At 35.0% G+C, this 142,988-nt stretch overlaps 11 protein-coding genes, 1 long non-coding RNA gene and 1 pseudogene across 63 annotated transcripts in view; 11 read left to right on the top strand and 2 right to left on the bottom strand.

Moving 5' to 3' along the window:
- The window catches only part of LOC118049338 (protein LIFEGUARD 2), a 1,986-nt gene extending 403 nt beyond the window's left edge, over positions 1 to 1,583 (bottom strand). The window contains exons 1-4 of the mRNA XM_035059309.2: positions 1,151 to 1,583; positions 943 to 1,056; positions 141 to 298; positions 1 to 26 (exon numbers count right to left, since the gene is read on the bottom strand). The exon at positions 1 to 26 is cut by the window's left edge and continues 403 nt beyond it. Coding sequence (XP_034915200.1) covers positions 1 to 26; positions 141 to 298; positions 943 to 1,056; positions 1,151 to 1,400 — 548 coding nt within the window. The 5' untranslated portion in view covers positions 1,401 to 1,583. The remainder of the gene's footprint in view (positions 27 to 140; positions 299 to 942; positions 1,057 to 1,150) is intronic.
- A 4,261-nt stretch (positions 1,584 to 5,844) lies between these two features.
- On the top strand, positions 5,845 to 12,898 carry LOC118049335 (uncharacterized). 2 transcript variants are annotated; one of them, XR_004687667.2, is made up of 9 exons: positions 5,845 to 6,439; positions 6,556 to 6,705; positions 7,089 to 7,238; positions 8,585 to 8,644; positions 10,591 to 10,704; positions 10,803 to 11,081; positions 11,338 to 11,843; positions 11,943 to 12,602; positions 12,686 to 12,898. XR_004687667.2 is itself a non-coding variant. In XM_035059306.2 (8 exons), the coding sequence occupies exons 1-8, from the start codon at positions 5,911 to 5,913 to the stop codon at positions 12,549 to 12,551; spliced, it is 2,397 nt and encodes a 798-aa protein (XP_034915197.1). In that variant the 5' UTR covers positions 5,845 to 5,910; the 3' UTR covers positions 12,552 to 12,679. The 2 variants fall into 2 exon arrangements, 1 of the variants encoding a protein (XP_034915197.1); XM_035059306.2 differs by lacking the exon at positions 12,686 to 12,898 and having other exon boundaries at positions 11,943 to 12,679.
- A 551-nt stretch (positions 12,899 to 13,449) lies between these two features.
- On the top strand, positions 13,450 to 42,926 carry LOC118049334 (uncharacterized). Its single transcript, XM_035059305.2, has 6 exons — positions 13,450 to 14,371; positions 14,659 to 14,787; positions 14,982 to 15,636; positions 16,798 to 16,947; positions 39,450 to 39,626; positions 42,834 to 42,926. The coding sequence occupies exons 1-6, from the start codon at positions 13,826 to 13,828 to the stop codon at positions 42,893 to 42,895; spliced, it is 1,719 nt and encodes a 572-aa protein (XP_034915196.1). The 5' UTR covers positions 13,450 to 13,825; the 3' UTR covers positions 42,896 to 42,926.
- LOC140955260 (uncharacterized) lies at positions 21,762 to 23,815 on the top strand (annotated as a pseudogene).
- Positions 35,299 to 39,267, top strand: LOC140955274 (uncharacterized). The gene is made up of 4 exons (XM_073407509.1): positions 35,299 to 36,182; positions 36,365 to 36,493; positions 37,269 to 37,893; positions 39,134 to 39,267. Exons 1-4 carry the CDS (start codon positions 35,637 to 35,639, stop codon positions 39,265 to 39,267), a joined length of 1,434 nt encoding a protein of 477 aa, XP_073263610.1. The 5' UTR covers positions 35,299 to 35,636.
- A 7,325-nt stretch (positions 42,927 to 50,251) lies between the features above and the next one.
- LOC118049333 (protein TIFY 4B) lies at positions 50,252 to 54,918 on the top strand. Of its 2 annotated transcripts, none has more exons than XM_035059304.2 (9): positions 50,252 to 50,582; positions 50,684 to 50,820; positions 50,964 to 51,139; positions 52,214 to 52,271; positions 52,384 to 52,546; positions 52,772 to 52,837; positions 53,638 to 53,695; positions 53,795 to 54,006; positions 54,739 to 54,918. In XM_035059304.2, exons 1-9 carry the CDS (start codon positions 50,465 to 50,467, stop codon positions 54,753 to 54,755), a joined length of 1,005 nt encoding a protein of 334 aa, XP_034915195.1. In that variant the 5' UTR covers positions 50,252 to 50,464; the 3' UTR covers positions 54,756 to 54,918. The 2 variants fall into 2 exon arrangements, with proteins under 2 accessions (XP_034915195.1, XP_034915194.1); XM_035059303.2 differs by having other exon boundaries at positions 52,214 to 52,304.
- A 3,744-nt stretch (positions 54,919 to 58,662) lies between these two features.
- On the top strand, positions 58,663 to 64,449 carry LOC118049332 (ETO1-like protein 1). Its single transcript, XM_035059302.2, has 5 exons — positions 58,663 to 59,726; positions 59,834 to 61,549; positions 61,971 to 62,262; positions 63,457 to 63,766; positions 64,021 to 64,449. Exons 1-5 carry the CDS (start codon positions 59,596 to 59,598, stop codon positions 64,239 to 64,241), a joined length of 2,670 nt encoding a protein of 889 aa, XP_034915193.1. The 5' UTR covers positions 58,663 to 59,595; the 3' UTR covers positions 64,242 to 64,449.
- A 6,667-nt stretch (positions 64,450 to 71,116) lies between these two features.
- On the top strand, positions 71,117 to 74,465 carry LOC118049331 (heat stress transcription factor A-7b). Of its 3 annotated transcripts, none has more exons than XR_012169065.1 (4): positions 71,117 to 71,897; positions 72,501 to 73,584; positions 73,687 to 73,775; positions 73,895 to 74,465. XR_012169065.1 is itself a non-coding variant. In XM_035059301.2 (2 exons), exons 1-2 carry the CDS (start codon positions 71,586 to 71,588, stop codon positions 73,266 to 73,268), a joined length of 1,080 nt encoding a protein of 359 aa, XP_034915192.1. In that variant the 5' UTR covers positions 71,117 to 71,585; the 3' UTR covers positions 73,269 to 73,611. The 3 variants fall into 3 exon arrangements, 1 of the variants encoding a protein (XP_034915192.1); XR_004687665.2 differs by having other exon boundaries at positions 73,959 to 74,464; XM_035059301.2 differs by lacking the exons at positions 73,687 to 73,775; positions 73,895 to 74,465 and having other exon boundaries at positions 72,501 to 73,611.
- A 1,915-nt stretch (positions 74,466 to 76,380) lies between these two features.
- Positions 76,381 to 87,178, top strand: LOC118049330 (uncharacterized). Of its 7 annotated transcripts, none has more exons than XR_012169029.1 (6): positions 76,386 to 76,517; positions 76,873 to 76,997; positions 82,297 to 83,056; positions 83,162 to 83,266; positions 85,254 to 85,354; positions 85,807 to 87,177. It is a non-coding gene; the product is annotated as an uncharacterized lncRNA (long non-coding RNA). The 7 variants fall into 7 exon arrangements; XR_004687661.2 differs by having other exon boundaries at positions 82,297 to 83,266; positions 85,807 to 85,920; positions 86,029 to 87,176; XR_004687664.2 differs by having other exon boundaries at positions 82,297 to 83,266; positions 85,807 to 85,920; positions 86,147 to 87,175.
- A 4,724-nt stretch (positions 87,179 to 91,902) lies between these two features.
- LOC118049328 (protein indeterminate-domain 12) lies at positions 91,903 to 96,427 on the top strand. The gene is made up of 3 exons (XM_035059300.2): positions 91,903 to 92,881; positions 92,982 to 93,378; positions 95,155 to 96,427. The coding sequence occupies exons 1-3, from the start codon at positions 92,704 to 92,706 to the stop codon at positions 96,002 to 96,004; spliced, it is 1,425 nt and encodes a 474-aa protein (XP_034915191.1). The 5' UTR covers positions 91,903 to 92,703; the 3' UTR covers positions 96,005 to 96,427.
- A 3,863-nt stretch (positions 96,428 to 100,290) lies between these two features.
- On the bottom strand, positions 100,291 to 106,654 carry LOC118049326 (uncharacterized). Of its 42 annotated transcripts, none has more exons than XM_073407493.1 (9): positions 106,356 to 106,651; positions 104,780 to 106,246; positions 104,539 to 104,627; positions 103,532 to 103,637; positions 102,864 to 102,950; positions 102,356 to 102,746; positions 102,176 to 102,239; positions 102,009 to 102,064; positions 100,291 to 100,612 (listed from the first exon to the last, which is right to left on the bottom strand). In XM_073407493.1, exons 2-6 carry the CDS (start codon positions 104,949 to 104,951, stop codon positions 102,616 to 102,618), a joined length of 585 nt encoding a protein of 194 aa, XP_073263594.1. In that variant the 5' UTR covers positions 104,952 to 106,246; positions 106,356 to 106,651; the 3' UTR covers positions 100,291 to 100,612; positions 102,009 to 102,064; positions 102,176 to 102,239; positions 102,356 to 102,615. The 42 variants fall into 42 exon arrangements, 7 of the variants coding, with proteins under 7 accessions (XP_073263594.1, XP_073263593.1, XP_073263595.1 ...); XM_073407492.1 differs by having other exon boundaries at positions 102,176 to 102,291; positions 102,380 to 102,746; XM_073407494.1 differs by having other exon boundaries at positions 102,380 to 102,746.
- Positions 106,655 to 117,335: 10,681 nt separating this feature from the next.
- LOC118049324 (protein SPIRRIG-like) lies at positions 117,336 to 136,540 on the top strand. The gene is given in 21 exon segments (XM_035059297.2): positions 117,336 to 118,074; positions 119,294 to 119,363; positions 119,470 to 119,555; positions 120,362 to 120,497; positions 120,596 to 120,652; positions 120,939 to 121,112; positions 121,313 to 121,504; positions 121,644 to 121,709; positions 122,726 to 122,840; positions 123,036 to 123,643; positions 123,645 to 124,211; positions 124,374 to 125,073; positions 125,198 to 125,300; positions 125,385 to 126,493; positions 126,615 to 128,262; positions 128,394 to 128,478; positions 128,481 to 131,452; positions 133,120 to 133,428; positions 133,510 to 133,816; positions 133,973 to 134,119; positions 134,685 to 136,540. Coding segments are annotated over 21 exon segments (10,791 nt in total). The 5' UTR covers positions 117,336 to 117,913; the 3' UTR covers positions 135,864 to 136,540.
- LOC118049325 (pentatricopeptide repeat-containing protein At3g63370, chloroplastic) lies at positions 136,060 to 141,462 on the top strand. The gene is given in 11 exon segments (XM_073407537.1): positions 136,060 to 136,126; positions 136,669 to 136,823; positions 137,189 to 137,371; positions 137,744 to 138,208; positions 138,211 to 138,250; positions 138,253 to 138,365; positions 138,368 to 138,791; positions 138,794 to 138,902; positions 138,904 to 139,873; positions 139,875 to 140,382; positions 140,484 to 141,462. Coding segments are annotated over 10 exon segments (2,688 nt in total). The 3' UTR covers positions 140,037 to 140,382; positions 140,484 to 141,462.
- The last annotated feature ends 1,526 nt before the right edge of the window (positions 141,463 to 142,988 follow it).

Genomic DNA, 142,988 nt, shown 5'->3' with positions numbered 1-142,988 from the left:
GAGATTCTGCCCAATGGAAAGAGAATCTGCAGCCAGGAACAATTTGAAGCATTCAGAAAAAACATGAAAATTCAAACACTAGAGGGGGGAAATAACAAGATTCAAATAAAGAAACACAGGAAGCAGGAGAATAAACATACCTGGATGAAAGCAAATACCATAAGAACCATGACCGCACCAAACAAGAACGGGCCTAGGAAGTTAAAATCATGGCCTCTCCTAGCTGCCCAGAATGTGTACATAGTGAGACTGACAACCACCACAGTTGTCAGAATCGCGGACTCCAGAATCACCTTTCCTGTTGTCAAAAGAATTTCAACATTTTAGACACATATAGTTGGTGAACATATTAAAACGATAACATATTGCCAACAATTCCAATAGGGTAAATCTTATAGAAACATAATGCGAATCAGTGAAGAAAAAGAAAAGAGAGATATCTAGACAGAAACAAGATGCCAATCCCAATTCATTTGAACATCTGCAAAACCAACAGCTTATAAGAAAAAACTCCACATGGTTATCAACTTTACCTAAATAAATCAAATACAAGAAAGACTTGTGCACTCCTAAAACTGTTGCCCTAACCATACAATTTGTTTTTTCTCAAAATAATTCAACTCTTCTAATCAAGAACAACCAACAAATGCAACAAGAAAATCAATAGCGTGCCCAAAATTACTGAATTGTTCACTTCCACTAAATTGGGACATGTATGTTCATACAGTTAGTTCCCTTGATAAATTTGCCACGATACCATTAAATTGATATGCCCCAGAAGAGCTGCAATATCAAGAAACCACGACTCTTGGGACACACTCAATTTTTTTCAGACATAGAAAGCAGGGCCCACCATTTTCTGACTCCCAGCATAAAGAAAACCCCAAAGTGCATCTAATTTTGGCCACAAAAGTAAATAAAAATAAAATCTTATTTATATACCTTCAGTAAAGGCACAAGTTAAGCCAACAGCAAAGGCGAGAGAGATGGTAAAAATCCCTAGCAGAAAGTAATTCACAGGATGCTTCTGGTGATAGTAATACATAGGCAACAGAGCTGCACAAAATGATTCATAATTAGAACAAAATCCACAACCTAATTAACAGTAATTATTTCAAGAAAACTTAAAGACATTATTTCAAGAACTTACTAATAAAGGGTGTGAGGATAAGCACTATATAGAGCGCCAACCCGGCCCCAGTAGTCGAAAAGAAGACGGCAATCGGACGGATAGAAACAACCATAGCCGCCACCGCGATTGTTAAAAGTAATTGAAAGCACAAGATTGAATACACTTTACGAATAAAGGCCCACCGGAGTTGCGGGCTTTCAAGCATCATTGGATACAAAGGCCTCGCTCCGGCCTCCAAGTCAGTCTTCCCGTACGGCTGTGCCCACATCTAAGCAAACCTTTCTTTTTCTAGTTATGAACTAGTGGCCGTGCAGTGTTTGGATGGCAAGAAAGTGAAGGAAAAGGTGATTTGTTTTCGATCTTTTAGCGTGGGAGATGAAGTGAAGAATTGAGTTTTCGAGTGTGGGTGGGGGGAGGGAGTAGATGAGGATCAAAATAAGAGCGGTTTCCGTGAGATGAGAAACGTCAAGATATTTCGAGAACGTCGGGGTGCGTGTGGAGTGTTTTCATTTGACACATGGATTATCCAATAGCGTCGAGAGTTCTCGGTTATTTTTTTCTTCTTTTTTTCTTGTTTAGCAATTCGACTGTATTTTTTTAAACAATTTTTTTTTTAAACTTTAAATTAATATTTTATATATTTTTTATTATCTTGATATTAATATTAAAAATAAATTTTAAAAAATAAAAAAAATAAATTATTTTAATATATATTTTTAAAAATAAATTTACCATACTTTCAAAATAAACTTTTATGCTGTTTTTTATATCTTCAAAATATCTTGAAATTTCTCATTTTTTGTTATGGAAAAATTTATGCATAAATTTGCACCTTTTGTTATGAAAAAAAAAATAAAATAAACTAAAGACATAATAAATCAGCATTATTGAAAAGAAGAGAACTCTTGTCACTCAGCAACAAGCAACAAACACCAGGAAAAATAGACCCCCGAGAATCGATTAACAGACAAACCGGTGTCGCATTGGTCCTTCAGAGTCAATAACAGCTCTAAGCCTTATTCTCGCAAGCCTCATCTCAAACAGATCGTGGACAGTGGCTGTAATAAATCTTAGCTTTAGAATCTGCATTTTGATTTCTTTAACATTTTTATTTTATTTTTCCTGAGTACTTCTTTGAACAAATAAACAAGGTTTATGGTGATAATTAATATTTTATTTTTAAATATTTATTTTTAGATAATATTTCTACAGTCTTGTATATATAATATTTCATGTATAAAAAAAATATTTTTAATAAAAAAGTTCAGTGAAAACAATTGGGTAAATGTTTCATGTTTTGAGATCAATTATCTATATTTATATTTTTCTTTTAATTTTTTAAATTTTATTTTTTGTTATTGTTGATGACTTATTTATTTTATTTATATAAATAGTTCTTGATTTATTTAATTAGATGATTACATAAATTTTTTAATTTACACAAAAAAATTTCATATAAAAAAACACATTGAAAAAACATATATATTTAATTTTATTGTTTTTGCTAAAAAGATATGCAACCCATGACATAAAGGGAGTCAAATAGGTAGTTAAGTTCTAAAAGAAGAATGTAGTAGCTGCAGTAACAATACAAAAACGGTAAATGAATAATGAATTTACAAGTCAAAAGGTGAATTTAAAGGAAAAAGCAAAAGTGATGATGTCTGTCTAGAATGTGGAAGTTATGTTTGATAAATGATCTTGATGGATTTAGTTTGGACGCGCAGCCTGACTGTCAAGAAAGATATGAAAGAACAAGCATGATTACACACCTTTGGCTTTAGTTACGGCAAGAATATTTATCTCATGTCTGTCTTTATTCTCTCTTTTTTAAAGTGAGTTCATATGAATTGTTATCTATTTTTAGGCTTCATATAAATAATAAAAAAAAGGGAAATTACAAAAAATATTGGAAGAATATATATATATATATATATTAGTGAAAAGAATATATTAGAACACTTAGGAATTTGCCAAAGACTGGTTGAGAAAAATCAAAATATATAAGATTGAAAAAATTAACAGTATATTTTTGACTGATAAAGGTTCTATTGGCAAAGAAAAATTCAATTTGAAGAAGAAAATTCAAAATTGAATGTTAAAGGACTCAATTGAAAATCTTCAAGGTCAAATTAAATTTATTAAAGACTTAGCCGCAAAAAAAATTGATTTTTGAAGTCAATTTAGGCTCTAATTAAAAAAAAATTTATACTCTTGGGGTCAAATTGTATTTTTAAGAGTTAATTTGATCCAATCAGGAGTTTAATTGCATAAATATTGAAGTTGGATGGACAATTAGGAACATGATTGAAGAAATCCAAAACCAAAGATCAAACTGAAAAAAAAAAAGTGAATATAAGAGCTGAAATTGACTAAATCAGTGGTCAAAATGAAAAAAATTAAAAGTTCATTGGTCAATTGAGGGTCAAAATGTACAAATATAAAATAAAGAACTAAAATGAAAATAACAGTCAACTTTAGAGCTAGCAATTGAGTTGGGCAAAGGTAAAATTGTATAAATTTAAAAGTATGAAGGTAATTACAAATATAATTAAAAGCAATTGGAAGAATAAAGGCTTAATTGAAATTTGTCAAATCTTAAATTAAGAACCTTAACTGACAAGTCATTCATTAGCTTGTACCTCTATTTTAATAGTTTTGGCTAATCGAGTTGACAAATTCAAATGTATGATATGAAGTTACAAACCTTCAAATAAAATAAGATTGGATACAAATAAAAGGTGTGCACCCCCTCTACCAACTTTAAGTGGTTTCAGACGACAATGTCGTTAGAATTACTCCAATGAGGCCTCGAAAGTAGACAGCTCAGACAGCCTCAACAATACAACTATTATGCAAAACCCGATTTAGTTCTTGTGTGTTCACACACAAAGGCTCTCTAATGGGTTTTTATCAAGGGTTTATAATACTTCCCTCAAGATCAAGAGATTAGAAATGCATTCAAGATCTCCTAAAATCATATAAATACTTTTTTTTAAGATCAAGAAAAGGGGGCTGAACAAAAAAGAAAGAAAGAAAGAAAGAAAATATCGACAAGGAAGTTAAGTGTGAATGTTTGAGAGGCTAATACAAAGTCTTCTCAAGTTTTTTAAGCTTAGAAAGTTTGTGAGAGGCAAAACTTTCAAAAGGAAAGAAAAGAGATGCATGTTCTAAGAATATCACCTAATCTAAAAGCAAGCCCTTGTGGCATGTTTAAAGTGTTTTTTTTATTTTTTATTTATGTTTACAGTTATAAAAAAGATGTTTGGAATATTATGTTTAACAGATGAAGTGCATTCACCTATTATATTTAAAGTGCATTCACCTATTGTTGTTGTGCTTTTTATTTAATGAAGTTATTTTGATGTTTTTGATGCGTTAAAGTTGTTATTTAAGTTTGTTTTTGATATACAATGTTGTTTTAGTTTTTGTTTAACTTAAATTATACATGGTAAAGTAAGAGTGTTTATCCTAAGTTTGTTAGACTTGTTTATGCACAAAATGAGTTTAGAAAATCAATTTTGAATTCATGTTGCATGAACATATAGGTTGTTTTAAGTTGATAGTTTTTTTATTTGCTAACTCATGTTTGATTTTGATGCTTTAATGTTTTTTTATTAGTTTTTATATTAAAACATGTTTGTGTATAATATTGTGACTTGTTGGGATAAAATGAGCATGTTTTAGAAGCAAAAAATGCTCATTTCTGGGTTTGGCAGAGGCTATCTTGGCTGGAGATTTTCTAGGTTTATGGGCATGTTTTTCATGTTCTTAGAAAGAACACTGCCTTAACCTCTAGATTCGGACCATGTTTGGACCATTTGTTTGCATAGACACCTTTGTTATGCATGATTAGTAGATAATCTAGTGTTTATTTACATCAATAACATATTTTTAATAGGTTTTAATAATAGGATTTTGATTTTGAATTAAAATCTATTTTGATAAAAATCTTGATGTTTTGGTGATACTCGAAGTAAAAAGATGTTAGATTATTGATCATTGTATGATTTTCAAATCAACAATTATGTCTTTTTTTTTTTTTTTTACCAAATCTAGTATGTTTTGAACCCATGTTGTTGGGTTAATGTTCGGTGTTCTTAATGTTCTTGGCGGTCTTCATCTTTTTTGCGTGTTTGATTTATTTGTTTAAGAATTTTTGAGTTTTTTTGTTTAGGGTATTTAATATTTTTTTGGCTTTATTTTTGTTTTTAGGTTATTTTCGAGTCAAACTAGAATTTTTAATTTGGTTTATGGCTCAATAAAAAATCTTAGATCAACTTGGTGTGGTTAACACACCATTAAACCCAAAAGTCTTTCAACAAAAATTAAGGGAAACAAAACAGGATATTAAACTAAGAGAAAGGTTCACCACGTGATTCCTAACAATCCCGTTATAGAAGGATGAACTTGCCACAGTAAGCAGTAAAACATAAAACTTAAGGCTCAAGTGATCTGAAAACCTGGAGAAAGGTTCACCATTATATGCTGAAGGGATTTTATTAAACTTGAGATCCAAGTCTGATGTGACCCACCTCGGAAAAGGTTCAGCATTGTACGCAGAAGGAATTTATCGAACTTGAGATCCAAGTCTTATGCGACAGTATATTTTGTTCTTTTAAACAGTACCATGGAATCATGCTGCTTTTTTCTTTTCAATTTTTAAGGCGCTCGGAAAGTGCCAGGATTTCATAATAAAATGATATGGGCATGTTGTGAGTTCTAATTGCTAGTTGTAGTGCTCTTGAAGGCTTGTAGCAGTAAGAGGAAGACAAGAAATGGCTTCTCCCCATGGATTAACGAGTTCCACTGCGGATAGCATGTTGAAAAACTTGTTTAAATTTGCTATGAGTGGTCAATGGAAGAAAGTGGTTGAAACGTACAGGAGTAACCCAACAGCTTGCAAAGCGAGAATCACCATGTCAGGAGACACTGCATTGCACATTGCAGTCAATGATGGCCAAGAAGATACCGTCCAAGATCTCGTCGAGATAATTTCCGAGCAGTCCGGTACTGAAGTTAAGGAAGTTCTTGAAATTGCAAATAAGCGAGGCAATACCCCTCTCCATCTAGCAGCTTCGATGGGGAATGTCAAGATGTGCACTTGCATTGCTCGTCAAGATCCATCTTTGGTGGGTGTCCGTAACAATGACAATGAGACCCCATTCTTCTCGGCTGCTCTGCACGGTGAAAAAGAAGCTTTCCTTCGTCTCCATAGTATCTGTGGCCCTGAAAAAGGCCGTTTATATTATAGGGGAAAGGATGGTGAAACTATCCTTCATGTTACCATCTCTCGAGAATACTTTGGTGAGCCAGATCGATTCTATTACAAAATTTTCTTCTTGAGATTTTATTTAGAAGATGGAAGAAAGTAATGCCAACATTTAACTCTTTTTTCTTTTTTTTTTAACGTTGTTCCACAGATTTATCATTTCAAATTATTCAGTTGTATGGTGAGCTTGTTAACTTTGTTGACCAGCGAGGAACAACCCCTCTCCATCTCTTAGCAAGCAAGCCCACTGCCTTTAGAAGCGGTAGCCACCTTGGAGGGTACAAGAAGATCATATATAACTGTAAGGCCTCAATTCATTTTCGTTTTTCCGCATATGGGGTTGATTATCTACAAGCACACCCCTGTTAGGAATTTAATTTCACTCTTGTATGATTCAGATTTTGTAAGAAAATAATTAGTCAAACACACACAACAATCAATAGCAAATAAACCAACCAAAAAATCATCAAATTTACGCGAAAAACTCTCTCTATCATGAAGGAAAAGGCCACGAGAACAGCTCCAAAATCATCCAATATTATATATAAGAAAGTAATATAATTACTCAAGTTTCTTAAAAAGTAAAAATATTGATAATTATACAAGTTATTTTTGAACTAAATCCTTTTCTTCTTTATTTTTCTGGTGATTCATTTTTGGCCTGGATATTCTCCAACTTAATAGGTACATTTGTTGAAGAGCTTAGGACCGAGGAAGTATCAAATGCTCCATTAGATCAGCCATCCGGCCAGCACGTTAAAAATCACGGTTATCCAAAGAATTACGAAACATGCTGTAATTTCTTCTGGCTGCTGAAAAAAGCCGTCCAAGTGGGTATGCAACAGCAAGATGGACTCTCTCTCTCTCTCCCCTTACTTTAATGTAGGCTATGTATGTTTCCCGGAAAACAGTTTCTGGAAAACTATTTTCCAAACTTTCCTGTGTTTGTTTGTCATTAGGAAAGTTGGTCAACGGAAAACACTTTTTAGTCAACAGAAAATACATTCCGGTCAACGGAAAACACTTTCCAGTCAATTTCAGTCAAAGAAAAACTTGATTTGGTTTTCAGGAAAGTGTTTTCCCTTTAGCTGTGTTTGTTTTCCGGAAAGTGGTTTCCGGGAAATCACTTTCCAAATTTTCTTGTGTTTGTTTGCCAGTAGGAAAGTTGGTCAATGGAAAACACTTTCCAGTAAAAGGAAAGTTTGGCTTGGTTTTCAGGAAAGTGTTTTCCTGAAAAATTTGAGGGGAAAACACTTTCCGGAAGTTGTGAAAAAATTAAAAATATCATTATTTGCTGATTATATCAAATTTGATCCTCAAAATTTTGATTGCTATATATATATATATATATATATTTTGTTTTGAATATTTATTTTTTTAATTTCATCTCTTAAAATTTTATTTTTATATTAACTTTGGTCCTTATTTTTATAATTGCTATTTGATTTTTCCTTATCATTTTTTTATTGAAATTTTGTATCTATCAAATTTGGTCTTCATTTTTTTTATTGTTACTTATTTTATTTGAAATAATTTATGAAATGTTAATTATTATTATTTTAATTTCTTCATCTTTTATTTTTTTTATTTTTTAGATTTGATCTCTATTATTTTGATTATTTTTTATTTTATTTGAGATAATTTATGAAATTATATTTTTTTTTCAATTTCATTATCATTCAACTTTTTAATTTGTAAGATTTGTTCCTTATTATTTTAATAAACTTGAGAAAAATAAAATATTAATAAGTTATTTTCCAGCTCATTTTCCATGACATAACCAAACACTGGAAAGTGTTTTCCAACTCATTTTCCATTACACTACCAAACATCGGAAAATACTTTCTCGGAATTCACTTTCCCGGAAAATACTTTCTCGGAATTCACTTTCCCGGAATTCATTTTCCCAGGAATTCACTTTCCAAAAGAAAACTACTTTCCAGCAAACAAACGGAGCCGTAGTGTAATATAACTTTCTGACATCCTTGAATCAGTAGCAGTATATGATTCTAATCATATACAAATGTAATTTCAGTCTATACTCTTTAGTGAAAGATTTGATATGGATTTTCATTCTTTAGCACAGAACACCAGTACAGGTTTCTGTGTACTTAGATTTTTTTTATTATTTGCAATAAGTGCTCTTACAAGCTGTAATGAAACCCTTGTTTGTTTTTCAGTGCTAACGAAGCGGTTTAAAGATACAGAACGCCAGACAGGAGATACAGAGAGCCAACAAGGTGAGTTGGTAAAGGTTTAGAAGATTATCTCACAGTGGATTCAATTTCATATGTTCAAGTGGGTTTAACAATTGAACAAAAATTCACACTTGTTATGTTTTCCGAATCACACATATATTGCGAAAATAGTAAATTTAGTTTTTGTTCTCGGGAGTCCTAAAGATATTATTAAACATTTAGGTGTTTTTGTATTATATTTTTATCACTCTTCACATAAAATATAAAAGGCATAACATTCTATTTATAGAAAAATCTAAAACTTCTATAAATAGTAAAATATCAATAAGTAGTTTGACTTAATTTTTTAATGATTAATTTTTCAATATAATTATAATCCCTTCATTATGAATGTTCATATTTATATATTATAACATGTAGTATGCCTGTTTTTGTTAAATCATATTAGTTCTCAACATTATAGTTATTGATTATTTGAATAAGATTTTAAAACTCTTTTCAAAAATCATTTCATATTGGTCAAGGATCGCACAATCAATACTATTTGAGAACATATAGAACATTTTCGGCCTCTTTTAATTACTCAAATACTTTCATATAGTTTATATTATACTTAATATATGTTTGTTTGTTACCTTTAATTAGAACAACATGTGGTCATGATCAAAATATTACACTCCCTATATAAAATAACTTAGTGATCTCAAATCTAAAGATTATCTACATAACTATCACATGAGCCTTTCCATGAACTTAAATAATCTCTTCATATGGAACTCTCTTACAAGTCAGTTTAATATACATGTTATCTAACAAGCACTTGCATATTAGTTTCAAGTATCCTTTATATCTTAGTTTATAATTAAGAGCAGTTGTTTTATTTCATAAAGAAAAGAATATAATATGGATCAGTCTCAATAACTCTAATTAATGTCTAATTTTTATAAAATATTGATGAGGAACAATGCTTCGATGCATTAAAAATCTTATAATTATAATGATTTTATAATTTTCTATGCAAATCATTATTATTCCATGAACTTTATCTATACTCTAGATTTATTAATCAAGCATTAGATTCATTAATCAAATATAATTGAATATTATATATATTACAATAATAAAATTAGTGTTACACATGTTCAATAACATGTCCAGAACCCAAAATTAGTATGTAATCATGTCAGAATCTTTTACAGGGTTCCATGAATAGACATATGTTCACCTTTGTTTTTATGGAAATTTTTGCTTGCAAGTAGTTTAACAACATAACAACCATAAGTCTCTGATTAAAAGTCCGTTTGGTTGCGTGGTTACTTCTGCGTTTCAAGCAATCACAACAGCTCAATCGTTTGGTTATGCTCTAACAACAGATTTATAGTAGTGGGGCCTATCATTAATTGTGGCACAACCACAGGTTTACAAGAAGCAGTAAAGAGCTGCTTCTTGTATTGGAAAACTCATGAACAGTGTTGTTCATGGCTTTCTTTCCCAAATAGTGGAGCATGCTCCATTGTTCATGGGTTTTTTTTTTCCATGAACGGTGGAGCATGCTCCACTATTCCGGCCGGACCTGTCCGGTAAAGTTCAAAGCTAAAAATGCATTGAATCAGGTCCGACCTGACAAAATAAAAAAAATATTTTTAATTTTTAATTTTTTTTATTCGAAAAACTAGCGTTAAAAAAATATTTTATATAAAGTATTATTTATTTCATGATATAATAGTAATAGTTAAATCTACAATATTTAAATTAAAAACCATCAATATTAATATATATTTTTAAAATTATTTTATAACCTTAATTTTAAAAGCAGTTTTAACCAAACACATTAAACTACTTTTTGTTCAACTCAATTTCAACCACAGTTTTAATCAAATATATATTTTTCCAAACCAACCTCAACTAAAAGTACTTTTTATAAAATATTTTTTTTCAAATCATAACCACAACAACTACTACAATATCAAGCACACTTTAATGTGCAGGAAAGCAATCAGCCACTGGAGCTGGAGGACGCAGATTAATGCCTTCTAATTATGATACCTTCTTTGAATTTGTCAAGTTTGTGTCTAAGGCAATGTTAGTCATTCTTGGATCAGGTGAGCTTCTTCACCTTCTTTGACATCTCCGTTATCAATTAATATGCACATGACTTGATAAGTAATAATGCCTTGATTTTGATTTTTAATGTTGCAAGGATCATCGGAGATAACAAAGTTAGAGGCGAAGAAGCAGAAACATACATGGTCTGTTCAGATAATGAGAGAACTTCTTCAGAAAACCGTCATGTATGAGTATGAGAATGATGGAAGCAGTCCCCTGCCAAGAAAAGTTGATGAAACGCTCCCTTATGATCTCGGAGATGGTGGTCCTGTCACGTACTCAGATATGGAGGAGCTACAGGAAAACTCCCAACAAATGACAAAGAATGACCAAGTAAACACAGGAGAGGATATCCAAAACAAGGATGGTGAAGGTAATGCAATGAAGGTTTCTTCCTCCATATAGATGACTAGCTTTAAAATGTTAAATTATGGCATATAACTGTCTCTTTTTTCCCCTCTCTGTTCATTAGGAGGCTTCGGTTTTGAGCACTTCAGCTCTTAATTTCCTATCCAAAAAAGTCCAGACTCCTGCTTTCAAATTGAATCTCCCAAATTTTAATCTTTGTGAAGTTGATAGAATTCACTTTATCTTGGCCATACATAAATTGCAACTAGAATCATTGGCAGGAAAGGAGGAAAATACTTCTGAAATAGGAAAGATGAAGATACAGATACTAACAGCAGAAAAGGATGGTGTCACTGAAATGCTGGAGAAAATACTAAACCTTTTTCAAGTAGGAGACATGGACTTGGACACAAGGAATATAGTGTTAATGACAACAAAGAAGCCCAAAGCCCCTGCAATGGAAATGAGGGAGACTCCCATATTAATTGCGGCAAAGAATGGCATTGTAGAAATGGTGGAGAAAATCATAGAAAAGTTTCCTGTGGCAATAAACGACGTGAATGCGGAGAAGAAGAACATTGTTCTATTGTCTGTGGAAAACAGGCAACCACATGTATACCAGTTCTTGCTCTCGCTGAAGACAACTATCGTGAAAGAAAGCATCTTCCGGCAAGTAGACAGCAAGGGGAATAGTGCGTTACACCTTGCTGCCACACTGGGAGACTTTAAGCCTTGGAGCATTCCAGGTGCTGCTTTACAGATGCAATGGGAGATCAAGTGGTTCGAGGTATGATGTGTAACTGCACATTGTTTATACGGATAATATGATGATCACTTGACATTTTCAAGGATTTTATCTATTTTAAGTGATAATAATATAATGCAGTTTGTCAAGGACTCGATGCGACCCAACTTCTTTGTTCGTTACAACAAGGAAGAAAAGACCCCGAGAGACATATTCACTGAGACCCACAAAGACCTTGTGAAAAATGGTGGTGAATGGCTAACTAACACGTCTGAATCATGCTCCGTGGTAGCTGCACTGATTGCCACGGTAGCCTTCGCAACATCATCCACCGTCCCAGGTGGCGTCAATGAGACAACTGGAAGTCCAATTCTTGAATATCAACCCACATTCAAAATGTTTGCTATCTCATCTCTCATTGCTCTATGTTTCTCAGTCACGTCCGTGGTCATGTTTCTTGCAATACTAACTTCTCGATACCAAGAGCGGGATTTTGGCCAAGATTTGCCGAGGAAGCTTTTGTTTGGACTAACATCACTTTTTATATCCATAGCTTCTGTATTGGTATCATTTTGTACGGGACATTTCTTTGTGCTCAGAGATGAACTCAAGTATGCAGCATTTCCGGTATATGCAGTGACTTGCCTGCCGGTGACTTTCTTCGCCGTGGCACAGTTTCCCCTGTATTTTGATCTTACATGGGCAACCTTTAAGAAGGTGCCACAGCGTAGCTACATGGTGGTTGCCTAGCTACAAATGCTTTTGCTTCTCATTTCCCCCTTATCTTCGGTTCCCTGACGTGTATGCCCTTTTCTTTTCCCAGTTGTAATTTTCGTCATCTTGATGCTTTTGTGATTTGGCTTTTAATTGATGTTATATGACAGACACAGGGCGCCTTGTAACTTACTGAAAGATGTTACAAGCCCACGACAACGCACAAACATGTTACAAGCTCACAGCATGGCATCGAGTATATATATAAAGGAAGAAGAAGAAGAAGAAGAAGAAGAAGAAGAAAAAAAAGAAAAAAGAAGGAAGTGGATTTACTCTCTATATAACTATTAAGAAAAAACAAAACGTGGATGTATTAATTAATTCAAATGTGGATAAATTACTGAAAGATTCAATTTTATAAAAACTTAAATTTAACATCCAAAAACTGTCTCGAGATATACCTTTACTATCAAGGTTAAGAAGAAAAAAGTGGGATTAAAATAATTAGTTTATTTCTCGACTTTTCTCTTTTAAGAGGTGTAACAAGACTAAATTTCCCAACAATTATTTAACAATTAAATTTCTATCGTTACAGAGAATTTCATCTGAAGGAACATACAAAGGGGAAATTAACAAGAAGAAAGTGAAAGCCCTCTATCTCCTTTGAAAAAAAAAGGGGGGAAACAACACGAACTGATGGGTTAAAACCAGTTGTGTAACAGTCAAAAGCCATGCTATTTGCTATCTTTTAGGAAAGCGAAATATCCCTTTGAGCACATGTCATTGGTCTATTTTGGAAAAGCTAGGGGCTTGAGTTATACTACTGCTGTTGGAAATTGACGGGAGGAACTTTAGGAAACTTGTAGCCCTCATACAAGTATATATATATGATGCATGGTGCTTTTTTTCTGACAAATTAAAGAGATTCGGCCATCTAGTTAGATGGAGGCAAATTAATTTCTTGGAAGATAAAATAATTTACAAACAAACAGCTAATATTAAAATTCACTTCTTATGATTACTAGTGAGAAGAATTATAACAATAGTGAGTGGTTGCTATGATTTGCCCAGTCCATAATATATTAGTCGAGCATGAAAAATCTTATTCATGTAATTATATTGTTCTGTTAATTTAGAGAATAAGCTTCCTCCCACTCGTCTATAAATAGCCTCCCTGTTGTCTCTGATCTCAACACTCGACTCTCTAACTCTGCAGACACTCATCGTTGCATGGTTTACTCGAACCACAAAACAATCCATTTACATTTCCACTTGAGAACACACACCCATACCTGGCCAGAAAATAAAACATGATCCATCCATCTTCTTCAAACCCAGCCCCTCAGGTGGGTACATCTTCTGCAAACCCGACTCCTCGGGTGGCTGCAGCCTCTTCAACCCCTGATCAGGTGGTTACATCTTCTTCGAGAGCAACCCCTGATCAGGTGGGTACATCTTCTGCAAACCCGACCTCTCGGGTGGTTGCAGCCTCTTCAAACCCTCAGGTGGTTACATCTTCTTCGAGAGCAACCCCTCAGGTGGAAGACGAGAAGACGGTTTATCTACCTGTTTTCGAAGTAGGGAGCTATGAAGCATGGAGCAAGAAGATGGAAGATGTACTAACTTCACAGCATTTGTGGGATATAGTGCGATCGGGGTATGAGCGACCTAAAGATGCCACTGAGCTCGCAGAATGGGGAAATAGTCAGAAAGATGGATATCGTGAAGCTCAGAACAAGAACGCAAAGGCCTGGATGTTAATTCATCAAGCAGTTGGCGTGGAAATAATGGAGAGAGTGTTTGCTTCTGACGACTCCACCAAGAATATTACTGGTATATTAAAAAGATTCGATCAGGTAATTTCCCCAAAAGCATCCAACTTAAGTGGAAATGCTCTTAATTAAATCCCTCTCATCATTTTAGTTTCTAAAACTCTCTAACAGTACCAGTGCTGCTCTTTCTCTTTCTCTCTATTCTCCCACATATAACCTCGTCAGGTAAGACTTTATTTGTAATGGAGAAGGTTATGCTAATATTCAAGGGTAATAATATTCATCTAAGATCTCGATCAAGGAACTAAAACTCTCATAAAAATCATTTTTGGTTGCTTTAAGTACAGCATTTTATTTTATTTTCTTAACAGAAGCGTTACGCGGACAAGCCGAGCAATGAACTGATTGAAGAAGTGCTCAGAGAGCCGCATATGGTGGAATTAGTGGCAACGTCACGGGATGTTTGGAAGATGTTGAAGACTTACTCAGACAAGCACAAGGTAATTGCTTGCTCCTACACTGTCACGTATTAATTTAATAGTTCAACACTTCATCTAAATGAAAATAGTTCAACACTTTATATATTTATATAAACACAATTTTGATAGAGAAAAAAAAGTTGTACCTTTTTTTGCCACATCATGAAAATAGTTTGAAACTCGGATTCTGTAAGCATTAATTCTGGTCGTGGCAGGAAAAGCAGAAGACAACGCCTGAAGAATCTAAAACCGTAGGGGTAGATACGAGCCTCATGAATCTTTATGTAGAGGACACCACCAGATCGAGCTTGTTTGTAAATGCCATGAGCGATGGTTGGGACAAAGTGATTGAGATCTATACAAGAAAATCAGTAGCTCACCGTGCAAAAATCACCAATTCAGGCGACACAGCGTTACACATAGCAGTTATTGGTGGCAAAAAAACAACAGTGGAGCAACTAGTAAGCCTAATGTCCTTGGAAGAAGCCGATAAGGCTCTACGAGTAAAAAATGAACGGGGATATACACCTCTCCATCTGGCTGCTTTTGTGGGCAACGCCTCGTTGTGTGATTGCCTTGCTAGTAAAGGTTGTAATTCGGACGAGGAGATTCGGAATTCATCAGGAAACGAGCAAGACAAGAACAATCAGAATTCATCAGAAAAGATAGGAGCTGGGTATGAAAAATGTTGCATATTAGGCGAACGTGACAAGGAAAATGAGACCCCATTGTTCTTGGCTGCTGCCATGGGTAAAACAGATGCCTTTCTATGTTTACACGCTTATGTTCTTCCCAGATACCGCGATTCATATTACAGGGGGAAAAAGGGCGATACCATTCTCCATGTCGCCATCTCTGGAGAATATTTCGGTGAGAATATTCGGATATTAACAAAAATTAAAGCTTATATGTTTTCAATCTGCATAAAATCATTGTTTATTCTCTCACAAATCACCATGAAGTGTAGCATTGATGTTTTAAAAAATTTTACTTTGATCATTAAACTTTTTCTTTTCACAATTAAGCTATTTTAAGTCAAAATTAGCACTAGTCATGTTTTTTTTAGGGAATGTTGAATTGAAAGACACTAGACTAAAGTGAAAAACACGGGTCACATAGGTGATGTTTTCAAATTTATTTGTAAAATACATTTTAGTCCCTAGCTTTTTTAAAAAAGATGATTGGTCCCTTTAATTTTTAAAAAATACATTTTAGTACCAAACTTTATTTTCCTTATTTTTCAGTCATTTTTTCATGGGATAAGAGAGAGGAGTCGCTAGATTTCAACGAAGTGAGAAAAAGATCTTCGTTCTTGACAATTATTACTACCAAACATGTTAAAATTGGTGTCAACGAGTTTCACTAGATGAGAGGAGTCTTATGGTGGTTGTTTTAAGGCTCAATGCAACCTAGAAACCTAGGTCTGGTTCAAGGATGCAATTTTCCGATTTGATTTAGTGGTTTGGGCTTGTTTTTGGTTTAATGGGTTAATTGGTTGGTTTCTTGGTGTTTGTAGGGTGTTTAGTGGTTCAAATGGGTTGAAAAATAAATTTTTTGGGTAAAACACTTGTAGGCTTGATTTTCTTGCCACCACTATCTAGGCTAGAAGACAACACGTCTTCTGCTACAACGGGCAACGTGTTGTCTGCTTGTTATATTATTCTATTGAATTATCTCAACCTCATAATCTTGGCATATCTCATGTTCAGGTCATGGATCTTGTGTGCCAACCAAACTTTGCCCATAACAATAATTTTTTAAAAATTAACCAAAATTTAACTTAATTATTGAATTTCTCTTATTTCTTTTAAAACATGATCATCTTTTTTCTTTCATGTTAAAAAATTTTGGTCTGGACCGCAACGTCGCGGGACACCAATCTAGTACTTATTATACCATAATAATAATAATAACAATAATGAGGTAGAAATTCTTCGGTGAATATACATACATATATACATACATATGAATTTTTTATATACAGTAACATGATACATATCAAGAACTTAATTAAAATTGATGCGCATGCAGATCTAGCATTCCAAATAATTCATCTGGATCGAAAACTTGTTAACTTGGTAAATGAAAGAGGAATATCTCCACTCCATTGTTTAGCGAGTAGACATACAGCCTTCAAAAGTGGCTTCCACCTTCGTCCTTACTACAACATCATATACCACTGTAAGTATAAATTTAAGGTTTGAATTTCATATATATGCTTGCTTTCTGGAAACGGACATGAGCTCTTAGCAAGCTGCGGTCCGTTTTAATGAAATGAGCAAACTCTCTTATGATATTAGAAAAAAAAAAAAAAATCTTATACTATGCTGTTATGTTTTCAAAAGGTACAATTGTTGATCAACTAAAGAAGAAACAATATAATGGCAAAGGATATTATAGAGAGCAATCTGGTTCTGCAGATCGGCCATCCCAAAATAGGAACAATAATCATTGTCCAGACAACTATGAGACATGTTTTCACTTCTTTACATCGATGTACAAGGCTTTTATTTGCATTGCAGGTACGTATATGTGTGCACACATAATTTATGGTTTTTTGTTTAGAAATATATTAAAATAATATATTTTTTTATTTTTTTAAATTTTATTTTTAACATCAGCTTATCAAATAATACAGAAAAAAACACTAAAAAAAAACTAATTTGAAGAAATAAAAATCAAATTTTGAAGTAAAACATGTTTAAGCTCAATACCAAACACCTCTAAATAAATGCATGAAATTGAACTATGTTTTTTTTTAATAGATACCCAAAACAATCATAAAGGGAAGAAAAATATTTGGAGTATAATTAAACTTTTATATATCATTTATTTTATTCAAATCTTGTGTTAATAAAAAAACTAAAGTTGTTTTTGAAATTACTATACACACAAATACAATCCACTGTGGATTGTAACAATGGATTGCATGGCACAATTTCTAATGGATAGTGATTTAAATGGGAGCTATAAAGACAATTAAATATGTGCTATGATGGTGAGTTGAAAATGTTTGGTTTTCTTTTGGGCTTTGGTGGCTTTGTCCATGGTTTGCTACAAGGTGATTGTTGGATAAGATAGCATCTTTCCATCTTCGTGTCTTTTGACATGTGGATTGCTTAAACAGAAAAAACTAATGTTGTTATTGAAATTACTATGCATACATATACAATCCACTATGGATTGTAATAGTGAATTGAATGACACTATTTTTTTTATGTTACAATGATTTCAATGGGAGCAGCAGAGGCAATTGAATTTGTGTAGTGATGGTGGGTTGAAAATCTTTGGTTTTCTCTTGGACTTTGGTGGCTATGTCCATGGCTTGCTACAAGGTGACTATTGGATAAGATGACACCTTTTCATCTTCATGTCTTTTGACATGTGAATTGCTTGATGTGTTGGTTGTCACAATTGATTGCTACTTAACCCTTTTTTTTGTTGCTCTATGGGCATTTTTCCCTATTATTTGATAATAAAAAATGGGGGGTGTTGTTGTTCGCTTCAGTGTTGGGTTTTTTTTTCTCGCGTTAATTCCATTATCTTTGAGCGCGTGATTAGCTTCTCTTCTTTCTTGGACCTTTAATGGCAAAAGGGTGTCCAAGATAGTTTTTCATCTTTTAGGGCTTTTAGTCGTTGAACCATTCTTATTTTTCCCTTTCCTTTTCAACATGGTTGGTTAATTCTTACATTTCATCTCTATAGTGTCAATAATCTCAAGCACTAGAATTGTTGGGCAGTTGATCCTTGGGAGCGTGTGGTGTTGGGTGTCTTCTTCCATTAATTTTGCAAGTGTGGTCTTTTTATCACCAAATTCTTGGTCTACGTGTGTGTCCTCTTTGTTGGACCTTTTGACCTTTTTAATGATGTTGCATTCAATGTAGTGACACTCTGCAAGGTTTGGTGTCCTTTTCAGAGTTTGGGTTTTGTTTGCTTTCGGCTAATTCTATTTGGTTATGGTTAGTTATGATTGTTGGTTGTTTCTCTATAGGCACTGTTGCAATTAGGTTCATTTTGGATAGTATTCGTCATGACACTAGTTTGCTTTGGTAGTTTTTATTGCTTTCTTTTTAGCATGTTGTGTTTGCTCATTTTGTTTTGGTGTTTTGAGATAGAGGAGGTTGGTGGTCTTATTTGCTTTGTTTCCTTTTATTTTTATGTATTATTTAAGGCCTTCACACTAGCTATTTTAGTGTTTTTTATCAGCTTTCCATTTGTGCTTCTGGTATTTTTATTTTTCTTATTTTGTTGCCTGCATTTTGTCTCTCTTATGTTACCATTAGTTGTAGGTTTGCTCCATATTTGGTGTCTTTTTGTTATGTTATGTTTATGCGGGCTATATTCTTTATTTACTTAGGCTGCACCATTGTTGTTTTATTTTTAGTTATTTGTTGTTGTTACTTTTGTCTTATTGGAAGGTTTCTTGCATACTAATCCTTTATGGTTTGATCTTGTGTCATTTGTGTTGGGGGGTTTGTATATTTATGTTGATAGAATTAGTTAGTTGCGTTTGCATGGGAGTACTCAATCTCTCTCCTCTTTCTCCTTACTTTCGATTGCTATTTTTGCTATGACTTTTATTTTTTTGTTGCCATCACCCTTCTTTTTAGAAAACATATTAATCATTTACTATCATTTTTTTTTTGTATTTGAGCGTGATTAATCGTTTAAATATCTATTGTCCTAGACTTTCACTATGTTCGTTCCTATGCTTGTATATTATATCATGTTTAAATGTTTGTTGGTCAATGCTCTTTTATATGTTGTGTTGTTTAATATTGTTTATTCCAAAGTGAACAAAATTTACAATCTTCATCCTTAATTAGAATGTCTTCTCTTGCATTTAAACATGTGTTTTTTTTTTTAGTTTTTTCTTGCATTCTGCTTTGTTACGTTGTTATTTGTATGCAAATGTTTGAAGTCACTTGCATTGTTATTGTTGAAGAATATGTTGCTTGATTTCATGTTGGTTGGTAAGATACCTTTTTTTTTTTTTTTTGGTTCATCTACACACAACTATGTCTACGATAAACAATTTACTAACCTAAGCATTGTCACACCTTCAATGATAGCTAAACTGTACAGAAACTAGATTTTCTAGCTGCATTTTGGTGCTTTTAGAGTTAGTACCAATCATTGCGACATAATTGAAACAAACATCTTTGACAATAGCAACACCAATGATACTAATAGGCACTCTCACCCTTCATGCTTATTGGCACAACAATAGCCATTCTTATTACACCAGAAAGCATACCACACACAATCACGATATTTCTTCTTTAGAAACTCCCTCATTTGAACCGTCAAGTATTGATGATATCTTTACCTTTAGAACTAAAAGAAAACTTGAATTCACTGACTTAAGAGCACAACATAGGTTTGCACACTTAAACACAGATCCATCATGTTACCATTGAATTCTTGAATGTTGTTCAAGGTTTCTCAATTACATTCATAATCCTTTTTCCCACTAAGTTGTTTCTGTTTTGCTTTATTATAACCAAGTTGGTGCATCTTATACTGATGAGCTTATAATCGATAAAGAAATCAACATCTAAGTTTAGCTCATGATATTCAAGAGCAATCTCTTCATGCAAAAAAGGTAGCAAGACTTGCTGTCATCTAGTACCTAAGTTCATCTCTTTTTCAACTTTATTATATTACTTATGTTGTTGTTTATCCCTGCAAAGAATTACTCTTTCATTTGCATTTTTTAAGTGGTTCATGATTTGTGCTTTTTATAATGTTTTTGCAAATCTTCTATTTTAATTTGCACATAAATTGTTGTTAACCATAATGTGTTCTAACTTTGCTCAACTTTGCTTACTTTTCTAGACATTAAAAGCTTATAACTACCTTTTAAAAAAAATTAATTTGCGATCTTACTTGTTTATTTCTTTTGCATGGGTTGTTAAACCATAGATACTAGTTTTGCTCCACCTTATATTACTACTTGCCATGCTCCAACTTTTTTGGTTTGCTTCATGACATTTAAAAAACTCATAGAAACGACAATGCATGGCTATTTTGATTCTGACATACACTTTTCATTGTTTGCACATAAGTTATGTATGTAGCCTCTCTCTACTATTGAATGCAAAATTAGTTAAGTTTTGTTTTAAAATGTTATTTATATGCACGCACCATTCTTTGCACTTTAACATGCTTTTAGTCAAGTTACAACTTAGAAAATTACAAGAAAAAACGACGTCCTCTTAGCCAGGTTACAAGTTAGAATATTATAAATAAAAAAAAACATTAATAAGATCCTGCAGCAATGCGCGGGTACCTCATCTAGTTATTTTCTATTACTGATATTTTTGTTATACATTTATTTTTGTTAATGTGTTTTTTCTTTTAGAAATTTGTTAATGACTATTGAATGACACTTTCATTCGAAATTTTACCTAGAGGTGAACATTGAACACATGTAATTAGTTAATTATTTAGTTCTTGTTTGATATTGTGTTTTCACCTGTGTTTAAGTATATTTAAAAAACGTGTTTGATTTGATGTTTTTTAAATGTTTTTATGATATTTTATTTTGTTGATGTAAAAAATATATTTTAATGTATTTTCAAATAAAAAATATACTTTTAAAAAATACTCTATACCACAACACCAAACATGCACTTAGTCATAAACTTATCCAGAAAACCAATTTAATTAGCATAATAAAGTAACATATAATGATCTTATAAGTAAAAATAAAATATCAAAGCCTAAATTGAAAAACAAAACCAATGAAAGATTTGAAAGACCAACCACATGTTAAATCCAACCTACAACAAAAAAGGAATATTGAACCATAGTTTTGCCCATATTTCATCTTCTTGTTTCCCACTTTTGTTACACAATGGGAAGGGCGTAGGGGAGGAGGAATTAATAGGAATTTATCCATATGCATTGCCACAATATTTGACATCGATTTGCTCTTAAATGTTGTAAAGTGAACAAATTTTAGGTATACAACAACGAACTGAAGAAAGTGAATCAAAGAGAACTGCCTGCCAACTACATCTCAGGCATCTCCAATCAAGGAAGGCAGATTAGTTCCTCCAAATTATGATACTATCGTTGAATTATTGAAGCTTGGATTGAAAGCAATGTTGGTCATTCTTGGATTAGGTATGGTTCTCTCCACCATTTCATGAGTGCAAATAATACAATATTGATTATGTGCGAGACACTTGTACTAGTCAATCATGTTCTTGCATTTTCAAGGATCAATGGAGATAAGAAAGATACGACTGAAGAAAGAGAAGCACACATGGTCTGTTCAGGTAATGAACGAGCTTCTTCGAGAGAATAAGTTGTACGAGTACGAGAGCAGTGAGATAAGTGGAGGGAGCCGCCCCAAGCTACAGTCTGCGTTTTCCGACACCGATGCAATTAAACAGTTTGAAGGCAGTGAGAAAGGTTAAATTTTATCCTTCATATATGATATATGGATCTTAGTAGATTAAAAAATGAAAGACTATAACCTTGCGCTGTCACTGATATCATCAGGGGAGGCCGCATCTACTTCTAAACTGGAAAAGCCAGAGACACCCCTATTAATGGCGGCAAGGAATGGCATCACTGAAATCATGGAGAAAATCTTACAAGATTTTCCTCACGCGATTCACGACATAGACACGCATAAGAAGAATGTGGTGCTTCTGGCAGTGCAATATAGGCAACCGCATGTCTATCAGTTTTTGCTAAAGAGAAGGAAGAAAAACGAGGAACTAGACAGGATCTTTCTCCAGGTTGATGACCAGGGAAATAGCGCAAGGCATCTTGCAGCTGCCACGATTGGAGATTATAAGCCTTGGCGCATTCCAGGAGCTGCTTTACAATTGCAATGGGAAATCAAATGGTATAAGGTATGACACAAGCGTGTGTCTATATATATATAGAAAGACATGAACACGCTCGTGAATTGACCATCTTTCTTTTACGCTAATTTCACCCAACTACAGTATGATCTATTAATGCATCAACCATTCAAATTGCTTTTGTTTTCAGAGAATAAATCCATTTTAAATAGCATTAACTCTCTAGTTTGTGCCCTTTGCTTGCAGTATGTTAAGAATTCCATGCCACAAAACTTCTTTCGTCGCCTTAACTGTAGAGGCGAGACCCCGAAGGACATATTCAACAAGTCACACCAAGAACTTGTTAAAAAGTGGAGGCGCGTGGCTAACCAACACATCCCAATCCTGCTCCGTGGTGGCAGCCCTCATTGCCCACTGTCGCCTTCGCAACATCAGCCAACGTCCCTGGCGGAAACGAGGAAAAAACTGGCATTCCAGTCTTCGAAAACCAGATTGCATTCAAAGTATTTGCTATCTCATCTCTCGTGGCTCTCTGCTTCTCAATCACTTCCGTGATCATGTTTCTTGCAATACTAACTTCTAGGTACGAAGCCAAGGATTTTGACGAAGATTTGCCAAAAAAAGTTTTGCTTGGCTTAACATCGTTGTTTGTGTCCATAGCTGCGATATTGTTATGTTTTTGTGCGGGGCATTTCTACGTGCTTAGTGATGAACTGAAGTTCGCAGCTTTTCCGCTGTATGGAGTGACTTGCCTGCCGGTGACCTTTTTTGCTATAGCACAGTTTCCATTGTACATTGATCTTATAAAGGCTACATTGGCAACGGTGCCACAGCGTAGGTATGTGGTGGATACTGCTGAAAGGGACACTAATTCGTCTCCCAAGAGTGACGACTCAAATCAACCTTCAAGTCACAAATCTCCACCCGATCAAGGAAATGGAGGCCAACCTTCAAAAAATCAGTCAACTGGAGACAAAACTACTCCGAATCAAGAAACAAATCAAGGCACTCAAAGCATACCCTGATCCTCTATATTCACTTACCAATCCTTTATTGTTTGATTTATGGGTGCACATTGCTTGTTATTTCGGCCCTTTATTTTCTTTCAGGTTTGCATTTTATCTTTCTTGATTTTGAGGTTTTTTATGGTTCTGGATTTTTATCTGTTTCTTTGTTTAGATTTGATCAAAATTAACTATAATCTAGAACGCGAGGTTTTTACTGCAGCAGCCATCACTACTCATGCACACACAAAATATCGTGGATGGCCTGTTTATTTTAATAATTTATTTTGATCTTTAAAATTTTATTTAGGTTGTCAAAGAACCATCTCAACCTAAAAGCTTGAGCTGTTAGGTGAGGTTCCAGGATATGATTTATATTATTCTCTAACACACCACCTCAAGTGAAAAGCCCTTTGGGCTTGAAACTTGCACAGGCTCATATTACCTTGTGCTTAATTTTATCAAATAAATGGGGATGATGAGATTTGAACTCGTGACCACTAGGTCATCAAGGCTCTGATACCATGTCAAAGAACCATCTCAACCTAAAAGCTTAAGCTGTTAGGTGAGGTTCCAGGATATGATTTATATTATTCTCTAACATAGGTGATTTAATTATAATTTAAAGTCAAATACTTTTAATTTTTTAGTCAAGAGTGGAATTCTAAGTATAGAGACCGCAAAACAAAAGTATCAAAATATGGGTAACGTGTTAGAAGTTTCGAAAAAGATACACTTTAGTCTTCTAACTTTAAAAATAATGTAAATTATATTATTTCGGTGCCTCAATTTTTTTCAAACTCAATTTTGGTACAAAAAATTATTTTTGTTCTTTTCTAATCCTTCATTGAGAGAGGAGAGAGAGAGAGAGAGAGGTCACGCAGATTCTAACAGTAAAAACAAAAAAAAAAATCATTGACACCAATTTAGGCCATCAAAACAATCAATGTTTATGTGGAAAATGGTTCCATTTGATGAGAGAAATTCATAATAGATATTTTTTTACCTTTAAAGTTCGTGAAAGAACATATATGAAGTCGGTTTGATTTTTGTTTTTGGGATGTTTTTTTTATTATTTTTTTTAAGGTCATGAATAGGTTTATCATAATTCTTAAGGTGTTTTGGGTCAAGAATGAGTTAAAAAACAGGTTTTTAGGTAAAAAAAACTTAAGTTACAAACCTCCAAATAAAGTAAGATTGGATCCAAATGAAAGGTGTGCACCCATTCTACCAACTTCAGGTGGTCTCAGACGATAATGTTATCAGAATTGCTCCAACGAGGCCTCAAAAGTGAACAACTCAGACAACCTCAACCCCAGAGTTTTCTACTCACCATGTTATGTCTCATCATAGCCCCAACTTCAGCTGCAACAAAGGTCACTTTAGAGGTAATTAGCGTCCCAACAGCAACCATTACACTTCCCAGAACAAGCCAAACCATTGGCAGTAGACCAAGCGTAACTTCGACGTTGGACAGTGGTCTGGATAGTAGCATATATGCTGCCAATTGTGCTCCAGTTTCTATCACACAGCTCCCTATTGTTCCCAATTTCGTAGCAGCACTTAGCAGCCCTCTACTCACCTTGCTGTTGGGAATGCTTCTACTGCGACTTGGTTGGGGTTATGCTCCTATGTTTTCTTCTGATGGCTTCCACTATTTTGTTATTTTTTGTCGATGTGCATACCGAACATATATGGTATTATCCGCTTATTGCAAAATATGATGTCTTTTGCACTTTTCAACGTTTTCAAACACTTTTTTAGCGTTAATTTTCACTTAAAATTAAATATGTTCAAACTGATAGGGGCGGTGAATATCGTAAATTAAATAAATTTTTTCAAACCATTGGTATTCATCATCGGTTAATTTTTCCTTATACTCATGAAAAAAATGACATTGTTAAACGTCGCCATCGACATATTGTCGAAACTGGCCTAACCCTTTTAGGCCAATGTAGTGCACTATTAAGATTTTAGAACTATGCTTTTGAATCATCAGTATACCTTATTAATCACATGCTTACTCTTGTTCTTCAAAATACATCTTCATTTGAGTATCTGTTTTGTCGTACTTGATTATAACTTCCTACGTACTTTTAGGTGTCTTTGTTTCTTCTTTTTGCATTCATATCATACTCATAAATTAGATTTTCGGTCTTTTCCTTGTGTGTTTTTAGGCTAGAATTTTTATGAGCATGTTTACAAATATAGAAAAGATGTTTGGAATATTATGTTTAACAGATGATGTTGTATCCACTTCTTTTTTGTTGTGATTTTTATTTAATGAAGTTATTTTGATGTTTTTGATGCATTAAAGTTGTTTTTTAAGTTTGTTTTTTTATTCAATGTTGTTTTAGTTTTTGTTTAACTTAAATTATGGATGTTAAAGCAAGAGTGTTTACCCTAAGTTTGTGAGGCTTGTTCATGCACAAAATGAGTTTAGAAAATCAAATTTGAATTCATGTTGCATGAACATATAGGTTGTTTTAAGTTAATAGTTTTTTTTATTTGGTATCTCATGTTTGATTTTGATGCTTTAATGTTTTTTTATTATTTTTTATATTCAAACATGTTTGTGTATGATATTGTGACTTATTGGGATAAAATGAGCATGTTTTAGAAACCAAAAATGCTCATTTCTGGGTTTGGAAGAGGCTATATTAGCTAGAGATTTTATGGGTTTTATAGGCATGTTTTTCATGTTCTTGGAAAGAACATTGCCTCAGATCATTTTTGGTCCATTTGTTTGCGTAGACACCTTCATTATGCATGATTAGTAGATAATCTAGCTAGTGTTTATTTACATCAATAACATGTTTTTTATAGGTTTTAATCATATGATTTCCATTTTGAATTGAAATCTATTTTGACAAAAATCTTGTTGTTTTGGTGATACTCGAAGTAAATAGATGTTAGATTATTGATCCATGCATAATTTCCAACATTTATGTGTCTTCTTATTTATCAAATCTGGTATGTTTTGAACCCATGTTGTTGGGTTCATGTTCGGTGTTCTTGGCAGTCTTCAACTTTTTTTTGTGTTTGATTCATTTGTTCAAGGATTTTTGAGTTTTGTTTTTAGGGTATTTAATTTTTTTTTTTGGCTTTATTTTTGTTTTTGAGTTATTTTCAAGTCAAACTAGAATTTTTTGTTTGGTTTATGGCCGAACTAAAAATCTTAAGTCAGCTCGGTCCAGTGAACACACCGTTAAACCTAAAAGCCTTTTAATAAAAATTATGACAAACCAAACAGGGTATTAAACCTTGAGAAAGGTTCACCCATGATTCCTAACAATCCCGATTTAGAAGGATGAACTTGCCACAGTATGAAGTAAAACATAAAACTTAAGGCTCAATAAACCTGGAGAAAGGTTCACCATTATATGCTCAATGAATTTTATTAAACTTGAGATCTAAGTCTGATGTGAACCACCTCGGAAAAGGTTCAACATTGTACGCAAAAGGAATTTATTGAACTTGAGATCCAAGACTTATGTGACACATTATATTTCTTCAAAACACTGTAGATTGCTATAGTGTTACTTCATATTTTTTTTTATGAGTTTTTTTTTTTAAATTATCTTTATCGATTTTATTATTTTTAATATTGAGCTGGTTGAGAATTACAACTGTAGATTTTCTCATGAAATACTATAGATTGCTACAGTGTTTTTATGCATGGTTTTTTTTTTTCCTTTCAGTTTTTTTGTTATGATTTTTTTTTCCAAAAATTTTCTTTTTTTTATTTTTTTCACAAACCCACGACAACGCACAAGCATGTCACAAGCCCGCAGCATGGTGCAGGCATGGCATCTAGTATATATATAAAGGAAGTGGATTTGCTATCTATATAAATATTGTCATAACCCAATTTTTTACCCTTTTTATTTTAATTATTTATTATTATTTTATTTACTAAAAATGATTAAAAAAATGATGATGAAAAAAACAAGTAAAAATAAAATAAATGAAGAATGAATTAAAATTTGGGTTAAGGGCAACATCATTGTAAGTTTAAAGATTTAATTAAACTCTTGACTAGTTTAATTAATCAAATCAAGGGCTTACTTGAAGAATTGATAAATTTTGAGACGTAATTGAGCTTGGAATTAATTTAATTAATGAAATCAGGGACTTAATTGAAGAAATACCAAAGTTTGGGATTAATTGGGGGCACAATTGCAACAGATTAAAGTCCAAGGACTAACTTGTAAAAGGCACCAAAATGTAAGGGTCCAATTATAATTTAACTAGGGGCTTAATTACAAAAATTTTGAAACTTCAAGGCCAAAACGCAAATAATCATTAACACCAAAACAGCGCCGTCTGTGGGGATGTGCTGTTCATCTTCTTTAACGGACGCCCACCACCACCATTACACCTGCAATTAATGGGTGGAAGAAACGGCATTGTTATCTGGCTATAAAAGCTAGAGAGCGAAAAGTCACAAGGAGGTCCGGGGGAAGAAAAACTAGGGAAAAACTGAGAGAAAAGGAGACCCGGAACAGGAGGAAAAAAAGACAGAACCAGCAAAAAAAGGAGAGGCAAAAGATGCAGGGGACAGAGAGGAAGAAGAAAACAGGAAGAAGGGCGAAAAACAGAAAAAACTGAGGGGGAGGAAGAAGAAAACAGAGAGGACAGAACCGATGGACGAGAAGAACAAACACAAAACGGACTCGAACGAGCAGGGGGAGGAACGAGCAAGGGACGACGAGCAGGGGAACAAACCGAAATAGAAAAGAAGAAGACGACAAGACAAGGACAGCTAAAACAGAGGAGAGGAAGCAGTGTTGGTGGAATAACCCTTCAACACCGCCATCTTCATTTGCAAGCAGCAGATTCCAGGAACAGACGAAGAAGGAGAAGAGAGAGATAGACCGGGAGAGAGAGGACTGACAGACAAGAAACCTGTGAAGATAGGTGGAGGTGCCCACCTTGCCCACTTGACCAACTTGGCCACTTGCCCACTTGGCCAAGTTGGCCAAGTTGGCCACTTGCTCTTCCATGGATGCTTGCCTATAAATAGGCAAGCATCCAAGCATTATACATGCCAAGTGAAGAGAGAAATAAGAGATAGTGAAGAGAGAAATAAGAGAGAGTGAAGAGGGAAATTAATCCCACTAAATTGTGAGGTATTTGTGAAAGAGTAAGTGAGGTGTTTTCTCCTAGTAATAGAGAGATTCTTAGTTGTTCTCCTATTATAGAGAGAGGTTGTAATTCCCACATTACTAGTAAAATCCTTCTATACTTGCCCGTGGACGTAGCCTAATTGGGTGAACCACGTAAATTCTCGTGTGTCTCATTTCTCATTTAAGCCTTTTATCTTGTCGGGTTTGCATGTCAGTATCCTAACAGTGGTATCAGAGCCTTCCTGGTTGGTGTTGTTAACACACAAAAGTTATTCGTGTATATGGTCACTATTCACGTCTACGACACTATTCACCTATACGGTACTATTCATCCATACGGTACTGTTCACTTACGCTACTGTTGGCGTATATAGAAAGTCAGTGCGGTGATTAAATACAGTCTAGGAAGTTCTGTCTAAGGAGATTGGGTTTTAAGCGGGACCGTTTGTGACCCCTCCAATATTTCCTGGGAACTTACTTAGTGAAGTATTTTTCACACGATACTATTTCTATATACGTTACAGATCTGTGAAACGGTGATAGCTGAATAGATCACGGTGAATAAAATGGCAGCAAAGTACGAGATTGAGAGGTTCAAGGGGAGCAATTTCTCACTGTGGAAAATGAGAATCAAGGCAATCTTGAGGAAAGACAATTGCTTGGCAGCAATTGGGGATCGGCCCGCGGAGATCACTGATAATGCAAAATGGAATGAGATGGACGGCAATGCTATTGCTAACATACATTTAGCACTAGCTGATGAAGTATTATCAAGTGTGGCGGAGAAGAAAACAGCTAAGGAGATATGGGAGACTCTAACAAAGTTATACGAGTCCAAGTCTTTGCACACTAAGATTTTCTTAAAGCGGAGACTTTATACCCTTCGAATGGCAGAAACCACGTCAGTGACTGACCACATCAACACAATAAGAACTCTATTTTCACAACTCACTACGTTGGGTCAACAAATAGAGGAAAATGAACGTGCAGAGCTTCTACTTCAAAGTCTTCCTGATTCGTATGATCAGCTCATTATCAACTTGACCAATAATATCCTCTCAGAATATTTAGTCTTCGATGATGTTGCAGCCGCTATCTTGGAAGAAGAAAATAGGCGCAAAAACAAAGGAGACAGAAACAGTTCAAACCAAGCTGAGGCATTGTTGGTATCAAGAGGAAGATCAACGGAACGTGGCTCCAGTGGGAGTCAAAGGCAGGGGAGGTCCAAATCAAGAAGTAAGAAGATGATGAAATGCTACAACTGTGGCAGAAAAGGGCACTTCAAAAAGGACTGTTGGTTTAAAAAGGGTATAGAGAATACTGCAGAGTCATCAAAACCTCAAGGATGTGTTGCAAGCACCTCAGAAGATGGAGAGGTTCTATATAGTGAAGCAGCAACAATCTCTACAAATAGAGAAGAGCTCGCTGAGGTCTGGCTAATGGATTCAGGAGCAACATGGCATATGACCCCTAGACGAAATTGGTTCCATACATATGAACCTATCTCTGGAGGCACAGTGTTCATGGGCAATAATCATGCTGTAGAGATTTCTGGCATTGGCACCATCAAATTGAAGACCTATGATGGCTTAATTCGTACTATTTCAGGAGTGCGACATGTGAAAGACTTAAAGAAGAATCTTTTGTCCGTAGGACAATTTGATAGTCTTGGCTGTAAGATTCGAACACACAATGGAATCATGAAAATTGTCAAAGGAGCGCTGGTGGTTTTAAAGGCAAGAAAGACAGTTGCAAACATGTTTGTATTAATGGGAGAAACACATCATGAGGCAGAAGCATCAATCGCATCAGCCAGTCCTGCAGAAGAGAAGACGATGATGTGGCATCAAAAACTAGGCCACATGTCAGAGAAAGGTTTAAAGGTTCTCTCTGATCAGAAGTTACTCCCTGGGCTTACAAAGGTTACTTTACCCTTTTGTGAGCATTGTGTTACAAGCAAACAACATAGGTTGAAGTTTGGCACGTCAACAACTAAGAGCAAATGCATCTTAGACCTGATTCACTCTGATGTTTGGCAAGCACCGGTTGTATCCTTGGGAGGAGCAAGATACTTTGTATCATTCATAGATGACTTCTCCAGGAGATGTTGGGTGTATCCAATTAGAAGGAAGGCAGATGTGTTTGCAGTTTTTAAAACCTTCAAAGCGCGGGTAGAACTTGAATCTGAAAAGAAGATCAAGTGTTTGAGGACTGACAATGGAGGAGAATATACCAGTGATGAATTTGATAACTTCTGTCAACATGAAGGTATCAAAAGGCAGTTCACAACGGCATACACTCCACAACAAAATGGAGTGGCAGAGCGGATGAACAGAACTCTATTGGAAAGAACAAGAGCAATGTTGAAGGCTGCAGGTCTAGAAAAGTCATTCTGGGCAGAAGCAGTCAATACCGCCTGTTATGTAATAAATCGATCTCCGTCTACTGCAATTGAGTTGAAGACACCGATGGAGATGTGGACTGGAAAGCCAGCTGATTATTCTCGATTGCATATATTTGGAAGTCCTGTGTACGTGATGTACAATACTCAAGAGGTCAGCAAGCTGGATTCAAAATCCAGAAAATGTGTATTCTTGGGATATGCTGATGGAGTGAAGGGGTATCGCTTGTGGGATCCCACTGCCCACAAGGTAGTCATCAGCAGAGATGTCATATTTGCAGAAGATAAAATGCAAATGGAAGAAAATAATAGCATTTTAAAGGAGACTACAGAAGTCCAGATGGAAAATACTCAGAATCATACTTCTTCTGAAGCTGTACCAAAGCATGAAGAACAAGAACAAATAGAGTCTGAAACTCCTGAAGTTCGACGGTCAACTCGTGAAAGAAGACCACCGGCTTGGCACTCAGAATATGTTACTGAGAGCAACATTGCATACTGTCTTCTAACAGAGGATGGAGAGCCATCAACTTTCCATGAGGCTATCAAAAGCACAAATGTATCTATGTGGATGACAGCAATGCAAGAGGAGATTGAAGCTCTGCACAAGAATAACACTTGGGATCTTGTTCCGCTACCACAAGGAAGAAAGGCCATTGGCAACAAATGGGTTTACAAGATAAAGCATGATGGCAATGATCAAGTGGAGCGGTATCGTGCAAGATTGGTGGTGAAAGGATATGCTCAGAAAGAAGGAATAGACTTCAATGAGATATTTTCTCCGGTGGTACGACTTACTACAATCAGAGTAGTCTTGGCAATGTGTGCTATATTTAATCTTCACTTAGAGCAGTTAGATGTGAAAACTGCATTTCTTCATGGAGAACTTGAAGAAGAAATTTATATGCTCCAACCAGAGGGTTTTGCTGAAACAGGCAAGGAGAACTTGGTTTGCAGGTTGAACAAATCTCTATACGGTCTCAAACAGGCACCAAGGTGTTGGTACAAGAGATTTGATTCCTTCATAATTAGCCTTGGGTACAACAGACTCAGTTCAGACCATTGTATGTATTACAAGAGGTTTGAAGAAAATGATGTTTTCATCATTCTGTTGTTGTACGTGGATGACATGTTAGTAATAGGCCCCAACAAAGATCGAGTCCAAGAATTGAAGGCACAGTTGGCTAGGGAGTTTGATATGAAGGACTTGGGACCAGCAAACAAGATTCTAGGGATGCAAATTCACCGAGACAGAAGTAAGAGGAAGATTTGGCTTTCTCAGAAGAATTATTTAAAAAAGATCTTGCGACGCTTCAACATGCAAGATTGTAAGCCAATTTCCACCCCACTTCCTGTTAACTTCAAATTATCCTCAAGTATGTCTCCTAGCAATGAAGCAGAGAGGATGGAGATGTCTCGAGTACCGTATGCATCAGCAGTGGGAAGTTTAATGTTTGCCATGATATTTACAAGACCAGATATTGCACAAGCAGTGGGAGCAGCTAGTCGATATATGGCAAATCCTGGTAGAGAGCATTGGAATACTATCAAGAGGATCTTGAGATACATCAAGGGTACCTCAGATGCCGCATTATGTTATGGAGGATCAGAATTCACTGTCAGAGGTTATGTTGACTCAGATTTTGCTGGTGACCTTGAGAAAAGAAAATCCACTACAGGCTATGTGTTCATAATTGCAGGAGGAGCTGTGAGCTGGGTCTCTAAACTTCAGACTGTTGTAGCATTATCCACAACAGAAGCTGAGTATATGGCAGCTACACAAGCTTGCAAAGAAGCAATATGGATGAAGAAACTTATGGAGGAGCTCGGGCACAAACAAGAGAAGATTCTTTTGTATTGTGATAGTCAGAGTGCCTTGCATATTGCAAGGAATCCGGCGTTTCATTCAAGAACAAAACATATAGATGTTCAGTATCACTTTGTTCGCGAAGTGGTGGAAGATGGAAGTGTGGATTTTCAGAAGGTTCACACAAAGGAAAACCCAGCAGATGCTTTGACCAAACCAGTCAACACTGATAAGTATATATGGTGCAGATCCTCTTATGGCTTAGCAGAAACGTAAGCAGCATGAAGATGGCAAGTATTGAAAGGATAGAAGAATCACAAATGATGAAGTGTGAAGACTTGATTCAATCATCAAAGTCTTCAAGTGGGAGAATGTGAAGATAGGTGGAGGTGCCCACCTTGCCCACTTGACCAACTTGGCCACTTGCCCACTTGGCCAAGTTGGCCACTTGCTCTTCCATGGATGCTTGCCTATAAATAGGCAAGCATCCAAGCATTATACATGCCAAGTGAAGAGAGAAATAAGAGATAGTGAAGAGAGAAATAAGAGAGAGTGAAGAGGGAAATTAATCCCACTAAATTGTGAGGTATTTGTGAGAGAGTAAGTGAGGTGTTTTCTCCTAGTAATAGAGAGATTCTTAGTTGTTCTCCTATTATAGAGAGAGGTTGTAATTCCCACATTACTAGTAAAATCCTTCTATACTTGCCCGTGGACGTAGCCTAATTGGGTGAACCACGTAAATTCTCGTGTGTCTCATTTCTCATTTAAGCCTTTTATCTTGTCGGGTTTGCATGCCAGTATCCTAACAAAACCGGGAGGGAGAAGACATCGTCCGACCAGAGCTAACCGGTCGTCACCTTCATCTTCATCTTTACCACGCAGCTGCTCTAGGTAAGCTCTCGGTTTCCCCTCACCTTTTGCATTTGCGTTTTAATTCACTAAGCTGTGCATGCAAATATGATTTGCTTGGCACTGTACATTTGTAATTTTAATTACTCTTGTACTGTGCTGAGCGTGTGTGAGGTTTTTTTGACCAGCCAGGTCACTGGTTGACTCGGCAAGGTCTGGGCAGCCCAGCCTAAAAAAAATAAAAGATAGAAAATAAGAAAATATATATATGCATGAATAAAAATAATATAAATTTATTTTATTGGTTTATTCATTAACGCCAGAATCAAGAATAAAAATACTTATTTAAATTTATATTATTTTTAATTTATTGTATTTTATTTTATTTAACTAGAAAACTAAAAAAATATATTCATGTGTAAAAATAAATTTATTTTTATTTGTTTATTCACTAGCGCTAGAGTCAGGAATAAAAATATTGATCTAAATTTATTTTATAGCTACATATAATTTATCAACGCTAGAGTTAGAAGTATCAGTAGTTGAATCTATTCTCTGGCGCCAGAGTCAGGAATATTATAAGCAAATTATCATGGCATAAATCAATAAATATTTAGCATTTTAAGACAAAACCAGCAATGCAGTCTGACTCAGGTAAGACGTTTAAGGGATGATAATATCTTTCCTTTTACATAACCAGTCCCGAACCATAAAATCTCTGTTAACCAGTTAGAGTTCTTAGTGACTATAATACTAGGTGGTGACTCCTTAAAACAAGATTATTCCCCATCAAAGAATAGGATGCTATAAATTCATTCTTTTTATGAAAATTTTTAAGGCTGCTGCGATGTCAAGTGCGGTAAATATTAAGAAAAAAACAAAACGTGAATGTATTAATTAATTCAAATGTAGATAAATTACTGAAAGATTCAATTTTATAAAAATTTAAATTTAATATCCAAAAACTGTCTCGAGATATACCTTTACTATCAAGGTTAAGAAGAAAAAAGTGGGATTAAAATAATTAGTTTATTTCTCGACTTTTCTCTTTTAAGAGGTGTAACAAGACTAAATTTCCCAACAATTATTTAACAAGTAAATTTCTATCGTTACAGAGAATTTCATCTGAAGGAACATACAAAGGGGAAATTAACTACAAGAAAGTGAAAGCCCTCTGTCTCCTTTGAAAAAAAAAAGGGGAAAAACAACACGAACTGATGGGTTAAAACCAGTTATGTAACAGTAAAAGCCATGCTCTTTGCTTTCTTTTAGGAAAGCGAAATATCCCTTTGAGCACATCTCATTGGTCTATTTTGGAAAAGCTAGGGGCTTGAGTTATACTACTGCTGTTGAAAATTGACCTAGAGATCGAAACCCGGTTCACGGGAGGAACTTTAGGAAACTTGAAGCCCTCATACAAGTATATATATATATATGATGCATGGTGCTTTTTTTCTGATAAATTAAAGAGATTCGGCCATCTAGTTAGATAGAGGGAAATTAATTTCTTGGAATATAAAATAATTTACAAACAAACAGCTAATATTAAAATTCACTTCTCATGATTACTAGTGAGAAGAATTATAACAATAGTGAGTGGTTGCTATGATTTGCCCAATCCATAATATATTAGTCGAGCATGAAAAATCTTATTCATGTAATTATATTGTTCTGTTAATTTAGAGAATAAGCTTCCTCCCACTCGTCTATAAATAGCCTCCCTGTTGTCTCTGATCTCAACACTCGACTCTCTAACTCTGCAGACGTTCATCGTTGCATGGTTTACTCGAACCACAAAACAATCCATTTACATCTCCACTTGAGAACACACACCCATACCTGGCCAGAAAATAAAACATGATCCATCCATCTTCTTCAAACCCAGCCCCTCAGGTGGGTACATCTCCTGCAAACCCGACCCCTCGGGTGGCTGCAGCCTCTTCAACCCCTGATCAGGTGGTTACATCTTCTTCGAGAGCAACCCCTGATCAGGTGGGTACATCTTCTGCAAACCCGACCTCTCGGGTGGTTGCAGCCTCTTCAAACCCTCAGGTGGTTACATCTTCTTCGAGAGCAACCCCTCAGGTGGAAGACGAGAAGACGGTTTATCTACCTGTTTTCGAAGTAGGGAGCTATGAAGCATGGAGCAAGAAGATGGAAGATGTATTAACTTCACAGCATTTGTGGGATATAGTGCGATCGGGGTATGAGCGACCTCAAGATGCCACTGAGCTCGCAGAATGGGGAAATAGTCAGAAAGATGGATATCGTGAAGCTCAGAACAAGAACGCAAAGGCCTGGATGTTAATTCATCAAGCAGTTGGCGTGGAAATAATGGAGAGAGTGTTTGCTTCTGACGACTCCACCAAGAATATTACTGGTATATTAAAAAGATTCGATCAGGTAATTTCCCCGAAAGCATCCAACTTAAGTGGAAATGTTCTTAATTAAATCCCTCTCATCATTTTAGTTTCTAAAACTCTCTAACAGTACCAGTGCTGCTCTCTCTCTTACTCTCTATACTCCCACATACAACCTCGTCAAGTAATAAGTGCAGCATTTTTTATTTTATTTTTTCTTAACAGAAGCGTTACGCGGACAAGCCGAACATTGAACTGATTGGAGAAGTACTCAGAGAGCCACATATGGTGGAAGTAGTAGCAACGTCACAAGATGTTTGGAAGATGTTGAAGACTTACTCAGACAAGCACAAGGTAACTGCTTGCTCCTACACTGTCACGTATTAATTTAATAGTTCAAAACCTTTTTTTTCCTTTACTAATAATACTATATAAATAAATGGCACATTAATTTAAATCTTCAAACCATTTAAGATCGTAGTTGGGTTCTTTTCATGCTTTAAATTTTCAAACTTTTGGTCCCTACATGACTTGCACAGACCTTCGAGGCCTACAGGGTAAACAGGTTTTTTTTTGATATATCTTTATTTTAAGATAGTAATTTTACTTTACTGTTGCCGTGGTCAAATTATAATTTTTAAATTTTTTTTATAAAAAAACAAGTTTTTTTATATATTTTAATTCCTCATTATAATTGATATTTTTATCATTATTTCATACATGGCATGTTTATTACCATTTTTCTCCCCTGTCTTTATTTTTTTTAGTTTTTACTTTTTTCTCTTTATACTTTTTATTTGAATTTTATATATATATATACACACACACGCACTTTGAATTTTTTTTTTTTTTTAACCTGATAGTGGGAGTTAAGCCTTTAAGAGAGAATTTCATTACGCATGACAAAGCACAATCATTATTCACAAGGTAAATATTTATTTTTCAGTTTTTTTAATCATAGGTGGAGTCTAATGCAGAGCCAATATTACAACATACGTATGTATTTATGTGTGTCTATATATATATAAACACAATTTTGATAAAGAAAAAAAAATTGTACCTTTTTTTGCCATATCGTGAAAATAGTTTGAAACTCAGCTTCTGCAAGCATTAATTCTGGTTGTGGCAGGAAAATCAGAAGACAACGCCTGAAGAATCTATAACCGTAGAGGAGACGAGCCTCGCGGATCTTTATCTAGAGGACACCACCTATCTAGAGGAGACCACCAGATCGAGCTTGTTTGTAAATGCCATGAGCGATGGTTGGGACGACAAAGTGATTGAGATCTATACAAGAAAACCAGTAGCTCACTGTGCAAAAATCACCAATTCAGGCGACACAGCGTTACACATAGCAGTTATTGGTGGCAAAAAAACAACAGTGGAGCAACTAGTAAAGCTAATGTCCTTGAAAGAAGCCGATAAGGCTCTCCGAGTACAAAATGAACGGGGATATACACCTCTCCATCTGGCTGCTTTTGTGGGGAACGCCTCGTTGTGTGATTGCCTTGCTAGTAAAATTTATTCGGACGAGGAGTTTCGGAATTCATCTGAGAAGATAGAAGCCGGGTATGACATATTAGGCGAACGTAACAAGGAAAATGAGACCCCATTGTTCTTGGCTGTTGTCATGGGTAAAACAGATGCCTTTCTATGTTTACACGGTTTTGTTCTTCCCAGATACCGCGATTCATATTACAGAGGGAATAAGGGCGATACCATTCTCCACGTCGCCATCTCTGGAGAATATTTCGGTGAGAATATTCGGATATTAACAAAAATTAAAGCTTATATGTTTTCAATCTGCATAAAATCATTGTTTATTCTCTCACAAATCACCCTGAAGTGTAGCATTGATTTTTTTTTTAATTTTTACTTTCATTATTAAACTTTTTATTTTCACAGTTAAACTATATTAAGTCAAAATTAGCACCAACTGCATGTTATTTTTAGAGAATGTTGAATTGAAAGACACTAGACCAAAGTGAAAAACACGTGTCACATAGGTGATGCTTTCAAATTTATTTGTGAAATACATTCTAGTCCCCTAGCTTTTTTAAAAAAGGTGATCGGTCCCTTTAATTTTTAAAAAATACATTCTAGTACCAAACTTTATTTTTCTTATTTTTCAGTTATTTTTTCATGGAAGAAGAGATAGGCGTCGCTGAATTTCAGCGAAGAGAGAAAAAGATCTTTGTTGGTGACAATTCTGACTACCTAACATGTTAAAATTAGTGTCAACGGGTTTCACTAGATGAGAGGAGTTTTATGGTGGTTATTTTAAGGCTCAATGCAACCTAGAAAACCAGATCTAGGTCAAGGATGCAATTTTCCGATTTGATTTAGTGGTTCGAGCTGTTTTTTTGGTTTAATGGGTTGATAAGTTGGTTTCTTGGTGTTTGTAGGGTGTTTAGTGGTTCAAATAGGTTGAAAAATAAATTTTTTGGGTAAAAAACTTGTAGGCCTGATTTTCTCGCCACCACTATCTAGGCTAGTAGACAACACATTGTCTGCTACAACGGGCGACGTGTTGTTTACTTATTATATTATTCTATTGAATTATCTCAACCTTATAACCTAGGATACACGATAGACACATAATCTTGGCATATCTCATATTCAAGTCATGGATCTCGTGTGCCAACCCAACTTTGCCCATAACAATATTTTTTTCGATTTGTTTTTTTGTTGTTGAATGCCTCATTTTTATTGTATTATATATAAAATTAATCAAAATTTAACTTAATTATTGAATTTCTCTTATTTCTTTAAAAACTTTCTTTCAGATTAAAAAATTTTGGTCTAGACCGCAACGTCGCGCGGACACCAATCTAGTACTTATTATACCATTAATATTTGAATAAATAATAATTAATAATAATAATATAGGTAGAAATTCTTTGTGAATATACATACATACGGTACATATGAATTTTGTTTTATACAGTAACATGATCCATATCGAGAACTTGATTAAAATTGATGCGCATGCAGATCTAGCATTCCAAATAATTCATCTGGATCCAAAACTTGTTAACTTGGTAAATGAAAGAGGAATATCTCCACTCCATTGTTTAGCGAGTAGACATACAGCCTTCAAAAGTGGCTTCCACCTTCGTCCTTACTAACAACATCATATACCACTTGTAAGTTATAAAATTTAAGGTTGAATTTCATATATTTGCTCACTTTCTGGAAACGTACATTAGCTCTTAGCAAGCTGCGGTCCGTTTTAAGAAAATGAGCAAACTCTCTTAGGATATTAGAAAGAAGAAAAAAAGAGTCTTATTGTGCTGTTATGTTTCGAAAGGTACAATTGTTGATCCACTACAGGAGAAAAAAGATAAGGGCAAAGGATATTATAGAAAGCAATCTGGCTCTACAGATCGGCCATCCCAGAACAGGAACAATAATAATTGTCCAGACAATTATGAGACATGTTTTCACTTCTTTACATCGATGTACAGGGCTTTTATTTGCATTGTAGGTACGTATATGTGTGTGCACATAATTTATGGTTTTACATTTATGACACTCCCTTTAAATAAATTCAAACTCCACACAACTTTTACACTAGTTTTAATGAATTTGATTTTAAAATGTTTGGAAGTGTGGTAGAGGTTAATTTTTTGAATGCTTTTCACTTGAAAATGTATTAAATAATATATTTTTTTATTTTTTAAAAAATTATTTTTAACATCAGCATATCAAAATGATAAAAAAAAACACTAAAAAACTAATTTGAAACAAATAAAATCAAATTTTGAAGTAAAACAGGTTTAAAGCTCAATACCAACACCTCTAAATAAATGCATGAAATTTAATTGTGTTTTTTTTAATAGATACCCAAAAGAATCATAAAGGAAAGAAAAATATTTTGAGTATAATTAAACTTTTATATATCATTTATTTTATTTGAATCTTGTGTTAATAAAAAAAACCAAAGTTGCTATTGAAATTACTAAATATGCACATGGATACAATCTATTGTGGATTGTAACAATGAATTGCATGGCACAATTTCTAATGGACAGTGATTTCAATGGGAGCTACAGAGACAATTAAATATGTTATATGATGGTGAGTTGAAAATGTTTGGTTTTCTCTTGGGCTTTGATGGCTTTGTCCATGGCTTGCTATGAGATGATTGTTGGATGAAATGACACCTTTCCATCATCGTATCTTTTGACATGTGGATTGCTTAAACAAAAAAAACTAATATTGTTATTGAAATTATTGTGCACACATATACAATCCACTATGAATTCTAAAAATGAATTGAATGACACTTTTTTATGTACAATGATTTCAACGGGAGCAGCAAGAAGCAATTAAATTTGTGTTAGTGATGGTGGGTTGAAAACTTTGGTTTTCTCTTGGACTTTGGTGCTATGTCCATGCGCTTGCTACAAGGTGACCATTGGATAAGATGACACCTTTTCGTCTTCATGTCTTTTGACATGTAAATTGATGTGTTGGTTGTCATAATTGATTGCTACTTAACCTTTATTTTATTTATTTTTAGTTTTTGTTGCTCTATGGGCATTTTTTCCCTATTATTTGATAAAAAAAAAAATGGGAGGTATTGTTGTTCGGTTCAATGTTGGGTTTCCTTTTCTTGCGTTAATTCCATTGTCTTTAAGCGTGTGATTAGCTTCTCTTCTGTTTTGGACCTCTGATGGCAAGGGGTGTCCAGGATAGTTTTCCATCTTTTAGGGCATTTAGTCATTGACCCATTCTTATTTTTTCCTTTCCTTTTCAACATGGTTGGTTAATTCTTGCATTTCATCTCTATGGTGTCAATAATCTCAAGCACCAGAATTGTTGGGCAGTTGATCCTTGGGAGAGTGTGGTGTTGGGTGTGTTCTTCATTAATTTTACAAAGTGTGGTCTCTTTTATCACCCAATTCCTAATCCATGTGTGTGCCCTCTTTACTGGAGCTTTTGACCTTTTTAATTTAATGATGTTGCATTAAATATAATGACACTTTGCAAAGTTTGGTGTCTTTTTCAGAGTTTGGGTTTTATTTGGTTTCGGCTAATTCTATTTGGTTATTGTTAGTTATGACTATTGGTTGTTTCTTTATAGGCATTGTTGCAATTAGGTTCATTTTGGATGGTATTCATCATGACACTAGTTTGCTTTGGTAGTTTTTACTACTTTCTTTTTAGCATGTTGTGTTTGCTCATTTTGCTTTGGTATTCATCATGACACTGTTGCAATTATTTGCTTTGTTTCTTTTTATTTTTATGTATATTTAAGGCTTCACACAACTATTTTAGTTTTTTCTTGCATTCTACTTTGTTACGTTGTTATTTGTATGCAAATGTTTGAAGTCACTTGCATTGTTACTGATGAAGAATATGTTGTTGATTTCATGTTGGTTGGTAAGATACCTAAATTTTTTTTTTTGGTTCATCTACACACAACTATGTCTACAATAAGCAATTTACTGACCTAAGCATTGTCACACCTTCAATGATAGCTAAACTGTACAGAAACTAGATTTTCTAGTTGCATTTTGGTGCTTTTAGAGTTAGGACCAATCGTTGCGACATAATTGAAACAAACATCTTTGACAATAGCAATTCCAATGATACTAATATGCACTCTCACCCTTCATGATTATTGGCACAACAATAGCCATTCTTATTACACCAGAAAGCGTACCACACACAATCATGACTATTCTTCTTAGAATCCCTCATAAACCGTCAAGTATTGATGATATATTTACACTTAGAACTAAAAGAAAACTTGAATTCACTTACGTAAGAGCACAACATAGGTTTGCACACTTAAATACAGATCCATCATGTTACCATTGAATTCTTGAATGTTGTTAGAGGTTTCTCAATTGCATTCATAATTCTTTTTCCCACCAAGTTGTTTATGATTTTTTATTATTATTATAACCAAGTTGGTGTATCTTACACTGATAAGCCTGTTATCGATGAGAAATCACATCCCAAGATTTTAGCTCCTAATATTTAAGAAAATATCTCTTCATGCAAAAAAAGGTAACAAGACTCGTTGCCATCCAATCATTTTAGGTTCATCTCCTTTTCAACTTATTATATTTACTTCTATTGTTGTTTATCAATGCAAGAATTACTTTTTCATTTGCATCTTTTAATTGTTCATGATTTAAGCTTTTATTATGCTCTTGCAAATCTTCTTTTTAATTCTCACATAAATTGTTGTTAACCATGATATGTGGTTTTCACCTGTGTTTGAGTGTGTTTAATAAAACGTGTTTGATTTGATGGTTTTTTAAAAAATGTTTTCTGATATTTTATTTTGTTGATGTAAAAAAATATATTTTTAATGTATTTTTTAAATAAAATATACTCTTAATAAAAACACTCTATACACAACACCAAAACATGTATCTACAACAAAAACAGAATAAAGTAACATATAATGATCTATATAAGTAAAAAATAAAATATCAGCCTAAATTGAAAAAACAAAACAGATGGAAGATTTGAAAGACCAACCATGGGTTAAATCCAACCTAAAACAAAAATGGAATATTGAACCATAGTTTTGCCCATATTTCATCTTCTTGTTTCCCCTTTTTGTTACACAATGGGAAGGGCTAGAGGAGGAGGAATTAATAGGAGTTTATCCATATGCATTGCCACAGTATTTGACATCGATTTGCTCTTAAATGTTGTAAACAAATTTTAGGTATACAACGACAAGTGAATCAAGGAGAAGTCCCTGCAACTACATGCTCAGGCATCCCATGATCTAACAATTCCCTGTCTCCAATCAAGAAATAAGTTCGTGGCTGAAGAAATGTTTTGGGAGCAGGTAAGCAGTAGAAAGCATCTTCTTGTACCAATTGTATATTTTTAATGATGTGTATAAGAGTAGATCGCTATTTATTCAAACCCAATTCTTCATCAACTTGAAGAAATAATTAGGAGAGATTAATCTTTTATATATAATTAGTTATAGTAATTAATTTCTCAATCATATCTTCAATTTGACATGCAGTGACTTAATTGAGAATGGAATCATTTAAAGTCTAAATTGTATTTTACAAAATAATAAAAGGGCTAGAAAAACTCTTAAAACAAGGATATATGGTACCGAAATAAATTTCTCAAAAATTTTAGGGACTCTATATTGATAAAATGGTTCATTTGTTATATATCAATTAGATGTTTTATTAATAATTACCGGAAAAGGTATAAAGTAATAATAAAATAGTAATATAGACAATTGTTTTATTTGGAGCGTGTTTAGTATTTTAGCACGGTTGTTTTTTAAAAATATTTTTTTATTTGAAATTATCAATGTAATATATTTTTTTAATTTTAAAATATATTTTTAAGCATCAACATATCAAAACATAATAAAAAAATTAAATATAATTTTTTTTTTTATTGTTTTGATATGTTGATTTAATAATTATTTTTAAAAAATATATTTTTAAAATATAAAAATAAACATGCTATTAAACTATCATATGCTGAGTGCTTCACCTTTAATGTTAACTACTGAAATAATTGTTGAAAAGGCATACTAAAGAATACAGACAAGGTAATGGTTATACAGACAAGGTAATAAAAAAAAAGTGTGTGTGAGCTGGTTATAAATGATTGGTTCTGATAAGGGTATATTGATATTGAATGGTATGATATATAAGGATATATATTGACAGGTTTCCCAATTAATTATCGCAATTTTGGAGTGAGACCAAATTAACTATCAGTTATTCTAATTTCTTGTAATATCAGTACGCCTGCTTTTAAATTTCTAATTACACCCCTGATCAGGGGTATATAATCCCCCCACTAATTTCTAGAATGTGTGTGTGTGTGGACGTGGTCCTGGGAAATTAATAAATGTATTGTGCAGATCAAGAGCAAGAGAACCTTCGATCATCTAGAGAAAGCAGATTAGTTCCTCCAAATTATGATACTATCGTTGAATTTATTGAAGCTTGATTGAAAGCTAATGTTGGTCATTCTTGGATTAGGTATGTCTTCTCCATCATTTCATGAGTGCAAACAATACAATATTGATTACGTGTGAGACACTTGTACTAGTCAATCATGTTCTTGCATTTTCAAGGATCAATGGAGATAAGAAAAGATACGACTGAGAAAGAAGAACACCACATTTGGTCTGTTCAGGTAATGAACGAGCTTCTTCGAGAGAATAGTTTTGTACGAGTACGAGAGCTTAGTGAGATAAGTGGAGGGAGCCGCCCCCAAGCTACGGTCTGGCGTTTTTCCGACACCGATGCAATTAAACAGTTTGAAGGCAGTGAGAAAGGTTAAATTTTATCCTTCATATATGATATATGGATCTTATTTTTTAGATAAAAAATGAAAGACTATTATTGCTCTCTTGAATGAAACAATGTTGAATAAGGTTAACATTAAAGAGCTATAACCTACCTTGCGCTGTCACTGATATATCATCAGGGGAGGCCGCATCTACTTCTATATTGGAAAGCCAGAGACACCCCTATTAATGGCGGCAAGGAATGGCATACTGAAATCATGGAGAAAATTACTACAAGATTTTCCTCACGCGATTCACGACATAGGACACGCATAAGAAGAATGTGGTGCTGCTGCAGTGCAAAATATAGGCAAAACCGCATGTCTTCAGTTTTTTGCTAAGAGAAGGAAGAAAAACGAGGAACTAGACAGGATCTTTCCTCCAGGTTGATGACGAAGGGAAATAGCGCAAGGCATCTTGCAGCTTGCCACGATTGGAGATTATAGCCTTGGCGCATTATCCAGGAGCTGCTTTACAATTGCAATGGAAAAATGGTATATAGTTGACACAAGCGTGTGTTTATATATATATAGAAAGACATGAACACGCTCGTGAATAAATGACCAACTTTCTTTTACGCTAATTTCACCCAACTACAGTATGATCTATTAATGCATCAACCATTCAAATTGCTTTTGTTTTCAGAGAATAAATCCATTTTAAATAGCATAACACTCTCTAGTTTGTGCCCTATGCTTGCAGTATGTTCAAGAATTCCATGCCACAAAACTTCTTTCGTCGCCTTCAAACTGTAGAGGCGAGACCCCGAAGGACATATTCAACAAAGTCACATCACCAAGAACTTGTTAAAAGTGGAGGCGCGTGGCTAACCAACACATCCCCAAATCCGCTCCGTGGTGGCAGCCCTCATTGCCACTGTCGCCTTCGCACTCAGCCAACACTGAGAGAGGGACAAAATGACATTCCAGTCCTTCGAAAACCAGATTGGCATTCAAAGTAATTTGCTATCTCCAATCTCTCGTGCTCTCTGCTTCTCAATCACTTCCGTGACTCATGTTTCTGCAATCACTAACTTCTAGGTAACGAAGGCAAGGATTTTGGCGACAGATTTGCCCAGCAAAAAGTTTTGCTTGGCTCGTTAACATCGTTGTTCTTGTGTCCATAGCTGCATATTGGTAATGCTTTTTTGTGCTGGGCATTTCTTCGTGCTTAGTGATGACCTGAGTTCCGCAGCTTTTCCGCTGTATGGAGTGACTTGCTGCCGAGTGACCTTTTTTTGCTAAATAGCACAGTTTCCTTGGTACTGAATCTTACTAAAGGCTACATTGGCAACGGTGCCACAGCGTAGGTAGTGGCGTTGCTGCTCGATGGGACAACTAATTCCTCTCCGCAAGCAGTGACGCGCAAATCAACTTCAATCACATAATCTCTACCGGATCAAAAGGAAATGGAGGCTTAACCTTCACAAAGCAATCCAAACTGGAGACGAACAAACTACTCCGAAATCAAGAAACGAATCCAAGGCACTCAAAGCATCCCCTGATCCCTCTATATTCACTTGCCAAAACTTTCATTGTTTGATTTCTATGGTGATCTGCTTTTTTATCTCGGCCCTTATTTTCTTTCAGGTTTCGGCATTTTACCCTTTCTATGATTTTCGAGTTTTTTTATGGTTTTTTGGGTTTTTCATCTGTTTCTCTTTGTTTGGATTTGACAAAATTACCCTATCATCTATAACGCACGAGGTTTTTTACTGGCAGGAGCCATTCACTACTCACGCGCACCGACAAAACCTCTTCGGTGGCCTGTGTTATTTTTAATAAATTTATCTTTGATTCTTCAAATTTTATTTAGGTGATTTTTAAATTATATTTACGTCAATTAACTCTCTATTTTTTTAAGTCAACGAGTAGAATTGTAAATATAGGACCCGCAATAAAAAAATCAAAAAAAAATAAAAAATAAAACATGGGTGGACGTGTCTAGACAATTTCGAAAAAAAATATATTTTAGTCTTCTAACTTTAAAAAATATATAAGATCTCATAGTTATCGGTGCCTTAAATATTTTTTTTTTCAAACTCAATTTTGGAACAAAATTTCTTTTTGTTGTTCTTTAATCCTTGATTGAAGAGAGTAGAGAGAGATGTCATCCACAGATCCTGACGGTACAAGACAAAAACAAGAAAAAAGCATATGACACTGATTTAGACCATTAAAACAATCAACGTGTGTATAAAATGGTTCAATTTGATGAGAGAAATTCATAATAAGTGTTTTTTTACTTTTAAAGTTCGTGAAAAAACATATTTGAAGTCAATTTGATTTTTTTTTGTTTCGGGTTGATTTTTGTTTGTGATGGTTTTTGATTATTTTTTTTTAGATATAGTAGTTTAATTATTATAATTCATAAGGTGTTTTTGGTCAAGAATGAGTTGAAAAACAGGTTTTTTGGTGTAAAAAACTTAAATCTTGATTTTCTGACCACCACAGTGGCGTAATGTGCAAATCAAGATGACGTGTCATCTCTTAGTAGGCAACATATCTTCTAATTTTTTTTCTCAAAAAAATTTAAGGTGGACAACAGTAGCAACAAAAAAAAAATAAGGGCAAACAATCACATAGGCCAGATAGGCTGCTAGACCTAGCAATGCTTGATATTTTTTATTTTTCTTTTTTCTTCTTCTAAAATATTTTTTAATTCTTTTTTTTAATTAATTTTTTTTTCTCTAAAATTTTTATTATTTATATTTAGGGTTAATAACCTTTCTCTCTTTCATTTTGTTTAGAAAATCTCTTTTAAAATGACAATTTTTCTTTTTGTTATGCATTTAAAATTTTAAAGTGTTTTTCTATTTTTTTTATAATTTGTAATAGATTAACTTTATTAAAAAAAAAATCAGATAATATTTTTAATATATATAGCCTTGCATGGTATTTTTTTTTTCACCTTTTATATATTTAATTAACTTAATTTATATCTCTATTTCTATAATCGTTTACTTAAATAAAAAAAAAATTATTTTAATAAATAAATTTTAAACTCTAGGACATTGCTTCCCAGGTTTGAATCTAGAAAAACACTTAAAAATTTATCATGTAATTTTAAAAATAATAAATTAAATTTACCTTCTAAAAAACCATTATTTCATTGCTCCCTTTGTAATCAGCCTCTTTTAAAGAAATTAATCAAACATGCTTAATTGATAGAAAAAGTAATTTTTAATCTGATTTTGTACCCAAGCCAAACTTATCCTAGCTTGTGTTTATTTATTTAGACATATCTAGCTTATCATTTGTAATTTAACTAATTAATTTATTATGTTCGGTAGTAACTAGTTTATTGGTCTACGCTCCATCTCAATCATGTTATTTTTTAAAAAAATATTAAAAAAATATTAAGAGCATAGAAATTTTTTTTGACAATGTTATTAAACCTAGTCAAATGGGTTTATCTTAAAACCTCTCATCCCAGCTCTTTACCTAATTCAAGTTTTCAATTAAATCACGTGGGAGCTAACCTGATTTAAATTGAATGATTTCATGGATCCAAAGATAAGTTTGGACGATCAGTAAAACATAACTTTGTATTTTAAAACAAATATCAAGACAACAATATGTTGGATCAACCCTTGTCCCTCACGACCTAGGCCATAATCTCTATTAGGTTTAATAACCTTTTTTTATAAACTCTTTTTTATTTAATTATATAATAAAAATAAATGTTCACAAAATTAAATATCAACCCTAAAATAATTATTTTACTTTGAGGTTGTGATAACCCTGTAAAAACAAACAAAAATAAACCATGTATTTTATTTCCTAACCAATCCAATATTGAAGAATGAAATAAATAAAATTTAAAAAAATAAAAGGCTGAAAACAAAAAATACATTTCGATTGGTGGGTAAACCCGTCAAACTCATGAATCAGTAACCTAAGGCTAGGACAACAAACATAACTTTGTTTTTTTTTAAAAAAAAATATCGAGACAACAACAGGTTGGATCAACTCCTGTCCCCTGCGACCTAGATCATAATCTCTATTAGGTTTAGTAACTTTTTTTTATAAAAAAAAAATTTATTTAATTATATAATAAAAATAAATACTTCGTAAAATTGAATATTAACCCTAAAATAATTATTTATTGAGGTTGTGATAACCCTGTAAAAACAACAAAAATAAACCATGTAATTTTCCTAACGAATCTAATATTGAAGGATGAAATAAAAAATAATAATTAAAAAAATAAAAGGCTGAAAACAAAAATACATATCCGATTGATGGGTAAATCCGTCAAACTCGTGAATCTGTAACCTAGGTTAGGACTCCTAACTTGTGAATCCGATCATGGTTTCTATTAGGTTTAATAACCATTTTTAAAAAAAAAAAATTTTATTTAATTATACCAATAAAAACAAAAACTCGCAAAATTGACTATCAATCTTAAAATAGATATTTATTTGAGGTTGTGATAACCCTATAAAAAACAAAAAATAAACCATGTATTTTATTTCCTAACCAATCCAATATTGAATGATAAAATAAAAATAATAATTAAAAAAATAAAAGGTCAAAAACAAAAAATGCATATCCGATTAATGGGTAAACTCATCAAACTCGTGAATCAGATAACCTAGACTACGACGTCAAACTTGTGAATCAGGTCATGGTCTCTATTAGGTTTAATAACCTTTTTTTATAAACTCCTTTTTATTTAATTATATAATAAAAATAGATGCTCGTAAAATTGATATCAATTCTAAAATAGATATTTATTTGAGATTGTTATAACACTACAAAAAACAAGCAAAAATAAACAATGTAGTCTATTTTTTTTTTAACCAATTCAATATTGAATAATAAAATTAAAAAAAAAATAAAGGAAAAAAAAACATGTTCAATTAATGAGTAAACCGTCAAACCTGTAAATCAGATAACCTAAGTTAGGATACCAAACTCGTGAATTGGGTTATGGACTCCACTGGAATCATAATTTATTTTTTAAAAAACTAGTTTTTATTTAACTACATGATAAACAAAAATAGATGATTGCAAAATCAAACATCAACCAAATATCAAGATATTTTTTAGGCCGCAATAACCTTATAGAAAACGAAACAAAACTAATTATGAAACTAAATTCTTAATTAACTAATATTTTATAGATGAAATTGAAAAAAAAAAATAAACTCACTAGACCCACGAATTATGTCAACCAACCAAACATGTGAACGTGTCCATTGACTTTTTAAGGTTTAATAATATGATTTTTTTTTTCTAAAATTATTTTTTTAACTGTATGAAAGAAAAAAGACAATAACAAAGTTAAATTGAATTATATATATATAACCTACCTAACCCGTAAATTAAGGTAACTTGAATTATTCTAGTAAACCGGCAAATCATTTTAAATATCTAAAAATATATAATAAAAAAAATAAATTATAAAATTTAATTTTTAATCATTATAATATTAAAAAAAAGAATAGATAAAATAAATTTGAAAATAAAAATGATAACAAAAATTCAAAAAAAAAAAAAGGAAAAAACGAAGAAGCAATACACAGTGCGTGGATAAACAATAATTCCCCCCTTAATTTTAATGAATTAAAGATTCATCATAGATTTCCGCAAAAAAACATGGTCGGAGTATTTTGAAATCCCAATGGAGGAACATTTTACTGCCGTAAACATGCAATGGCCAATGGGTGGGGGCATTGTTAAAAAGGCTTACCGTATTACGTGGCGACCTGGGGTTGCAGTATCATCCATCACATGAATAAATGATAAATTAAATCAAATTTAAATTAAAATCAAAATCTCCTTTAAAAATAAAGCTGGAAGAGTGAGATGCCGCGACACCAAACGGCCCCCCCTCTCCTCAACCTCCACGCACTCTCTCGCTCTCCTGCCCATTCCCCCCCTACCCCTTTAACCCTTTTCACCCCTAAAAGTACAACAGATTCACCAAAATGCCACTCAAAAGTGTAAAATCTCGCTAAATTCTCCATCCCTGCAAGCTCCGGTAACCGATCACCGGACCCGAAACCAAACAACATGCAACCGGGAGAGACAGTTTCCCGGTCAGCTCTAGACAAACCCCTTCACCAACTAACCGAAGATGACATTTCTCAGCTCACTCGCGAAGATTGCCGCCGTTACCTAAAAGAAAAAGGTCTCTCTAGCTTAAATATAGTAGTAGAGAGAGTCATGGTTTTTGCGTTTCCTGTCTTTTTAATCTCTGTTGTTGGTCGTGGTGACCGTACAAAAAAATAGGTATGAGAAGGCCGTCGTGGAACAAATCGCAGGCAATACAGCAAGTGATTTCACTCAAGACACTCCTAGAAACGACGCCGGAGACAGAATCTCCAAGGCGACGACTCTACATTCCCCCTCCTGATAACCCTCCGCGTGTGCGTTTCTCTACCGTCAAACCCTTCCTTTCTTCTTTTTTTCATTAGTATATAAATGAAAAGTTAAAGACACCTTTATTTATTTATTTATTTATTTTTATATAGTTTTGATTTTAATTACAATATATAATGTGTATTTGTAGGCCCCCGCAAATTCCTCTGTCTCGGTGAGGGGGGAAAGTGCCGATGCACCGATCTTGTTGTCAGCTGAGGAGTTAGTACCGTCCCGGCAACCCGATCCCCCGAATCCCGTTGTTCCCGCTGATCATCCGCCGCCGGTGTTTGTCGCTGCCACCGAAAATGATTCGGTTTCTCCAAGGTTGTTCCTTGTTTTGCATATGCTAGACATGCATAAGACAGCCTTTTTATCAGTACGACATAATTTTTTTTAATCCTTATTGTGGGTGAACTTGGTTTGATTTTGTTGGTCACGTTGGTGATGCCAAGGCGTGCGCTTTTGACTCTAAATGTGAATAGTGTGTGATTGCTTTTGGGGGTGGGTGAGCATGTATTATTCTAGACCATGATGGTCGGTCAAAGACAGTGTTTCAGCCATTGACTTGTCTGGCTTCGATTCTGCTTGTTTCTTTTTGGTTTTGTGTGGGATGTTTTATTTCATTTTTATTACTGTCGAGAGGCAAAATGTAGTTATGGATGCTTGTGTTTCAACTAAAGCTGAAAGCGTGATGATTCAAGTTGGTTTGATGCTTGAAAATTATTGGAACTTGGTGTCGTCTTCATCAGTTTTTCTTTTTTTTAAGGTATCTTGTTCTGTGCATGGCATGTTCTTGTTAACAACCATTTTAGCAGAGGTGCTGAATTAACATGTGTGATCGCCACAAGATAAGGGGTGTGGAAGTTTGAGCTATCAGTTAGAGAATATTCTGATGTCTGATTGGAATAGTAAGGGATTTGGCAATTTTTTTACAAAGTCTGCAGGCCTGCATATGCCATTATTTCTGCACATGATTTGTAGACAAATTTTTGCCAACATTGTAGGAGTATTTATTATCTAGCTGATGGATGTAATGATGTATCTTTTAGAAAATGCCCGTGCCGTCTAAGACTAAGAAGATCTTCTCAGTTGTCTTGCGTGATATATTGAAGAGATTTCCATGTTAATAATTATTATGCACTGTTTAAGAAATGCTAGTTGGCTTATCATACTTACACGCGCACATGAATTTTTTCGGAATTGTTCACTTTCATATCAGTGTAACTGAAGTATCTGTTGCGCATTGGAAACATGAATAACGGAGATCTATCTGAAGTTTTGAAAATAAGTCTGTCATGCATCTGGAACGTGGCTATCTCTTGGATGACACCTCTCTTTGTAGCGGTGTAAACCTGTAATTGAAGTTCAACAAGCTGAGAAAACTTTTTAATATGTCAGAACTACAGGGGCGGCAAAAGAATCAGCAGGACAGATGACCATTTTTTACTGTGGGAAGGTAAACGTCTATGATAATGTACCGAGAGATAAGGTGATGAAAGCTCTTTCTTTTCTGTATATGCTGGCAATGTCTATAAAGTACGACGGCTTTCTAAAGTGATTGTTTACAGGCACAAGTAATAATGCATCTTGCTGCAAGCCCATTTGCTCCACCTCAGGAAGCTTCTTCAAATGTAATTCCAGCACTATGGCCTATTCCATGTCAATTAGAAACTCCAGGTGTCAAAGCAACTCCAAATTCCACTGTGGTGATCTTCCCAAACCTGCCAACAGGTTGGTTATCAAGTAGTATTAAGGTATTTTTTTGGATACTATAGATTACCGTAATCTTTGCAAGTCAAACCCTATGTAAGTCCAGTTTAATTTACGTACTTGTATTTCAGGGCTCCACACATGTGCACAAATTAAAGCTTTGTTTTGATATTATTGGGTAAATGGCAAACATTTTCATCCAGAAGCGCAGGCTTTATTAACTAGTTGTCTTGGTTTTACTGTAAGTGAAAGGCGCAGATGATGGTCAGCTTCCCCAAGAAGAAAGCAACATAGCTCGTGAAGACAACCTAGGTAAATGCTTATACTAATCAGCTCATGAAATATTCCTGTTTGCTTGATTGGAAACGTCCATCATGATACCTTTTTTCACATGCTTCTATTCTTATATTGCTGCATTAAGCATCTTTTCATTGTAATCTTGCCTTATTATGTGAATTAATTGTGATTGAAGCTTAGATTCCCTATCTAATTTCCATTTAAGTTGATTATAACACCATCTCATCATGCCAACATGGGGTTGATTCTTCTTTCCATACGCACTCTGCCTCTGATATCTGTACCAGCACTGTTTAATACCATTCTACTCCAAAAATAAACATATAAGGCCTTATTTCTTATGTTTGGGCCTTTGAGCAGTTGTCTAAGCAAGGTAGATTCTATTCATTTTCTCGGCAAGGTTCTTTTATTTATTGAATCTGTTTCTGAAAGTTATGGATGGAACCTGGTAGCCCATGTAAATTTAGAATACACCTTTTGAATTCACTAAATTGATATGCTTTGTGGCGTTGTCAATCTCTTTTCTGGAATTTATTTTCAAATATGACTGAACAGCTGGAGGTACTTAAAAAAATGGTGGACGGAAATGAGCTGAAGAGTGAATAGATGGCAAACCTTTTCTTCATCTTGTCCTTTATTTTCTTCATGATATCTCATTTTTCATCTAGAGGAACAAACTGGATACAAGCAGGGAGAAATTAAATTCTCACAGATATTTAGTGATTACGACATTGCTCCGTTTTATTCCACTATGATAGGTCTCACTCTCTCTTCTTCATCTTCTTCCTTTTCTTTCTTTCCTTGAACTCTTTTAGAAGGCTCAACAAGCAGAAAAGCATCCTTGCAAAGATATTTAGAGAAGAAGAAAGACAGGTATCTTAAATCTTTAATACACTCTTCATTACAACAAAAGCAATGTACAAGTAGTATGTTTTTCTTTGTTATTTGTCCCTCATACCCTGTTAGGTGAAGGTTAAAGAACAAGAGAAAGGTGGGAATGACTTCTGCTAGCGTAGACATCTACTTAAACCATCGGGTTGGAGACCAAATCTCAAATGATCATTGGAACCTAAATGATGCCTGCTCATCTCCCCAACCTAGACCTCCTCAAACGCCTAATAGATGCAACTCTATTGACAATTTAGCAAAAAATGGCAGCCTTTCAGCTGACCTTAATGAAAAAGGTGATGGAGGTTTATCTTCTTGTCTTAAACTTTTGATATTAGTTCCAAATGGAGTTAGTACGTGGTGCTTATGCTTGGAATATTGAAGATCAGTTTCTTTTTTTGAAAATGCAAAAATTGTATCAACAGGAAACATAACAAAAACTGTCATATGAACATAAATTATCTCCCTCGACTCTTAGTGTTGAAGAGCACATGTTGTCTGCCGTGTTCTGATTACCAGTTTGAAACTGCACTGCCAATCAAAACTTTATGAAAATATGACGTGCACAGTTCCTGTTAAATTATTAGGTCACTCTTGTTATGTTATCTTTTGATTCAAAGATGTGAAATTCATCTGGGAAGATATCATGCTTGATGCAGAGTCTGTTTTGAACAATCTCACTGTAACTTCACTCGAGTAATCTCAAAAAATTCTCGTTGTTAACTATGACGTCTTATTCCAGGATGTGCACAAAAACGTTTACAGCAGTTAAGCTTGTGGTTCTTTACTGAAAGTGCTGAGTGGAAAAGATGCAACACATTGTTGAATGTTATTGAAAATACATGTTAACCGACAAACAAGAAAGAATTGTGAAAGCTTGGACGCACTATTCTTTTTCTTGGACTGGCATTACACTATAGATAATTGATTTTATTTATTTATTTATATTGCATTCTTAATGTGAAATCATTGCACTGAGGTTGATTCATAAACTATTTGACTCATGAGTTCTGATCTTGGCGTTGCAGATGCCCCAGAAATCTGAATGTGTGGAGGATGAATGTGTTATGCAGCGCGACCCATTTTGATATTAATCAAGGCAGTAGAGTTTAGCTCCCTCGGAATAGTTTGTACTATAAGGTATAAAGCTTGTTGTAGTAGTTGCGGCCATTTTTAAGTTATTAATGAGGAAACAAATTCGAAGTGAAGATCTATCAACATCTCTCCACCCTTTGCGTGTATCCCTGTCTGGTCAACGATCATGTGGTTGAAGAAGGGCAACGATAGTGTGGCTGCGTGAGGTAGTGTTTAGGATTAGATCATGGAAGAGGTTTTTTAAATTATTTTTCGCATAAAAATATATCAAAATAACAAGGGATTAGTTGCTGTGTTTGAGCCTGCAAGTCTAGATAAGCAGACACGATGAGATCTGACAAGATACATGACATGAAATATGAAATGATACCCACGAATCTCCATCTGCTCCTGATAATTAGATTACGGTTGCGTTTGTTTTATGCTTATGGTGAAATCAATAAAGTAAGGTGTTTGATAATAAATTAAACTATATTTTATATTGTGGGATTTACTAATAATAAAAAAAAAGTTTGAAATGTAATTTTTATATATAAGTTTTTTTATATTTTTTAATTGAGTTTTATAAAATTTTATTTGTTTTTGCGTTTTAAAAGTAATATTGAAAAAATATAAAAAAAATTAATTTTTATTTTACTTTAAATTAATATATATTTTATGTTTTTAGATTATTTTAATGTAAATATAAAAAAAATTATATTGATGTATTTTTAAATAAAATCCACTTGAAAAGCAACTGAAATTATATTTTTGTTAAATATTTTGTATATGTTTATTGCTATATGTAAATTTTAATTATATAATTATACAACTAATCACAATTAAAAAATATTTTGTTTAATTTTTTTTTTTTAAATCACAATAAAAACTAATTAAAAAAGAAACACACTCTACATCAATTAAAGCTTTGGCTATGGAGCCATGAAGGGAGGCACAAAACTGAGACATCAAGTCTGCCCAGATCATCTTGAAGTAAGATTTTGAGTGGCTCTGCATAGGACCCGTGAATGACACGAAGGCAGGGCATTAGGATAAGTGAAAGGTGTATGATGTTCAACCAATGTAATTAGATTGGCGACAATATGGCCCAGTGATTTAACATTTGTTTATTTTCTTGTTTTAAAAATATTTTAAAAAAAATTTAAATTTTTTTATTTTAAATTAATAATTTCTTGGTGATTTTAAATTATTTTGATACATTGATATTTAAAATAAATTTTAAAAAATAAAAAATATATTTTTTAAAATTAAAAATACTTTAAAAAACAACTATAACTTACACTTTTCTTACATCAACGTGTCTCCTCGTTGATCACTAAGGCAGGCGAATCCGAACCCACCACGCACTTCCCTTGTCTAAATTTCAACCATTGTGGAAAATCCAGAATAATTCGTGGGTGAGATGTCCCACCACTCTCTGGCATTTTTGCAGCCTGGTATTTAGCCCTTTTTCCATCGATTCCTTGTCTCTTTTTTCCCTGTTTAACACTTCCAGATGCGTGATTGATACTCGGCAGTAACAACGTCATTTCGTTCATGTTTGTGATTGGGCCTATTTTTTTAAATTGTTTTCTTGTCTGAGAATATATTAGAGTAAATCTTTTATATTTCTTGTATTGCTCATCAAAATAATAAAAAATTTATTAATTTATCTTTATTTTTTTAAAAAAATACGGTCAAATGCACTTCCAGACAGTGCCCAACTGTCATAAATGGTGTGGGTCAATTATTTTCCTTAAAAGCTGTCCCATTGGTGGTGTTATTAGCATTTTGAATTTTCTGTGCGCGTCATTTCCTTACCAATCCACTACACTCCCTCTCCTCACTAGGGCGTGTTTGTTTGTGTTTAAAGGTCATCCACCTGATATTTCACACCCTTTTCTCTCTCCTACCATTAGGTGGAATTCCAGGCATCATCACTGCATGGTTTGATTGTTTGGATATGACATAAAAGCAGTCGCTTATAGCTTTTATTTTTCCGGTTAAATCGTGTTTTTTTATTAATTTTTTTTATATTTTCAAATTATTTTAATATATTAATACAACACTTTTAATAAAATACATTGTTTTAGTATATTTTTAAATAAAAAATCACTCAAAGAAAACCTCACTGTAGAAAAAAAACAAAAGCAAGAGTGGATATTGTACAGAAGACCTGGACGCGGATGCTCCCCGGTGAACCCACAAGCAACGGAGCATGACTGGAGTTAGGCAGAAGGCACTCGAGGGTCAAATACCAGCAAGAGAGGGGGGGGGGAGGGGGGGGGGGACACTGCTGTTATCTAACTGGAATATTATGAAGATTTTTTTTTCTTTTTTTGTTTTTTTTTGAAGAGGCGAAAACGCTGCGCATTTGCTGGCGCTGATTGCATAACAGGGAGGAGCATGTGGTGCTCTGATTATTTATTAATTGCAAAGGGATTGTTCAATGGAAGCCACTCATACGTGCGCTCGCAAGTAGCTAGCTATAGACAACTGTATTGTTCTGTAGCTACATCAGCTGCTGGCCATTGATGGTGGAGAGATGTATTTATTGTTCTGCATCCTCCGCGTGTTTTGCCATTTATTTTTGTGTGCAAAATATTAAAATAATGGTTTTTACGATGTGAGGGGCTCCTCCGGCGTTGTGAGCGGCGGCGCATTGAGATAGCAGGGGCGCGTATCCATAATGGATTGGCATTATGGTTTCAGTTGATTTTTTTCTTATCTTTGGCAAACACAAAACTGTACTTTTATTTGTTTTTTACATCCAACTAGTTTTTATTCATTTAATTTGTTTTTTGCTCTCTTTTTTTTACAATTTAGTTTCTGTTTTATTTAATTTTTATCTATTAATATTTTATAGCTGATAATTCTATTTTTTTTATATTTTAGAGTTTGTTTTCTACAAAATTAATCTCAAACTCATAACAATCATCACAAGTTTCAAAAATTAACATGAATTAACTTTAATATTTTTGAAATTCTTTTTAAATTTGATTTCTTTTTAATTTTATTTTTAATATTTAATTTACTAAAAATTAATTTTCACATTTTTTTTTTTCTTTTTTATTCACGGAGTTATTCTAATTTTATGCTTAGGATAACAAGGTTAAAAGACGAAGGTTGATTTAGATATTTTTTTTCTTTATTTTTTCAGTTCTAGTTTTTAATATTAGATTATTAGTTGTATTATTTTATTCCATTTGTATTTGATGGAGTTGTTCTAATATCATTTAGAAGATATATTTTTTATAACCTTTTTCATTGTCAATTTTTACCTATTATTTATTGTCATTATTGATTTTATATTATCAAAATTATACAAATTTATCTAACTAAGTGAAGGGGTGTCATTTTTTATTTATTTGGAAACGTTCGCGCAGCCTTATGATTATTATTATTTTTATTTTACAGTAGAAAAGATTTGGAACCGCTAGCAACCAGACGCGTGCCAACAATCTAGTGGTAAGATAAGAGTTCATTGAAGCCGGGAATGCTGGCTGCCTTAGCAGCATTTTGAATCATAAGGCTAAAGAATATCATCATAAAAGGATGAGTGCTCGTTCTTTGTCCGGTGTGATTAACTCAGAGAATATTTCCTCTCTCTCTCTCTACTTAATCTCTACTTACCATAATTTAATCCCAATAAATTCAAAAGGACCCCACAATCACAGGCAATCCCATCTACAAGATGCCAAGGATTTTGTTTTCTAGCAGCATGCCTTAATCGATTCACAGCAGTGTATAATAATAATAATAATAATTCCGTTACGATACGACGTCGGCTCACTCTCAGATAATCGAGTCCATATATCACAATCTTACCCTCGCTTCCACACAATTATTTTTTCTTGATTTTTCGATTTTCCCGTTGGTTTTTGTACCTCGAAATCCAACCAAACTACAAATATTTCTCTACTGTTTCTCTCTGCTTTTTCTTTTTCTCTCCGGTCTCCAACGACAACAAAATTTAGAAAGAGGGAGAGAAAAAAAAGTAGAAAAAAGGAAAAAACTTTCCCTTTAACCAAACAAAAGAGAGCTATCAAAAGTGGGAATTTAGAATTTTTCCCTCTGGGTCCCTTCACTTTGATCACTCTGCAACTTCCTCAGATTTTCTTTTTTTCTCAATCTCTGGTTCCCTCTTCAAATTCAAAGCCACTGAAACTCAACTGGGTCACTCTCCCCTTCACGTTCTATTATCTACTACTATTTATTTGCTATTTTAGCTTTTCATTTTGGGTTTGTTTTGAAAGGATAAAAGGTGGGTTTGGTTTGGTTTGCCTTTTTTTGGTAGAGTTCTTGAGGTAGCTGTTGGTGGGTGGGTCTTTTGTCTTTTCTGCTTCCGTTCATTTTCCTATTTCAAATTGTTTTCGAAGGTGACTGAAGATTTTTGTCGTGCAATTCAAGACTACAAGTTATTGGCTTTCCGTAACTGTCAATTTGAGTCAACCAAAGAGGGATCTGTAAGATTCTGACTGCCTTAAAAGCTCCCCTTTTTCATGGTCTGTATTTACTTAATCAGTGAAACCTTTTGCACACGATTGTTTGCCTGTTGTTTGTATTTATGAGAAGTGTTCTTTAGATAAGAGTTGTTGTTTTGTGGGGTTGGAAGATCTATCAGTTAAGTGTTGTGATGTGTGATCACAAGCAACAGTTTAGGCTTTGTATTTGTTTGCTCTGTACTGCCAAATTTTAGGTTCATATCAGCTGGGGAGGAAGAGGGGAGAGAGAGGAAAGAATTGAAAGAGTGAGGACTAATCTATCTGACTACTGTGGAGATCTGGGACTTGTTTAATCTCTTATGCCCCATGAGGGCTTCCTTTACCTCTGATTCCTGTAAAGAATCACAACTCGACTCCTTAAATCCGCAGTCATGGCTTCAAGTTGAAAGAGGGAAGCTTTCGAAATTCTCTTCACGGTCTTCTTCTTCTTCATCCATGTAAGTTTTTCTTACATCAGTTGTGGTTTCTATTAATGAAAAATGTTAAAAAAATTTATATTTGATTTCAATAGATTGAGATTTTGTTTTCTTGTTGGGTTAATTAGAGAATCACTTATCAAGGTCCCAGAACCACCAGTGCAACCATTCTTTAAACCTGTTGATTATGTAGAAGTTTTAGCTCAGATTCATGAAGAACTTGAATCATGCCCTCCGCAAGAGAGGTCGAATCTCTATTTATTTCAGTATCAACTGTTTAAAGGCCTTGGTGAAGCCAAATTGATGCGAAGAAGCCTTCGCTCTGCTTGGCTGAAGGGCAGCACTGTGCATGAGAAGCTCGTATTTGGAGCATGGTTAAAGTATGAGAGACAAGGGGAGGAGCTCATTTCGGACTTGCTTGCCACTTGTGGTAAATGCGCACAAGAGTCTGGCCCAGTAGATGTTTCCTCCGAGCTTGATGTTGATATAAGTTCAGGTTCCCATGAGACACTTTCGATGATGAATGGCAAGCATATTTTAAGAAGTGTCTCTTTTAAAATTGGAGATGAGAAAATTGTTTGTGATAGGCAGAAAATTGCCAGCCTTTCTGCTCCGTTTCATGCCATGCTTAATGGATGTTTCTCTGAATCACTATGTGAACACATAGATTTATCTGAAAACAACATATCGCCTTTGGGTTTTAGGGAAATAAGCGAGTTCAGCATGACTGGTAGTTTGAATGAAGTGTCTCCAGATATTTTATTGGAAATATTGATTTTTGCAAACAAGTTTTGTTGTGAAAGGCTAAAAGATGCATGCGATAGGAAACTTGCATCCTTAGTGTCTTCCCGAGATGATGCTGTCCAGCTCATGGAATGCGCTCTCGAAGAGAACTCCCCTGTCCTTGCTGCATCATGTTTGCAAGTTTTCTTACAGGAGCTACCTGATTGCTTGAATGATGACCGGGTGGTGGAAATATTTAGCCATTCTGATAAACAACAGAAAATGACCATGGTTGGATCAGCCTCATTTTCATTATATTGTCTGTTGAGTGAAGTTGCTATGAACCTTGATCCGCAGTCTGATAAAACAGCTTTTTTTCTGGATCAGTTGGTAGAGTCAGCGGAAACTAACCGACAGAAGCTGCTGGCCTTTCATCAATTGGGGTGTGTTCGGCTCTTGAGGAAAAAGTATGATGAAGCTGAACGTCTTTTTGAGGCAGCTTTAAATGCTGGTCATATATATTCTGTATCAGGCTTGGCTAGGCTGGGTAACATCAGAGGTCATAGGCTTTGGGCTTATGACAAGCTCAGTTCTGTGATTTCATCCGTTACTCCGCTTGGATGGATGTACCAGGAGAGGTCCTTGTATTGTGAAGGTGATAAGAGATGGGAAGACCTTGAAAAAGCAACTGAGTTGGATCCAACCCTAACATACCCCTACATGTATCGTGCTGCTTCTTTGATGAGGAAACAGGATGTTCAAGCTGCACTTGCAGAAATCAATAGAATTCTTGGTTTTAAATTGGCATTAGAATGTTTGGAACTCCGGTTTTGTTTCTATCTAGCTCTTGAGAATTACCAAGCAGCGATCTGTGATGTTCAGGCAATTCTTACACTCTCCCCTGATTATAGGATGTTTGAGGGACGGGTGGCTGCATCCCAACTCCGTACTCTTGTGCGTGAGCACGTTGACAATTGGACAACAGCAGATTGTTGGCTGCAATTGTATGATAGGTGGTCTTCAGTTGATGATATAGGTTCCCTCTCTGTCATATACCAGATGCTTGAATCTGATGCTGCCAAAGGCGTTCTATATTTCAGACAGTCTTTGCTCCTCCTTAGGTATCCTCTGAAATCTTAAACGTTTACAGGCATTGCTGCATTAAAATAATGTCCAGACTTTGTTGCTGAGTTAGCTAGAATGCACTTCCCTACCTTATGGCATATGCAACCCATGAATGAATGCTCTCGGTAAACAATATCCAAAGATTGTGATAGCAGGATAGCTTATGATTCCTTTACATTTTATCCCCCGCATTATGCTGTCTATAATCAGAATTAGTTTATAATTTCTCTTCTTTACTTAGCATTCTTTTCAGCAAAACATGTTTCTTTAATTTTCCTGCATGAGTTTCTTTTCCCAGTGGGTGTGACTTATGATTCCTTATAGCACAATGTTCATGTGTAAATAATTTTTATATTGGAGGTGGTAAGATTATGGTTATACTAGGATTGCCAATAATCTTCTATCTGAACTCATCAGGTTGAACTGTCCTGAGGCAGCCATGCGAAGTTTACAATTAGCTCGCCAACATGCATCAACTGAACATGAACGTCTAGTTTATGAAGGTTGGATCTTGTATGATACGGGTCATTGCAATGAAGGGCTTCAAAAGGCAGAGGAGTCTATCAACATCAAGAAGTCTTTTGAAGCCTTCTTCCTTAAAGCCTATGCTCTCGCTGACTCTAGTCTGGATCCATCTAGCTCTTCAACTGTTATGTCCCTGCTTGAAGAAGCTCTTAAGTGCCCTTCAGACAGATTGCGCAAAGGCCAGGTATGATTTTCCTGTCCCCTACTTTTTCTTTGAAATGGGAATTACTGGCATTTGCCAATCAGATGTGTATTATTGGTCTTTGACAACTATAATCAATTACCCTAGTGTGGTTTTTTTTGTCGAGGTTTTCTTGTTTTGATGCCTAGGGCATCATTGATTCATATAAAGAAAAACAATAAGAAACAGAATATGAAATCTTTCACCTGTGTCAAAAGCGTTGCAGCAGATCATTGTTGGTGATAGAGCTAATTGTGCTATGATTGGATATTATTGATTGGTTGGTGATAGTGCAAAATGTGGTATGATTTGGTTGATGATAGAGCAGTGCAGCAGTAAATACAACACATACAGTGGTGACTGCACTGGTAGGAGAAGTTACTGATGCTTAAAGTTATTTGAGACAGAAAGGTTCATGAAGTCCAAAAAGTAAACTCGCTAACTAGACAAGATTCAGGCATTCTGCCTTTGTAAACTGCTGTTAAGAAATTGTTTTCTAAAGTTCTGCTTGAAAATGCCAAGCTCTGGAAAACCACATTTGAAGCTGATTAGAATTCTTGGAGTGATTAATAAAAAAAACAAGAAGCACTTGCTCATTTTTTTGGTGCATTACATGTGTTGAAGTGCTGATTCACGTGTCTCTATTTTGGATATACTCTATCCCAAAGTGAGAGTCATCATAATATGAACCCTGCAAATTGTTCATTTTGGGATGATCCTCAAGGAAAAGGCACTCAATAACTGATGAAGTGCTGTTGTGCTGTTCTTGGAGTTTTTTATTGGGATGGTTTGTCTTCATTGTTTTCAAGATGTTCGACTGTGGAGAAGCCACTGAACATGAGCATGGAGCACCCTTATGTTTTTGCTTGAAGGATGTTAGCCTTACTGGCAGAGTTGAAGTTAAAATGGCTCAGTGGTATGAGATAGATAGTGTAGGATATGTATTTTTTTCCGTAAACCTTTGATAAAAGCAGTCCCTCAGTTTCAGGATGGTCTGTAGTTTATTCACTTATTTACAAAATTATGTACAACACCCATTTCATTTTCCCGTTGGGCCCAAATCTAAATACATGGTTTATTGGGTAGAATGATGAATCACTTATCATTGCTTTCTTTTTCTAGCATTATGTTTAAGTACTAATATACGTAAAGCAGACCTCTGCTAAATTTTTTTCTTTTTGAAACTTTACTTGGCAGGCACTCAACAATCTCGGAAGTGTCTATGTCGACTGTGGGAAATTAGAATTGGCAGCTGATTGTTACATTAATGCTCTTAAGATCAGGCATACCAGAGCACACCAAGGACTTGCTCGAGTTCATTTTCTCAGAAATGATAAGATTGCTGCATATGAGGAAATGACAAAACTGATTGAGAAGGCCCAGAACAATGCATCTGCCTATGAGAAGAGGTCGGAGTATTGTGATAGAGAACTGACAAAAGCAGATCTTGAGATGGTTACACAATTAGATCCCCTTCGAGTGTACCCTTACAGATATCGAGCTGCAGGTCTGATTCACTCTCCCCTTCCCACTCTGTTTTTTTGGGTCTGAATTGAGTGAATGCCAATGATCAAAGTGAGACACTGATGAGAGAAGCTAGTTCTTTATTTAGTTTGGGATTCAGAACTGATCTCAATGAACATCAAAAGAAGGGTTTTAAAAAAAAAAATGGGATGGTGGTGGCTTCTTTTTTTCTTTTTCTTTTTTCATTTAGTTGAAGCTCAATGATACTCAAGCTCCTTTTTGCCGTCTGTTGGGCAGTTTTAATGGACAGTCACAAGGAGAAAGAAGCCATTGCTGAACTTTCAAGGGCGATTGTTTTTAAAGCAGACCTTCACCTTCTACACTTGCGGGCGGCTTTCCATGAGCACACTGGTGATGTATTGGCTGCATTGCGTGACTGTCGCGCTGCTCTCTCTGTGGACCCAAACCATCGAGAGATGCTGGAACTCCATAGCCGAGTAAACAGCCATGAGCCCTGAATTCACAAGGATCCAAAATCATCAGAGTGCATATAAAAAATACTTAAGTTTTATCATCCCAATGTATACCAGTGAGCATGTTAATGCCCATGTCACATCTATTCTTTCCTGGCCCCTCTTTCTTTCTTTCTTTCTCCATTAATTTATGCTCTTAGGTTTTTTGTAATTTAATTTAATCAATATCTGAAAATATCAATGTTCGTCCTCATTACATGTCTTGTGAACCAATAAGGGTATCTTAAGAACCACGAAGCAATAGGTTTGACGGCATCTTTATCCAACTTCAATCGTTGTGAAATTCTCGCACAAAAATGAAAGATGAAAAATTTTTGGCCAGGAAGAAAATCTTAACCCTAACGTTGCGTGTGTGTGACACTTAGACATGTAACTGAAATCCATAGGGCGATTCTTTTATTGCTGCTCATTGATGAGATTTTCCTCCCTTCTCATGGGAACATTAGAGATGTGAACAGCTTGCCTCTTTATCACAGTAGTGAATCTCTTGGGAAGCAGAAAAGCAGGCCTCAAGACTGTAGAGTTTAGGCAGTTTGCATTGAACTGTCAGGGACACTCTGAGAGCCCGTTGGTAACTCGTGTCTTTAGGGTTTTTTTAGCAGCAGAACTTTAGTCATTTAACCTGGATTTTCTGAAGAGGATTAGAGGCGTACTTGCTGATGGTTACAATCAACTATAGATAACTGACTCTCCTATGTAACCACCGTCACCTCCACGCTTAGAAACAGTTTTTTTTTGTTTGTGCATGGGTTGCCCTGCAAATATCTCAGTACTCCCATTGTTTGTGAGCTGCACGCTAGGGTTTGTTCTTGAATATTAATTTGATTTCTAATTTTATAAAGCCCCACTTCTTTTCAATTGGAGGAAAGAAAAAATATATACTTTACCCAATTCTTTAAATTTCAATTTTAAATCCCACCTTTTCTTATGAGGGAACGAACAAGGTTTTAAAAATATACGCGTTTAATTAAAATTGCAGTGATTTGAATTTTTGCATGTAAAATAAATTTTAAAAAACTCTTTATTAATGAGGAGTAAGTTATTTTAACTCCTACAGCACTAAGATTTTGAACGCAATTATACGTGAGATCTAATAAAAAAATATTTGTTTATATGTGATTATGCTAAAATTAGAATTAACCATAATATCAAACGTTATTTTGAACTTGAAGAGATCAATTAACAGTTTTTTAGTTTAAGGAATTACTTTTTTAATTGAAAATACATATAAACCTTTTTTTTTTACAAAATTTTGATTCGGGGACAGGGGGGTTAATGCACCCGTATTGTTCTTAGCAGTGCTAATGCAGCAATTTTTTTAATTTTCATAACTACTAACGTGGGGAAAGTATATCATCTGAGCTTCGAGACGCCCTAACTTGTTCATCTCAACACTTCTCACAGTCAGACTCTTTTGCTATTCGCCAAGAACGTCCGTAAACCTTTACAAGAAAAATCTTACCGAACTTGAGTAAGGGGCAGATTCAAGATTGCATCTTTTTCAATACTATTTGAATTCTTTTCATCAATACCATTCAATCTTCTAATTATGGGTTATCAGATCAGTCGTGCATGATAGATCACGATAATGGTGGTGCCCCTGCAGTTTACGAATCTCAAGAGTGTACACGTTGGGTTCTCACTAATGGGTCTCTTCAAAATCAGAATCTAATCAGCTGTCAGTTTGCCACATTTCCAAGGATGCTGGGAATATCAAGGAGACCGTGTAGTATTTATGTAATCTGGAAATGAAAGAACCCTTGCTAAAGAACAGCTCTCTTGATTCTGAGGGTGACAGTTAATGCTGTGGCTGTTTTTGACGGGCATGGTGGTAGAGAATGATCAAGTGAAATGGGGTGAAAGCTTTTGCTTGATTACTTGCACGTTGTGTTCCTTCCGTGTAAGCTAATGGGAAAACACAAAGGAGAGTTACTTTGAGTGATTGTAAAGCCATTAAGTTGGAGATTTTGAAAGCAGAGCGTTGTTGAAGACCATTTTTGACGTTGATCTTAAGCTTTACTCAGGAAAGAAATGTTTTTGATTTAGTTGCTTTCTTTGATTACGATTTTGGTTCGAGAGTAATTATTTACATGGTTTCTTTTTGTGTGCTCTTTCAGTTTCAGGAGGCTATAAAAAACGACCATGTCTCATGCTCTACTGCAGATGTGGTTCTTTAGAATGATGGGCATAATTTAGTTCCCAAAGAAAAAAAAAAACAAAAACAAGTCTCATTCCTTATGGGGGATTCCACTAAAGGGTGACAATACTGCTTTTCGGATTTTTATGATATTTTATATTTCATTTATTTATTTATTATTTATGGGGTAAAAAACTTAAAGATTTATAAATTATTAATCCAATTTTATGCATATTGTCTAACTATTATTTATTATTCAATAAAAAATAAAATAGTTAATGTTATTGTATTTTCTCTTAAAAAATCTTTAATTTAATTATTTAAAAATTCCTAAATTTACTAAAAGAAATCTAAGGGCAGTATCAAACACTCATCTTCAATCATCTTAATTAGAAAGAATAGATCAAATTATTATAACCAAAAGATTAACTAATTATTTAAAATATGATCTTTGTTTGTAAACTATTTGAATTTTTTGAAACACCATAAAAAGAATGAATTGTAATCTAGGGACTAAAGTTTTAGTAAAATTATTAGTTGGTCCCTTTTAAAACATTTCCACTATTTCATCCCTCCATTTCGAACCATGTTTGTGAGTTGGTCCCTCCATTGTTTGGCTATGACTTGGAATTGAAGCTCATTTCTTGTTTTTTTTGTAGAAGGCATATCTTTTTATAGTCGACTTTTTTTTTAATTCAGATTAAAATCACACCAAATATTGGATTATCAATCAACACACCTTAAGCGAGGCATTAACAATCTGCATGTGAAATAAACGAAGACAATTGAACGAGTAAAGTTCAAGCCATTTTAGGGATTCAAAACCCTAATGGCGTTCGATCAAAGTTTTCACTTGTCTTCCAGCAACCGACACGCGGATCATGCAAGCAGATGATGTGTAGGAATACCAAGTGCATTCATCCTTGCTATAATGCTACTACCTTTTCTGGGTTTACTGCAGAGTCAACTCTAGTCAGACTTGAACGTCTAATCAATCCAGCATTGTTTAATTACATGATCAACTGTTTCATAATCCGCCACGTACCCTTGTTCCTTAGCATCCTTCTTCCCATAAAAAACCGCGCCAACATATTGGAGCCTTCAAGATTTGTTTAATTCTCCCAAGCCCTAATTCAAACCCTTAAATTTATTCATTCTGTGCTCGTAACTGAAGGTACAGAGACGGATCCGTGTATAAATATAGCAGCTGGAGCCTTATCATTGGACGCTGATCCAGCCAGGTTGGTTAAAAGGGCCTGTTAAGATAGCTTTGTCTCCTTGAATCACAACAAGTCTCATATACGGGCATCATCATTAAAATAAAGGATGGAGAAAAGAGATGGAACTGCGAATATGCTGTTGCGGAGACATGCATCCTTTCATGGACTCCAATGAATTAGGTCAACCAAACACAAATGATATTACTTCTCAGTGATCAAACTCTTGCTTCTTTGCCGAGTCATACATTAAAATCTGTACTAAGATTTACATGATTGTTCCACACACACACACACACACACATATATGTATATGTATATGTATATGTATATGGCATGAACTGGGAAATTATCATGTTGAAAAACCAGTATAATAGAGAGTGCAATGAATCCGTTCTCCTCATAGGTGATCAGCAGAATGGAAAAAAAGAGAGGAAGAAAGTAATATTCCAATTGGTTTTTTTTATGTTTTTTTAATTATTTTGATGTGTTGATATGGAAAATAAATTTTAAAAAATTATATTATTTTAATATATTTAAAATATAACTTATACTCCAATCTCAAAGATTGCCCTGATCTTTTGCTTTATGCCTCAGTCCGATTAAAAATTGTTCTGCTTTGTTTGCTCGAGAAGAGCGGCAACACCTTAGATTAAGCTTACGGTCTATCCAAGTATAATCAAACATCTCTCGAGATAATATACCTGACAGGCAACGTGTCATCTTGTTTGATCGCCACGTATGCAGCTGCTTGATTATAAGAGAAAAACACCAGCTCTCTGATTCGTCGGGGCAAAAGACCTGATGGGCAGGAGATCTTTTTTTGTTTTTTTAATTGAGGAGACAAAAGGCTAGTGAACACAAAGATTATTCGGATGCTTAGTATAACGTGGCCCTTTATTGGATAGACACGTGTATTACTCTTCGATTTAAATAAGAAAGAATATCGCTCTACCCAAAAAAAAATCGAAGGATGACGGGGATGAAAAATATCTTCTCCGAAAGAAACGGGCACTGAATACTTTTGTATTAAATAAATCGTAACAGCTGTTCTATTTATTATAAACCATAGATCTACGAATTAGAAAGAAATCATTAATTATCTTCTTTTTCATTAGAATTAAATTAAAAAATTTTGAATTTTTTATTTTCAAAACAATATTATCTTATCTTGATATAAACATTATTTTTAAAATGAATAAGTTAACCTACAAGCCCTCAAGCACCAATTTGACCTAGCAAACTAAGAATGCATTTAATACTATGATGTAGTTTAAATTAATTGAATGAACAATTCATTAAAAAAAAAAAAATTTTGCAGTATTTTATTTTCTAGTTCTTTATCATGTCAATTTTCAATTCTTGGTTATTGAGATTTATGGGCAATATGCATTAATATTTAAGGATAGATATTACCCTTTTTTTTCTTTTTTCAAACAAATTAAAATGATTGAAGTTTTTTTATTTGAAATCATCTTAGATCTAATTCTAATTATTTTGGTTGGATTATTCGTAATTGCTTATTTACAATATAGACGTGTGACTAGTTGGATCTTTGATTAATTAATACCCTTTTTTCAAAAGTATTTTTTATTTAAAAATATATTAAAATAATTTGTTATTTATTTTTTACATTAACACATTATTATTAGGGGTAAGTAAAAAAACCAAAAAATCGATTAAACCAAGAAAACCGGAAAAATCAAAATGTGAAAAAAAATTTAATTAAACTGATTAGAATTTAAAAAAAAATCAATCAAGTTTGGTTTTGGTTTTATAAACCTAAAATAAAAAAAACCAAACCAAACCCAAATTAAAAAAAAAAAACAGACAAAAACCTAGCCAGACCCGAAAAACACCTAGCCAGATCGAAAAAACCTAGCCAAACTGGGAAAACCTGAGCCAACCGGTTTGAACCAGTTTTTATTCTAAAAAACTGAACCGAATTGAAACCAGTCAATTTGAACTGTTTTTGTTTTTTTTTTTAATTTGATTTGGATTACTTTTTTTATAAAAACCGAATCGAATAAAAAATAATCATTCCATAATTAATATCATTATCAAAAAAACACTATTTTAAAAAAAAACGAATACCCTTTTAAAAATCACCTAAAAACAAAAGCTCTGTGTACATTTCATAAATTTTATTAAATTACATGTGTAAAAAAAAGGAGATATGTCTTTTCTTTTGTCGTATAGATTCATCAAATATATTTGTTAGTGCATGTTTTACCTTTCATATGCAAATTTCTCTACTTTTTAAAAGTGCAAGATTATTGACGCATTGACTTTTATTTTTTCCTCCTCAAGATAGAGCTCACACCCTTGAGCTAATCCTAGCTTATCTCCTAGCATTCCATGATTGGTACTCCCTACCAACCAAGCGTAAAAAGCCATGATCATTTTACCTCCAATCAGGACCCTTGAATAATTTTTTTGTGATTTTGATTCAACATACCAGTTTTTTCCTGTGACGTTAGCCAATTATTAGTAGGGTCTTTGGTCAATAGTCACCACTCTCCTCCAATCAAATGTCATAAAGTCACCACTCTCCTCCAATCAAATGTCATAAAACTATTGAAATCTTAGATACCCACCAAAAAGTCAAAAACCACTGCATATTTTTTACTTAAACATAATGGGTCCCGGACCTCACCTCCACCATTTTTTAAATCGGTTCTGGTACAAAGTCCGAGTGTTATATTTTGATTAGGTTATTGAGTTTTGATCAGGTTATTCAAAATAATTTTTTTTAAAAAAATTAAAATAATATTATTTTAGTAAAAAAAAACCAATAAGTTGCAATCGAGTTTTTAACGGAATCAAGCCAGGTCATATCAAATTTTTTATTTTTTATTTTTTTTAACTCGACTTGGTTTTACTTTTGGATTCCAAATAACCCCACCGGACTAGACCCAATTACAAAACTATGATGATGCTTACCCATGGCAAGTTCCAGAAGTTTCCTAGAGGACCACTTTCCCTCTTCCCCACCCCTTCCAATGAAGAAAGGAGCTAGATTTTTTCTTATAAAAAAATAATATATCCGCACCCAATACCTCTAGATCTTTCCGAATGATGACTTATAGTAAGATTATGTTGTGATATATGTTTTATTTTAATTATATATTTAAAAATATTTTGTTAATTAAAACACTTTACCGTCTTGCATTATTCCATCAAAAATATATTTTTTTAAAAATATAGTTAATTAAAAAAATTATAATTTATAACTTTTTTAATATTATTTTTTAAAACCATAACAACAATGATGGTTATTGGAAAGCCAAAAATTTTTAAAATATTTTTGGTTTAAAAATATATTAAATTGTTATTTTTTAAGAATTTTTTAACATGTACATTAAAATAATTTAAAAATACTAAAAAACGATTATAAATTAATATATATTTTTTCAAATAAAATATCCTTTAAAAGCGTAATCAAAAGCAAAAACATCAGCACTCCCAAACAGTTACGAAGCCTTCCTCTATTTATCGCTTTAGATAACGCTCCATTTCTCATCCGTGTATAGGTGTCATAAGCCCACCAACTTGTAACGACATAAACGACCTTCCTTTCCCAAAACAAAGCAAATTTCATCACTCAAATATATCTCTAATGCTACTTTGCCCTGTTTCTTTCCTCACAATTTCTCTTCTTTTCTCCCCATGACCTTGCTTTGAATTCTCTTTCTAGCTTAAAGGGAGTAGCCTTCTCTGTTTTTCTTGACCATATCTCTCTTTTTTGGAGCAAACCCATTTTTTGTATTACTTTCTTGAATTTTTTCTTTGCCTTTTCCTTGCTAGCTTTCATTTTTCGACAAGATTTCTCTAAAATCCATCCATTCTGCACCAGGAGTTTCGATTTTGGCCGTGGCTAGTTTTATAGATAATCTTGAACCGACACTGGGGCAAGTAGTTTTTTTTTTCCATCAAACTAAAATAAGAATTGAAGCAGTGAATCAAATTGCAATCATGAATCCATATCTAACAGTGAAGCAAGAGTACGCAGGATCAAGTTTATTGCCTCTGTCCGGCGGTGATGAGCCGCCGACAATGATGCTCCCACCACAGCCGATGGAAGGTTTACATGATACAGGACCACCGCCATTCCTAACCAAGACTTTTGACATGGTGGATGACCCAATGACCAATCACATAGTTTCTTGGAGCAGAGGAGGGTTTAGCTTTGTTGTTTGGGATCCTTGTTCTTTCTCCGCAAATCTCCTTCCTAGATACTTCAAGCATAATAATTTCTCCAGCTTTGTCAGGCAGCTCAATACTTATGTAAGTGGTTTGATACCCAGCTAAAAAAAATCAGTCTATTTTCTGAATCCATTTTATCGAAAATAAGCAGATTTAACATTTATGTGGCATTTCTCTACATGGGTTCTTGATACTTCAAAAAAATATTAATTTTATGCCCAGAGAACAGTGTTAGTGAGAAGATTGCTCTGGAATATCACATGCTGTTCGTGTAACTTTACAGGATTTTTGCTTTTATTTATTTATTTATTTTTGCGGAATGTTCATTAAAGCCATTTTCTATTGTAGGCGCAGTTGGTCTTCTTACTTATTTATTTATTTTCCTTTTCTTCAATATTCCTGTTGGATGCGGGACCTGAAATTATTTGTACTTGTTACAAAAACCAAAAAAAAAAAAAAACTCCGATTTGTGTTTCAGAGTTGGATTGCTCTACTCATGAAGTGCAGGGATGTCTTTAAGGCGATCAGTATGTTTTGGACCAGTAATGGGACTGTCTGTCAAAGTGATATTCTGGAAGTAGTTTTTTTTAGTCTGTGTTGAGATGTAATTTTGCAATTTTTATTCTTGGTAGGAATTGATGGTTGATATTGGATTCTGATTGTGGAACTTTTCTTCTCCTACAGGGCTTTAGAAAGATTGATCCAGATAGATGGGAGTTTGCCAATGAAGGATTTCTGAGGGGTCAAAAGCAGCTTCTAAGGAATATAAAGAGAAGAAAGGCAGCTTCTCAGCCTCTTTCTCAACAGCAAGCTCGAGATGCCTGTGTTGAAGTTAGCCGTTTTGGATTAGATGGAGAAATCGATCTCTTGAAACGTGACAGGCAGGTTTTGATGATGGAGTTAGCGAAGCTTAGACAGCAGCAACAGAAAGCTAGATCTTATATACAAGCTATGGAGCAAAGGCTACAAGGGACAGAAAAAAAGCAGCAGCAGATGATGCAATTCTTAGCTCGAGCAATGCAAAATCCTGCCTTTCTACTGCAGTTAGTCCAACAGAAAGGGAAAAGGAAAGAATTTGAGGAAGCAATGACTAAAAAGAGAAGAATTCCTGTTGATCAAAGACCTGGTCGAAGTGGTGGTGGTGAATCAAACCGTATTGATGGAAGTGCAAACCCCATCAAGGCAGAGGCTTTAGAGTATGGAGACTACGGATTTGAAGTGTCAGAGCTGGAGGCACTTGCATTGGAAATGCAAGGGTATGGCAGGGCAAGTAGAGAGCAAGAGGATGGAGTAGAGGAGCTAGAGCCACTAGAAAGCGGAGATAGAGAACTTGACGAGGGATTTTGGGAAGAACTGTTAAATGAGAGTGCTGGAGGAGGTGAAGATGAGGATGTGAATACATTAGCTGAGCGCTTGGGTTATTTGCGTTCAAGTCCTAAGTACAGAAATTGAACAATTTTCCGCATCGCTAACCACCACCACCACCACTTAATTCCCCCAATGATCATTTCATTACGGTAGCAGGTTTCCATGGTCATATTGTTAGCTGATAGTCTTTTTTGCGGCAATGGGGTCCTTTCAAAAGTCATTAGGCTATAATCTTCACCTGCGTTTCTTGCTACTGCGTTTCTTTCTGGTGTTTCTAACCCTTGTATTTTGTCCTTTTCTCCGTTTTGTGCATCCTTTCTTCTTGTTTTTCTCCATCTTGGTTAGGTTGCAGCAGTGCTGGGACAGAGTCTGGTAGTCCTTATCATGATTTGTCTCAAAGGTTACTAGATTTTTTTCTCTCTCTCAACTGCTCTTTGACTTATGCATTTAATTCATTAGTTAACAGCAGCTTGTAATTTTCCTTGGCCTCGAATAAATGTAGACTGTTGAGATGCTGTTGAATGGACAAGGTGTGGCTGCAAGTTGCAAGAAGCCACAGCTAGTTGCTCTTGGATTCAAACAACCGACTAGGTAGTTAACTGCGTCGGCTTGGTTTTTTCTTTTTCTTGATCTGTCTTTTCTTTTATGAAAGGGAAAGGGAGATTTGGTCGGTGATGAAATTCTTGAAGTTGTTTCTGTACCTTATGTAGATTTTTTTCATGACTCTGCAATTTGGTTCTTGATTTTTCATTTTCGTTGCCCGCGGGGCTCCAGAGGTCCAAGATGCATCGCATTGATTTCCTGACCAGTAACCAACAAATGCGCTAATGGTGACGTTTTGTGGCGGATCGCGGTGCTGTCCTCGAATGGTGACGAAGAGTACTCGAACAAAATCATTATCACAGGTCCCTTTCGGAAAACCATCGATCTTCATGGGCAGCTGCCGTCCTGGACGATAAGCTCTTAATTTATCTGACTTGTCGTTGCATGAACCATGTGAGCTTTGCTTAAAAACACGAAATTGAATGAAGGAAAAGGACTGCTTAAAATATCTCCATGATCCTCTTGACTGGACTTTCCAAGTAATGCAGTATGAATGAGTGTTTCATTGCTGAGGAAAAAGGAATAAAAAAGAACTTAAAAGGGGGCGGGAAGAAATCAATATATCTTGTGAAAAGCCTCGCGTGTGGTTTGAAAGTTCAAGTCCATGGGGTATTACCATTTTTAGCAACGGTCCGATTTGGAGACGGAGCAGTGATTTGGAACTTTACTTAATTAAGTTACGTTGAGCATTACTCTATCAGTTATTTTAAAAAAAAAAAATTATTTAAAAAAAATTAAATTTTTTTATTTTTTAAAATTTATTTATGACATGAATATATTCAAATAATATAAAATATATAAAAAAAATTAAGTAAAAAAAATAAAAAAATATTAATTGTTTTAAAAAATATTTTTTAAACGTAAAATCAAAAAAACTCTAAAACTGCTTTTAAGCAAAGATAAGATCGAAATTCAAAGCAAAATATAAAATATAATGTCGTTGGTAAAGTATAGAATGCATGGAGTTGGTGTAGATAGTGATACATTTAATATTTAAATAAAGGTTTATGAAGCTAATGCTTATCGAGGTTAAGGTTATTATTATATTAAGAATAATAAAATAAGCTATGGCGTTATTATTATAGTTAACGCTATGTTAAAATAACTAAGAATAAATATTAAAAAAAAAACTAGAATTCTTAATAAATCTGTTTATTATTAGTGTTTAGTCTTAACCTAAATACCAATAAAATATATATAGATTAAACTGAAAATACTATTATATTCTTAATAAATAATACTATATAAATATTATTTAATAATATGATCGTTAATTTCAGGGTCTGTAGAATTAGTTGAAGTACGTGTAAACTACATTCATGTTAGTAAAATAAACAATAATAATAATATGATAGAGAGTTTTGTTTATTTTAACCAAAAAAATTGGGATATTTTAAAGAGCCAATAAACATAGATTTTTTATGGTTTTTATAGGAGAAAACAAGGATTTAAGACAAGATTGACAGTAAAAAAAATATATATTTTTATGTTAACTTGCACACTTTCACAACATCGTAGTACGTTAAAAATAAATTAATAAGACTTTCTGAATGGTGATCTCGAGATTTGAATTTAGAAAGTTAAAGAATTAAGCATACCCTTTAATCACTAAATTTAAGAGAATTATTCTAGTTGTTGAAATTTAAATTTCTTCAGTGAGGTTTTTTATTCAACAAAAAAAAGGGGTGGAGATTTTAGAATTTTAAAAACCTCTATTTTTGTTGTATAATAAAATGAACTACAAAACAAAAAAATATCATACATTGAAAAATATATATATAAAAAATAATTTCTCTCGAGTATTTACCCTCTATTTTAAGTTTATGGGTGAAATATTAAGAAAACTAAAGTATTTATTTTATGTTTACACTCCAGTAAAAAATAAAAACAAATATTTTACAGTAATAACGTAGTAATACTTTATTTGTACATCCTAATTGAAAATAAGAAGGTAGTGGTAATTATACTAAGAATATAATTAAAAATTTCTTTAATTGATGGTCCAAGATTATTTTTTTAAAAAAAATTATTATGTTCATCGTACATGTTTTTGTTAAAGTATAAAGCATGTTATTTATAATACATTATACTATGATATCTTTTATAGAAAAATACACAGAGTATTAAGCTGAACGATAAAATTAAAAAAAATCAATTTATTTTTTAAAAAGTTCAAGTAAACTAAGTTAATCTACTAAACTCGTGATTTAAATTATGAGACTTGAATAAAATTATAAAAAGTAAATTAAAAATAAATTATAAAATTTAATTTTTTAAAAATCAAATGTTAGGATAAATTTTAAATTAATAAAAAATAAAAAAATATTATTAATATAAATAGTGTTTTGCGAGGTGGATCTCTTTTAATATTTTATTAATTAAAATATTTTTTTTTTAATAATTTATAAGTGAGCAATTGTGAGAAAAAGAAATTAACTTTATCAACTTGCAAATAATTGTTTTTTTTTAAAACAAAATTAGTGCAAATAATAGCACCTTCCGAAAGCTATTGTGAATAGACACGGCTACTGTTTGTGGGCTGGGCTAATAATAGGATAGGTTCCGGGGAGTCGGAGTTTAGGTCTGTATTTGAAAGTGCTCCAGTCTAGTCCAGTCCAGTTAAAAATACTGATGCGCTACTCTACTCCGCCCATACACAGAGGCAGCAGAAATTTCAATTTTCTGCAGCAACTGGCTGATACTACCAAGATTTCATAAATTGCAACAACGGTAAGAATTCTGTTTTTTTACTTGACTAGCATGATTAATTAATCTTTGATTACCCATTGTTAATTACTTGATCACTGTTTGGGATTATTCTCCGTTACTGGTTAGGTTTATCGTGATTGTGTTGCTGTAATCTTTAGGGAATGGGAGATTTTTCCAAGCATTTATAGGCAATTAAACGGATGTTTTCTTCAAAATTTATAATAATACTGTGAGAAATTTGAAAATGGGAGGTGCAAATTATCCACACTGGAAATGCTGAAACATTATCTTAATTTATGGATTGATTGTTTAGCTTATGACATGCTTCACTATCAAATATTTGTTCAGATCGTGACCATATGATGTTTACTTCTAGAAAAACAGACAAAGAGTTTCTTTGTTCCTGTCTTGGTGGTATGTGAGGTGTATACCGAAGAAATTCCATCGAAAGCATGAATCCTTTGTTGGAGGACCTCCAAGATGACGCTTTGCGGTGAAAGGGTAATATATTCTTTTTCCCTTGCAATCATTGGGTGCTGTCTTGAAGTGAGAAAATCCCTTTTTTAATCTTTGACAAGGGAGGAGCACACCTGTCTCAAAAAGTAATATGGAGATAAAATGGCTGTCAATTTTGATATCTAGTTGGTCATCCTGTGATAAAATAGCAAGCAGAAATTACTTATCATTTACATGGAAAAAGTTTGAAAAACTCTCATGACTGTGTGCTACCACCTTTTATATTTTTGTCTAGGTGACAACGTGCAACGTAAAGATAGGTCTTGAAGTTAATAAAATGATCCTCCTCTTATCAGTAAGATAGATCTTGGTATTGGTTGATTGTGTTACATTTTTCGTGTTTGTTGAGTTTGCAAAAATATTGTGGGTGACATTATAGTGAATACTAAGTATCAGATGCTTGAAAGAATACTTCGGTTCTCTTTTTTTATGATAAGACATCAACATAAAGAAGTAGTTGTTAGGGAAGAAGTGACAAATTGAACCCCTCCATCTTCTGTTGTCTAAACCAGCATAAGAATTAGATTAAGAAGTAGAAACGATGAAATTGAATGACTTGTTAAAAATCTAAGTTTCAAAACGTAGACTGTCAAAGTCACTATACAGTAAAAACACTAATTTTTAACTATCATATTTTCTTATAAACGCATGGTGGCACACTTGCACTGATATACACCAACAAACAACATTACACGAACTATGTTGATATAAAAATTAAAAAAACTCACAGTAAATTGATTATTTTCAAGAAAACTAAAATCAAGTTTAAAATTAAGCTTAATACAATGATAATCTATACCAAAACATCAAGACTATAAGTAACTAAACTCCTACCCAATGATTAAAGAGAATTGTGAACAAGAAGTATGAAGATGCCACGAAACTTGATTCATTCTTCGATAAGTCAGAGTAATTTAATTCAGTGTTGTTAAGAGGCGCTTGCCTAGGCACTCCGAGCGAGGGAAGGTGAGGCGAGGCCACAACTCCTTTATTAGCCTCAGGCAATGAATTTCAATGAAGCACTATTTAGGCGAGTATCTCGTGAGTGGGTGCTAGATGTTAAAACGAGCGCCTGATTGAAATACTTTCTTTTTTGTTGGATTTTTCTTTTTTTTTTTAAACTGATTTATGTTTTGACCTATTTGTTTATATTTTTTAATTTACCAAAAGAAACAACTTGGGGGTATTTTTGTAAAAATCAAATATTAGGGTAAAAAAATCATCAAAGTGGAAGACATGTCAAAGAAGGATACTTGGAGAGAAAATCAACCTTACTTTGCGTTAAATAGAGTCAGAGAACAACAATACAAGTATAGAACATGAAAACATGGATGATGATGTTTTTGAAGATTAATGAATAATGATGATGATATTTAAGTTTATTTTTTAATCTATTTCACTGCTTACTACTTTAAATTATCTTATTTTGTTTTCAGTGTGAAAAATATTTCATGTTTTCTTTTGATTTTCTAATGATTTAATCTTAATTGGGAAGATATATTTTAGATTTATATAATATAATATATCTATGCATTTTACCTTGGTTCATTTAGAAGAGCACCTAGGCGTGCACCTAGCGCCTTTGGCATTTTGCAGGCTTGGTATCTTTTAGGACCTTTTGCCTTTGACAACACTGGTTCAATGAAGAACAATAAAGTATTAGCAAAACCTCACACACAATATAATAATTGTTGAAATTAAACTTTGTTTCCCTAAAAATAAACCTAAATACAAGTTAAATAACCATATTTATAATATGGTAAAAACATCCTAAAGAATGTTAAAAAAAAAAAATATTCTAAATAAAATAGAAAAAAATAATCTTAAATCAAATAGGAAACTAATATAAATCCCACTCGGTAGCTTTTAGATCTTATCACAAGGCCTTCCTGATTTTAATCACAATGAAATTTAACCCTATATAAAACAACACCTTTAGAATTATCTAGAATAGTTTCAGCTTAATCCAATGGTTGAATAGGAAAACATATTTGCCAGCATAAAATGATGTATTAGAAAATATAAACTCAAAATCTCCTTTATTGTTCTTGAATGATAGAGAAACTTAGCCAACTAGAAAATCCAATAAAAAAAAAAAAATGGATACACAAGTTGCTGACTTGGAAATCCTTGCTAAAACAATTTCAACTGCTGTAACTTATATTGTCCTTATAGAAAATGAATCCTTGTTAAATAAGAAGTCCACAAATCATAAGAAAATAAATAGCAAAACTTGTACAACTTTTGGCCTATATCGCGATGCTTTTTTGAATTTCGATTGATCTAAAACTTTAAGCCAACATAAAATAAAACATTTGATAAAATTTCAGTTCGATCCAATTAGAATAAAACTATATATTATGAAATATTAAGCCAGAAACCGAATAAGATTGTCCAACCCTTCCATGGATTGTATCATTCCTCCTCTTTTCAAAAGGACTTGTCCTCGAATCACCAATAGAAACTATGGTAAGATCTAGAGCAACAGTAGGACCCACTTTATTAGCCTTTGTTTTAAGCATTTAGAGCTCTTTTTTTGTCAATTTTTGCCTCAAATGACACTGTATAAATATAACAGCTTCTCTCTTGTTTTGCATCCTTTCAACAAGCAAATTCTCTCTCTCGTTTGTATCTTATCAATGATGATTTAAAGCTTCACAATCATCAATTAGTTTTCTTGTTTCTGCAAATAACATTGTAATTTCCTTGCACTCATTTACTAAGTTCATAGAAGCTCTTTCACCATCAATCTTTGGAGTTTGGAACATAGTTTCTCTTGCTTTCTAACATTAAGAACCCTTTAAGATTATCCCTTCTGCAATTTAGCATCTCTTTTATTTTCTATTCAAACCACTCATCAAATCTCATATTCATCATTTAAATTTGGTTCATAGCTTGTAACATAAAAGCTTGATTTTCTTTTTTACAGCGAGGATGTATCACATTTGAAAGACATTACTAAAATCTAAAAATCATGTTAGTAGTAAGAAAATATATCCCCACACACTTCCTCACATGTTTACACTCAATAGATGTTAGTACTCTCGTGTTTCACATAAATTTTCAGCTTTTCATTATAATATGCTCACCTTTCGTCGTTTACCACTCAATCTAAAAAAACTCAATTATTTAAGGAACTAATTCACAACAAATCAGAAAAATTAATCACTTAATAGCGCAATCCAAAATAATATATAGACTCAAGAAGTAATAAAAACTAAAAATTATCAATATGAATCTATGAATATGAAATCGCAAATAACAAAATGAATTTGAGCAAAATATGAACAATACAAAGACATGAAAACAAACTATGAAAATAAAAGGATTAATGAAATAAGACTCAAATAACCCAAATAAGTATGTATATATATATGTGTGTGTGTGTGTGTGTGTGTGTGTATGGTGGCTGAAAAAAAAAATTGATGCAAAAACTATATTTATTTATTTATTTATTTATTTTGAAAATTTTAAATTTTAAGAAAACCCAACCAAGTAAATCTAAAAATATCCCAAATCAAGATTTATCTCTAAGAAACCTCAAAAATCAAGATTTCTTTTTATTATTATTATTATTATTTATTTATTTATTTAAAGCAAAAGTGACCGAATTCTATGTTTTTTTAATCAAGATTTGTGGCAAACCCTAATTTGTTTTTTTATGATTTTCTTTGTTCATTTTTATAAGACTTTATTTAATCAAGATCCCAAATAATATCTTTTTTTTAATTGATGTCGCGACTAGTTTTTAGAGAAGATAAAGAATTTGACAATAATGGAGTATGCAAAAACTTGAAGATAAAAGGGATATAACCTAATTTAAAGTCTTGTTATGATACCAACTGATGTGAACCCTGTGGATATGAAGATCCACAAATCCACAGTTAAATCGACTCTTTCCAAGAAAGCTAAGATCAAGTTTAGAATTGAGTTTGACACAATGATAACATGTACTGAGACACTAAAACTATAAATAATTGAATCCTCACCCAATGATTATAGAGAATCATGAACGAGAAGTATTAAAGACATCACAAAACTTGGTTAAATCTTCGATAAATCAGAGTAGTTTAATGAAGAACCAAAAAACATGAGAAAAAACTCACACAATAATAATTGTTGAAATCAAAGTCAGTCACAAAAAAAAATCTAAACAACCTTTTTTACTATAGGTAAAATAATAAAATAAAAGAATAATCCAAATCAACTAGGAAACTAATACAAATTCCTCACAATAGCTTTTGAATCTTATTGCAAGGCCTTCATGATATTCAATCACTATGAAATTTTAACCCTGTATAAAACAAAATCTTTAGAATCATCTGGAAATTTTTTAGCTCGATCCAACAGTTAAATCAAAAAATATATTTGTCAGTTTTATGTAAAACTATATATTAAAAAATATAAGCTCAAAATCACCTCTAATATCCTTGAATGATGAAGAAACTTTGCCAATGAGAAAGTATACACAAGTTGCTAGTTGCTGAGGTGAAAACCCTTTAAAAAATAATCCTAATTGTTGTCACCTATATTGTTATTGTAGAGAATGAATCCTTGTTAAATAAAAAATCCACAAATCATAAGGAAACAAATAGCAAAATCTATGCAACGATTTTTGATCTTTATCACGATATATTTTTTTAATTTTGGTTGAACAGAAATTTTAACTCAATATAAAACAAGATCTCTGGAAACTTTTGGTAAAATTTTAGTTCTATTTAACAGTCGAATTGAGAATTATATTTGTTAGAGTAAAATTGCACGTTATAAAATATTACATCATAAACCGAATCTGATTGTGTGAATTGTATCAAAACATCAGTTACATATTTAGCTTCCATGTCCAGAATAATAATGTATTTTGATGTATACTCAAAGAAATGATGTATCTAAAAATTTAATACGCTGCTTAATATATAAAAATTTATGGGACAAGTGGACATCAAAGTCATTAAAATTAGGAGCAAGATAACTCATGGAGTAACTATTTATTGTTAGGAACTAATCTTGCACAAAGATTGTCGTTGCCTGACATGGACACATCACCAACTAGGAGAGCCAATAAAACAGTCTAGGGAAATAACGCCAGTTGGCATTCCCAGCACGTATTAGGCTGTCCAAATTGATGGCTACTGACCCTAGGTTGAATCATATCATTTTTGTCTCGACTGGCTGGCATTCTTGTTAGTTGCTTGACTCTCTCTATCATGCATGCGCGTGCATACACTCGTTTATGTTCACAAATGTAAATTTGCAATTTCCTCTTGGAAATGCTTTGTTGCAGCGTCTCATATGGAGAAGTCTTTTATTCACCATCAACAAAGACCGTGTCAATGAATGAGTACCTCAGCAGTAGAGCCAGTGGCACCATTAAGGACAAGATAAGAAGATCGCTTGAGATGTTTTAATCATACTTAAAGTTGACCAACGGATGCACTGGTGGAGAAGAGTCATCAAATTGAGAAATTTGAGACAGTGGGAGGGGGTAATTAAAATTATGGAGGGTGCAGTGATAGCAATATTATCACATTAACTTGCAGAAAGTCTAGCCCTTGACAGAATCCATTGGAGGAGGCAGAGTTATGTAGTCAGCTCCAACTAGTTTGGACCGAGACTTTATTTAAATTTTCCAGAGTACATGCACAAAAACTTGCATACTATCTACATGCGCCTGGAATTTGATTCGCGTTCCTTTTAGAATCTTAACTTTGTTTAAATTGGTCACCTGTATTTGTGAGTTGCATAGGCAAATAATGGTGCTTGCTCCATGGAAACAGTTGCATAGGCAAATTGGTCACCTGTATTAGATTAAATGAAACTTTTTTTATATTATTGTAACAACCGCTGTTGGTTAGGTTTTGTTACCCTATGAGAGTAAAAATAGTCTCAAATGCTGCCCTCACCGGTTTGATAATGAATCCAGAAATGTCCAAAGATGCAAAAAGTTGATCTAAACTTGAGAGCTTTTATATCTAAGCTTGAGCGTTATGATATGATGGAATGTGAAAACAAGTCGTTATGCATCCATGTTCACTTAACAGCAGGCAAAGTCCAATCATAAAGCCTTTGGTTTAAGACTTATATTTCTTTATTTATCTGGTCTCCGGATTGCCTGACTCTGTTTTTTCTTGCTTATGTTGGACTAGCAGAAATTTGAGGTTTTCACCAGTCTACTTTGGACCTCTTGTAAGCATATACCTGAATTGGAAGATGATACAACATTTCCTCCCCTCCAACTATGCCGAGAGGACTTGGTAAGTTATAGTCCGAAAATTAGTCATGTTGCTTAAATATTACAGTTCTACTTGCCATATTGCTTGTCCCATAGGCGAGAGATGTCTTTTTTATGGTAGGTGCTCCATGTGCTTCAATAAACCTTTATGTGAGTAGCTGCCATGATCAATAAACCTTAGATTCAAGAAATTTCTACGTTGTTTGGACCAACTCTACTCTCAACAGTATAGTGTCTCTAAAAGTTTAAATGTGGCTCTTAATCAGTTTTCGAGAAAAAAGGAGGAGGATTTCCTAGTTCTGCCATATGCCTAAATGTGAACCACCACAAGTGATCGTCATCTTCAGGCTTCTCACTGATTAAAAATGTCAAAAGATAGTAATCGCCGGGTGTCTACCTGTCCTCTTAGACGTGTTCCAAGCACAACAGCCTATTTTCTAACATAATTGTTGGCTTCATAAATTAAAGGTGAAGCTTTAATGATTGTAATCTTATCGATATGACGGGCTTGTTGGTTGTGTTGCGCTTGTCATGTAACTTTGAGCTCAGAATCTTAGGGGTTGACATACGGTGGACAAAATGCAGCAGATGCTTTAAAAGGATAATTTGGTCCATTTCTCAGGATGAGACATCAACATATCCGAAAGAAGTTGTTAGTGGAGAACTTTGTTTAGCTGTGCATTCTTCAATTCAATTAATTGGTCCAATGATAAAGGCTTGAGAAATTTGAAATGACTTCGGGCCCGGATAAGTTCAAATTTCAAAGTATAATCAATCAAACATGGGATGCATAAGTAGAAACTCCATATTCTGTCTGATTATTATGATTTACAGGACACACCTGGATATCCATACCAATTGAAACAATATCTTAATGGAATTTCACTATCTTAACAGAAATGTATGTTTGGGTACTTATTTTCATAATATATTTCTTAGGTAGCCTATCAAAAATATATTTCATACTCTTAACAATTTCCTTGACGATTCTAGTTTTTGCTGGCAAAAATTAGAACACTGTATTTCATAGAAATATAAGAATATTGCTGCACTACGAATATGTGGAATGTAATGTAACATAAGTGATCTAGCTTGAGATACCCAGCTAAGTGACTGTTTCGTATTTGGAGTTACTACTAAAAAGACGGGATTTGAAGAGGATATTGCTCAATATGTAGTCATGGACTCATCTGTAATAGAAGAGTGGACTAAAGCACTTGGCAGTCAAAGTATATGTGTCGCAATTGTTAGACACTGCACAGGCCTAGGCCAATCATCTCACCTTTTCCACATCTGGCTGATTATCTTGTGAACTGTCTTCCTCCACTTGTATGTCACACGCAGAAATCTTTGATGAAAGCTTTGGTCTGGCAAGTTGCAACCATCTCATGGATGCAAGTTGGAAAACTTGAGAGTAGTCATTCATCGAAAGACTTCAAAATTATCTTCCTAAAATGCTAGGAGGATTTGCCTTCAAATTCTACCCTTTTGGACCCTTTTCAGTGAGACCGTGTCTGATTAATGATCTTATTTTTTATGCGCAGTCCATCTCCCAAATAGGGGCTTGGTTTGGTTTCTATTGGTGAGTTCAGTGCATGGGGAGACTGCATAGAAATTAACAGTTTTGCTGCATTGAAAGCATTCATTGGATTTTGTGTCTGATTTAAATGGACAAGGGTTTTGAACTTTTAGATGACATTTTAGGAAGCAATGTTCATTTAGATTTCTCTGTTGTCTTGTGACAAGTTAAATAGTTTCAAGTTTGTCCTCACTGATTTAATGCAGAAGCATCCAAAGAAATGAAACAAAGAATCTAAAATTGATATGCTTTTATCTTTGCTGTAGCATTTGATGTTATTGCGTGATCACAATATGCTGTCCCCCTAATCAACTTGATGGCTGGCCAGTACCTGGCTTAAAAGCTTTAGTTAAAGAACACAAGTCTCATCCTTTACTTGAGTCTCCGAGTTTGGCTGATTTTGTTTCTTATGGTTATGTTTTACACGCAGAATTCTGAAGACTTTTCCAGTCTGCTTGGAACTTCCAAAGCATATACCTGAAAGGAAGATGATTCAGCGTCCCCTTGCACCAACTTCGGTGAGAGAACTTGGTGAGTTGTAGGAAAAGCTGCTGCTTTTCCTTACAGATCGTGTTTGTTAGTAACACCAAAGTTGTTCCATAATGTGCTTCAATCCCTAGGGTGCGGTGCCACAAATTTTTTATCAGACTAGCCACCACAATCAATCAAAATTGTACATCCAATAAATGCATCCTACCATCTTTCTGTTTTTTTTAGCTGCAACCCTATAGTCTTGTGTGCATTTTAGGTGTGCCTTTTAGAGGACTGAACAGGTCAAGGGGAGTTAATGAGAGTGTAACTCCCTCTTGCATCCCCTATCCAATGTGTTTTTGTAGGTCTCATCAGTCATCACTTCTCACCCTGTTGCAAGCTTGTTCGGCATCCTTTTTTGATTTATCGCTGCTTGTCTTCATCTGATTCCCATGAAAAATGCATAAAGAAACACATTTTGTGTGGTCTAGTAATAATTAATTAACTTTCAGGATCAGACACGGCAAATATTCTGGGGCAGAAACAGGAACTTTTAATTCTTCAAGAATTCTGTCGGCAGGTGGGAAGTACCAATATCAACCCGGGTGTGGTCTATTCTTGAAGAGGTAATATTTTATAGGCCATTGCCCTGTAGAGCTTTGTAAATACTAACGTCGAATCTCTCTTTTTTTTCCCTGGATGGCTATGAAATATCCACTTGATCAAATTGTTAGGTAAAGAGTGGTCGAAGCAGCTGCTTTTGTGCATGTTGATAATGCTATTTTCACGCGCCACCATAAAAAATTCAGAATGATGAAATTCTGAGTCTTTCTTTTTTGGACTCCTGTGTAGTTGAAAAGTAGATAACATGACAAGGAAGGGTTCTAACTTCTACTCTCTTGTACACCACAGCAATTTCCATGAAATTCCTTAGCACCGGAAGAGTTTAGAGAAAAAAAAATACTGCCTGCAGTTTTAGTCGTGAATTTGGACATCCTATGCTGACTATCAATCCAGTATTTTCAAGCCGACTTAAAATAGCGACGAATACCAACCGAGTGAGGAGACAAGTAGCCGAAAAGAGCCAAAAATGCCAAATCATTAGGATACCATTCTCTGGTTTCGTGACCCCACTTTTGAGCATCTCCTCATTTTTCTCATCCGTGACCTGCAAGAATTAATATAACTCAGTCAAACCAATTAGCGAGTGAGACATCAATTATAATTGAATTTTACTATTTGTATTTTTTAAATTCATATATAAGTATATGATCTACTTGTATTTTTTTAATTTATTTACAATTATATGATCGCTAGGATTCATATGCAAGTATGGATTCATGTATTAGTATATGATCGCTCGGATCTTGAGTTAATACGTTTTCTCTTGTAATTTAACTTTAAAAAATAATCATCTAATTAGATTACATCTAGAAGTATATCCACCTATGAAAAAAAAGAAAAGTCAGTAAATAATTCAGATTTTATGTGGTCTCCGCCTTCTTATTGCTGCATTGACCCAGAATTGAGGAGGAAATCTTGAGAATCACGGATCATAGACCCACTATTCTGTTCCAAGGAAAAAATCTTTGAAGTCTACTCTCTCAGCTCAAGAACTTGGAAAATGTTTTCGTACTGAATAGTAATTATAATAAAAGTCCAAAACATGAAGAAAAATCGAATAAATAATGCTTCTAGGAGCCAATCCAAAATTGAAAAATCAACATGATTTTTTTTCTGTTTGTGCTCTTAAATTTCCCTTCTTGAGTGCATGAAATGACACGGCATCGTGATCCTCTTCTCTCGTGGAGATGAGTTTCTAATTTTGATGACAGGACTTCGATTTTTCTTGTTAACACTCATGTCTCATGCATATGATGTAAATTTTATTTTTAGTCAGAATGTTTAATTTGAAGTCACTGTAAAGCTTCTTTCTTCTCTTTTTACCAACTAGAGGCTGAATATATTCTGAATTACATAATAGAGACGGTTCTCTTCTGATTTTGGTTTTAAGATTTTCCCCTTTTTTCTTAGTTTGAACCTCTGAACCAAAATCTCAAAATCGTAAGGAATGGAAGACACCGAAAATCGAACACCTTGTCGATGGCCACGAGATCAATATAACTATCATTTCAAAGTTCATTTTTGTCGGACACAACGACGGTTCATGAAAATCGAATTTTTTATATAAAATTAATTTTTTATATTTTTAGATTGTTTTAATATTCTAATATTAAAAATAAAATTTTAAAAATAAAAAAATATATTATTTTAATATGGTAATGTTTTTAAATAAAAATTATTTTTTAAAAAATAAATATTAATAAAAGATAACAAGCACCAGGACAATCCTACCAGACAGGTTTTTTTTTTTTTTTTTTTTGGAAGAGAGTAGAAAATTAAAAGGATTTTGCCGACTTGAGAGGTACAGGACCCGCTGATGATGATCTGACAGTGTCTTGGAAGCACGTGAGTCTGACACGTGTATCGAGGCCGAGATTGGGTCCAAGCTAAAACTCTCGTGACTAATACCTTTCTCGTGAGGTCATCATGTGTCCTTAGAGTGGGGTCTCCGGCCACATCGTACTCTTTCTTGGTCCCTCTCTGTTGCTCTTAGCTTGGGCCGTCCATGGGTTTTAGGCCTCAGATTCTCATAAAGCCCCATGAATCTGAAAGTCCTGCACGCACGCTCGCACAAATACACACACACACATACATATATGGTGGTGCGAGCTTTCGAAGACGAGTTAATAACCCTTGAATTTGCAACGGCAAGGTAATCACCATTGAAAACTATGTTTACTTGGAAGATACTCAGCAATGGCCCAAAAATAAACACCTCTTTGTTTTCAAATTGTAAGATTTTTTTTTCATTTTCGAATTTTCGGAATTGGAGAGGGTTAGTGCTTGTTGTGTTTTTCGAAACCTTGGCCAACCTTTCAATAAATCTTGGGGGTGGGGGGGATAATGTAATGACTTGGGGGTTTCCTGATTCTGTCTGAAAATTGCTTATCGCCCTTAATTAAATCTTTGATAAGAACAAACAATTGTGTATTCAGATTTATGTCCTCGTTTATGATGAAAGTTTGACTGTAAATTAAAGGGTTTTTTTTTAATCATGGAATGAAGTAATTAAGAGATACGAGGTTGAAGAGTTGAGTCACATGCATGATAGACCATCTGGAGACGTAATGGTTTGCAGGCAGGGCTCAAGGGAGGAGAGTTTCTATCGATCAAATGAGGTTTTAGAGTAGGGTACTTGTTGACTAGTTGTTGAGACATGCATCTTGCTTAATTTGCAGCTTCAAGTCTCCTCGAATTTAATGACATCAATATTTTGCATGGTGCCTAGCTAGGCTATTTGACCCATATAGGTGGCTAAAATGGTGCCCTTCTTGACCCCGGCCCAGACCTTGAATTGGCAAGCTCTCTATATAAGCCAAAGCTGCTTTTTGTTATGTTTAGCATCGTCTCTTTTCTTCTTTTCTTGATGTGAAAAAAAAAAAAAAACATATTGGTTTTCAAAAAACTGTGATGGCGATTGCTGGTTTTGTTTTTCTTTCCCACAAAAATTTGAAAACAGATACGGAAAATAGAAACCATACAAAAGGAAAGCTAATGGCGCTTTAATTAATGGATTGACATGGTTTAGGGTTTGGTGGAGCTTGGCTGTGAATATTTGTGCTTCAGTTTTGATGGTGTAAAGAGTCAAATTTAGGGCACAAACACGATAAAGCTGGCATTCTGGTGCTAAGCTTTGCCTTTTGTTTCAATACACAATTAATGGGTGCGTGATCTATTAGTCAGTACTCTTGACAACAAGGCGACAAGCAGGAGGGAAATGATAATAAGATGTTGAGGGAGGACATTGCCAATACGTCCAACTATTGATGCACTGATGCAATTATGCCTTTCATCGTGCCCTTGGGAGAAAGGAAAGGTAAACCTGCATGAGAGAATCTGGCAATAGAAGAACCCGTGAAGAAAAGGAATGGCCCACAAAAGGGCTATTCTTCTTTCCCACTGATCAATATGCGCCTCTCTGCATGCACAAAGGATAAGAAACTCAAATTCTTATGAGATATTTTACAAGAAGTAACATGGAAGACTACAACTAGATGAGCATCATAACTTGATGTGAATTATTAATTATATTCTTGAAAAGGTCATCATTTCATACCTCATATATATATATATATACACTGATCGTGGAAAATCTGGGTTCAACTCGACCTCTAGATATCTAATTGAGTCTTAATTAATATATAAAGCTAATTGGCTTTTGTGTCTTGCTGTAGGTGACAGCTAATCTAGTGTAGTAATTCTACCACTACATGTTGAAATATTTATAGCTAGACGAGTATCAAAAAGATAGAATTGAGATTTGTGTTGAGAAATGGTAGGAGAAATGTCACACCAATAGATAGCTGACCACCTTACTACTCCTATCGAAGACACGGTTTCACTAAATTCTGGGATTCCTTCCAGCATCAGTTGCCACAACGTGGAGCAAGAAAATTCTAACACAACTGGGATATATATATATATATATATATATATTCAATTATTCCAGAATTAAAAAAGCAAGAATTTTCAGCATTCGAAGACAAATTAACTTTAGTGCCTCCGATTCGCTACTATATAAGTAATGTGAGGCGTATATTCTTCAATTGACCTGGAGTTTGGTAAGTACAGAGACTCGACCTAATTCCACGTTTAATTGTCCACAAATGACTTGCTATACTAGTAACAATTTTGCAATATATTTAATATCTGTTATGGATGACTTGTGACGGCCTCACTCGTTCAGTCTCTGGGATTATTTCTTGCAAATGTCCAAGATGGTGTCTGTCTATGTAAAGTCTGGCTAGCTATTTTGATCTTATAGTTTAGCTAGCCATTTTCTTATAGCTTTCCTTGTAATTTAGCCATGTATTGTGCCTAGACTGCATCACCCTGCAGCTTTTTGGCTTAAAGGTGAATCAATGAAGAATAAATCTCATCTTATCCCAAAAGATAAAAGCAAATTGAATCTCACCCTAAAGCCAAATTGATTCAAAAAAAAGAATTGTAGATCAAAAGAAAACACATAGGATTCCAAAGGATTTGTTTAACGGCTCAACGCTACGCTGTGCATTATTATATGTGAAGTATAATTTTTTCGGAAAGTTCAAATTATAGATGGGTCCTATGTATCTCACACGACTAAAGGGTTATCTGGATATATTTTGCATGGTTGCCGCGCCCTCGAACTTCCATGTTTAGACCACGCATGACCTCTAAAGGAAGGGGAATATCCCTCTAATCGCACAAAGACGGTTATGGCCACTCTGTTTGTGGAAGTTGAGGAAAAACTGTATTATGAAGGGGATAAAAAGGTCAATCTATGCTATATTTCTTCATGGCTTTAGATTTGGGTTTGGAATAAGAAAAAGTTCAAAGGGGAAGAAATAAAGAAGAAGAAGAGAGAGACCTTCCAAATTAATCTCCCCTTGAGCACTTTCACTGTATACTAGGATGTGAGGGAATAATAGTTACAAAAGAAAGAGGGACATAAAGGGAGAAAAACCCTCAACAAAATAATGAAAAACAAGAAATCGATTAATTAAAATTCCTCAAACTCGATCGATTGTAATATGATAAAGTATAAGGTTTTTTTTCCATATATTCATAAGGCTTTAAAGATTGGTTAGTTGCTCTAAAAACTAATCAAATGTTGATCTCCTCCGAATTTTATATATTAAAACTCAGCCCGTTTTCCTTTTTACCTATTACTTAATTTAACCTTCTAGGAAAAAACAAAGGTAGTAAAAAAATTAGGCCAAAACCCAATAAAGATCACGTATTGTATTTATTGTGGTCGGGTTTAATTAACCTAAATCAACAAATAAAAAATATTGATTTAAATTAAAAGATAAATATGGATATTAGGGTTTGAATTTTTTACCAACCATTCAATCGTACAAACAAATTTGATCTAACGATTATATATATTTATATACACTTGAAAGTTTCCTTTAATAATGTAAGATTGGATCACATTCTTCTTATTTATAGTATAATGGAGTAAGACTATTTCATAAATCAAAGTAACAAAATAATTAAATATTACATAAACTAAATTTTAGTCATCTCTAAGAATTACAACGGCATGAAAAGGTATAAAAGAGAGTATCTGAAAGAAAACGAAACTTGAAAAAATGGAGTAATAATATTCCATAGCAATAGCTCGATCGGAAATATAGTAAATCAAACCCTCAAATTTACTTAATGCATGGTTTAGACAAGCTTGGCGAGTCGATCAATAACCCAGTGATGGTAGCTGTGGGGTAAGAGAAAAGGTTAAGAAGATAAGTCCTATCCATCTATAGCTCTAGCTCCTTGCATGCCTTTACCATTCTGAAAGCTTTTTAAGCTTCTCATTCTTCTAAGCCATCCATCCTTTTAATATATATCATTCCATTTAAATCAAGGCCCTTTTAGGGTTTGGGTGTTTTATAACAGGAACAAAGGAAAAGACAGAAAGTGACAACGTCATCCTTCAAAAGAAAAATTATTGAAGAAATACTTATAAGCAAAGAGAGAGTAAAAATAAAGAAAGAACAACGTTTGATTATGAATCAAGTGGGTCTGGATTTTCTTCCTTGGCCTTTGCTTATCTCTCTCTCCTCTGCGTACAGTTGCTTTTTTTTTAGCCTTTTTTTCTCTCTCTCTCTCTATCTTTTTCTTTGTATATATTTTTTTCGTATTTTTTCTAATTTGCCAACCCCATCCTTGGTCTGCCATTGTAATCATCACCTCCTGTATACTGATTATTTCTATTTCTATTATTTTTCCCTTCTCTCCTTTATATAGACATAAATAGACAGAAAGGAGAGAGTTATTGGGCAGTGAAAGGTTTTTAAGGAAAAACCAACTTATTGTCCGGTCTTTCTATGTTTGATTGCATGGTGAGCCCTCTCTTATCTAGCTTATTAGTTGATGATTTTTGAGAGGGAGAGAGAGAGGTTGTTAAAGAAAGATTGCAAAGAGATACATCTGAATTGTGTTGCAGATTTGCTCAGAGAAGCAATCCATGGCTAGATAGCGACTTGGAGAATAACCCATCATGATCATCATCTCTTCACGAGATTTTGGTTTTGCTACCCAATGAATGATGCCTTTCTGTGTCTATAGTTCACTGCCACCTGTTTATCAAAAAAGCTTTGTTTAGTTTAGTTGTGTCCAAAGCTAGGGATTCTCTATTTCTGCTCTTGTTCTTACATCTTGTTGTTTCTTCAAGATTGAAAAGTGGACACTTGAACAGAAGCTACTCCAAATAAAAGTAGCTAGCAAGAAATATATAAAACAAAACAAAGGGGGATATCATTTCTTGGTTTTTCTTTGTTGGAGTTTTCTTCCTCACAGACATGTTCCCTGCAGCCATGTCCAATTCAACTTCTTTGTCTGAAGAAGCTAGTGTATCTTCTGGCACAAGAATTCAAGATTTTGGTAGCTTAAATCAACTGGCTTCAACCATCTCTCCTCTGCAGCAGCAGCAGCAACAAAGGACCATCAAGAAGAAGAGAAACTTACCAGGAAACCCAGGTAGGTTTTCTCTATACTCGCTTCAATACCGTGTTAAACTATTTTAGACATGCTAATACCATATATATACGCAACGGTTTCATTATTTATGGTCTTGCAGACCCAGACGCTGAAGTGATAGCATTATCTCCAAAGACCTTATTGACCACCAATAGATTTGTGTGTGAGATCTGCAACAAGGGGTTTCAGAGGGATCAGAATCTTCAGCTTCATAGGAGGGGTCATAACCTTCCTTGGAAGCTGAAGCAAAGAAACAGCAAAGAAATTAAAAAGAAAGCTTATGTCTGCCCCGAGCCTACGTGTGTTCACCATCATCCTTCAAGGGCTTTGGGTGACCTTACAGGTATCAAGAAACATTATTGCAGGAAACATGGGGAGAAGAAGTGGAAGTGTGAAAAATGCTCAAAGATCTATGCTGTTCAATCAGATTGGAAGGCTCACGCTAAAACCTGTGGAACAAGAGAGTACAGATGTGACTGTGGAACCCTTTTCTCCAGGTGAGTTTTTTCTCTCGTTTTTTTCCCTAACCTTTTTATCTTGAGGGGTTTCAAATTGAATATAGTTTTTTGGTCTTTCTACATTTCTGTTCATCTCAGAGTCCCAACGTTCCCTTCTTTATTAATTTTTGATGTTTTACAGTTATGCACTGTTTTTTACTATATTGGGATTCATAGCAAGTTTTTTTATCTTTTGTTTGAAGTGGGAAGTCTCATCTCATGTCTTCAGGATGGTCTTTGTATTTTGTTTCAGTCTGTTCTGTTTCAGTGGTTTGTTTTTATACAAGAGTGGCAAGCTCTGCATGGAATATATCTGGGAGCTTATATGCATTGGCAGGTATCCTAGAAGTGGACACCATTAAAACAAGTGTCTGTTACTGCTAACATTGTAAGAGTAACTGAAAGCAGTGCCTCTGAAATCTGGACCTGCCAATTTCAAATTTTGAAAACGAAAAACAAGACACTAATAAGGAATTATGGGAGAACAATCAACTTAATCTTTTGTTTTATATATTGTTTTGTCTCTTAATTCAAGATGAGTTAGCTAAGTAATTTTTTTCCTGTCTCTTGCATTCAAATGCATGAATCATAATTGTATTGTTATATTCTTGGACGGGGATCTGTGCTCTGAAGGAGCACCATTGTTACCTGTTTCGATATATATACATCGCCATCCATAATATTAAACAACGTTTGATCAATGCTATATTGCATTTCCCTCGGAGGGTTTGACGTGCTTTTTCACCGTGATTGCTTCTTTTGGTACTTTATGATGGGGGGAGGGGGGGACTGAAGTCTCAAAAACAATGATGAATATTTGTGCTTGTCCAAGAAAAAAGTGAAAGGAAAGCTCTTAATTTGCTTTTGGGGGGGATTTTCATGGTGGAGTAAAACCCGTGATGATTTCTTTCCCTTGAAGAATGCCATGATTTACTTGCAGAAAATACTGAAACGGTACTGTGACCTTCCACCATGACCAAAACTGATAAATCTGCAAGAAAATCTGATACCCTAATTAGCTTTCATCTTCTTTCATCTGCATTGCAGTTTTTGGGGTCTCATTTTCATATCTTTGTTACATGCATGCGCTCGACTTTCAAAAGCCTTTCATGTTATCGTTGTTCACCAATTTCTTGAAATTTTGATCCTTTTTACCCATCCATGACTATTTCTGCATGCATAATCCATAAACATCAATCAATTCTCATGAATCTCTCTTTCTCTCTCTACACTTTAGTTTTGACCAAAAAAGATGGTTTTACTTTAGTGTTTACTCTAGCTTTATGACAATCATGTGTCTATCCAATCCGCATGCATGGCCTTGTGGTCTCTCACCCTTTCAAATTAAATACAACAATTTAAGATTAAGTCAAGCGAAGAAAGAGACATTAATCCTTAATATAGTCTTCTCCATTTACCTTTTCTTCTTGATCCCATTTCTCGTTTTTTTTGGTCATGTGTTTTTTTTTTAGAAATCAAGATGATAAGCATTGAATTAACTATTACCAAGTATATCCTTTCTCTCTTGCTGTTCAGGATTCTTTTCTTTTCTTTTTTTCTTAATATATAGTACTGTGTCTTTTTTCTTATCTTTCTTCCAAATGTAGAAAATCATGATATGAACATATCAATGGTGTTAAGATTTGAACTCCTCATCATCACTAGTAAATCAAATTTTAATCATTATTTGTTAATCACAAAACTAAATTTATTATTCTGGTTTGGGATACTGTTCACTGATGATCTCTTTATGTGCATGCATTGTCGAAACTACAGGAAGGATAGCTTCATAACCCACAGGGCATTTTGTGACGCGTTAGCTGAAGAAAGTGCAAGACTCTCAGCTCACCAGCTAATTATCTCCCAAAATCCAAATGCCCACGCTCTCCTCCTTCAAAACCCACTTCAAACCCACCACCCTCATTCTCTCTTTTCTACCCCAGCTCACCACCAAATCTCCTTCACTTCTCCTTGGGACCCACCTCACCATCAGAACCCTTGCAGTAATAACCCCCAAAACCCAGTTCACATCAAGCCTGAAACTACCGGCCATTTTCAAATCCCCACTTCACTTCTCCAAGAACCACCACTAACAATGCCTAGCCACAAGGGTTTGTTAGGCGCCCCAACCTTCCAAAGCCTGTCGAATGCTGCCACGTCACAAGCAGCATCTCACCACTTGTCAGCCACTGCACTCCTTCAAAAGGCTGCCAGTGTGGGTGCCACTCAGACCTCAGTGGGTCACAGTCACATGACCCAGCTGGACATGGGCGAGTTGGGATCAGCGGGTCAGGTTCATGTTGACTCGGTGAGTCACGTCTCTCAGGGTCCCAGTTACAATCTTAACAGCCTTGCCACGTGGCAGAAGAGTGATCGCCTGACAAGAGACTTTCTGGGTCTGACTGCGCCTGAGTGTGGGGATCATCATGGCCATGCTGCTAGCAATGCGAATGGGAGTAGTGGGAGTGTTAACGTTAGCATGAATGTGAGGGAAATTCTAACCTATACAGGGGGTGTAGGGTTCCACCAGCAGCAATACAACGAGAGAGACCACTCGCTGCTGAAGCCCCACGGTGGTTTTGGATTCGCTCAGCCTTCTGCATCTGAAGCGTGGGGTGATTGCTAGGGAGCCCCAAAAAGGAAAGGGTAAAATGGTGATTCCATTCATTCCCTTCAAAATGGCTGAGGTGCCCCATGTCTCCTTTGCCACAAGAATTTAATGGAGGTTTTTGAAGAAAAATCAAGAACCTTTCTTATGCCATCATCAACCTCATCTTCCATGCAGCTTCATACCAAATCTTTTTTTTTTTTTTGGGTTATCTCTCTTTACTTTAAGACTTCTATCAGCAATTTCTCAATATCCTGCCTTTCATTTTTAACTTTTGTCCACCTTCTCTTGAATGATAGATTTAGATATGGTAATCAAGAGGATTGGCCTTAATTACTAGGTGACGATGGTGGCTGCCTTGTAATTTTGTTGCGGAAAAATTATGTCACATGCAGAATATATATAGTAATAATTTCTCCATGGAATTTGGTTTTATGAGCACTATTTCTAGACACATTTCCTTGAGAACATATCCCATCTTTATCTAGACAGCTATACAAGAAGATCACATGAGACTACATGTTTGTGTTTGCATTAGAATTGGGAAGGGTTTGGTTTTGAGCTAAGAACTTCTTTTTGTTCACTGTCCCTTTTTTGCTGTTTATGCAAGGTGGGCATAAAAGACAACCCTCATGGACCTCACTGGCCCTAATTTGCTACCGTTATTATCTTATTATGAACAAAAGTTAATCTCTCTTTTTTTTTTCAAATCTTTATGCCCCCTATCCCTTTCATGTTTACTTTAATCATCGATCCAAGTATCGATCAAGTGTCAATCCAACATGTTTCAAATTACAATTTATGTGCTTAAATTGGTTCCGGGTTTGATGATCTTGATCATGGCATCAGTGGATGTTCGTTATGTATATTAATAGAGGACCCACATTTAGACTCGGAAGAAATGCTGAGACTGAGTGCAATGTCGTTCGTGCACATGATCAGATTTCGAAATAGCAATATTACTCCGGCAATCACTTAGGTTTTCTCTCCATTAACTTTAAATTGCATTGATGACAGCATATTTACACGCTCCAGGTGACAGGAATCCTTTGCTTTCTACATGCAAAGGATTATGACTAGGAAAACGCCCTCCATCTTCAAGGGAACGGCCACCAAAAATAACGCGTGAAGAATAGAAGCTTTTGAGAATTTAAGGAGGAGATATGTTGTGGGATATGATTATTATGGAGGGGTACAGTTCTACTGTGAAGGGAAGATAAGCGAGTACCAAATGAGGTAAGCATGCATGTCAGTGGAGGGCCATGCCTTGTACACTTGATATTGATCACGAGGGTCTCCTTCTCTGCAACTCAATCAACAGTGATAGCCCATTCTCAATGTTTTTGAGATGTCTCCTTCGTGTTTCTTGGCAATAATCCCTTTGATTTATTCGGGAAAAAGAAAAAAGCCCTTCAATTCACGTTCGTTATATTGTTCGATAGCAATGCAAATGCTTAATTAATTAATGGCATTTTCGTTACTTATCTATTACCTTAAAAAAAAGGCAATTGGCTACTTCTATATATCAAGATTTGGGCAATTCCCTCTTGTTGGAGATCTAATCCAATGGAATGAATAAACAAAACAATAGTAGAAAGCTAATTAATTTCCTTGGCAAGATTTTCATTGAGGTTTGTGTTATTCTTGGAAATGGATATGGAGTTTTCTTTTATATTGTGGACGGGAAAGAGGGTTTTGACTTTTGATGTGTTAGCATAAGGTTATTTTTCATGTGAAAATCTGGTTGGAGATATTAATTGATATATATTTGAATATAATATTTACCATAAAAATTGAAGGTTATTTATTTTGATCATTACGATAAAAATCAACATAATACATACCATATTGAATATTAAAACCTCTCAAATTAAATGTATTGATTTTAGACCCAAATAAATAGATAAATAAGTATTATATATATGTGTAACCGTTGCCTAGCTATAAATATTGAATTATTTCTCATATTTTATTGTTTTAGCTCTAGTGTGTGTGAAAGATGCGGTTTCAAAATAATTAATTCAACGACTATTCTGAACCTTTATCATGTAAAACGGTACTGATATCTATACAGGACAAAATTTAATCAGGGGCAATGTCCCCGCTTTTCTTCATGACTGCCTGGCTTCGCCACTGTTCACACACCGAATGAAAAGTTTGCCTCTGTACTTCTTTAGCATGTCTGTCCAGCTTTTGTCCAAATGACACCATTAATTTAAAAGACAAATTCGACAGCTTACCGAAAGGGACTTAAAGTCTTCTTCGATAGGACCGATTCAACAGAACCTCTGTACGTCTGTGTGACTAAATATTGGAAAATCCATCCGATCAGTCTTTTTTTTTCTGATTGAGATGTCCTCGACTGGATTAGCAAGCGATTGAGCTCGGAAAAGCTATCATATTGTCAACACATTCACACAGACCGAATCTACAAGTGGGGGAGTAAATATGCAAGCAAACAACTTGTATGCTGTAGCTAGACGATCTCATCAAGCAATTAATGGGCTCCGGAAAATTAAAATATAGCTCTACCTAGGAAGAAGGGAGTCGATGGTTTCTTTCGAAGGAGTCGTTATTTACCCTTTAAGTGCCTAAACTATGCTAAGATGGGAAACCTTGATGAGACCATAGAGTAAGCAGTTGGGGCATAGGTTTAGAAATTTCTGGCAATTCCACTTTTTTGTTTACCCTCTCCAATCAAATCTCTGTTAAGGATTCAAGAGATATTAGCAATTTCCAAGAATTTCTTTTTCGTCTACCATCACTTTATGGTACTGTGGGGAATTTTTTTTGATGATATCAAAGAAATGTAGCCTTTTCTAAAGATGGTATAAATGGCTGTAAAACCTGTTATAAGCGTGAGTAAAAAGGCTACTAAGTTGATGCTGTGTGTGTATCTGTGCGAGTGTGGTGGTGGTCCGAGTGGCACTAAACCTAAAGGAAAAAGAAGAGAGGAGAGGAGAGGAGAGAATTGTCAACGGTTGTGAAAAAGATGCTCAATACAACTTTGAATTACAATTCTCTGAGTCTTCTTTTCCTTGATGACCTCCCTACATCCCTTTATCAAATTTTGTGCACGTCCCCATATTATTAAGATTCCAATGATTTTTCTCAACTTTGTTTCCATGACCCACCAGTCGATCTCATTCTTTAACAAATTAAATTGCAATGTCAAGAGAGCAGTCTCCATCTGAAAACAGTGAAATTTGCAAGTCAATATCTTTGCAACCAACGATACACATCTAGAAATGACTAGAAGAATCACGTACAAAATGGTTTACAAGATTTTAGGGTTTGTTTATCCCCAAAGATAGCGTATGAAGAGTTCTTCGTTGATCCTGAAGATTTTCAGGTCACGGGTGGATATCCTCAGGTTCAATTTGCATATATACTCGCAGCATCGGAACCAGAGAAAAGTAATGGGAAAATTCTTGTTACCGCAACTTTGTATATTCACCAGGAGAAGAGGGAGGGTACACCTAGGGATTAATAAAAAGGAGATGTTGCGGGTGTTTTATGGTATATCCAAGCTTTTAGAAAGTATATGTGTAAGTTGCTGGGTTAAGGTTCTATACATGCCATTTGCCTGCTAAAAAAGACTGCATCTTTTTTATATCCCTCTGCCGCACAACCAGACAAGCCAAAAGTTTCTCTTCCATTATCTCCACCCTTTTCCTCTCATAACACCCTTGCATATGTCATCTTCCATTAGGGAAACTCATCTTAACAAACCCTCCTTTTCCCTCTTTTCTTCCTCCCGGTCCTAGCAATTACCAAAGCCTTCTTTTCTATGCTTTTTCCTCTTTAATCCTCCTGCTGCAAATCCCCATGCAGCATACTCTTTTCCACACAACGCCTCATAAGTATCATCAGTAATGAATTAAGAAAAAGTAAATGACATGTACACCACCGTGGTCTCTAATACAGTATAAACTGCATCGTTGACAGCATTCCATGAAACCTCATTTTCTTTTACCTCATAAATTTCGACTGACAAGATTTCAGCAATACGTTCGTAATAAAGAAATGACAGAAGGTGAGAAACCAGACAAGCGTTATCTGTTTACAACTATATGGTTACGTGACCTTCCCTTCTGGTTTGTGTCAACAGCAGAGATGCTTGTTGGCCGGGTGAATCATACATAATGTCAGATTATTTTCCACATTTACCTCTTTCTCCAGTGTTGCTCTGATTTAAAGACGAAAGCCATTATTTAGGGAAGATATTGCTATTGATGCCGACAGATATTAATAGCTTATGCGTTCTCGATAGACCATTTTGGACAGAACATGAAGTTTCTTAATTCAGACTACAAACTTTTTATCTGTTGAGTTAGTTTCATTAAGAGTCAAATTACTTGGGATAGTGTGGCATATTGAAAGATGTGACATATACAGCACTATTCAAAGTTAGCAATCATTTATATTTCTACAGCATGGATGACTCAAATGTAAAAGTACCGATTATGACAGAAAGCTGCTTCTATGGAAATGCTTTGCGCGACTCTTTAATACTGCAGGTGGGACCAATTCTTTCATGAAGTTGCATCACTGCATGGCCTATCAAATTGGTGGTGGAACGTCAAAGTTTACTCCCGAGTATTTATCGAGAGAATTTTCAAATGCCTGCAAGAAGAAAATTAAATGTCAAATTTATACTATCAGTCCCCAATGCATCAAAGCTGATCAACATAATGTTCATCTTTAACAACCAATTCTGTTTTAGCAGAGTAGGAAACTTTTAGAATGTACTCATTTATCTATAGGCATGCTTGGAAGACTTTACGACACTTGCGTATGAATCAAAGATAAAGATGATGATGCCACAAAACTAATACAAATAAAAGTTCGTCTAGATGAAGATGCGGATGAAGATAGGAAAATACAAAGAACCAAAAAGAAAACAAAGGCCATGAACAACTTTAAAAAGACGCTCATTTGGGGAAAAATCGATGTGGTCAAAGTTGAACTGGATCAGAAAACTACAATAAGAGTAGGAATCCAGAGTTGGATTCAGCCAGTACAGCTTTTAAAGTGCAAAAAGAATAAAAATCCAGACTTCAGAGTATATAAATTGTGAGTGTAATGATCATGCATGGCGATATTAACATGGCACAGCAGCAGCCCACCATGCAAACTTTTTCCGGGAAGAACTTGAGTGTTTTTGTTTCACCAATACCAATAAACGGGTAAGAAACATGGATTTCTGGGCTCATTCACCAAAATCTATTTAGTATAATATCTAAAAAGGATCCTGGCTAAGTGCAAAAAAAAATCTGTTTGCATGTTAACCTTCTAACCTGTGTCAATGTGCTATGTGAACTCCATCACTAAGTTCCAAACCAGGATGAGCTTCATCTTTGCATGGAGCAATAAAATCATGCAGAAAAAGGCTTCGAAACATGAGGCCAGTGAAGAATCAAAATTGAATCTGTAACATGCTGGAATATAACAACCCGGAAAAGAAATTTATGTGGCACATAGCTAGTGAAGATGTATAGTCTGACCAATTAAACTTCAAAGACAATACTGGTTGAGATTGGGCCGATTATAGTAATGCCCAAGAGAGAATGCTCCAAGCTCAGAAAATCACATGTCAAACAGATGAGGGGCTGTGATTTTAATAGCATTTTGATATATTGGTATAATTTTAAAATATAGTATGAGACTTTCTGCATACTATATTAAGTTTTTGGGTGGTTGTAACTTGCTGTATTTCACTGTTAAATTGATTGACCACAAGTTAAGCCCGTAGGCCATTACTGAATTATAGGCCATGGAAGCGAAGTCCTAGGATGGAGAATTTGGAAGCAATCCCAATTCCTACCTTTCCTCTAGCACTTTCAAACGCTGTTATTTCCTCACTCCATTATAGTAATAAATAAATCATTGAGCCTAAAGCAAAATGGATTTCACATGCAGAACATAAGTACCTAAATACATACAAATTGAAATCATAAAAATATGATAAAATATGTAATTTATGTAGTTATGCAAGACAGATTCAAGAAGAAAAAATCACCCATTGCAGCAAATTGATCATCAAATGCACCATAAGAGCCTTGATAGAATTTGTTCCTGAAATAAAAAATGACAAATTGTAGAGCAAATACAAAGATTAAAGGCGAGTTCTTCTTTCCTTTTAAGAATAAAATTTTAAAAAAAAGTCTTCAGGAATTTGACAAATACCGATCGTCTTCTGTTGTCTGTTGATCAATCTCATCAAACTTCCATGTAAGTACCTCCACTCCCACTGGTGAAAGCAAGTGCAGTATTAGAGCATCCAAGGTTCTTGGAAAATTGTGCTGGGAAGAGGGATATGACATGTATTATTGGAGCTTATTTTTGTGATAGCTGGGAATTTCCTACACTGTTAATAAAAATTCCATCCACCTATTGGAGCTTTATAAGGGAGAGCATACTCGCCGCCATGGAAAGAAGGATGCTCTGAAGAGTTCTCGGATCAAGTGTCCAAAGAATTTTAGCAACTGGATTATCCTCTAAGAAAAATAAATTAGTTGTCAAAGTTTCATCACATTCATCTTTCATGCTAACTTTAGAATCATTTGTTGGGGTTGATTGTATGCGTTGACTTTGGTCAGTGATGCTAACATGAACACAGTCATGAACTAAAGAAACAAGTTCATGAAGAGCCTGGAGAGAACGTGGTTCAAATTCATGCAATTTAACTTTCTGCTGTTGGTCCTGCCCTTGTAAACCCTGTTTCTTGAATGACATTTCGAGTCACAACAACCATGATCTGGTACAAGATTATCAAGATCAGTCTCCAGAAAGACACTGGAAACAAGCTAGGAATTCCTTTGAGTAAGAACTGAAAAGGGAAAGAAAACCTAATGGTGTAATTATTAAAACTGACCTCCTCCTACATTACGGAGCCGCTCACATGTATGCCTCTTCAGTTTCTCAGAGCCAGGAGAAGCCTTGGGGAGTGCTCGGTTCTGTCCTGATTTCAAATATAATATACATGTTGAAATGCTTGACCATAAACTTGAAGCTCAAAACAAGAGACGGGAAGGAAAAGAAACAGTATAGTAGATTACTCAAACTTACTGGATGAAACAAACTTTTGAAATTTTCATTAATGTGTACTCTTTAGTAAGAAGACTCTGCATATGATATTTTGAGCATCAATTGTCATAATACTTGAGATTTCAAAGCTTTTAGTCTACAAACAAATCTAAAAGCTTCAACAAAGTATCCAAATACAATTAAATTAGGTTTACAATTTTATCTGTAAATGACCCTCGAGCATTTCGAAGCTCAAACAGAATCTCTAACTAATAATTTGTAGAAACATTTTTTCTCTTTCCACTGCAATGTTTTTACACTACAGAGGCATGGCTGATGACAAACCCAAGGCAGTCTCACAAAAAGAACTGCACATTGGCAAAGAATTCATGTAAATATGATGCAAGCAAGCTAATAGAAAAAACATTTTGCAGTGCCCGAAAACAAGAGAAAGGTCTCAATTTGGAATTAGCAATGATATTTGCAACATCTGGCATATCAAGGCGATGGACGTACCATTTCTTTGTCTGTCAATCTTGAATTTATACATTGATTTGGCAATCCAATATAACATGTTAGAGAAAACAAAATCACCAAATTGTGATAGCTTAACTGCAGATGCCTACACCAAACTTAAACAATTTCACAATTAAAAAAAAATGGGACAAAAAGGAGAAACAACTGAAACATTATAGAAGATAATGAATCAAAAGCACCTTCTTAATATTCTCCGCAAATAATATGCATCCATGTGCCCTAACATATTAGACATTAAATTGGACTACCACCAAAAGTTGACAGGAATGGTCAAATCATCACTATCTACTTGGTGGAACCTGTGGAGACAACAGTCATCTCACCTGACTAAATACTAAAAGTGAAGTTGAGTCAAAGAAATAGGTCTAATGACTTAATGATGGTGTAATAAATTGTGCATAAACAAAGAAGAGTATTTTTTTTTTTTTAAGGTTTCTTAAGGATTAGAAAGATGATGGTTTCTTGTTAGGTTTTACTTCCTATGTTTCGGAAGTCTTAGGTTATTTCTGTAACCTTCAGTTATGAGTCATTTTCTTTATGTTGCCTTCAGGTCTCAATTCCTGCAAGTGTTTACAGAATTCAACACCAAACCAACAGCCAACAAAACTCATATTTTTATGTTTTCCTCCCCAAACTCAACTGTAATTCCTAATTCCTCATCCTCCACCACAAGAATTCATCAATCTCTCTAGTCAGCTCTACTACCTTTTGTTATGACTAAGCAATAAACCTTCTGGATACACCCCTGATACAACAGAGAACAAAATTCATGAAAGAAAGTAAAAGGCACATCTCAGATTTCTTGTAATTTGTTATGAAAATAGAAAGAAAAGGTCAATACCAAACTTAAATAAAGGCTAGAACTATATCAGAAGCTTTTCAAGTTAGCATTCATATTACAGGAAGTTTCTAGTACAGGGAACTTTCTCATGAGCATCATTGCATTTTTAAACCTTACCAGCCTTCAGGAATGAAAAGTGCATCACCTGCATGAAGAAAAACCTTCTGAGCGTAGTCCACGGAGCATTTTGCTCTCGGATATAATGAGAACTCAGGGTTTTCAAGAGCAACAGAACTGCCAGCCAGAAGAAAACAAAACAAAAAGATAAACAATCACAAAAATATACAATTCCAAAGTTTGCAGTGGCTAAGCAAACCTTACTCGAATTACATTTTCCTGCTCTGACGAAATGAAGGGAGAACAGAAATTAACTTCTTGTTACTCACAAAAAAGTGGCATACATGTGGTTTGAGGCCTCACCGAACACAGGCTTTGCGTAAAAAATGGACTTGCAGAAGGGGGGCATAAAACAACGGCAACAAAGAAATACTTCAGCAAAAGGGAAATACAAAATAAGCATGATCTAATGCACAGGGATAGTCTTAAAGCCAATACCATAACGTAAAGAACAAAGCCAGGAAACTCAGTAGGCAAAAAAGCAGTATCTAGAATAGATTAGTCCTTTTGAGGACAGATAAAGCATTTTTAATTAATCAAAGAGAGTCTGAAATTCTAAAAACCAGAGAAACAGTACAACAAAATGGCAATTTTTCAACTAATAAATAAATTGCTAAAGGGAACTGTCTAAACCAAATAGTTCAATAGTCAATGGTTCAAACTAAAAGCTCGACATGGAGCTGCAGGAGTAGGAAGAAAGCATTAGCATGCAAAAATAGCAAAGAGTTTTGTAGGTTTTTTACAAATAATAAAATTCTGCAAGGGCTATTAGCATTGCCATGAATCTATAACTAGCAGCTAAAGAGAGAAAGTCTCTATGGTGCAGAATATACAAAAACAAAGAAAGAAAGAAAGAAAACAGCAGATCATAGCGAGTGCGTGATCTAGATTGAGCATCATTCATCCACAAATTGACAGAAGCTAGTTCTTTTGTCCCCAAAAATGTTGGCTGGAAAAATCAATCAACAGCAAACAACTAGTGAACCACGGAAAGAGGCAAACTAAATAACAACTAAGTGGAGAAAGAAATGGACAAATTGTTTGAATGTCATCCCTAAGACCTTCAAGTTGAACACTCTCTCGATCCTCAGGATTCATTATCAGAACCTGATCACAGACAATTAAAATTCAAACATAATTTAAATTTTCACCATCGTAATAATTCAATATCACACAGTATCAAACGCGATAAACAAGAAAAATAGCAGTCGGCCGGCCTCTAGAAACAGCAAAATTCCAGCCTGTGCTATATAAATTTGTCGAGGAGCATCGCCAGAAAGCAAACTGGGCTCTACATCAGTAACAGCAACCTGATGCCTTCCTGATTGCAACAAAGAATCAGGACCATTGTCCGTGTTTCGCATAATTTGCTTGCAAAAGTCAATAAAGGTGGAAAACAGTAATTGAACCCACAAACAGTATACCAATAAGAAGAAGCACTTCAAAGCTACATTCATAATAATAATAATCAATCAATTAATAAAAAAATGGGAAAAAAATAAAATTACCCTTTCATGGCTTCTAATATCACCGTAAAACACAGGTGCTGTTTTAGATAGCATAGCTTCCATAGTAGATGATCCTACCTGTTCCTAAATTTCAATTAATTAAGTAATCACATTCGTTTAATAGAAATAATTCTAAAACATTAAAGAAACCTGCAAGTAATCGAGGCCACCATTAGCCGGATTCCATTCGACGAAAGCTTTCCAGTTCTTAATGCATCCATTGAGCACCTTTCAAGCCAAAAAATAGTAGTGGTGAATAGATAAGCTCTAAACAAGACAGTATTGATGGAAAGCTCTGAAAAGAAGGAGATATAGAGAAGGAATTGAATTGAGTTACAGCGGAGACATTTTTGGATTCGATTAGAGACGCGAATTCTGTGGGAGAAGGGAACTGTTCGAATCTTTGATTCGTAATTGTAAAGACTTCTCTTCCATCTTATTTGCAAATCGTTTGCAAATGAGTGAGAAGAGCGAGTTTGAAGTTCGAACTTCAAGGACAGTGAGTGTGAGTTGCCGAGTGAGAAATATCGAAAGGTACCTGCACCGGCGAGGAAATCGTGCCAGTTGCACTGACAGGGAGACGAGGTGGTAATTTGGTAGGAGTGCAAGGGTTGATTGTGTAATTTAGAAGAAATCATGGTTTCGAGGGTTAATTATAAGTTTACCCATTGATCAGTCCTTGTGGTTTCAGAAACTATATGTCTGATCCCTGTATTTTCATATTCATTTACAACATTTTTCATTCATTTCATTTTACTTATTTATTTGTTTAAAGATAAAAATTTTAGAAAAAAGATATAGATAGTATGAAATATTTATGATTAAAAAAAAAAAAACAGATTTTTGGTACAAAATACTGTATAATTAAAAATGACTAGCACTAGTCAAAGGGTCATTTAAATAATGTTTAAACGAAAGGGACTACGTTGTTTTATCTTATAAACTATAAGGATTACATTATAATTAACTCTATTTTCAATTTTTACATGTGTTTATGGGCCAATACTGGCCTGAATTACCGGTAATTGGATCCTGGGGCTCTGATTTCTAGACCCAGTGATTGTGAACTTAATATGATGGTGTACGTTTTTTTTTTTTTAAGAATTTAATAAATTAGAGAATATCTTTATCTCTTAAATTGCATTTAGTTAATGTTATGATACAGAATTATTATATATATACATAAGTACAAAAAAAAATTTGATTAAAAATATTAAGATGAAAATATAAAAATAAATATACAGTATATTTATAATAATTTTGAAATACATTTACATTTTTTCAAAATAATAAGAGAATAATTCTTTTATCCAAACAATTTCCATATCTTTCATCCATATCATTTTACTTGGACAGATGAGCAATAATTTATATTTGGGCTCTAATTGTAATGCTTTTAACTTCAGCTTTTTCTAGATATTATAATGGGTTTTGAGCATGAAGTTTTTTGCGCAGATGGGAACTCAAGATTTGAGGCCTGATGGAAGGAAGAACATACCTGCGCTGGGATGATCTTGCAAGGTTCCTTCCAGCATTATAGCAAGGAAGTAAGAAAGTGTACTTAACTGCTGCTCCTCGGTGCCCGTATCCTGATGCCTGGAGGGAAATGCATTAAAGACAGGTCTTTTCGTTCTCATTAAACCACTGGTTGGTTGATCAGGATTTTCACCCTCTTTTCTCCAACTCGTCTTTCCCTGCTCTAAAAATGGAGATTCGTCCGCTCAATGTTCGCCCCTGAAGCTACGTAAATTATTGCATGTGCTCATCTTGTGATTGAGTTTTAATGTTAACTCGGGTATTCATTTTTTGTCTTTTGTTTTTGTTTTGATAAGGAAGGGAAGGAGGAGGGGGGTTTGAAAAGGGGCTGGCTGGAAATTGAATGAGGAAAGGAAGAAGACCGCTGTTAGGTTTGGTCATCACTCATCAGGTATTTGTTGTTTGTCATTTCCAATTTTTTTGCTTTTAGAGTATTAATTGTTAGTTAACAGTTATTGTTAATAAATATTCAACTATTAAGATTGTTAACTCCACTCTCATCCGCAATAATTGATCTAGTCAGTTGTCATCTCAATAGTCTTTAGCAGGTTCAGAATATTTTATTCCTTTTGAAACTCCTGGTCTGCCTCTCCGTAGATATTTGTTTAGTCTAGCACCTTCTAGGAAGCCTTAGTTGCTCAATCTCATTGCCACGTTCTACATGTTTATGCTGTTCTTTTCTTTCCTGTAATGGATTCCGGTGTTGGCAGTTCTGATCAGCAGTTTCTCCATGGTTTTCGTTCATCAGATGGCTTTCTAAATCAGGGAGAGATGCAGGGTGATCGATTGCACAGGGCTGCTATCTTGGTTAGGAAGAGGAAGTGTGGTTTCCTGGGTTATTCAAGGTGCAATTCTATACTTCTGATGCTTCAAATAGTTATGGCGCGTTGGAGAGGATTTATTTGGCCTGGGGCATCTTAAAGGCTGATCGTCTAGATTACAATCCTGGTGGTACTGGTGCAGGTGATTCCCATTTTTTTCTTCCTGGTTTGTGTCCATAACTTAGTTTTCTGCTGTCCTCCAATAGTTCTCTCAACGCAATTATGAATATTTACAGCCAATTGTTTTATATAGATGTAATAATTTTCAGGGTTAGATACTTAGATACATGGATCTTTCATGCTCAAGAAGTCATGTGATTGGTGAGGAGGATTAACGATCCTCAGATCCGTCTTCCCCAGTACCCAACAATCAAGAGCATGTAATTGAGTGGCAGAACGGGTTCTAGGAAGTAGCATGGTTGTCATATTGATTAGCACAGGTCTTCGTAAGCAATGAGAATAAGTTTTCTTACTGGCTAGAAAAATCATAAAAAAACAAACAGGTCGTTTCTTGGGAAATCTTTCGTCTACAATCAAGGCTGTACGAATAACTATGGTGGATGGTGTTTGTGATTAGGATTCGCAGTTAATAAGGACCTTTCGAATGGGGCCACGGATGGGCTAGGATTGAAATTTGAAAAGTTAAGAATGCCTCCTAAAGTTTAGCTTAGACACTTTTGGGTATCTTTTCCAGGTGGGGTGTGACATTTGTAAGAGTTGATATGATATGTATGACAGTTTAGTCTTGTTTTCACTCCAAATTGAGCTGAATAGAATCAAAGTCTTGGTTTTGATTTCTAAAACTGTCATGTTGCGAAGATAAATATGTATTTGCAAAGCTTCAAAACTATCAAAAGTTTGAGCTTCGCTAGGAGGAAGGATTTCCCAGCACTTAAAAAAGAACATCATGCAGTAATCGTGCTCCTTCTTGTTTAGTCGTTTTGCTTATTTATGCTCATCTAGATGATAATTTTATTGCTAATCTTGCACTTCACCAGGTCAGGCCATACTCGATTGATTGGCCATCCAATCATGAGTATGGCTGTCCTTTTCAGCACAGTGGTAAGATAACGCATCATCTCTGTGGAGAATTGTAGGAGAAGTAACCTGTTGTACTACCAACATGGCTGGATATGGAACCATCTGGCAGTTCCATCAGTTGAACAATGTGCCCAGAGTAGACTTTTTTTAAGACATCAATAACTACACACTTTAGTTAAGTGCCAAAAATTTTACAGTTCCCGTGTTTGGGTTTGAAACTATGGGTGCAAAATTTCCCTTGGAGGTTGGACCGTTCCTGCGTACGTATATGATGTTTACACCCTCGTCTTGTTCAGTTGATAGAATCTGATTTGGAGGTCGGATTTTGGGATCCAACTTCAGTTCTATTTCCGTTCATTGCCGTGAAGATGGAGCACCATTTGTTGCAATTATGTTACTAGTCAATGGCTTGAATTGAAATCTGGACTCAACAAAGCTAACATCATGCACTTTTCACACTGTTGCAGTTCCAATTATAGAGTGGAATCACATTGCCAAACTGAAGTTTCGTTCGTGGGTATATATGACCATTGTCAACTCTGTTCAAAGGTCAGGCAAGCCTATATATATGGGAGCCTGTTTGTTTTTATATTTAAAAAAAATATAAAAAAAAAAAAACATTTTAAACCACAAATATATAATCTCAGACAAGTCATTAGCATTGCAGAGATGTTTGGATAAAAGTCCTACAAATACCAAGTACTGAGTCAGACTGGACACTAATGGGTACGGTCCAGGCCAGCCAGGACGAGGAGGATTGAAGGGCTCTCGTTACGTAGTACCCATTGACCTGGAACCTCTGTACGGATAGGGAGGAGGTTGTTTGCCTTGCAAGCAAGGCAATGTTGTATTATTTGGTGGATGATCGATTGCATAAAAGGTTTGCAGCGATCACACTTTTGAAGTGCATGCCTCTCTTAGAGAGAGCCAGCACGTACTGAGAGCAATTCATGATAGGGTTTATGACATGCACGTGGGTGTGAGATCCCTGGTTACTGGGGATGTCTTGGCAGTTTTTTACCGGCCCGGCAGCATGAAAAATAAATTAGCACAGTAGCAAAAATAAATTTTGAAGAAGCATGTTTTAAAATCTTGCATGTGATATTTAATTAAATATCCTATTTCTATACCGCAATATCAATTATATACTGTGATTATAAATCACAACAAAACTTTAATTAATATTACTGCTTAAAACAACAATATGATATCTATTAGATTTAAGACTAAATAATTAATCAACTTATAAAGAAATTACCAAAACCAAGGTTTTGGGATGAGATTTTTAAAATTTAAAAATCCAAGTATTCTAATAGCTACGTAGTAGTTGCTATAAAAAAAAGAAGTCTTCGAAAACTCTTTTATAAAATTAAGCATGATTCAATAATTAAAACAAAAGCTATTATCTTAATCTGGCATGAATAGAACCCTTTTTGGATCCAAATTTATTTCATATGTTTATAAATATATTTATTAGATTATTTATATAATATGTATATGACAAATTCTCTTATAATTTCAATATTTTTAAATTTTATTGTTCAGAATCATCTATTTTATCCACGCGACCACGTCATTAACAAAAGAAAAAAAAAACAATTACTGTTTAGCAAGTACTATACTGCTATAATTATTGTTATAGCAGTAGAGTACTGAAGTAAGTGGAGGGAAAAGCCTTGGCTGAGATCACTATTAACAAGGCTATATATCTCGTTTGCATGTAAAAACATTATTTATTGTTTAGGGCTATCGAAAGTTTAGATCACATACAATGAACCCGAAAAGGGGTGTCTTACGAGAGACTGCACAGGGAGCATGGATTCTCTCCATGTCTCATCACCAAATCAATGTGCACATTACACACACAGATAGAATACTCTTGAATGAGTACAAGAAGAAGCAAGAAGAAAATAGGTGGACCTCTTATAAAATAAAATTTTTTATTTTTTTACTTTAAATTAATATTTTTTTTAATATTTTCATATCATTTTATATACTGATATTAAAATTAATTTTTTAAAAATAAAAATATATTATTTTAATATATTTTCAAATAAAAAACAACTATAATTATACTTTAACACGCTAAATACCACTGCAGCATTAATTTTTAGAAGACCACGGCTAACAGATATTACAGTTATGCAAGCCATTCACTCTCAAGTACTTTCCTATCCTTTTCGAGCTTGAAATATCATTTACAGTAGAAGTTTCAAGCAGCCTTATCAAGTTCAGTACCCCCAATTTAATTGATAGAAAATGATCGTCCATGACTGACATTTGAACCACCCCTCGCAAGGCTGTAGATCCTCTAACGCTATTCCATTTGATGTGTTGAGAAAATCGGACCACTCCTGCTGGTATTCTTTCTTTCTTTTTTCTCTTGGGAGGGTCCAGAGTTTTTAGGTTACACGAATATACGAAACATCAATTATCGAATTTCTAAAAAAAATAAAATTTTAGACTACACTTGTATATGTTTTTTTCTTCTCGAGCACTCGTGCATGCACGCACGATCTTGTTTGATACCTGGTAAGAAATATTCATAAATAAACACTAAACGAATCTCAATTTAAACACCACATCGTCCATCACATCATTAATTCAATGAGAATTATTTACCAAATTTCTCACATGAAGTATAAAGTTTTTGATTGATGAAAGCAATCAGGGGCAGGGGCAGGGCCCGGTCCTGGCTAAAAAAATATGTTATATATATGCCTTTCCTTATAAAGTTTTAAAGCCCTCAAACTAGTAAATTTTATGTTTTAGCCCCTTCAAATAAAAATTAATTTAACCCCTGTAACAAAATTTATTGACTCCCCCGCCATTGAAAGCAACTATCATCTATCTTTAATTAAAATTAGAGACTTAAATCTGTTTATTTTTGTGTTTTAAAAATGTTTTTAAAAATATTTAATTTTTTATATATTTTTTTCTCTACTTCAAACTAATTTTTTAATATTTTTAGATTATTTTATTGTGCTGATATCAAAAATTATTTTTTAAAAAATAAAAAATATTTTTAAAAAATTATTATTATTATATTTCAATCATCTTTAACAAAAAAAAATCATGAAATGAGAGGTATAGTTGATAACCTAGTCAAATAAATAATAGAGATAAGCTTGGCACGTCTGAATGGACAAAACAGCAGGAAAATTCAAACCCTTTTTTTTTTTCCTTTTGTCATAGAAGGATTCAAAGAAGCTTAAGAGGGTGTTTGAGAGTGTGGTAGCTGTTGCTTTTGAAATAACTTTTCATGTCGAAAATCATGCTAATAATAATTTTTTATTTTTTAAAAAATCATTTTTGATATCAGCACATCAAAACGATCAAAAAAATACAAACCACACTTAATTTTAACAAAACAAAAATTAAAAATTTATCAAAAAAGATTGAAACTCAGCCTCAAACGGCTCTTTTTTGAATCGCTGAAGCCACCGTTAAAAGGCATAAATAATTAAGCAAGTGGTAGGAAATGATGACTGGCGAGAGAGATTGAATTCAAATGACGGGAAGAAAAAAAAAAAGGCCTGGACCTAGGTTTTTTTTTTTTTTAGTCCACCACTCTCGCGCGCTTTCTCGTTCGAATAATCAGACAGTGGGTCCCACTTCCACGCGGTTTCCCATTCGGGGTCCTATGCTCGTTTATTATCTGTTTCTTCACTTTTCTTCTGCGCCTTACATTACAAAGACTTTAATCGTTCTGGTATAAAAACTGTGCATTCCTGTACTGTTTACCTTCTTGTATTTTACTTGGATTTGCTTCTTCTTCTTCTTCTTTTTTCATTTTATTCTTTAAACTTTTATTTTATATTGTTGCATTTTAAATTTTATTAAAAACAAAATTTAAGGCGAAGTATCAATGTGAAAAAACACCACAAATAAATAAAGTTTTTAAAGTGATCATAAAAAAATTTATTTTAATCCTTGAACTTTATAAATTATAGTTGACCTTAATTTTATTTTATTTTTTTTACTTTGAAAGAGAAGGAGAGAAGATGCTAGATTTCATTAAAAAAAATTATCATTAACACCTATTCCAGCTATCAAAATAATCTATTTTAATGTTAAATGTTTTATTTGACAATAAAAGTTCAATTTACATGTTTTTTATTTTGAAATTGCTTTTAAAATAATCTATATCACACTTTTAAATAGACACTCAATCCTATGGAGTGATAAAAAATTATAAATATTATTTTATCTCTAATTTTATATATATATATATATATATATATATATATATATATATATATATAAATTTTCTGGTATAGCTTCCGTCAGGCATGAGGTTATAGGACAATCAGTATTTGTGCGGTGAAAGCTGGTCCCTTGATGGAGATAAACATTCCCAGAATGCGTTGACCATTTGCACTCACGTCAGTAACTTGACCTGACTTTTAAATTAATTGCCCATTGGATTATCAAATGTTGAAGAGAGCGCACATTCGCGGAGAGCATATTTCACTTCACGGAGAAGCCAAGTGGAGTGATTTTGAGTCATTTTGACACGGTCCGGAATTAAAAACGTAAAATCTACACGTGAACTACCATGTCAACGCCGCACACGTTTCACGTTAGGCGAGTCTCGCCCTCCCATTAGAACTTTACTCGGGCAGGGCAAAATTAAAATCACGTTAACCCCATTTAAAAAAAAAAAAAAAAAAACAATGTACCAATTTTTTTTTTGAAAAAGTCAAGTGATGAAGAGCTTGGTTTTAACCGGGTTAATAAATTCAATAAATTAACCCGATTTTTATTAACTAAAATAATAAAAAAATAATTTTTATATTTTAAAATTTTGGTCAATCAATACAAATTGACTGGGTATCTGGATAACTTGCTGGACTGGTATAGTTTGTTACCATCAGATGAGATAATTTAGTGCCACTACTATAATCATAATATTATTTGTGGCAACTTTGCTTTAGGTCGGCCTCCACCACCACCACCACATTTTTCCTACGATCACGCGTAAACTAGCAGAAAAGTCTCAAGTAATCGCTATCCTGCTGAGTTTACCAGGTGTAATTTATGGACTGGGAAATTTGGCACCCAGCCACTCACCGGCAATGAGTCATTGACCTTTTGATTTCTTATGAGCAGACCTCGAATCAGTCCCCAACTATACATTCCTTTTAATTAAGTCTCCAAACTACTTAGGATATATAGCGAGCATGCTGATTATATCTCTTCAATCAAAACAAGCTAGGGACAGTCAAGGCACGACCAGAGCGGTTTCATATTCCGATCAATGCTCTTGCACGTGCTGGATGAATGAAGAAATTGGGTGTTTCGCGTCTAGGATTTTGGAGAATGATGATCTGTTGGAAAGGGCATGACTAGCTAGTAAATGACCAAATTTATTGTTTTTTAATTAGTCTGATAGAAGAACCTGGTCGATGAAAAGCGTGTGCATGGGGACTCGATTGATAAAATTAGCAGTTGGATGACTCAATTGAACAAAATAATAGCAGGGGGGGTTAGTATAGGGTTTGCTGGATATGAGTATAGTAGAGCTACGAATTTATGGCCTCCTTTCATCTTTGACAAGCGACGGCCCTGGTTGCTTCTAGGATACAAAGCAAAAGACATCGCCCTCTATTCACCTAACATTTCCTAGTCCGCTTGGTTGGATAAGAAGAAAATATGAGCAGTGGAAACAGCGTATTGTGGAATGACTCGATCTACCACCTTTCCTTCCATCATGCTTCGTGCTTATTTTAAACTCGGTGTTTTTTTTTTTAATTGTAATGGTAATTATTTTTTAAAATATTTTATTTATAGAAATGTTTAAATAATATTTTTTATTTTTTAAAACAATATTTTTTATCATTAGCACAAAATAATTTAAAGTTATACCCTTTGGGACATTTCTGTAAAAATATTTTTAAAGATATAATATCAGTATCTCAAAATAAATTTTTAATATGTTTAAAAATAATTTATGTCAAGATCATAAAAAAAATAATATTAAAAAAATCAATTTAATACGTTTGAACTTTGAAGGTGAAACATATGTAAGAATAAAAGTTACAACATTCCCGGGCACTTCCGTAATCTCAAGCCACGTGTTGTCTGAAGATGCAAACATTGAAAAACGAATTGCGAAAGCAACCCTAGATTGCAAAAGATACACAGCATGTAAAATCTAGTGGGCAATTATGTGGTTAAATTGACAACTCTTCTACTAGCCATTTGTTTCGAAGTGGATGGGATACTTTTCTGCTCCTGGAGGAATGCAGATTTACACTCTTCCTGACTAGGACTCGAGATTACTTCCCTGACTTGCAACATTCTGGTCCCAATTAAGTGCATGGCACGTTAATTAATTTTATTTTTTCATTTGATGGCGAGGAGATATTTTCAATCACTCGATACTCGATGCCTGTAATTCGATCACGCAGATAGTTCGCCCACGATAAGAAAATAATTCCCATTGGAAAATAATAAAAAAAAACATTAAAACATATATCACAGTGACATGATTCTATAACAATATTTTAAAAGGTGATTTTCAGTGCAAAATTGCATCTTGGATCTCCTTGAAGTAGAGTTACTGTTCACAGTGTTTTTTTAATTTCCATGTTTTTTTTTCCTGTCCTTGCAGGGGAGGCTAGTTTAAGTTAATTTATTAGTAAATGGTAAGATTACAGTAAAAGAAACAAAGTAAAAAAGATAGAGAAAACTAACGTTTTTTTTTTTTAAAAAAAAAAAACTTTAGGAAAAATATTTACTGTAAACCCTGTACTTTTTATATTATAAATATTGAGTCCCCTTGTCTTTAAAATTTTAGGAAAAAATTAATTATAAACCAGAAACTTTTTCTATTTTCTTTTTAATATGTAGTTAGAGACACAAGATAGAATGTCGCTGAATTTCTATGATAAATAAAGAAAATTATCATTGATATTTATTTTATTGATCAAAATTATCGATATTGATATCAAAAGGTTTTATTTAGTGAGAAAAATTTTACTTGGATATTTATTTTTATATTTTAAGTTATTTAAAAACACATATCAATTTGGATAAACTTCTAGTTTCAAGTTAAATTCAGGTTTTTATATGTGTTTTTAAGGTTATTAATGGGTATATCAACATGTTTAAAGCATTTTGAAACAAAAATGGGTTGAAAATCAAATTTTTAAGCAAAAAAATACATATGGTTCAATCTTTAACTATCCTTGGTTGTTAAAAACTAATTTTAACTACATTTAATAAAAATATACAATCTACTTAGCAATTAAAGTAATTATTGTGTTATACTATATATCTTTATTAGTAACATTAAATAATCACGCTTTTTTTCTTACATCTCTGCAAAAAAGAAAATTATTCATCCTAACTTCTCATTTAGATCTCAAGGAGCAGTAATCAATAATAGTCACGACATTAGATGCCTTTGCATTAAGGAACGTGGAAAAGATTCGATCAATATTCACTCAAATGCCGCCCCAAAAAAATACTAGTGCACGGTAAAGAGCCTCAAAAGCAGCTATTTAAAGTTTATTAAAACCTCCCTCGTAATCCTACGTGGAATCTACAGTGTAAACTGCCTGTTTGTTATAACGGTTATTCTGAAAGATATTTTTTTATTTCAAAATATATTAAAATAAAATTTTTTATTCTTTAAATTTTATTTTTAATATTACTACATAAAAACGATAGAATTGAAACTAAAAAAAAGTTAATTTAAAATAAAAAATTTAAATATTTTTTTAAAAAAACAAACTAATGATCGAGTAAAGACCAAAAGCGAAGAGGAAATCACGTCTTGTCCGACAATCTCGAGACGCCACGTGGAGTACCCGAGCGTCGTGGATCCCACGATGACGTGGTCGAGGAGAGGCAGCGTTTCTATGTGGACATAGGAACTAGGAAGTCTTTTTTAGAGCGAGAAAACAAATTAATAATAATAAAATGATTATCGTAGAGCGAGAAACAAGGCGCGGATTGGCCGTCCAAAACCAGCAGTCGAGTAGATTGAGAGAAATTTTATTGATTAACTCATAACAATAATAATCATAAAAAATAATCGTCATTCTATTATCCTTTTTTTTCTTCTTCCTGGTTTACTTTCTCATAATCATAACCGAAGTCGCGTTTCCCTTTTTTAGGGCTAAAAAATTTCACATTTCCCCTAGAATTTTTTTTAAAATTAAGTAAAAACAGCAAGACACAAAACACGAACGGAGAAATTAAATCCCCCAGATCTTGCTGCCCATAAATCCCGACTCCGATCATTCCTCTCCCATTCTAGCTCAATCGATTCAATTTCTTCGTTTTATGTATTTTCTTTCGTTAATTATTTTAATTCTGAGCCAGGGAAAGAGAGCCATAGAAATCCTTGTAGATATTTATCAGTATTAACATTGTAATAATCTGGAACAAGGCTTTGGATCTGGTGAAACTGAATTAAATCGTCGTCCGTCAGTCGTCGTCGTCGGATGAGAGGGAATCGTAGAAGAGAATTGAAAGTGAGAAAACGATGAAATGGGTAACATTGCTTAAGGATTTAAAAGAGAAGGTCGGTTTAACTCACTCTCCATCTTCTAGTTCACCAGCTGCCACTGCTCCTCCTCCTTCATCGCCTGCACACAATGCTTCCTCTTCTTCCACTTTCCAAGACTTCTCTGCATCTCCTTCCAGGTTCTTTTCTCTTCCTTTTTTAAAAAATATTTTCTATTTTTCATACATGTTCATCGCTTATTTATTTGTTTAGTATATGATTGATTTGGTGCGTTTTTAGTTCCACATTTGAAATTGAAGCGTAATCAGCGTTGACTGCTCTTGAATTTTGATCTGTAAGCGGATTAGATGAGCTCTGTTGACTATTGTTTTGTAAATACGACTTGGCGATTTGTTGTTTTTGATTAAGTAATACATTCTTAAATTAGTAATATCCAGTAGCGATGTACAAATTTATGCATTGAATTGATTTTATTTTTTAGGGAAAATATGGATAATTTTTTTAGATTCCAAGGTCTAAGATATAACAAGACTGTGATGGACTATGCCTAATGTAGAATTGATGATGATCTCTCTCTCTCTCTCTCTCTCTCTTTTCAAAACTAGTATGAAAGAGCTTTATAATTCAAATAGGCGAATCGTGGATGGTATTAGTTTACAAAGTAAGCAATGATGACATTTTCTGGGATCGAGGCTTGGTTGTTGTTGTGCCTGTTGTTTTCCTGGTGACTTTTAGCTCACCATTAGTTACCAGAATACCTCATACTGCAAGGATTTGCATCAAGGTTTAGCATTTGGCGCGGTGTGTGTTGGGCACTGACTCAATGATAACTGGACTATAAATGCTTTCAAAATGCAATGCTGTTATTGTTTGGATTAGTTCTGGGGAATCTTTCCCCATAAATGTTTCCCTCTCTCTAGTAAATGTATATACTGATAATACCTTGTGCTTGTGCTTTCTTTTCTATCATACAAGGGATGCTGATGCTGCAATTTTTGTTACTATGCTCATAGCAGGAATTTATAGGATCTAGTTCTCTCTGTATAAAGTTGCACTTGAATCTATGAAAACCTTCATATTTGTAATCTCAAAAGATCTCATGCTTCACCGTAGTTTATCAACTTTAATTAGCAGTTTTAACCTTTTTGCATTATTTTACCAGACTTAGGCAAAGTTAAATCATAAGATTCACCAGCTTTCTGGTTGTCAATAATGCATATCTGTATCTTCCTATCTTGATATTCCACCCTAAATGTAGTCTTATTATTCTATGATCTATACAGTTGTAAATATATGGCTTTACATGTTGTAAGTTTCTGATCTATTACCACATTCAAGCTTACCATTTCACGCCAGTGTAAACGTTTGTGTTCCTGTTTTTCCCCCTATGAAATGCAGAGAAAGACATGAGTTGGAATTGGACTTCAAGAGATTTTGGGAGGAGTTCCGCTCATCCAGCTCTGAAAAGGTTCTTGCCATCCTTTTGTTTGATATCTCATCACTGTTTTCCCGCAATTTATCATTGCTTGTAAAACAAATAGTGATTGCTGATAGCTCTTTCATTGCCTATGCAGGAGAAAGAAACGGCCTTGAATTTGACTGTAGATGTTTTTTGTAGATTAGTGAAGCAGCACGCTAATGTAGCTCAATTGGTCACCATGTATGGACGGCCTTCCACTTTTGATTTGCTGGACTGATTTTAGCTTTCTTTTGCCATTATTTAATTTGTATTACTTGTAAGATTGTCATTTGCAATAGAAGATTAAAAAGATCATGTTAGGCATGCTGTGTTTGTGGTTATTCCACGCATCTGATGCAGCTGTATTATTGAATTTTCAAGAATTAATTTACATCAAGGCAACAATTACAGGATATTATAGTGTTTAAGTTTTACTTTAGATGTACTACTTTAAGTGACTTTAGAGGTGTTTCTATGTCTGTGGTTTGAAAAGAGTCATCGCTATAACTTCCTTTTCCATTCTTGTTTTCCTTTCCCTTCTCTTAGGAGAATTTCTTATTCTACATTGGTAGTTAACATTTCTCTTTCTATTATGAATATAGTTCTTTATCAACAAAGAGTTGGCTATCATTTTCATACTGATTGTTCAAACTGCACTTTCTCAATCTGTTTCCTCTGAAAAATTCAGTCTACTCTTGGCGACTATAACTCTTCTTGGATCTCATAACAATATTAGGCATGGGATCATTCATGAAACTCATTTCGTATCCTCAGAAGTTTCTATTGGCTTCCTCCTTTTATTTCATTCAATAATTGTTTTTGCAAATCTATGTGATTTTCTCAGTTGCATAAGATATCCTACTTTTCTTGCTTTGTATGAATTCAGGAATGCATGTCAACAGCAGGTCTGGCAGTTGTTTTTATTTATTGAATAAGATTTCTGCTTTCAGTGCTTTGCATGGTTCTTGGCATGATTGAAGATATTTGCAATTTTTGATGAATCACAGGCTAGTTGAAACACACATATTCTCTTTTGTCGTGGGAAGAGCATTTGTAACCGATATTGATAAATTAAAAATCGGCAGCAAAACAAGATCTTTGGATGTAGAGAAAGTGTTGAGATTTTTCTCTGAAGTTACAAAGGTTTGTTCTTTTAAAAGCTTTTACTAAAATGTTGTCCTTTCCTCTTTCATCCTGACAATTTGTTAATAGAAGCCATGTTCTCCCTGCCTTTTTTTTAGGATGACATCTGTCCCGGTTCAAATTTGTTAACTGCTGTTGAAGCCCTTGTATCCGGGGTATGTTTCTCTTATAATCACCAACTTGAGATAAAATAAAGAAGACAAAAAGCTTCGGGGTTGAAATTATATTTGTTTCCTTCTGTAGTCAGTGTTTGGCTAATCTGCAGTCCCTTGTCAAAAGTCAATGGAAATTGATTTTGAGTGATTGAAAGTGTTTTGCTATTTAAGCTGCCTGGTAAATGAGGCTAGAAAGTAGTATTGTCAACTAGAGGGAATTCTAACACTTGTTGTCATGCTACTTTTACTAAAGCTTTTTAAGGAATTTTTTTTTTCTTTTTTTCAGCCTATTGATAAACAGTCTCTCCTTGATTCTGGAATATTATGCTGCCTCATTCACATTCTTAATGCCCTTCTGAGCACCGAAGCCAATGAAAGGCAAAAGCTCACAAACTCTGAAGGACCACTTCTACATGAAAAAGATCAAGATGGTGCTTTAGAGCAAGTTCGCCGGCTTGAGGTAGATTTTTTCATGTGCTAGCTATTCTGGTTGCGTTTACTAACCATATAATGTTTGACATGGTTTGGGTTAAACTTGTGTAATATCATCTCAGACACTAACACTTTTATTTGCCTTCATGTCATCTTGATCAGGTAAATAAAATTTACAGACTAGAATTAGGCATTTGAAGTCTATTTTTTCTCTTTTTTTCCATACAGGTGGAGGGAAGCGTGATGCATATTATGAAAGCACTGGCAAGTCATCCTTCAGCTGCACAAAGCTTGATTGAAGATGATTCACTTCAGTCGCTGTTTCAGATGGTTGCAAATGGGTCTTTAACAATATTTTCTCAGTATAAAGAAGGTCTTGTTCCCCTGCACAGCATACAACTTCATAGGCATGCAATGCAGGTAAATGTATAGCCTTTCGTCCATAAATGCAGTAATGGAGCTGCACATGAATCTTAAAATTATAGCCACTCAGAGAGATTCAGACAAGCTTCATGGCTCACTGTTTGAAACTGCTTCTATCTGTTTTTGGTTGCTTCAGATACTTGGTCTTCTTTTGGTCAACGACAATGGAAGCACTGCAAGATATATACACAAACACCATCTGGTATTCGCAATACGCAGATAAGAATTACATTAGAAAAGCATACAGTACTGTAGTTAACTTGTAATCTACATTTTCATCTCTCCCTTTTTCTATATTGAAGAATATGGAATGATGGACCCTTCTGGTCTCTTCAGCAGCTTCTCTATAAAAGTTTACTGGGATTTAATCTGTTGTTACCAATTCTCAATACTAAAGTTAACTTTGTGTTCGTATCACCTAAATCTGTCTAAAATCTGCTGACACAATAATTGGAACTTTTCTAGTTTGCTTTTATTTGGTTGAATTAAGTAATTGAAGTGGTTTTAGACAATCCTTGATATTAAAACTCTATTATCATGTATATAGGTATAAATGAACCGCAAATGGAAACCACAGAATTGTAATACACAAGCAGTTCTAACCATAAGATTATTGATGTGGAATGAGAATCAGAGGGAAAATACATGCAATTGGTTCGCCACAGTTCTTTTTTTGTTTTTTGGATAAGAAGTGACAAATTGCAGGGGGTCGCCATTAAATCATTTTACAAAGACAACAAGAGATCATAGTTGTACATCCATTTCATGCTCTTAACTTTTGACCAAGTGATCTGTTCATGCTTTTCCCTTAATAATGCATCCTGGAATTAGTAGTGTATTGTGTAACGTTAACCTTTTGCATGTGATGTATCCCAGTTTATCCTTTGGTAGCTAATTATATACCCTTCTCTGTGAAGTCATCAATTGGAATAAACTTTGAGACATTACTGTAGGCTTTTGTCTGTTGACCTAATTTTGAACATCTTGACAATTTTGAAACACGCCTTTGCTGTCCTAAAACTAACCTTGTTTGGGAAGTGTGTGGTTACTCTAGTCATGACATAGAATTTAGCCATTCTTTTTGCTAGCGAAGCTTTTATTGAACAAAAAACCCTTTTCAGTGTCTTGTTTCTGGTTATAATAACTTGCATAGTATGTTGTCTTGTTTTATTTTCTACAGATCCTGCTCATTGGGTGATATCTCTGTTTCATGTGCAGATAAAAGTTCTTTTAATGGCAGTTAAAGATTTCAATACAGACTCTGGTGATTCTGCCTACACCATGGGCATTGTGGACTTGTTACTTGAATGCGTGGAATTGTCATACAGACCAGGTAATGTGGCCATACGTTTTACTTCTTGAATTGCATAAGATCAATGGGTCAAAATTCTGTGGTCGTGACTTCTGAAACAAGATGTAAAATATATTAATTTATTGTTCCAGAATAATCTGGAATTCAGATTATTTTGAGCTCTAAAATTGTTATATGTATGTTACTGCTTATTTTTTTTACAATTTTGAATTGTAGAAGCTGGTGGTGTCAGGCTCAGGGAAGACATACATAATGCCCATGGCTATCAGTTCCTTGTGCAGTTTGCATTGGTTCTATCCTCTGTGCCAAAAAGTCAGGACTCTCAGTCTTTTCATTCCAAGACTTCTCGTGCCTTTGATGGTATAGCAGGTGTTTCTCATGTGATGAATGATGAACGAAGACAGGATTTCACAGAAAAAGAAGACCCTTCACCAGCTCAGTTGTCACCTGCATTATCTAGGTTGCTTGATGTACTCGTTAATCTATCTCAAACTGGTCCTGCTGAATCTACAGCATGGCTTGGAGGAAAAAGTTCCAAACCTTCTCACACCCACAATAGCAGAAGTCGCATGTCATCTTTAGATCGTGTTGCTGATGAAAATTGGGAGAAAGACAACGGTAAAATTAAAGACCTTGAAGCAGTCCAGATGTTGCAAGACATTTTCCTAAAGGCAGACAGTGCAGTACTGCAGGCAGAAGTATTAAATAGAATGTTTAAGATATTCTCAAGTCATCTTGAAAACTATAAGTTGTGTCAGCAATTACGGACGGTTCCACTTTTGATCTTAAACATGGCTGGTTTCCCACCTTCATTGCAAGAGATTAATCTTGAAAATCCTAGAATATGCTGTGACTGTTGTGAATTGTGTTCCTGAGCAAGAGTTGCTTTCTCTTTGTTGCCTATTGCAGCAACCGATAGCATCAGAGCTGAAGCACACCATACTCGCTTTCCTTTTGAAACTTTTATCTTTTGATCAACAGTACAAAAAAGTCCTGCGAGAAGTTGGCTTACTGGAAGTTCTGTTAGATGATCTGAAGCAGCACAAGTTTATTTTGGGTCTAGAACAGCAAACTGTTAGTCCTAGTCAGTCAGAAAGAAAATCTAGCTCAAGTAGTTTCAAGAAACACATGGACAGTAAAGATGCTATTCTTTCCTCACCGAAGCTAATGGAATCTGGTGGTTCAGGGAAGTTCCCTATTTTTGAAATTGAGGGCACAATATCTGTTGCATGGGATTGTATGGTCTCTTTAGTGAAGAAAGCTGAAGCCAGTCAAGCATCATTTCGATCAGCTAATGGTGTGACCATTGTTCTTCCTTTTCTTGTGTCTAATGTTCACCGTCCTGGGGTTCTCCGGATATTGTCATGTTTGATCACTGAAGATATTGCACAGGTATGTGAGCATGCCATTTTACGAAACTGTTAAATGTTTGAATAGTCATAATAGATTTGCATGCTCTCGTGCATGTATAACTGAATTCTTTTTCTTATTAATCCCCAATAGTTTTTTTTCAGAAGCTCATGCCAAAAGAAACATTCGATTTTTATTTACCAGGCTCATCCTGAAGAACTAGGTGTGCTTGTTGAGGTTCTCAAAAGCGGAATGGTTACAAGCAGCATGGGACATCAGTATAGGCTTCAAAGTGATGCAAAATGTGACACAATGGGTGCCTTGTGGCGCATACTGGGTGTGAATACTTCAGCTCAGAGGGTCTTTGGTGAAGCCACTGGGTTTTCTCTTATGCTGACTACACTCCACAGTTTCCAAGGTGATGGAGAACAGACAGAAGAATCTTCTTTAGAGGTTTACATGAAGGTGTTCACATACCTCCTGCGCCTGATGACAGCTGCAGTGCGTGATAATGCCATTAACAGGACAAAATTGCATGCTATTATATCATCCCACAGCTTTTATGATCTTCTATCGGAGTCTGGCTTGCTTTGTATGGAATGTGAAAAGCAAGTCATACAGTTGTTATCAGAGCTTGCTCTTGAAATCGTGCTTCCACCATTCTTGTCTCCAGACAGTGCTTTGCCAACTGATATGATTGAATCTGGGTCAGCTGGTTTTCTTTTAACTAGTCCATCAGGTTTGTTTAATCCTGATAAGGAACGAGTGTACAATGCTGCCGCTGTTAGAGTTCTGATCCGCTTATTGTTGCGCTTCACTCCCAAAATGCAGTTAGAAGTACTGAACCTTATAGAAAGACTTGCTCATGCTGGACCCTTTAACCAGGAAAACCTCACCTCTGTAGGTGCGAAATGAAGTTTTTGTTCTTGCAATCCCTCCTGTTTTATTGATTGTCTTTATTATTCTATTGTCTGCATGTTTGCATGTCTAACTAACCCCCCCCCCCCCCAATTTTGTCACTTGTGTAGACTGTGTGGAGCTTCTGTTGGAGACAATCCATCAATTCCTTCCAGGCTCATCTCCTTTCCTTTTGTACACACTGAAGATTGTGGAAGTTCTTGGTGCATATAGGTATGTCTCTGGAGAACACAATGTGTGGTTATTTACTTGACAATGATTATCATAGAAACTAAGGTTTATATTTTTTTCTGATAGGTTATCTGCTTCAGAACTCAGACTGCTTATTAGATACATTCTGCAAATGAGGCTTATGAAATCAGGTCATATTCTTGTTGATATGATGGAGAGGTTGATTCTCATGCAAGATATGGCCTCAGAAAATGTATCTTTGGCACCATTTGTCGAGATGGACATGAGTAAGATTGGCCATGCTGCTGTTCAGGTGTCTCTGGGAGAAAGGTCCTGGCCTCCTTCTGCAGGTTATTCATTTGTTTGTTGGTTCCAGTTTAGACATTTCTTGAAATCACAAGCAAAGGACACAGAGCCATCAAAAGCTGGCCCTTCCAAAAGGCGTAGTAGTTCAAATGGGCAGCATGATGAACGGCATATTCTCCGTATATTTTCTGTTGGTATGGCAAGCAATGATAGCACATATTATGCAGAACTTTATCTTCAGGAGGATGGTGTTCTAACCCTTGCTACTAGCAACTCTAGTGCCTTGTCTTTTTCTGGATTAGAATTTGAAGAAGGCAGATGGTATCACCTTGCTGTTGTTCATAGCAAACCAAATGCTCTTGCTGGACTATTTCAAACTAGTGTTGCAAATGTGTACCTCAATGGAAAGTTAAAACACACAGGGAAACTAGGATATTCACCATCCCCAGCTGGAAAACCCTTGCAGGTCACCATTGGAACACCACTAAATTGTGCGAAAGTTAGCAAGTTGACGTGGAAACTTCGTTCTTGCTACCTTTTTGAGGAGGTGCTTACATCAGGGTGTATATGTTTCATGTACATTCTTGGTAGAGGATACAGAGGGCTCTTCCAAGACACAGACCTTCTACGTTTTGTCCCTAACCAGGCTTGTGGCGGTGGTAGTATGGCCATCTTGGATTCATTAGATGCTGACTTGCCATTGGCTACACCGAAGCTCGAAAGTACTAACAAGCAGGGGGATTCTAAAGCAGATGGTAGTGGGATTGTTTGGGATTTGGAGAGATTAGGAAACCTCTCATTGCAGCTTTCTGGAAAGAAACTTATATTTGCATTTGATGGAACATGGACCGAATCTGTTAGAGCATCTGGAGTATTCTCCTTGCTCAATCTAGTTGATCCTATGTCAGCTGCTGCCTCTCCTATCGGGGGTGAGTGAATAAAATCTGGATTTTATGTTTCAAGCAATTTATGTAGAGTAGAGGGCTGTTCCATATTAGCTCCTGCGCTCCCTCCTTCCCCCCTTGGTCATTCCTTTTATTTTTGCTTCAGGTATCCCGCGATTTGGACGCCTTCATGGAGACACCTATGTTTGTAGGCAATCTGTAATTGGTGATGCAATCCGTCCCGTAGGTGGTATGGCTGTTGTCCTGGCCCTTGTCGAAGCTGCTGAAACCAGGGATATGCTTCACATGGCTTTGACGTTGCTTGCCTGTGCAATTCATCAGAATCCCCAGAATGTGAAAGATATGCAAAAATATAGGGGATACCATTTGCTTGCTCTGTTTCTGCGTCGTAGAATGTCATTATTTGACATGCAATCTCTTGAGATTTTTTTTCAAATTGCTGCTTGTGAGGCTTCATTTTCTGAACCAAAGAAGTTGGAACGCAGGCAAGCCACTTTATCAGCAGCCACCTCTATGCAGGAAACTAGCTTTGAGCTCAGCTTGTCAAAATTTCGTGATGAAATTTCTTCAGTTGGATCTCATGGGGACATGGCTGATTTTTCTGTGCCAAAAGATTCATTTAGCCATATTTCTGAGCTAGAGAATTCTGATATGCTAGTTGAAACTTCAAATTGTATTGTCTTGTCAAATGCAGATATGGTTGAGCATATCTTGTTGGACTGGACATTGTGGGTGACTGCCCCAGTTTCAATTCAAATTTCACTTCTAGGATTTCTGGAGCATTTGGTGTCCATGCATTGGTACAGGAGTCACAACCTTACAGTTCTGCGTCGAATAAACCTTGTTCAGCATTTGCTAGTCACGTTGCAGCGTGGTGATGTTGAAGTTCCTGTATTGGAGAAATTAGTGGTGTTGCTCGGGGTCATTTTGGAAGATGGATTTCTGGCTTCTGAACTAGAGAATGTGGTAAGGTTTGTGATTATGACTTTTGATCCACCTGAACTGAAACTAAGGCATCAAATAGTGCGAGAGTCAATGGGTAAGCATGTGATTGTAAGGAATATGCTCCTAGAGATGCTTATTGATCTACAAGTAACTATCAAATCAGACGAGTTACTTGAGCAGTGGCATAAGATTGTGTCATCAAAACTGGTAACGTATTTTCTTGATGAAGCTGTCCATCCTACAAGCATGAGGTGGATCATGACCCTTCTTGGTGTTTCACTTGCTTCTTCTCCCACATTTGCTCTAAAATTTCGCACAAGTGGTGGCTATCAGGGTCTAATGCGGGTGCTTCCTAGTTTTTATGATTCTCCTGATATATATTATATTTTGTTTTGTCTGGTATTTGGAAAGCCTGTGTACCCCAGACTACCAGAAGTGCGCATGCTAGATTTTCATGCCCTTATTCCAAGTGATGGAAGCTATGTGGAGTTGAAGTATGTGGAGCTGTTGGAATCAGTGGTTGCGATGGCAAAATCTACATTTGATAGGTTAAACAGGCAGTCAATGCTTGCTCATCAAACTGGCAATCTTTCCCAGGTTGGTGCTAGCCTTGTTGCAGAGCTTGTGGAAGGAAATGCAGACATGACAGGAGAGCTTCAAGGTGAAGCTTTGATGCATAAGACATATGCAGCACGCTTAATGGGAGGTGAGGCATCAGCTCCTGCTGCTGCAACTGCAGTCCTGAGATTTATGGTTGATCTTGCAAAGATGTGTCCTCCCTTTTCAGCTGTTTGCAGAAGGCCTGAATTTCTTGAAAGCTGCATCGACCTTTATTTTTCTTGCATTAGGTTTGTTTTCAGACACCCTGCAATTTGTATCCTCTTTTCTGGATGCCATGTTGACATTTTTGGAACTACTTATTTCCAATTTTAATTACTCTAGCAGTACTGTGATTGGATGAGCCTTGTTTTTCTTGTAGGGCTGCTTATGCAGTGATGATGGTGAAAGAGCTTTCTGATAAGGCAGAAGAAAAGGACTTGAATGATTGTGATGATACCAGCCAGTTTCTCAAAATACGTTCTCTAGCTTACCTCTTGAACAAGAACAATCGGCAAAGACCTCCATTAGCATTGGAAGCTTCCCTCAGGGGCATGCAAGTACAAGTTCTGAAGATATGCCCGTGTCCCTAAATGATTTGGCTGATGTTAAAACAGAGACTGGCATCTCTAATTCGCATGAGGAATTGAATAAATCAGCCAAAGGTGTCCCGCCTTTTCAGAACTTGGATGGGGATAATGTTGACCTGGTTTCTGCCACCTCTAGCTCAAATGAATTCAATATCTGTAATGTTGATGGCAATATGCATTCCTTTCGACAGGCAGAATCCCAGAGTTCAGCTTCTCTTAATACACCAGATTCTCCTATTATATCTGAGAAGTCGAGTTCAAGAATTCCCCTCACACCATCTTCATCTCCGGCTGTTCCATTGTCATCTTGGCTTGGCAATGCGTCCCCCAATGAACACAAAGATTCTGTACAAGCCACTCCTTTCATGGAGTCTTCTATGTCTGTTAGTGAATTCGATCCATCTGCAGGCTTGAAGTCAAGTTCCCAAGGGCCAGCTTCTGCAAACTCATTTTTGGCAATTAGCCCAAAGATTCTCCTCAAAATGGATGATTCTGGCTATGGGGGTGGGCCTTGTTCTGCAGGAGCGACTGCCATGTTAGATTTCATGGCAGAAATTCTTTCTGATTTTATCACTGAGCAGATTAAAGCAGCACAGGTTATAGAGGGCATCTTGGAAACAGTACCTTTATATGTTGATGCTGAATCAGTTTTAGTTTTCCAGGGTTTGTGCCTTAGCAGACTGATGAACTTTGTGGAAAGGCGTCTTTTGCGTGATGATGAGGAAGATGAGAAAAAGCTAGACAAAATTCGATGGACCTCGAACTTGGAATCATTAAGCTGGATGATAGTAGATCGTGTCTATATGGGTGCCTTTCCTCAACCTGCTGGTGTGTTGAAAACTCTGGAGTTCTTGTTGTCATTGTTACAGTTGGCAAACAAAGATGGTCGCATTGAAGAAGCAGCTCCTGCAGGAAAGAGTCTGTTATCTATTACAAGAGGAAGCAAGCATCTTGATACTTATATCAATTCACTACTTAGGAACACAAATCGAATGATAATGTATTGTTTTTTGCCATCATTTTTGGCCACCATTGGAGAGGATGATCTTCTTTCATGCCTAGGTTCACTTATTGAGCCCAAGAAAAAATTATCCTCCAATTCTTCACAAGAAGATTCAGGAATTGATATTTGCACGGTTTTACAGTTGCTAGTTGCTCACAAGCGCGTTATTCTCTGTCCCAGCAATGTTGATACTGATTTGAATTGCTGTCTTTGTGTAAATCTAGTATCTCTTCTCCGTGACCAAAGGCGAAATGTTCAGAACATGGCAGTGGATATTGTCAATTATCTGCTGGTGCATCGCTGGGCTGCACTAGAAGACTTGCTTGTCTCTAAACCAAATCAAGGGCAGCACATGGATTTACTGCATGGTGGTTTTGACAAATTATTGACTGGAAGTTTATCTAATTTCTTTGAGTGGTTTCAGAGTTCTGAGCTGATGGTCAACAAAGTATTGGAGCAGTGTGCAGCCATTATGTGGGTTCAGTGTATTGCTGGATCAGCAAAATTTCCAGGAGTGAGAATTAAAGGTATGGAGGGTCGTCGTAGGAGGGAAATGGGGAGAAGATCACGTGATATTTTGAAGTTAGACCAAAAACATTGGGAACAGGTAAATGAACGAAGATATGCTTTGGAAATGCTTCGTGATGCAATGTCTACTGAGTTACGAGTTGTCCGCCAAGATAAGTATGGATGGGTCCTGCATGCTGAAAGTGAGTGGCAAACCCTTCTTCAACAACTTGTACACGAGCGTGGAATAGTCCCACTGCAGAAATCCTCTGCAACTGAAGATCCTGAATGGCAGCTTTGTCCCATTGAAGGTCCATACAGGATGCGCAAAAAGCTTGAGCGCTGCAAATTGAGGGTTGACACCATCCAAAAGGTTCTTGATGGACAGTTTGAGTTGGGAGAAGCAGATCTGTCCAAAGGAAAATACGAGGGTGGTGCTGATGCTTCTGATACTTACACTGAATCATTTTTTCATCTTTTAACTGATGGTGCCAAACAAAATGGCATGGGTGGTGAGATGCATGGTGAATTTTTTAAAGAATCAGATGATGTGAAGGGGGAAGATTCTGCTAGAAATGGATGGAATTATGATCGAGCTAGTAGCATGAATGAAGCAAGTCTTCACTCAGCACTTGAGTTTGGTGTCAAGTCTAGTGCAGTTTCTGTCCCAATGTCAGAGAGCATACAAGAAAAATCTGACTTTGGAACTCCAATGCAATCATTGTCAAATAAAGCAGATGAAATCATAACCATGGAAGATAAATCAGATAAAGGACTAAATGATAATGGTGAATATCTGATCCGACCATATTTGGAACCTCACGAAAAGATACGATTCAAATATAACTGTGAGCGAGTTGTGGGTTTGGACAAGCATGATGGTATATTTTTGATAGGGGAACTTTCGTTATACATAATCGAGAACTTTTATATTGACGATTTGGAGTGCATTTGTGAAAAAGAATGTGAGGATGAACTCTCTGTTATTGATCAGGCTTTGGGTGTAAAGAAGGATGTTACAGGCAGTGCTGATTTCCAGTCCAAGTCAACTTCATCCTGGAGCACAACAGCAAAGGCATGTATTGGTGGAAGGGCATGGGCCTACAATGGTGGTGCATGGGGCAAGGAGAAAGTGTGTACTAGTGGTACTTTACCCCATCCCTGGCATATGTGGAAGCTCAACAGTGTTCATGAGATTCTGAAACGTGATTACCAGCTCCGACCTGTTGCTGTTGAGATATTCAGCATGGATGGATGCAATGATCTACTTGTTTTCCACAAAAAGGAGAGAGAAGAAGTGTTCAAAAATCTGGTTGCCATGAACCTTCCAAGGAATAGCATGTATGAATTCTACTACTCATTGCTTTTGAAGTTTTCTTTCATGATTGTTTTGTGGTTGTGCATACTTGCCATTAACTAGTAATTGCATCTGCCAATTATTTTTTGACCAAGTATAATTTTTTATGCTTCACGTGTTGTATGTGAATGTTATGCTGTAGCTGTGTATCAATTATTTTATGCTGAATGTATGTTGTTATATTAGATTTTTCAAGTGTTTAAGAGTTGAAAATAATTCTTGTTTATCTTGTAAGGGTTGAGCATGATCCTTCATGTCTTGGTGCATATGAACAGAAAAAGGTTAGAGAGCAAGCTTTTAACATTTGATGTCACAATGCCGGTCTTGATAGGATTGATATTTGATTTTTTTTTTTTTCATCATTCATGATCTTTTTTTCTAGTTTTTAGGAATTTTAATATTTTCTATGTAGTAGTTGTATTAGCTTAGCACAGATTTAGTTCTACTTCCTAGTTAGGTGGTTTTTCTGTTTTGCTTGCTTCTGGTTTTTCTACATTGTAATAGCTTGAATACTTATATATAGCACCCTCGTTAGAAATCCAAGTCAAGGTATTATTTTCAGTGATTGATACTGTGGATTTTTTCTTCATCATTTGATTGTTGTTGTTTCTAGCACATGTCCGTGGGTTTCATGTTGTTAGGTGTCATCACAATGGAATGCAGGTTGAACAGTTTTATCAAGGATCTATGTTTGCATGGCCCTTGCCAGCCAAAATAATAATAATAATAATGGATGGATGGATGGATTAAAAAAAACCAAACTCCTAAGTAAAGAGTTAGATGCAGCACTTTTTTTCAGGTTGCTTGACAACTCTGACTGAATCTCTGTGTAATTAAAGATGAGCTGTATTGCACAAAAGGAAAAAGGTCTTTATTAAATGAATACAGCTGCTTTAGAGTGGAGAAACTGCTTCATCAACTGCACTACCGATTCTTTGTGGCATTGGAAAATATCCCGAAGTGTTTCTGCATTCCATTTTCAAATGTTACTTGAGATCCCTTCTACACTATGGAAATACATCTAGATAGATCAACATATTCTCAAGATATGATTTCTGTGTGATGTTGTGGTTCACCACTCCCTCCCTTCATTCCATCCTCTGAGGCTGAAGTAAGCAGCTCTGAAAATAGATTTTTATCTGATGTCTACTGCTAATGTAGTTTATGCATGCAATTTGGTAGTGACTGAAAGGAAGATTTTAAAAATCTTTCATCTTCTGAAAAGAAGAAATTTTATTTAAGCTTATATTGCTTCTTGTTTTGCAAATCAAGTTTTTATGGTTCATTATGTTTTTTAGCATCAATTATGAATATGAGTTTTGTTTTGTTTTGGACTTTATTATATTTCCTATTTGAAAGTTGAGTCTCCGAGGAATCACATTGATATTTGAGGTTATTGTTTTCTTAACTATTGCTACTCTTCTCTATTTATCTCCCCTTTCCCCCTTCTCTCTTCCCTAATGCCTCTTTACATCCATCCTACATTGCAATTTCATGGATATGCTAATAGAGGTATCTTAGAATAATAATAAGATGACGCAATTATATTTATGTTGCTCATGTAATGATGCTATGGACCTTCCTGGATGCTTCTTTCTCAGAATATTTGAACTGAATATTGCTTAATCCACAATTTTCTCTCTCGATTCAGGTTGGACACTACAATTTCTGGATCAGTAAAACAAGAAAGTAATGAGGGCAGCCGCTTATTTAAGATAATGGCTAAATCCTTCTCTAAAAGGTGGCAAAATGGAGAAATTAGTAATTTCCAATATCTCATGCATCTCAACACCTTGGCTGGTAGAGGATACAGTGATCTGACCCAATATCCAGTGTTTCCATGGGTTCTCTCTGATTATGAGAGTGAAAATCTGGATTTGTCCAATCCTAAATCATTTCGTAAGCTTGAGAAACCAATGGGTTGTCAGACACGAGAGGGAGAAGAGGAATTTAGGAAAAGGTCAGTCCTCATGTGTATAGCACTGATTATTTTTACAGCTTTCCATTTATTCTGTCATTTACCTTTTGGTTTTCTATTCAGATACGAGACCTGGGATGATCCAGAGGTTCCAAAATTTCATTATGGCTCTCACTATTCTAGTGCTGGAATTGTTCTCTTCTACCTTCTACGCCTTCCACCATTCAGTGTAGAGAATCAGAAGCTGCAGGGTGGTCAGTTCGATCATGCTGATCGTCTTTTCAACAGTATTCGAGATACTTGGTTAAGTGCAGCAGGGAAAGGAAACACATCTGATGTCAAGGAATTGATCCCAGAATTCTTCTACATACCAGAATTTCTGGAGAACAGGTTCAATCTTGATTTGGGAGAGAAACAATCAGGAGAGAAGGTTTGTTTCTGAAAGTGCAAATTTATTTACTTTTGCCTGATCTCTTTTGTTTGATTATTCGCTGGGAAAGAACTTGTGATCCACAAAAAAAAAAATTATATTCCTTTTCCGGCCATTAAAAATTGCAAGCATGCATGGTTTTTTTTTTATTGTCAGGTCGGTGATGTCCTCTTACCCCCTTGGGCGAAAGGCAGTGCTAGAGAGTTCATTAGGAAGCATAGAGAAGCGCTGGAATCTGATTTTGTTTCAGAAAATCTTCATCATTGGATAGATCTTATTTTTGGATATAAACAGAGAGGGAAGGTACGTTCAACATTCTTTATGTCAGAAAACTGTGTTGTCTATTTGCAGTCAATCACATCCAGATCCATTAAAAACAACTGTAAAAAATATAGATTTTTTTCTACAGTGTACTTCCAAATGAGCTTTTCATTCTGTTTTACCTTTCTGAAATGTAACCCCTGAAAGTCCAGTAGCAAATCAGTGGTGGTGACAGATCAGTAGAATAAACCTCAGTCCAATGTTTACATGATATTTAAATTGATTACTTTTATTACATGTCTATTTTTACTGTTGATGGCTTTCACTGTTTTGTTTGAGAAACTACGAAGATCATGCTTCTTCCAGCGCAATAGTTCTGTGTTTGCATGGTTGGCTACCCCCCCACCAAACCCCAAAAAAATAATATGTATCACTCCACTGCTACAACTACTTTGGAAGTGAAACTTTTACACCAGGATGTGCCCTCCATTTTGATGATTTAACTCATCATTGGCCCATATTTTTTTCAACTCTTTTCTTTGGGTGAATGGATCATTCTCCGCCTCGTCCTGTTTATGATCTAATATTTTCCTTGCATAATTGACAGGCAGCTGAAGAAGCTGTGAATGTTTTCTATCATTACACTTATGAGGGGAGTGTAGACATAGACTCAGTTACAGATCCTGCTATGAAAGCCTCCATTCTAGCACAAATCAATCACTTTGGGCAGACACCCAAGCAGCTATTCCTCAAACCCCATGTGAAAAGACGTTCTGATAGAAGGATTCCACATCCACTCAAGTATTCCTCCCATCTTGTTCCATATGAAGTACGCAAGAGCTCATCTGCCATTACCCAGATTGTTACTGTTCACGAGAAAATACTCATGGCGGGCCCAAACAGTTTGCTCAAACCTACAACATATAACAAATATGTTGCATGGGGTTTCCCAGATCGTAGCTTGAGATTTATGAGCTATGATCAAGATAGACTGCTCTCAACACATGAGAATCTTCATGGGGGCGGCAGCCAGATTCAGTGTGCTAGTGCTAGTCATGATGGTCAAATTTTGGTTACAGGAGCCGATGACGGGTTACTCTGCGTTTGGAGAATCAGCAAGGATGGTCCACGCGTTCTGCAAAATCTGCAGTTGGAGAATGCACTTTGTGGACACACGGCCAAAATCACATGCCTTCATGTTAGCCAGCCTTACATGCTGATTTTAAGTGGCTCTGATGACTGCACGGTTATTGTATGGGACCTCAGCTCCTTGGTTTTTGTTAGGCAGCTACCAGAGTTTCCTGTGCCAATTTCAGCAATTTATGTGAATGACTTGACTGGTGAGATCATGACAGCGGCTGGAATTCTGCTTGCTGTCTGGAGCATCAATGGGGATTGCCTTGCTATGATCAACACCTCCCAACTTCCTTCTGATTCTATTCTCTCAGTGACGAGTTGTACATTTTCCGATTGGTTGGACACAAACTGGTATGTGACAGGTCACCAGAGTGGGGCAGTAAAGGTGTGGCAAATGGTTCACTGCTCCAACCAAGAGAGTGCCTTGAGTAAATTTACCAGCAGTTCAACCAGTGGGCTAAATCTAGGTGATAAGGTACCAGAGTACAGGTTACTTCTACACAAAGTACTGAAGTTTCATAAACATCCGGTTACTTCCCTTCATCTCACAAGCGACCTGAAGCAGTTACTTAGTGGGGATTCTGGCGGGCATTTGCTTTCCTGGACACTACCAGATCAGAGCTTGATGGCTTCATCTAATCAGGGGTGAGAGGGGGAAATACTGATTTAAGCGTGATTGTTTCAGCTCGTGGCTGCTATTTATTATTTATCGAAATCCTATGTGGGTTTTGTGTGCCATCCTCAGCAAAGAAAAAGGGGGATTCTGTGTTCATAATACATTGAAGAAGAAGAAGGCGGCAGGGCTGGCCTGGGATTGAAACAGGACACCAAAAGGAAAGATATAGATGTCTGATAAATGTTTAATTCCTGGAAAGCATGAAGACTGCCGTGCTAGGCTTCCGATTGAGAAGGGTAAGTGGACCCTCGCTTCTTGTTGTACCCTGCTTACGAGGCGAGTACTTTTTTAGTGTACATAAATGGAATTACCGACAGCGTGTAATGAAGTTGTATAGAAGAAAAACGTGCCAGTAATGGAGAGTTGTGAAACCATCTGGCCAGGACTGGAACTCGATCCAAGTTGATTTGGATTTTGTATTCTTCGGCTTAATTTTTTTGCATAGTGCCGTGCAACGGGGCGCCCACTGCCCCTTTCTTGTTGAAAAGCGTGCCATCCCCCCCATCCATGCTAGCTCGGATTTGGGTGATGTTTCTTGGCTATTGAAATGCAGTGCGCTAAGCTTGTTGATTTTAAACGAAATAGGTTTCTGTGAATTGAAATCTGGTTCTTGTTCTTGTAATTGTAGCATCCCGAGTGTGTTTTTTTTTTTTTTAAAAAAAATGAATGGATATAATTTATAAAGGAAGAATAGAATGTAGGAGCCAATCCCTGGTCAAGGCTGTAAGATATCTCCTGCATTGCTTCAGTTGTTTGTTTTCATTGAAACCATTGTCAGACTGCCATCCAATGCAGCATGCCATATTCTCAGATAGGATGGGTAACAGGGAATATGCTGCTGTGATGAGTTTTTTCTCTGGTTTTTCGAGTCGATTTGATCGGGTTTTTTCAGCTGTCATATTAGCGCAGGGCAGGAGCTCTTTTGCTGAAACGGTATGGGACAAGAAAATATCACAAGACGGCCATAAATGAAAATTAGGAGGAAAAGGCAGCAATTGAATTCAATAAGAAATGAAACACAAACAAAATCTAAAAAATGAAGGGTGGTCTACCCTGTTCATGGGCTTATATTAGCGCGGGAAAATAAATAATGGGTTGTGGACTGAATGTAGAGTTGGGTTGGCTTTCAACCACCAAACATACCACAACGAAATCACCCTTAACCCTTATCGTATCACATGCAATGGCTACAACGATTCCACTGTTACTACAACATTTGCACGGCACCAAACACCAAACAAAACCCATCTCGCTCCCAAATTCTCTGAGACTCCATCAAAGGTTCCCCTCTCAAAGAGACATGCAAACAAGGAAACCTCAAAGAAGCATTTGCTTCACTTACTGCTCTTTCCTCTGACGATGGCAGCTACGTTCTGGTTAACCCAGAGGAGGTTTATGCACCAATCCTTGAGCTTTGTGCATCCAAGAAAGTTTTTATACAAGGCCAACAGATTCGTGCCCATTTGACAAAATCCAATTTAGTACTTGATTCTGTTTTTGAGCACTAAACTTGTTTTTATGTATTATAAGTGTGGGTCTATCTTGGACGCGGAGAAAGTGTTCGATCAAATGCACGACAGATTTATTTTTACATGGAATGCTATGATAGGTGCTTATGTTTCAAATGGAGAATGTTTAAGAGCGCTTGATTTGTACAGGCGAATGCGGGTTTTGGGTGTTCTTTTTTATTTACTGTTTGATTTTACTTCTAAAAGTATTTTAAAAAAAATTAAATTTTTTTTATTTTTTTATTTAAATTAATACTTTTTAATATTTTTATATATTAATATCAAAAATAATTTTTAAAAAAATTAAAAAATATTATTTTAATATATTTATAAATAAATTAAAAATATTTTAAAAACCTATCCACCCTTTCAAACAGATCCAAAACGTGCAGTGTGGTTGAGGATATCCACTGTGGGGCTGAAATTCATGGTCTGGTAATTAAATGTGGATATGATTCCATTATGTATGCTGCTAATTCTCTTGTTGTCATGTATGCCAAGTGCCGTGACATAATCGGAGCGAGGACACTGTTCGATAGAATGAATGAAAGAAACGATGTTGTTTCATGGAATTCTATAATTTCTGCTTATTCTATAGATAGGCAGTGTGTGGAGGCATTCAAATTGTTTAGCGATATGCAGAAGACTGTTGTTGGTGCGAATACTTGTACTTTTGTTGCTGCTCTTCAAGCTTGTGAGAATTCTTCCTTCAAGAAACCGGGCATGGAGATTCATGCTGCTATTTTAAAACCAAGTCCAGTTCTTGATGCTTACGTGGCCAATGCCTTGGTGGCTATGTATGTGAGATTTAAATTGGTAAAATGAGTGATGCTGCTAGAATTTTTGATAAGTTGGATGGAAGGATTACATCAGTTGGAATTCCATGTTCGCAGGTTACATTCAAAATGGTTTATATAATGAAGCTAATCTAAAATTAGATGAGGTTTCTCTAATAAGCATCCTTGCTTTGCTGCGTCTGGGAGATTGGGTTATTTATTGAATGGAAAGGAAATTCATGCTTATGCAATGAAGAATGGGCTTGATTCTAATCTAAAGATTGGGAATACACATATAGATATGTATTCCAAGTGCTGTTGTGTGGCTTATGTTGGCCTTGTTTTTTATAAGATGCTCAATAAAGATCTCATTTCCTGGACAACGGTTATAGCTGCCTGTGCTCAGAATAATTGTCATATTGAGGTTTTAAAATTGTTGAGGGAAGCGCAGGTGGAAGGGATGGAAGTAGATGCAATGATGATAGGAAGCACCTTGTTGGCTTGCAGTGGATTGAAGTGCTTGTCCCATGCAAAAGAAGTTCATGGTTATGCTTTGAAGCGAGGTTTATCTGGTCTTATGCTGCAGAATATGATAGTTGACGTGTATGGAAGTGTGGGAATATTAATTATGCGACTAGAATGTTTGAGTCGAAAAAATGTAAAGATTTAGTGTCTTGGACGAGCATGATATCGTGCTATGTACATAATGGAAATGCAAATGAAGCTCTTGATGAAAGAAACAGGTGTTGAACCTGACTCGATATCTCTAGTGAGCATCCTCTCTGCTTCTGCTAGCTTATCTGCCTTGACTAAAGGAAAAGAGATTCGGGGTTTCATGTTAGAAGGATCTATGGTGAACTCTCTTGTGGATATGTATGCTCGCTGTGAAAGTCTAGAGAACGCAAACAAGGTATTTATCTGTACCAGAAGTAAAAGTTTAGTTCTATGGACAGCTATGATCAGTGCATATGGAATGCATGGACGTGGCAAGGCAGCTGTTGAGTTATTCAATAAAATGAAGGACCAAAAACTTATTCCTGATCATGTTTCCTTCCTGGCACTTCTTCATGCATGCAGTCATTCAGGATCAATAGATGAAGGCAAAAGATTACTTGAAACTATGAAATGTAAGTATCATCTGGAGCCGTGGCCAGAACATTGTGCATGTCTGGTCGATGTTCTTGGCCGTGCAAATTGCTTAGAAGAGGCGTGCCATTTTGTGAAAAACATGCAGATTGAACCGACTGCTGAAGTGTGGTGTGCACTCCTCGGGGCTTGTCAGGTTCACTCAAATAAAAAACTTGGACAAATTGCCGCCCAGAAGCTTTTAGAGTGGGACCCTGATAGTCCAGGAACTTTCGTGCTGATATCCAATCTCTTTGCTTCCAGTGGAAGATGGAAAGATGCGGAAGGAATAAGAATGAGAATGAAGGGGAGTGGGTTGAAGAAAAACCCTGGATGCAGTTGGATTGAGGTTGGGAACAAGATTCATACATTCCTTGCCAGAGACAACTCTCACCCGCAATCTTATAATATCTATCAGAAGTTAGCTCAAATTACGGAGAAGTTAGAGATGGAAGGGGGGTATGTGCCTCAGACCAAGTTTGTTTTGCACAATGTAGGGGAAGAAGAGAAAGTTCAGATGCTCTATGGGCATAATGAAAGGCTGGCGATTGCATATGGTTTGTTGAGCACTACTGGGGGGAACCCCTGTTAGAATTGCAAAGAACCTTAGATTTTGTGGTGATTGCCATACTTTCCGCGAGCTAGTTTCAAAATTCTTTGGAAGAGAACAAATTGCGAGGGATGCCAGCCGATTTCATCATTTTGAAGACGGGATCTGCTCTTGTGGTGAATTCTGATGACTATGTACCTGAGAATTTGGCTCGCACAGGATTCTTTTGGATTCACATTAATTCACCAATGGTAAGCTATTGTTTCCTACCTCACCTATTACGCTGCTGTTAAGTTTACTACCTTGCCATGTTCCAACAAGGAGTTAAGATGGGATTTAGGTCCTGATAGGCAGGACATTTGAAGCAGCATTATTCAGAAAGACTCCTGTGGTCTATCCCTGAAGTTGACTCTGTGCTGCACTTCTTATGCAAGACTTGTATTGGGCAAAAATGAGGTACTCACAAATTATTATGCTGAGAAAAAGGTGGTAATGGGGTGCATTTAAACACCTGCAAAATTCTTCCCTCTCATGTAAGTTTCTCGCTATTTTGTCAAACATGCTGATCACGATTCATATTAGATGGATTCAAGTGATAATATAAAAATTGTGATCATGCCTTTTGACATTCCAGGTTCAGGTTATCAAGGCATGTGCTTCAGGAGTGAATGCGTGCATATTCCAATAGGAGGAACTGAAGGACAGAATTTGTGAAGCTGTTTAGCACATGTCCATATCTTTCTGCTGACATCGTTAATCATCAATATAGACTCTTATTGAATCCAGATGTTCCCGTGTAAGGTTGATTAAAATCTAATATTTTATTTGGTGATTGAGCTAGTCTTCCAATTCCGTTACAAAAAATATAGGGGGAGGGGGTGGGGTGCCGACACAAGTTTCTTTTGGGAGGAATTTCTTTTTTTCTGGATGTTTTTGTGAATTGAAATTTATAGATATCTGAGATTTCAATCAGAAAAGGCCATGGGGTTGATCAGGCTGTTTACTTCTACTCTCAAATGCAATGAGCTTTTCTTCCAATCACATATCAGAATCCAGAGCTGCTGTTCAACTCCCCAACTTTACAGTGTTCTAAGCAGCAGTCAGATTTAATTTTACTCCCTATGGCAAAATTTGAGGTAGAGGGTCACTCAGCTAGAGCTCATCTGGATTTAGTCCCCTGTTTTCTACACTTCGTTGGATGGTCTCCCCCTTGGATATTTGACCTCTTTGGTTTCTGCTTGGTCTTAAATCTCAGAATTGAAAACCCACTCCACTGTGCTAGATTGCTTTTGATTTAAAAGCTCGTATTGGTCTTTTGACTATGCATGTATTTCAGTTCCTTCTATGTTATATGGGATATTACGAATCTGAAAATTACAAAAAAAAAAAACAGTAAACTATTTATGATGCAATTTCTACTTCGTTGGGTTTAATTAACTTGTTAACGGGGGCTTACTTCGGTACTCTGTTACCAATAAGAAGAGCTCTTGTACAGATAACCCTGAGAAAAAATAAAATGGTGTAATTCTGAAGTTGGAGCGTGCCAAGACAGAGTTCGTCACTCGGTTACCAAAATTATTATTAATATGTTTAAGAAGTTGGATTGTACAGCATCAAACAGGCCTACCTACGAGTCTACTCTATTAGATTGCAGACTCTGTTACTAAGAGCATAGCTACCTATTTGTAGATATCTAAAATGGATATAAAGTACTGAGTAGGGGATCGCTGCTAAAGCCAATGTTGATTTCTCTATGGGCTAACTTTATATATTACTTCTTTTTATTTCAAGTTCCTGCTGGAATCTATTTATATATTTTAAATATTTATTTTTGTATTATAAAAGTATTTTTTTAAAAACATTTAAATTTTTTATTTGTTATTTATTTTAAATTAATATTTCTTATTATTTTTAAATTATTTTAATATATTTATGTTAAAAATAATTTAAAATTTAAAAAATATTATTTTAAGTACATTTTAAAATAATAAATATTTTAAAAAAACAAATTTTATCACACCTACCAACACTCTTATACCTTTACTTCGAATGAATGCTTGAATATATTAAGCAAGTATAAAAAAAAAAAATCTATATTTATATTGACTAGAAATAATTAAGAATTAAATACTTTCATGTTAAAAAATTAAATTATATTGCGTGAGTAATTAGTTTTTTTAAAAGATGTTTTAGATAGTTATACACTTTTTAAAAATATAATAAATAATAATCTCTTAAAAATGACAATATATTTGCCAAAAATAATATAATGTCTTATCAATTAAAATTTTAACACTTTTTTTTGTATTTTTATGTGCTCTTTGTTTATGATTTTTTTTATTATCGAGCATGTATGCTTGTTAAATAATTTACATGATTCTAAAAAATAAACATCTTTTCAACAATTACATATTTGAGTAGAAATTCATTGTTTTATGTTTTTATATGCTTTTTATTTATGATATTCTTCAACCTTTTCATGAGATTCTATCCTGCCTTTTATTTTTTCCGACTTCTTTCTCTGAACCGCCTCTCGATTTTCAATTAACCGGTGACTGTGCTCGTTAATTTTTAGCTGGGGTGGTAATAGTATCCGCACTGATCACACACCGTTTAGCTGGAATCGCCATCAATATCCATAAGCCAGTGAGGATAGAGGTTGTCAGCACCCTGAGTTAATTTCTCGATGGACGGGAATCGGCATTTGAGCCACCTACAAGCATGAATTGACAACTGAATTTGAGCACAGCACAACACAGGCGTAGAGAGAGAGGAGGGGTGGGGGACAGGGGGAGGAGATCAGTCGGGAGGGTGTGTCACCATTACAGGCGAGAGATCACTCGTTAGGCACAGAACGCATTGAAAAACTAACCAGAAACACGTTATACATTTGAAGTCCAATAATCGCAGGGTGCAGTGACCTTCAGTCCCTTAGGAGGAGCGGTCGTGTTTGAAAGTTGTGGTCTGGATCATGATGATGATCCTCTGCTGTACTGCTGCATGCAGTATTTACATTTATAACAGTCGTGTGATTGTTTTCACGGTTGGAAATTTGTTGTGTAGAACATTATGTAGATTATTGTTGATAGATGTTTTCTTAGCATCTTGGAGTTATAATCTAACTTTTTATTTATTTATT

The sequence above is a fragment of the Populus alba genome, chromosome 2 (genome assembly GCF_005239225.2).
Source record: "Populus alba chromosome 2, ASM523922v2, whole genome shotgun sequence".
In the NCBI taxonomy this organism is placed as follows: Eukaryota; Viridiplantae; Streptophyta; class Magnoliopsida; order Malpighiales; family Salicaceae; genus Populus; species Populus alba.
This window is presented reverse-complemented; position numbering and strand designations above follow the sequence as displayed.

Bases quoted from the DNA above. Each gene is read 5' to 3' on its own strand.
- LOC118049335 (XM_035059306.2), top strand. From the start codon at position 5,911: ATGGCTTCTCCCCATGGATTAACGAGTTCCACTGCGGATAGCATGTTG. The intron at 8,645-10,590 runs GTGAGTTGGTAA...TTTAATGTGCAG, and splicing joins AGATACAGAGAGCCAACAAG to GAAAGCAATCAGCCACTGGA. The intron at 10,705-10,802 runs GTGAGCTTCTTC...TAATGTTGCAAG, and splicing joins GTTAGTCATTCTTGGATCAG to GATCATCGGAGATAACAAAG.
- LOC118049334 (XM_035059305.2), top strand. From the start codon at position 13,826: ATGATCCATCCATCTTCTTCAAACCCAGCCCCTCAGGTGGGTACATCT. The intron at 16,948-39,449 runs GTAAGTATAAAT...ATGTTTCGAAAG, and splicing joins CTACAACATCATATACCACT to GTACAATTGTTGATCCACTA. The intron at 39,627-42,833 runs GTACGTATATGT...AACAAATTTTAG, and splicing joins GGCTTTTATTTGCATTGTAG to GTATACAACGACAAGTGAAT.
- LOC140955274 (XM_073407509.1), top strand. From the start codon at position 35,637: ATGATCCATCCATCTTCTTCAAACCCAGCCCCTCAGGTGGGTACATCT. The intron at 36,494-37,268 runs GTAACTGCTTGC...TGGTTGTGGCAG, and splicing joins CTTACTCAGACAAGCACAAG to GAAAATCAGAAGACAACGCC. The intron at 37,894-39,133 runs GTGAGAATATTC...ATGCGCATGCAG, and splicing joins CATCTCTGGAGAATATTTCG to ATCTAGCATTCCAAATAATT.
- LOC118049333 (XM_035059303.2), top strand. From the start codon at position 50,465: ATGCAACCGGGAGAGACAGTTTCCCGGTCAGCTCTAGACAAACCCCTT. The intron at 52,547-52,771 runs GTTGGTTATCAA...TTTTACTGTAAG, and splicing joins CTTCCCAAACCTGCCAACAG to TGAAAGGCGCAGATGATGGT. The intron at 52,838-53,637 runs GTAAATGCTTAT...GAACTCTTTTAG, and splicing joins AGCTCGTGAAGACAACCTAG to AAGGCTCAACAAGCAGAAAA.
- LOC118049332 (XM_035059302.2), top strand. From the start codon at position 59,596: ATGAGGGCTTCCTTTACCTCTGATTCCTGTAAAGAATCACAACTCGAC. The intron at 61,550-61,970 runs GTATCCTCTGAA...TGAACTCATCAG, and splicing joins CAGTCTTTGCTCCTCCTTAG to GTTGAACTGTCCTGAGGCAG. The intron at 62,263-63,456 runs GTATGATTTTCC...TTTACTTGGCAG, and splicing joins ACAGATTGCGCAAAGGCCAG to GCACTCAACAATCTCGGAAG.
- LOC118049331 (XM_035059301.2), top strand. From the start codon at position 71,586: ATGAATCCATATCTAACAGTGAAGCAAGAGTACGCAGGATCAAGTTTA. The intron at 71,898-72,500 runs GTAAGTGGTTTG...CTTCTCCTACAG, and splicing joins TCAGGCAGCTCAATACTTAT to GGCTTTAGAAAGATTGATCC.
- LOC118049328 (XM_035059300.2), top strand. From the start codon at position 92,704: ATGTTCCCTGCAGCCATGTCCAATTCAACTTCTTTGTCTGAAGAAGCT. The intron at 92,882-92,981 runs GTAGGTTTTCTC...ATGGTCTTGCAG, and splicing joins AAACTTACCAGGAAACCCAG to ACCCAGACGCTGAAGTGATA. The intron at 93,379-95,154 runs GTGAGTTTTTTC...TCGAAACTACAG, and splicing joins TGTGGAACCCTTTTCTCCAG to GAAGGATAGCTTCATAACCC.
- LOC118049326 (XM_073407493.1), bottom strand. From the start codon at position 104,951: ATGGTATTGGCTTTAAGACTATCCCTGTGCATTAGATCATGCTTATTT. The intron at 104,628-104,779 runs GTGAGTAACAAG...TCTGGCTGGCAG, and splicing joins CACATGTATGCCACTTTTTT to TTCTGTTGCTCTTGAAAACC. The intron at 102,747-102,863 runs GTCAGTTTTAAT...ATCTTGTACCAG, and splicing joins GCTCCGTAATGTAGGAGGAG to ATCATGGTTGTTGTGACTCG.